Here is a 144,179-nt window from a genome sequence, read left to right as displayed (position 1 = left end):
AATAGTATGAATAAATTGGGTTTTAGTAATGTGGAGCATTCAGAGTTTTATAAATTAGGGTTTAGTAATTGGGTTTTGAACATCACCATAAAAAACAACAGAAAAACAAACATTATGCTTATTAACCAGACGTGGAAGCTGCATAGGTTTTGGCATTTCATATTTTGAACTTACAATACTAGCGATGTCCAGGTATAAACACTTGTCGTGTTGTTTGCATGTTCTTTACGAAATTTAACCTCCATTCGCGTTGAACATTGGACCGATATTTACAATACGATCGACAGAGGCAGTTTACTGTTCTTATTAACAAGACCTGTAATTTGCAATCTTGTGACATTTCTTATTGTTGCTCGCGTTGAACATTGGACTGATATTTGCAGGGAGTTTCAAGCAGCTCTATTTGAAGGTGCAGGGAATTTCAAAATGATCCTGGATCAAATGGAATTCAGATAGACTAAAGCGCAAATTCAAGGTGTGCGGCGGCTGCCTGAGTTAGGTGACCCGTCGCCTCGTCCGGCGAGATTGCCTACAAACGAGAGCTCTGCAAACAGAGTATCTGGACAGAGAGCAGTTGTTAATGTTAATGTTTGAGACGGAGCTTATCGATGTTAACGTTTGGGAGGGATGAGACCCGGTTGGTGGAAAGAGCTCGCCAACCGTGTGGGGACACTAAACTCGAAAAATGTTTCATTGACCCGTCACCTTACTACAAATTTAAAAATGATATATTATTTAATATGGTTTTTGCATTAAATTTTAAAGTTTTATTTATAAGTGGCAATAAAATAAATTAATCTAAAGAACTACATTTTTCAAAATTTAAATTTAAAATATCTGTAAAAATCAAACCCATATGAGTAATACCCAACTAACTATTACAACACTTTGCAAATAAGATCAATAGTTAGTGAACTAACCATTTAGTTTAACCAATTATAATTTTTAAAATATTTATAAAAATCAATAAATAAGATTAATAATAATTAGAACTATTCTATAATTTTGTGTAGGGTTTAGTTTCGGAAAATTTAGTCTAACTTTATGAAAAAAGTTGATAGTTCAAGTGCATGAGGTTATTTAGAGTTTAAATTAATGAGAAACGTTGAGGGTGGGAGTGTATTGCGTTATCCAAATTCAATCAATTTTCCCAAAATTTTGATAGCAACTTTTCGTGTTGAGCAGTTAATTATGAGAAGTATTGTTATGAGATATATTCAAACTGATAACAGTGTATTATTATTTTTAATTACATTTTCATTAATATGAAAACAACTTTATAATTTTAAGTATTTTATTTTTGAGTAAATTGTATTTTCATTTAATAATAAAATACATCTTTAATAATGAATTAGTATTATAAGAACTATTTACACTTCATCAATTTTTACACAATTTTTAAAAACAGTATTTTATTTCTTAGTAACTTATTTTTTCATCAAATATTAACAGACTTTTTTAATAACAACAGTTATCTACTAAATTCAATTTAAATGGAAAAAAAATAAATTATTTCTCTTCATTACCTTGCAAAAACATAATTTAAATGTACACAAGTAATTTTCAATTATTTCTCTCTTTCATCACAGTCCAAAAGAATAAAAGAAAGTAAAACTATCTATGATTAGTTATTGTGGTTTTTTATTGAATGAATTTATAATTTTGGTTACACAGGGATTTGTTTTGAGAGGTGGGAAATTTGTTTTGATGGTTCTTTCCTTCCAGAAAACTTTAGAACTGTATGGGAATATTACCTTTTCAAAGGGAGTTGGGGAAAGTTCGGGGAGCTAGTTTGAAGACTGTTTTTTTGGAGTTCTCATGTTCTCTGGGATATGCTTAACTGCCCACAAAAAATGAGCCTATGCTGAAATCTCAGGGATACAAAGTCTGCAGAGAAATATGCTTAACTGCCCACAAAACATAAAACCTTCCCCAAAGATGACGTTAACACAGATATCCTTAATTGGGAAACTAGAGCAATCCCTTGATGGGTTAAGGAAGCATGTGACACCTTGATGTAAGAGCCATATCTAAGATGTCATGCTGATGAGTATTTCTTTTGCTTATGGCAGAAGATTCTGTGTGCATATTGTATGTGGTAGTCAATGCTTAAACATTAGAGTTGCGTTACTTTTTCTCTTAAGAATAACTAGAGAAACATATGCTTAATTGCCAACAAAACATGAAACCTTCCCCAAAGACATCGTTAACATTGATATCCTTAATTGGGAAACTGGAGCAATCTCTTGATGGGTTAAGGAAGCATGTGACACCATGATGTAAGAGCGATATCTAGGACGTCATGCTGAGGAGTATTTCTTTTGCTTATGGCAGAAGATTGTGTGTGCATATTGTATGTGGCAGTCAATGCTTAAACATTAGAGTTGCTTTACCTTTTCTCTTAAGAATAACTAGAGAAACATATGTAAAATTTTTCCTTTGTATTTTTATGCGAGATTGTTTTAAACATTGGTCATGTGTAAGAAGAATAACTAGAGAAACATATGTAAAATTTTCCTTTGTATTTTTATGCGAGATTGTTTTAAACATTGGTCATGTGTAAGAAAACTGATAATGAACTTGACATTGGTCATGTGTAAGAAAACTGATAATGAACTTGACATTTTTTTTTTAACCACATGGTGAATGGGAGACCCAAGATCAAACCTCATAGGTGCCACTATAACACCAAGAGCATAATGAACCACCTGCAAGTCGGGTGTACTAAGTTCCTATGATTTAGCAAGTTGGGTATACTAAGTTCCTATGATTTTGGCTACCACCACAACAGGTCATTGTACTCAATGAAATTTGAACTTTGGTCTGCCTAGGCTTCGCCCATGTGACTTACTATCAAACCACACATCACTATACAATGACACATCACTGTACAATGAACTTGACTTAATATTATATATATATATAAGTTAGAGACTCACTGAGAAACACTCAAAGACTATATTTATATATAAGAGAGACTATATATTTATTATTTATGTATTTAAATTGATTTAAATTAATTTTTTTATTATATAATATTAAGGTTCGAGATTAGTGGTTTTCTATAAATTTTGGGAAACCTCTCACAGCTCTCGACTCCGGTACCTAAATTCCCAACATTACCACGTTCACAAACTTATACAACATAAGTTATAATAAAATAAAACACAACTCAAAAAAAATAATAAATAATTCTATTGGTGTGGTTTTTTTCATCGAATGAATCAAGTATAGTCATAATGAAAATAAAACACAATCCATAAACAGAAATTGTCACCGAGAGAATCTTTAACCAGCATGTAAAATACATTAAGCCATTGATTACACGCATTTACTGCAAGCAATTCTAATTGGTGTGGTTTTTTACTTGAATAACGATTATGAATCAGGTACAATCATGACAAAGAATAAACCACAACCCAATTATGTACAATCATGACGAAGAATAAAACACAACCCATAAACAAAAATTGTCACAGATAATCCTTAACCATCAAACCGTATTACATTGAGCCATGGATTACACATTTACTGCAGACGTTTAGTAAACCACAGAAGTTTTGAAGTTCTGCAAGCATATTACACTTTGCCTGTACTTTTTTTTCTAAATGACTAGAGCATAGCCCTATTTAACAACCATTCATGCTGCAGGTCTGTTTTACACAGACAAAAGGTCTCCAAAACCCCGTAGAGATTTATTTAGAAGATGGTCTTCTTTCACTGGACGCCGTGATGGAGCAGTACAGGTAAATCAAAGACAAGGGGTTCATCTCTTACAAAGTTTACCCACGTCTTCAACCACTCGCTTCACCAGCGCTGCCCCGTATCTGCAGAGAGTTTGAAAATGCTGAAGGTATAACTAGAAACAGAAACATATAAATAAGAACAGAGCAGAAAGGGAACGGTGATGAACAACCCACCCAATTCTGTTTTCTTTGAGCGACCGCCCAGCGAGACGAGAGATTTTAGAGAGAACAGCCTTCCATTCATCAATTTTTTGTGCGCTGTATTTCCCACTGCTCTTATGCTCTTCGAATGCTTCAGCAAATGGGCTGTCATGAGATTGATCCGGGTGCCGAACTTGAGGAGGAGTCACATTGTAAAGCAGAGGGACGACAATGGCCGATCGCTTTTTCCTCCCCTTCTCCATAAGAGAAACTTCTTTGAGGCACCATGCAGATTGTGCGTAATTGATGGAGAATATGGGGATCAGGATGCGACTGTTCTGAATTGCGTAGTGTAAGCCTATGGAAATGTCCTCTCCCCTCTCGAGATCTTAAGTGTGAAGGAATACGTGGAATCCTGCGCCGGTGAGAGCGTGGTAGAGATGATCGACAAACCCGTTTCTCACATCGAGTCCTCGGAAGGTCAGAAATACGTCGTGTGTGTTATATCTCTTCGTCTCTCTCCATCAAGCTCGCAATCGAAGTCGTCATCCATATATCACTGTCATCAACTTTAAAACTCAACAACGCCGTAGTCTAACGAGACTGCTCCTTTTTGGGCTTAAAAGTTATATAAATTGTAGTTGTATTTCGAGAAAATTTAGTTAGGATTTTTGTAAATCTAAGTTATAGGAGTTTTGTAAATCTAAGTTACAATGGTTAAATTTTAAAATTTTAGGTGTCCTAGAAATTTTTGATGGTGCTGAATCTATTTCCACCCTCAAAATATGATTCAAACACTCAAAATTTTTTGAATTTTTAACCAAAATTCCTACGACTTTTTCATACACCTCGACAAAATTTTTTTCTCCCAGCAACTGTTATCAAGATTTGGAATTTGGTGCGGTAGCGATCCGTCATCCATCCCATTCTTTTTCTGATAATCTCAAATCGTACCAGGTGGAGGATGCGGCAAGATTATGCAGTCAATGCGCATTGCCTACTCGAGACGTTGCCTGGTGTTCGTCAAATCAATGACATTTCTTTGTATGTTCGTTATTCTTTCTGTGTGTAGTGTGCTTGTTTATTGTATGTCTGTTCATCTTTCTGTGTGCGGTATGTCTATTCATCTTTCTGTGTGCGGTGTGAATGTTTGCCTGTGTTGTTTGTCCAATGTGCATGTGAAATTGATGGCTGAGAGCGAAAGCAAGAGCTAGAGCATACTGAAAAATGTTTCTGAAGAAGAGAGAAAAGGGAAAGACAAATATCTTGAGGCAGATGTGTTCCTGGGTTGTTTGATCATTGAACAAAACCAACCAACACACTTTGCATTCTTTTTCTAGTTTGGTGGATGAGGTAAAGAGATCTGGGTTTAGTTTTTGAAATTAATTTAATTTCTTTATATCGATACCAATTAGCATTGTTAATTCTCTAGTTTTTGTTTTAATAATCTTAATTTTTTTAATCTTAGTTAATGATAGTTATTTATTTATTTATTTCTGATTTGAAATTCTTCTACACTAATATAAAAATTACTTAGCTTGACTACAAATGGTGAAATAATGTTCTACAAAGTACAAATGGATAAGTGAATAATATTCTACAAGGTACAAATGTAAAAATTACTTAGCTTGACTACAAATGGTGAAATAATGTTCTACAAAGTACAAATGGATAAGTGAATAATATTCTACAAGGTACAAATGGATATGTGATTATTTGTGGTATTATTAAAATTTCATTTATTTCAATTAACAACAATTGGAATCTATGAATAATTCTTTCATTTATCTCTAGATTTTTCAATAAATTTTTCTTGGGTGAAGGTGCTTTGTTTACTTATTTCTCTTTGTTTACTTATTTCTCTCTGCTTCTAGCCTCTCCTCTCCATTAGGATACACGAATACAAAGGACGGAGTGAATATGGCTGCTATGAAGTGAATATGGCTGTTATGGAATAGTTGTCCTAAGGTAACGTACATTTCATTTTCAATATCTTTTTTCTTGTGTTGTAGTAATAGCGTTTATGCAGTAAATGCTAATTTGTTTTTAGATTTAAAAATTTAGGGTTAAAAATACACAAGCTATTGTAAAATTTGTTTTTAGATTTAAAAATCTAGGGTTAAAAATATAAAAGCCAAGTGATTATAGGAACAGCAATGAAGATTATTTTAGAGAGACAATGGCACAGACTCAAAAGGGACCCTTGGCAAAGCAAATAAGTAGGTGTGTTCCATTTTAGGGTTTTTATAACATGCTTCAATAATTTTGGTGGATTAGTTCAACATATTGCAACTACAAAGAAAAATAGAGCATACAATTACAATTCTAGTTGAATCTAGTCTCATATGTTGCATATTGGGTTTTCTCCAATAAAATCTATTCATGTAAATTGGCCCTTGACAAGCAAACAAGTAGGTGTGTTCCATATTAGGGTGTTTATAACATGTCTCAATGATTCTGGTTGATTAGTTCCACATATTGCAACTACAATGAAACATAGACTCAAAAGGGACTTGAGGCAAACAATTACAATTCTAGTTGAATCTAGTCCCACATGTTGCACATTGGGTTTCCTCCAATAAAATCTGTTCATGTAAATTGGGGCTAGGTATATGGGAATTATATGTAAGAAGTGGAGCTAAGTTGAGTTTGCATATTTTTGTTCCATGTTACCTTCTTTCACACTTAATCTTACTCCTCAAGAAGTGATTTCCTATGATAAATTATGGAATCTGAATAATGAAGGGTGAAACATTAGAATGAGAAATCATCTGATAGTTTCTGGTCCCATGTGTAATTAGATTATTTATGTAGTTTTTTTTTTGTAGTGTGCTTCCTCTTAGCAAATAATGTTGAGATCAATGAAGAAATCAGAGCATATTCTTCATTATTTACTAATCTTTGTTTTTGGTGGCTACATTGGCCTTGACATTTACATTTCTCCCCTAACTAATATCCTTTCCTTTCCACTGTGTTTTTCTGCTAAATGTTTGCAGTTTTAACTATGGATCTTTGGCTTCTTTAGCCATGACAGCACATTATTCTATGCATATCTAGTGCAATATTATTAACTCCCTATATTAGAGACATGGCAGCTAGGAATTGAACATGAAACTTTGTCCTCTCTAAAAACTACCCTTTGTTCGTTAAAACCATTATAAGTTTGATCTTCAATTTTAATTATAATTCTAATGGAACATAATACAATTTTTTTTTTATGGAGTAAAACTTAACCTCTCTAATATATTAAATAATCTTTTGGTTTTCTTATATAGAATCTTTTGGTTTCTGCAAACTAGGAATTTATAGAATTATAATTATAGCATCTCATATTCTCTTAAATGATAAACTTCACCCTTAAGTTTCAAAGGAGATGCATATGATTAAATAAATATTAGTGTTAACATTTGGTTAGTTCCAAATCCTCATGGATAAGAGTTATTGTCCACTCTAACCTCACTTCCAAATCATATTAGTCAATGTCATTTAATATATAGGAGTTGCATTATATACATGCATGCTTTTTAAAAAAAATTGTAACTCTATTCCTCTCTCATGATTATTGTTCTTAATACTCATATTTTTATTTATTTTTAAATGTGTATTGATATGATAAATATAACACATAGTTACTCGTAATCTCATTTTTAGTTATGATGGAATTTGATTGTCACTTAAAAAATATAAAGAATTAAGTAAATGTATTTTGAAATTCAAGCAACTTTAAAAAACCATGAGATTGACACCTTTGCTTGATGAGAGGATGTTTTGGTAATTTATTAAGTTTGTGCAAGATTAAATTTTTAATACGTTTTAAATTGATGAATTGAAATTAATATATATCTAATTAATTTATCTATATCAAAAAATGTCTTCAAAAAAATGGAATCAACTTTCAATCAAAAAGTTCTTTTAATAGTCTATTAAATCTTAAGTTTCATTGCCTAATGAAGAGGATTGTAATTTTGATTTGAATGAAGATTAAGATATCTTGGGGCATAATGAAGAATTTGATGAAGAATTTAAAGGGGGTAACCTAGCATCCAAAAGAAAAAGAAAAAAATCAAAGTAAGAAGATAGTTTCGTGAGCAATGGAAAACTAAATATAAGTGCTTGAGAGAGGCAAAAAATGATGGAAAAACAAGTATGAAATGCATATATTGTGAAACACATAAGGCAATGAGGCCATGGATAATTGGCACTAGTTTCTCTACCTTGCAACATGATCCTATAACTGTTTATGCTAGTTCAAGCATCCATAAACTTTCACAAGAAAAGTGGATATGTGGAAATGAGAAGAAAGTGAAGCATATTACATAACACATTGCATGACTTGATGATATGAACAAAGAAAGAGCGATCAATACTATGAAATTAGTGTATTGGATGGTGCAAGAGGATCTACTGCTCTCAAAATATCAATATCTTTGCTTGTTTTCAATATCCTTAAAAACACAAAATATGCCAAAGAATAAAAACTATACATCATATCCAAATCATATGGTTGCAAAATAATTCATTTTTTCTATATCTCAATATCTCAAAGAGCTACAAATTTCAAAAATGCTAGATAGCCCCTTTTTTTCATTAATGCTAGATGAAATTACAAATCGTAGCTAAGAAAAACATTTTTTGGTTTATGCGACATTTTTAAACTCAAAAGGATTGGGGCCTCCAATTTCATAGTTTTTAAACCTCATAAATGTTTGTGATGGAAGAGAAAAAACAACTTATGTTGTAATCAAACATTTAATGGAATCATGGGGCCTTTGAAAAGAAAGATTGATAGGAGTTTCCATAAATGGTGCTTTTTTAATGGTTGGTAATGAAAATGGTTTTATTACTTTCTTGTAGAAAGATGTACCTAATCTTCTAGGTGTTCATTTCATTCCTCACCATGAAGCCTTAGCCACATCAGATCCTTAAAGAGGAATACCTGAATTATTGTTTGTTGAGAAATTAGAAAATAAGGTATATTTTTTGGTGCAAAAATCTACAAAAATAAATAGTCAACTTATTGCTCTACAGGAACTTATGAAACTTGAAACTCTTCAAAGTCTTTAAATCCATGGAGTTAGATGTCTTTTAAGGGGACAAGTCATTGAAAGTTTTGTTGTACTTATGCCTCCCATATTAACATTGCGGAAAAATGAAAGAAAAGACTCATGGTAAGATAAGACAAGGATATTTTCAATACAGTTTTGTTTACATATGCTTGTAGATATATTGTGTGAATTAAACAAGTTGAACAAGAAATTTCAAAAAGAGTATATTGGTGTCACCTCTTTAGGGGTAGCTATAGATGTCACTGTAAACACTTTAAAAAGGTTGTTTTTAGGAAGTGACACATTTGCAAATGGCATATGTTATTTATTAAAAAAAAATAGATGCATCTAAATTTGGCTTTCTAGAAATTTGTGATAAGGAGGGGCTTGTTCACACAAATGAATTATGATTTGTAGCAATTCCACATGCATATGGTCATTGTGTTGATATACAAAAACAATCATGGAAACCTTGTAATGAAGGTTCAATAGAGAGTTGCAAACAACATGCAAAAGATTATGTTCAATTTCTTATAGAAAGTTTGAACAGAAGATTCTCTCATCTCGCATTTTTCAACTCAACAAGGTTGTTTATCCCTTGCCATTATTTAGAGGATGTTCAGGGTAGAGAACGAAATTCAAAGTGTTGGCTGAAAAATCTTTTTCAACACTTACAACATCATTATTGTGAAAGTGAAGAAAACAAAAAAACATTTGATTTTGAATCTTGTTTGAAAGAGTTGCATCCATTTGTTGACACTTTCTGTGTTAATTGTGACGAACCATCCATGAAAGATGCTTGGATGATTTTTTATGTTGCAGGGTTGCATACAAATTTTCCTAATGTGTCAAATTTATGGTAGGCAATACCAACTATTCTTGCAAGTATAGTCACATATGAGAGAGGATTCTCAAGACAACATAATAAAGGATGTCCGAAGAAAAAAAATATCGTTAGCTGCATTGGATACCTTGATGCGAGTGTCCTTAAGTAGGCTTGATTCATCGATGGTGGAATAGGATAGGGTATACGACATCTACAAATATGCTAAAGAAATAATATTCTTAAATAATTAAAGTTTTTACTTTTATGTTTATGTTTGTAATGGTGTTGTCTTTTGATAGTTACCTCTTTTGGTGAAACTATCCAAAATTTAGTTCGTTTACATGAAGATATTGAATGTACATTTTGAACATTTACATAGTTCATGCACATTATGCTTCTTGTTTGAAACTTATTTCAAAAATATTGTTCTTTTAATGGGATTTCCATTAAAGTGAATTAAATGGAAAACATCATATGTGTATTTCAATTTTTGTTAAGTTAAGTTTTATTGTCTAATTTAGTTGTAACAATATCAACATTCATTATTTTCATGTGAGAGAAATTATGAATATAATTTGCAAAAGTTAGATGAAATTCTTGAACTAACATGATTTTGATTATTATGAATTGCAATAGGCTAAATATTAGACTTTTTAACCTATTTTGTAGTGATGTTTTCCATTCAAATCTAAATAAAATTTGGCAAAAATTCTTGAAACCCCAATGTTGAGCTAACAAATTTTTAAAATATGAGTTCCTTGGGGTTATTGATTATAATGTATCGATTTACGTATTGGAAAGTGCATTTTACAAAACAAAAAATTGAGATCTTAACAATTTTTACTCACCGAATTCTAGTAATAAAATTCTCAGAAAAAAGCCAAAAGGTTTAATAGTTGGTCAATTCATTATGAATTCATTTTTAGAATAAAAAATGATGAATTTGCATTGATTATGTTTTTATATGAAAAATATTATGCAGGGTAAACGTAAATATTAAAATTCATGTGAAGGACAATTTAAAAATAAAATCGTCATAAAAAAATTCCTTGATGAGTAGGGGGCCAGTCAAATCTAACCTCTGCTTCCTTCATTCATTTGAAATGGTACTGTCACGTGATGACATGTAATGCATAGTCTCCCTTGTTCCTTCAATCAGAATTGTCACGTTTCGTGATGACCTGTAACACATAATCTCCCTCGGCTCATTTGAAAATCTAACTCAGTTGATGCAATTTTATACTTCCTCCAATTCAATATGATATATTATGTATTTTTTTAGTAGTAATTTATTCATCTGGATTGATATATGTCATTTTGATGATGTGTAACATAGAATCTCCCACATAGTTCAATCACCTCTAACTGGGTGGATGCAATTTTATACTCCTCCATTTTGATATGATATATTATGTTTTTATTTGTAGTACTTTATTCATTGGGTAGATCTATGTCATTATGATGATGTTATTCATTCATTTTGAACTGTCACTTGGTGGATGAAATTTTAATTAGATATTTGAGGGGCAAACATAGTACAAAAATTACACACAAAATCATTCATATATTACATTTTAAAACCAAAATAGAACCAAAATACATCCCACATATATAGTGCTTATGAAATCTAATTCATTCCAAACTAGGAGATTATTGTTGAGATAATATCTCAAGAAGTCAATCCAACCAACAAACCCAATTTACCAATATAATGATATTGTAAGCATTAATTCTAAGTCCCTCCCTTAACGCTTACTTTACAAAATTAACATTACAAAGATCAATACAAAAATCACAAATTATATTTCACATATAAGTCACATCTGTATGATATGGTCTTCACTGGCACTTCTACCCACTTTGAAATTTCATGGAGCACGCTCTTTCCCCACCACAATCTTTGATCTTCCCACGTGACTCATTTAAGAAACAACTACCTCTGACCATCATAGATGTACTTGTAATTATTAAAAAAATTTACATACTTTATTCTTCCAAGTTACATGGCTAGTTGTAGTTGTCAAAAAAAATAGTCTAGGAACTGAACCATTCTATGGACAAACTCCCATTTGACAGATAACATAGTTCATTGTATCTAACATTATCTAGGATATATGTCTAGGTATTGAATTTGTTCGTAAGTTAATCATACAACTTGACCTGTCTAGCACACAAGGATCTCATACTCTAACCTGTATTTGTTTTTTTTGGGTCATCACAATCTCCAAGAACTACAAAACATAACAACATGTAGACACAATCAAATAAATGATGTGTTCATGGGTTTCTAAGCACCAAGAACCACCAATTTAGATTATGTTAGATTGTTCATTGATTGGTTCTGCACTTTTTACAGACACAATTAACTAAAAAATATTGCTTAACAAAGAAAACAACAAAACTAATTCATGGCTTTCCTACCAATAGAAATGAACATTGTCATCCATTTTCCCAATAAAAATGAAACTAAGTTGCTCAAGCCCATAGAATGTTTATCAATATATCATGAAGAAGCATGCTAGAAAGAATTCATTGTCTCTGTACAAATTATAGAAGCTTAGTGGTGGTAAGGCTTGAGACAAAAAAGAAACCGCTACTGCTTAGATATCAATGTTGATAGCCGAAAAGAATCCCACACATAACTTGCGCAATTTCCAAATTTGCTTGCTCATTGAACCAAATAGCATTTCCATTACAAAGTCTACTAGAGTAGGAATAACTCCAATTTCTTGAATAACAATATGCATGAAAGAAAGGAAGGGGGAGCATGTTCAATGAGTTGATTCAATAATTTTGCTAAAACATGCTGGGTAAACACAATATGTTATTCAAAACATGTAGGATAAAAATTTGTTACCTTCTTGAGAAACATTCCATCTTTTTCTAGATCAATTGTATGGATTGCAACTAAAACTTCGACAAGTTTCGAACCAAGAGCATTATAATCGAAATCACTAAGTAGAGAACAACAACTTGTTTTAAGAAATGAAAAGAGAAATTTTGAATTTGAATCCCCCTTCTATTTTTTTATTCTTTTATCAGTGCTAAAATACTCATGTTTGAATGATGACATTATTCTAAGTGTGTTTTGAAGATATGCCAGAGGAGGAGTAATAACTATAACTATGACTTCTCGAGCATTTGCTTCAAACAAGAGTTAACAAACTTAGATTATGTTTTGTTTCTTTCAATGTTTTACTCTTTAAGCCTATGAATCGCAGTGAGGCCAACAAACAAAAGTCATAATTCTCTTAATTGAAGCGTTTTCTTGAGTGCTACATGGCGTTGATAAGAAATGAAACTACGAGTGGCCTTTGACATTTATGAGAATTGATGCATGGTGAAAATTTCCCAACCGCCAATCCAAAAAAATTAAAATACCCAAATTATGAAACCCTCCAAACTGCAGGAAAAAATTTCTTCGCCAAATTTGGGGACAATAACATGGCTTAAAATCACTTCAGCGTGGATCCCTACAGCGACAACTTGTCAAACTTATGTTCGGGGTGCACACATTTACACCCTTGACCCAATTGACACAAAACTATCTAACAATCCAAATCTAGATATCTCCCCTCACATATCTCACAACCCTTTATTCAAATGTAGCTCCATGTTGACCATGCTTCCACTACGCTCGATCACCCAACAAACTACTGAGCCACAACACAAACTCAGCGCTGAAACTCACACAAACAAAACATTGTATTAAACTAATCTACGTATAGAATAAGAACTCAATCTTCAATTTTTTTTTTCCATCTTCCTCGAGCCCCCCTTGAGAGAATCAGACCCATATGGGCTCTGATACCAAATTAGATATTTGAAGAGCAGACACAGTACACATATTACACACAAAACAATTCGTATATTACATTTCAAAACTAAACTACATCTCACATATATAGTACTTATGAGATCTAACATATTCCAAACCAAAACATTATTGTTGAGAGAATATTTCAACAACTCAATCCAAGGAGCAAGCTAAATTTACCAATATCTTATTGTAATCATTTCTAAATATTTTATATATAACATGATATATGGTATGTCTTTTTTCTGTATAGTAATTTATTCACTAGGATACATCTATGTCTTTGCGACAATATCTTGGATCCCAAATTATTTTACATTCATGTGGACTTATCCAGGTTTAAACTCATACTAAAGAATAGCTCATTCGTTATGACAGAATATATTATGTATTGTTTTAATGATAACTTACTCACTAAACAAAGTCTTTTGGTAGAAATCACATGAGAGAATTGTTTTTGGCCGACGCGTTTCTAATCAACAAGTGTGAAAAATTCTCCCATGTGATTTCTACTAAAAGACTTTGTTTAATTCATTATGGATCACAAAAATACATAAACTTACTCATTGTGATATGATATATTCTGTAACTTTTTTTATATAAGTTTTCTAAATTTAAAATTTATAGAATTATTTGGAAGCGTGGCTAGACTTAATTATTTTTTTCAATTAGGATTTACAACTGGTTCGATTCGGAATATGATAAGAAGCGTTGGCATTTTGAGTTAATTTGGAGTGCAAATAAATTTAAATATTTTTTTTAAATTTTGATTGAAAAAGGTTATGAATGATTAATAGTCAAGAATGGGTTCTTTTGACATGTACATAAATTTATAGAACAAATACCCCATGTCCATGGGGCAATAAAATGACCCAAAAAAAAATGTATTCTCGAAAATTTTGAAGTTTGTAAAATAAAAATATTGTTTTTTAATTTTGTAAATTATTTTAAATAATCAAATACTATTTATATTTATAATGTTATTATTTATTAAAAATTTCAAATTCGTATTACAAATAAATTATTCACTTAAAATTTTTATAATTATTTTCTTCTAAAATAAATAATATAAAAAAATGCAACTAACATTTAAAGTATCTATTAAAAACTTAATAACGTATATGAGGAAATATACATTATAACTCTCGTAACAAATATTCGCCAGCTCGAACAAGAAATTTAAATTTGTTCGATTTTTGAAACGCTTATAAAAGGGAAATTCGTATTAAAGTCCTTGCGAGAACTATTCTTCAGCTCTACTAAGAAACCCAAACAATCCCGCGGATGAGAGTTCAGAATTAGCGTTAAATTTTTTATATGATTTACATTTCAGCTAAATAAAGGAATGTATATTATTTTGAACAAACTTAATGGTTAATCCACAAACAAAAAATATGATACATCGATTTAATATATCTATATCTATATATATATATATATATATAATTTGAAGCCCAAATATTTAAAAAAATTGTGAGAGAAAGATAAATTTATTTGAAGTGTTTGGGTAAATTTAATTAGAAAATATGTAAAAAAAAAAAAAAAACTAGAACTTCTAACAATTAGACTATGAATTTATTTTGTATTTCGTTGGTCGATAGACGTCTCTATATCAACCCCAATCAGTGTACCAATGTTGATCTTAAATTTTTAATATATTTCATTTATCATATTAAGTAATGTCCTTAGAATATCCTTCCTCTGATACATAGATTGACAACAATGGTTGTTATGCAACCAACTCACAAAATAGAATAAGAGATAGATCAACGACTTCAAAATTAACCTCTTCGAAGTGGCAAACTCCTTTACATTACAGAAATGAACAATTCTTGGATGATACAAATGACAAAACCCCATTTCTATATATAGGAGTCTAAGGGGTCAAAATATAATTAGAGTCAACATAACAATAATAATGTAAAGGCACGACAATAACAATAGTGAGCTTCTATGGGACACAATAGTAATAGTATGGGGACAACAAGGGCATAACAATAACAATATGGGGCTACAGTGACAATAAGAATGGGCGAATACACTACTATAATAGGGACCTAACATGCCTCTCTCTTTCAAAAGAGTGTTGTCCTCAATGTTTGAGTAGTTATGGATACTTTGTATAAAATTCTCATCCTCCCATGTGGAATCTTCAACAGGTAGTTCTTCCACGTCATGAAATACTCTGAAATTGATCGATTTCGTAGCTATCGAGTTCTTGTTTCTGTGACTTCTTCAGGTTCCAATATGATTTTTCCTTCCTCGTCAAGTTTTGGCTATATTGTTTGAACTGTGAGCTTCTCATCTATAACCTTCTTTAAGCATGAAATATGGAAAACTGGGTGCACTCGGGAAGATGCAGGGAGCTCCAATTTGTATACCATAGTACTAATCTTTTGAAACACCATGTATGAACCATAATACTTTGGTGATAATTTATTACCCTTCTTAGCTTGCTTGAGGGACATTTTCTTGTATGATTGTAGTCGTAGAAATACTCAATTACCTACATCAAAACTTCTTTCGCTGCAATATTGATCTTCCTATTGTTTCATTCTATTATGTGCCAAAGTGAGGTTATCCTTTTAAAAGTTGAATAACTTGTTGTTGATGCTCTATGTGATCTTCCACTACTTCAACCTTAGAATTTTCTCTTAAACATAATGTGATGGATGGTGGATGATAACCATAAAGTGCCATAAATGGGGTCTTTTTTGCTATAGCATGGAAGGAATTGTTATGTCAATATTCAGCCAGATGCAACCACTTAACCCATCGTGTTTCTTTATCAGATACAAAGCAACAAAGATATCCTTCCAAACATTTGTTCACTATCTCAGTTTTCCCATTAGATTGAGGATGATAAGTTGAGTGATGAGCTAACTGAGTATCGAGACAAGAAAATAATTCGGTCCAAAACATTCCAGTGAAAATGGGATCTCTATCACTTACAATAATCTTTGGGTTTCCATGTAGTTTTTGAATTGTTTCCATAAATGCAATAGCAATTGTACTGGCTTTAAAGGGATGAGAAAATGCACAAAAGTGTGCATACTTCGTATGTCTATCAACTACAACCATGATGACACTCGTTCCTTCAGACTTGGGTAAACATGTTATAAAACCCACTGAAACCTCTTCCTAACGTTGACTTGGAATGGATAAAGGTTATAACAGACCCGGGGTCTTAATTGTCTCAACTATATTTTGTTGGCAAACCAAACATTCCACTACAAACTTTTGAATATCAGATTCAAGGCCATCCCAAAATTTCTTTTTGTTAACCCTATGGTAAGCTTTTAAAAAAACCTGAGTGCCCTCCTAAGGGAGAGGTGTGCAATTCTAGAAGAATATTTTGTTTGAGTTTGGAATTCTTACAGAGGTATAAGCAATCTTTGTACCATAACGAATCATTTTTCCAACTAAATGTATCAGATGCACTTGGATTTTATTGCAACTTCGAATGAGTGCCCACACTTATTCGTCATTCTTCCATCCATCCCTTGCTTCCTTTATCCAATATGGTTGGATGATAGAAATGACACAAAGAAATGCTTTCACATTCTCATCCTTTCTTGATATTGCATGTGCAACAAAATTGTGCTTCCCTTTTTCGTAGATGATTTCAAATTCATAACCCAACATCTTTGTGACCTATTTTTGTTTCTCTTCTGAAGATAATATTTGTTATAAAAAGTATTTAAGACTAGCATGATCCGTTTTGACCTTGAAGTGTCTTCCCATTAGGTAAGGTCGCCATTTCTTAGGTGCATATAGTATTGCCAACATTTCTTCTCATAAATAGCTTTGTGTAAATAATTTTCTTTGATTGGATGACTTTCAAAAGCAATGGGTCTTACTTCTTGCATTAAAACAACACCAATTCAATTTCTTGAGGCATCACATTCCACAAAAAAAAGGTTTTTGTGAATTCTGGCGTAGCTAAGACCAATGCTTATCAAATTGCCTCTTTAAGATGTTCAAAGGCCTTTGTTGCTTTTGGAGTCCAAGAAAATGCATCTTTATTCAGTAATGTTGTTTTGTCTCTCTTATGCAATTAAAACTCTTACTATTTTTTATGGACTGACAGTAAGTTGGGGAGTTTGAATTGTTCTGTGGCATGTTCTATGTTTTCTAACATAGATTTTATTTGTGGTAGGATGATATTCCTTTGTTCGGTTATGTTTGTAATGATGTGAAAATCTGTTGGTTTTTAATGCAGGAGGATTGAGGGACATGTCATTTTGTTGATTTGATTGCTGAAGGGATTAGGAAGACAAAGGGTAAGACTCATTTTCCTTAGCAGTATGCCCTTATTTTTCCTTTCTATATGTGGATGGGTTTAGCTTGTTTCGGTTTATTATAGTTGTAATCTTTTATAATTTTAATTGCCCTTTCTGTTGAAAATCGTCAACTACACCAGAAATCAAAAATGAGTTTATATTTTCTTGATAGTTATTTCTCACATATTTTTTTTTTAAAAGTGTGATTGATTCCAGTATAAACACTCAACAGTATAACCATATTTTTTTAATGCTTTATCTATATGTTGTTAATAACCCCACCTCTGTCCAAGAAAGTCAAGATGCATATATAGTGCAAAGAGGCCAGGAGTACCCAGATCCATTAGCAACGTACATAGATTTCGTGTAATTTTTATGTGGTAAATTATTAACCCAATATTTAGGGTGCATTTTGCTATGTATTATTCATGTAACGTTTCTTCCAACATGGAGTTATATTTTTGTAACGTTACATTTGCTAAATATTTCCGTTGATTTAGCAAGGTTATTTATGTGACTATATTTTGGGTTGAGATTTTCTAAAATTATGTATATCTGTAATCTTTTTAGGCTGATACCTTTTCAGTGGTGGTTGTAATTGTATGAAAAATTAACATTGTTGGTTTAAATCTCATAAAACAGAGAAGCAATTAGGGTTATCCACAGAAAATTTTCATTTTATTTGAAAGAAAGAAAATATATGCTATAGCCCTTTGTACAATTGAGTCATTTGATGACATCATGTCTCTAATTAATGGAAGTCAAATAGTTTTGTGAATGGCGAATTTTGCATTAATTAATCTACGAAACTCTGTGTGACACATTTTCTATAAAAGTTAATAAGTTTACAAATTGAATTTTACAGCTCATAAAAGGAATAGTTAATGGTTAATAGTTGTCAAAATGAATTTTCTATAATAAGGAATACTATAATAATAATTAATACAATAGACCTCCAAAGGGATGCTTTATATAAGCCTTCACCATCATTAAAGAACCTTCATGGATAGAAATTCAGGTGAATGGAGATCTAATTAAAGAGTTATAGTTATTAGTCTTCTATTCTAATATTTTTAGAGTCTCTTGTATAAATCCGATATTTTCAGAGTCTCACAGCCCGTCTTCCCTAATGCAATGCAATGCATCACTGAAATTCCAGTTTATTTGATTAAAAAACGTTCAAAAACCGAAATGCGTTCCTATCAAGTTGGAATCATCTACTTGTCAAAAAACCCAAACCAATTGCATTATATTTCGATATTAAGCATTTAGATTGATATAAATATAATATATAAATTCAAATTTCAATGTTAAAAAAAAATAATATCTATTTTTAAGGTCACAATCAAGCTAGACATCAAATTGGTGTATGAAACTTTTTTGTTTGTGGGACAAGGGACTTACTTCCATGCAGCGATTTGACTGTTAAGTTTACAAAGGCATACATACTCTACCCCTTTGGTTTTGAACCTATGACCTCACATGATCTTAACCATTAAACCTATTCAAACTCTATGTTAGACTCACTCATGCTCTTAATATGTTATAAATATATTATATTAAACATTAAATAAAATTATAAATATAATATAATATAATATATAAACATTAAATTCTAGAACATTTAGATTATATTTAAATGTAAATGATACAATTGTGATTAGGATCTTATGGTGGTATAATTTTAAACTTTTAGATTAAATTCAAATTTAAAACATTCAGATTTAAAATTCTAAATCTAAATTTAGAATCTAATTTAAATTTAAATTTTAAATCTAAATCTAAATGATATAGTTGTGATTAAGATTTTCTAGTGGTATAATCGAAATTTTGGTGGTATAATTGTGATTAGGACCTTCTCGTGGTATATCCACATTTACAGAGTTAGAAAACATGACAAGGTTATAAAAAACATAATTAGATGCATATAGAAAACTTGAGAAACTTAGATGCACATGATAAATTTATAATCACGTTGTTGCACAACTTGATGCATACATGTAGACATAACATGTTCTAGGTATAAAATATTATCACAGCACTTATGAAGTAGCATTTAAATCTATTCTTATTCCTGAAATGTGTAAAAGTTTATGATGTGCCAATAATCTATTTTTCCATGTTCAATGCTGAATTGCAACATATATATAATATATTTATATATATATATATATATATATATATATAAATTTATATTAGAATTACGATCATACATGTATTTTTTCAATTGAAAGTGGATGTAGGTTTATATATATATTTATTTAAATCAATAGACAATATTGGGTTTGAATTGAATACGTTTTGTCAGAGAAAAGCATCAATGGTTGCGAGTTCATGAGTTTAATAATATTCAATAAAAAATTACCCGAGTGTTACATGTCAAGGCGATTCAGCGTGCGTTTGAATTCCAAGACAGTTCACTAACTATCGTAGGGGGTATCAGAATGTTTTGAGGTTTTGATCATTAAGTGTTAGGTGGATCTTTGTACCGAATACTTTTAATATTGGTTTTAGGGTTTATAATCAATTAGGTTTATTAATTTTAGAGTTTATATTTCTAGGGTTTATAATATTAATTATTGGGTTTAATAGTTTCTTGGGTTTTTAATATTAATCCCCTAGGTTTTTAATATTAACAATTTCGTGGATTTATTGATCCTTTGGATTTATAATATTAATACCTTGGGTTTCTAATATTAATCCGTGAAGTTTATAATATTTATCTATTGGGTTTATTAATCCTTTTGGTTTTCCATTATTAATAGTATTGATCCTAAGGTTTATATTATTAATCCTATAGTCTATATTCCTAGGGTTAATATTAATCGTAGTGTTTAATGTTATTCGCTTGGGTTTATTAATCTTAGGATTTTATTCCTATGGTTTAATATTAATTCTAGAGTTCAATGTTATTCCCTTGGGTTTTTAATATTAATCTCTTGGTTTTATTAATCCTAAGGCTTATAATATTAATGTTAGGGTTTAAAATATTTATCTTAGGGTTTATATCTCTTGGGTATATAATATTAATCCCTTGGGTTTATGACAAACGTTTTCTGAATATGGAAATGAATCATGATAAATCATGGTCAACATGGGTAAAACATGGTCAACCATGGTCAAATATGGTCAATCATGGTCCAATGCTACATTATGACAAAGATTGTCTCAATATAAAATCAACCACGGTCAACCATGGTCGAATGTCGCATTGTGAGAGAGATGGTCTCAATAGGAAAATCAATCATAGTCAACCGTGGTTAGTAACCATGGTCGCATTGTGACAAAGATTGTCTCATGATCCAAAGTCATATTGTGACAAACATGGTTAACCATGGTCCAACACTGCATTATGACAAAGATTGTATCAATAAGAAAATTAATCATGGTCAACTATGGTCAACCATGGTCCAATGTCTCATTGTGACAAAGATTGCCTTGATATGAAAATCAATCATGGTCAACCATGGTCCAATGTCGTATTGTGACAAATATTCTCTGAATATGAAAATAAACGATGGTTAACCATGTTTGTTTTAGGGTTTATAATATTTGTCTTAGGGTTCATATACCTTGGGTTTATAATATTAATCCCTTGGGTTTAGTATTATTCTCTTGGGTTTATAATATCAATCCCTTGCATTTATTAATCTAAGAGTTCATATTCCTAGGGTGTAATATTATTCATAGGGTTTATACTATTAATCCTAGGGTTTAATATAAATCCCTTGGGTTTATAATCATGGTAAACCATGGTTGAATGTCACATTGTGCCAAAGATTGTCTCAATATGGAAATCAACTTGTCAACAATGATCAACCATGGTCAACCGGTCAACCATGGTTAACCATGGTCCAACATCACATTGTGACAAATAATGTCTCAATATGAAAACCAATCATGGTTGACCATTGTGAATCATCGTCCAATGTCATATTGTGACAAAGATTGTCTCAATATGTAAATCAACCATGGTCAACCATGTTTATTTTAGCATTGATAATATTTAGGAGAGGGTTTATAGACTTTGGTTTGTAATATTTATCTTAGTGATTATCACAGAATTTTCTTGATATGAAGATCAATCATGGCCAACCATGGTCCAACATCACATTGTGACAAAAATTGCCTCAAGATGAAAACCAATCATGGTCAACCATGGTCCAACGTCGCATTGTGACAAGGATTTCCCTAATATTAAGATCAACCATGGTCAACCATGTTTATTTTAGGGTTTATAATATTTATCTTAGGGTTTATATACATTGGGTTTATAATATTAATTCCTTGGGTTTAAAATTATTCCCTTGGGTTTATAATGTCTTGAGGTTTTAGTATTAATCCATTGGAGTTATTATTCATTTGGGTTTATAATCTCAATCCCTTGGGTTTATTAATCTAAGTGATCATATTCCTTATGGTCCAATGTCACATTGTGACAACCATGGTCCAATTTTGCATTGTGATAAAGATTGTCTCAATACGAAAATCAACCATGGTCAATAATGGTCCAATGTCTCATTGTGACAAATATTGTCTTGATATGAAAATCAATCGTGGTCAACCATGTTTATTTTAGGTTTTAAATATTTATCTTAGGTTCTATATACCTTAGTCTTATAATATTAATCCCTTAAGTTTAATATCAATCACTTGGGTTTATTAATTAAAGGGTTCATATTTATAGGGTTTATAATATTAATCTTAGGGTTTAATATAAATCCCTTGGGTTTATAATAATGATTAACCATGGTCCAACGTTGCATTGTGACAAAGATTGTATCAATATGAAAGTTAACCATGGTCAACCATGTTTATTTTACTATTTATAATATTTATCATATGGTTTATATACCTTGGTTTATAATATTTGTCTTATGGATTATCAAAGGATTTTCTTAATATGAAAATTAATCATTGTCATGCATGGTCAATCATGGACAATATTGGTCAAACATGGTTGATGATGGTCAATTATGGCCAATCATTGTTAACCATGATCAACAAAAGCCAAAATTCACATTGTGACAAATATTGTCTCAATATGAAAATTGTCCATGGTCACCCATGGTCAACGATGGTCTAACATCACATTGTGACAAACATTATATCAATATGAAAAGAAGCCATGGTGAACCATGGTCACATTGTCACAAAGATTGTCTCTTGGTCCAACATCACATTGTGACAACCATGCTCATCTATGGTCAACTATGTTCCAATGCCACATTGTGACAATGATTATCTCAATATGAAAATAAACCATCCTTAATCATGGTCCAACGTCACATTGTGACAAAGATTGTGTTAGTGAAAATCAACCATGGTCAACCATGTTTGCTTTAGGGTTGATAATATTTATCTTAGGGTTTATATACCTTGGGCTTATAATATTAATCCCTTGGATTTAATAGTATTCCCTGGGTTCATAATCCCTTAGGTTATTAGTATTAATCCCTTGGGTCTATTAGTCCCTAGGGATTATAATATCAATCCCTCAGGTTTATTAATCTAAGGGTTCATATTGCTAGGGTATAATATTATTCATATGATTTATAGTATTAATCCTAGGGTTTTACATAAATCCCTTGGGGTTATAATCATGCTTAAGCATGGTTCAATGTCACATTATGACAAAACATTTCTCAATATGAAAATCAACCATGTTCAACCATCATTAACCATGATCAATCATGGTCAACCATGATCCAAAGTCACATTGTGACAAAGATTATCTCAATATGACAATCAACTATGGCCAACCATGTTCAATCATGGTAAACCATGGTTAACCAAGGTTAACTATGGTCCAACATCGCATTGTGAAAAATATTGTTTAAATATGAAATGAATCATTGTCAATCATGGTCAATCCATGGGGGCTATGCTGAGAAAGCAATACAATATCACGTGTGTTGATATTGGGGCATAAAAAATTCAAAATACACAAAAAAATTATTGACTTTGTAATAAGGGGTTAGAGGGGTTTTATTTGTTGTATATCAATATATATTATAAGGTATTTTTTATACTAAAAATTGCCCAACCAAAGGTCAAAACAGGTGGTGGAGTATTGGGGTCCATGGATCAGGTCTTTGGGAGTGACAACACACATTGTGTTCGATTGGGCACACATGACGTTTAATTGGGCACATCTGGTTAAAGTTTCATGCATATGTAACATTCAATTCAAGCACCTAGACCGCAGGACAAAGTCTTGAATTGGGCAAGACCTTGGCAACCATTGTTTGTAGGCCAAAAATAAGTGAGACCTCTATTTGTAACCTTGTAAGGGGATACTTGTGTTCATAGTATATGTCTATTGGGTGAGATGTTGGTTGGTAATCAAATGTGGACAAACATTACAGGTATTTTTATTAGTTTTCATTTTGGGGCTAAAGGAAATTATTCTTGTGCTTTAGATAATGATTAGGTTTTTTTTGTTTTTGACCGAGTATACATTTGTTGATGACAATTATGGCATATGGTGGAGAAGGTTTTGTTTACTAATTTCCTTTGTGAATGACTACGGAGATATTATGAATCCATCGATTGGTGTTTCACAAGCAGTAAGAGCTTGACTAGAGTTTGACCTGCCAGATATCCATGAATCCTCTCTTTTGAGATGAACTAGTGCCTATGAAAGGGTTAAGCACCTCTTCCATCAGATCCAAAACATCACCATTACTTCTAGCTCTAGCCATGGAAATTCCATCTAAGGTAATACAATGATGCTCAATTGCTTCCAGAACAAATGTAATATAGTGAATACAAGAGAACATTTCCTTAATTGCAACCTCAATTGGAGTAGAGAAAAAACACTTTCAACTCTATCTTGATGTCTAAGAATAGGTATATCTTAAAAATTAATGGTATACTTCTATCCAATGGCTAGCAGTTAATTCAATCTTTAGATTTTGAATGCGAGACTCATCATTCAACTTGGTGTGTTGATGTCAATGGAATTTATAGCAATATGGAATTTTGATCATATGCCCATGTAGGGAAACTAAGTAATGTCACCTTGAACACTACTTGTATACCTATTTATATATATATATATATATATATATATATATATATAATAAGAAAGAAATCTATTACCTTAGATGGAATAGATACACAAGAACAAAATACAGTCAATGCAATAGTGGAAGCCAGGCAATCGTATTCATAAAATAGTATAGTGTCATTGTTTAATTTTGATGTTCACAATATTTAACATTGAATATGTCCCTTTTGTTGCAATGGATATCCACTATAAATTTTCTTAGTTGGAGTGGGAGATGGGCCTTGGAACATGAAGCGACAGTTTGATGATAATATTCCAGCTCGAGCATTTGACTACTTCCAAGTTATCTGATGTGATTTTTAAAAAAATATTGGAGAGAAATGATGTGGTGTAATTTGTACTTATGTACTTCCATTTAATTTTCCAGCTTAATTTGTAAGTTTTCTTTTGGTTTTGCAATTTGTGAACTTTACAGATATTATGTCAAAGAATGTGGCTCAATCTAGGAAGGAGACCGAGTTTTCCCTTGTGTAACTTATGGAAATACCATCCTAGTACAAGGACACAGTAGATCCTCAAATACTTGGGTAGCTTGAATTTTCTTAACATAATCTTCTCCATTTAGATTATAATAGTGAGACTTCTTTAAATAAAATATGTTGTCAATTTTTATCTTATCGACTAATGCAAAAATATTGGTAGTTATTATTGTTTGACCTTTATAATAATTGTTGGAATATAATTGACAAATCCCACTATATTCTATTTGTTTAAGATTAGAAAATTTTGATGGATTTTCATACAAAAAATTAAAACAATAATATCCCTGGTTCAAAACAACCTGTTACAACTAAGAGTGCATAAGAGGATTTTTAAGGTTCATTTCTAGTCGATATGATACTCTTGAAAACCTCTATGAAAAATCTTCCAAATCAATATATCAAAATTTCTTTGAGTATCCCTAAGGTTCCTATACACTCTGACCACATAATTCATCCATTATATTGCGTAATTATATCAAGTAATTCTTGCATCTTTGTCCTATAGGCTAATATTTCACTTTCTTAGTTCTACCATTCTTTAATTTAACCACTACCAATGGGATTGCAAAGAAGTGATAGTTGCAGGAATAAAAGTCATCTCCACAGTTGTTTTCAACTATAGTTACATTTACAGATTGTTACAAGATTCCAAAATGGGGAAACCTATGGAGTGTGTGTCCAAGGAGAGTTTTTCTTGATTTAACTTAACGATTTCTTCTATTTATCGTTGTATTGATGTGTATGGTTAAATTTCGCCTCTATAGCCTTCATTTATTCTCTTTCACCATTCTTATGTCTTCAACAATTTGGCTTTGTGGGTTGTGGGGTTATGTTTGTATTCTTGTGGATCCCCAGAAATTTGGGTTGCACAAACTTATCATGTTTTGTAGGCATGCTCATGCTTCTTGCAACTTTGAGTTGTACTCATTCTAGATTTGTACAGTTGGGTCTTGTGATTTCTACCAGATTGTGTCTATGTTGCTTTTTGGTCCCAAACTGAACATTGAAAATCATTCTTGCAATCTCCTTTCACTCTACAAATCTTCACAGTGCACACTGCAACTTCATATGTTGTGCAAGTTGTGACTAACTTAACCGTCCATGAGATTTACACCCCTACAAAATCAACAAATATGATTTAGATTGAATCTCACCACTTTAAATTTGATGTTCCTCATCGACATTCAAGTGATGGGTATCTCCATTGGAACTTGTCTCTTTCTTGGATGCATCTCTTATATTTTTCTCAATTACTATCAATTTAATATTTAGATTGGCATTGATTAGGTGCTTCTCTAATGTGATTATAATCAAAGAAATATTCTCCTCCATCTTGTATGAATTAATCAGATAAGGTTTTCCATCCTCTTAAAGTTTATATTGATTGGCACGCTTAAGGTCATTACATATATTCTCCACATGTAGGGACTATCTACCTTAATCTCACAAATTCCCATGGGTAGTACATCACATTCAAGTTGACTAGTAAACTGGGAAGAACTCATGAACTTGAACTCACATTATTTTGTTACTATCAATTGTATACATTATATGGAATTGTCCTAAGGGATTCAGAGCTGGATGGGCCTTAGATATAATATAAGTTTGTCAATCAAAAACTCTAATATAAAGTTATTCTAACTTCTTGGATTGAATATTGTAGCCACTGTAAACCTTTTTATCTGCATCTTGACAAGGAACATATTTTCTCTTTAATTTCTTGCAAAAATTATGGGGTTTTGGAATTGTATTAACGAGCTTTGGGTCTTGTTACCTTGGCCTAAATGTACATATATTTTGCATTCTTCACTAAAGGTGTAAAATTCAAATGACTCTTAACTCCTTTTTTCAATGTATTCATGCAAGTTGTTGTCTCTAACTCATTTCCAGCAGAATTGCACAACTTATTGATGATTCTAATCTGATTTCTTTTTCTTCTCTAGAAAGTTGCAACTATATGGTATTCTTGTAGAATTCAGCACTATAATAATTAAATATTTTCCATGATTTTGTTCAACGTGATATCATTTTCTTTCACACCCTTAGAGTAGAACTTTTGAAATTTTTTTCAATAATAATTTTTCCCAATTGAGGATGGGAAGTCTTACTTATTTGTTGCGAGTAATTTCTTTTCCACCACAACATGACTTTTCATTGTATGTATTATTGTGGGATTTGGAGGTTTTCATGAAGTATAAAGAGTCCAATTCACTAGATGCTTATTACTGTCCAGTATACCTTTTCTGGCTAGCTTGTACTATTCTTTACATTCATTCTACCAGTAGAAATCCAACATTAAATATGTATTCACATGGTTGTTTCAAATTTATGTCCCATTTCAATGTAGAGGAAACTATGCCTTCACTCTTCATGTGGTTTCATCTTCCCATCCTTTTCATCAACCTAGTGTTCTAATGACTCTACACAGGAAAATAAGCCAAAATAAACTCATTGTTTAGTTTCTTTACCTCCTCTTTTGGTTTGTTGCTTGGTCATTCTTTTCCTAGTTGAAGATGTTCATTTTCCCTCACATCCTTTCAGGGAGAGTAGTTAAACAATGTTAGTACTTCTTTTTGGGAGTATCTAAGTCACGAGACACATCCTTTCCCCTTGTGTCCTGAATCCTACATGTTATACGCATCACGTGTCTAACACGAGTTTGACTCGTGTCTTATTTGTTGGACATAATTTGAGTCATGTTGGACATGAGCCCTACTAGTGTCCTGAAATTTGGTCACATATATAGTGAAAAACATCTTAAAAATGATTTATTGCCTCATTCTCAAACAATTTAGTCACAATTTTGGATTCTCAAAGGTTTTGGAGTGTAGCTAAGGACAATTAAGCAATAGTAGAAGGGATTTCAAGTGTTGGGAAGTGGATTTTTGGAGTCCCTACTAATGTTATGAATGGTAATGTTAAATTCTTATCCTTTGTTTTCATCCTTTTACATAAATTTTTAACATTACCATTAAATGACTTAGGATGTTGGAGAGTGGTTTCTACCTCATTAGATTTCATATGGAGAAAGTAGAATTTTAGATCCCACTCAAAATCTAGTAGACTTAATAGTTTTTCAGGATTTCGAGATTGGGGGATTGTAATGTTTCTGTTGCATTTTGTCATGTTAAGGTATGGAATAAGCATTTAATTAATATTACCAAGCCCTTTATGTATCTCTATGTTGGTGGTATTTATTATTGAACTCTTTTGTCATGACCGTAGTAAGCAACGATTTTGACAATATATAGTACTAGACTACTAGTTATTTTCGTAGCATGGCTTTTTTGGGACTATACAAACCATTTAGGGCCTCTCTGTTGATGTATTTTTGTTTAGAGATTAATTTCATTTGCACTCAATGATATTTTGGTTATACACATTAGTTGTGTGTTTGAATTTATATCACCATCATGTAAATGTTTTATATATTTCATTTTCATATTTTAATTGTAATTCACTAATTTTTTATATTTTTTTAATATATATAATGTGTCCTCTGTGTCATGCTTGGGGGGTCAACATGTCACATGTAGGACACTCATATTTTCATGTCCTTTGTGTCTCATGTCTCCATGGAGTAGTGTACTTTGTTACCTAATTCCTAACCCACTATGAGTCGACATTGTCTTACCTATGTTTTGGAGCAATTTCACCTCTTCATCAACCTATGCATCCTGCATATCAACGCCCATCAACTGCCAATGAATGCCCTACATCAACTGTTTACCTTGCACCTGAGATGATTGTTAGCCTCAAACCGACAACCTACATTAGATTTTAGATTTTCCCTAGGGTGAAAACTACTATTTTCTAGTCAACAATGACATCATTATTGATGGTCACTATTATTGCAAAATCTAGTACCCTAGCGTAAAGCCTCACTAGGCACTCTAGGTTTAGGACAACAATGATATTAACCACCATTGTTACCTTGGTGGTTTCACCTCTTTTTTGTTAGATATTATCCCCATAAGGGAGGCTTCCCCAATAATCTTAGAGGTTAAATGGCTAAGGGATTCCAAGCCAAATGGCTCTCTAAGGAGCCTACAAATTTACCCACCTTAGAAAGGTCTTTAGTAAAGGAAGATTCGGGGGAGAGAGAGAGATATTTTATTGAAGGAAACCACTGGTTAGGCCTAAGAGGCCAAGATAATTCCTATATATCTTCAAGATATATTTTTTACTAGCCACCATCAATTTATTGATTGCTGTTAAATTAGGTTTTTAGGAGATTTCACATTTTATAGCATGCAAAAATTACTATAGCAATAGGAAAATAGCCTGTTATAATTTTGGACAAAAAAATACTAAAGGTTTAATTTGTCAACACTAGGCTTTTAATGGTTAGAAATGCACATAACAAACATACCCTAGAACTAAGCCCTAAAGATAGGGGTGAAAATGCATAAAATGATAGATTTTTCCCTTTTAACATAATATATGCAATGCTTAATTTTATGATAGTAACATATAGGTGAAATCAAGCTATTAAATGTAGATTTAACCAAATCTTAACCCTATTTTACCATAAAATAAAGAAAAATAGAAAGTTTAGGTTGGTCGACACACAAGGACTAGTGCCTTCTATCATTTGGGCAATGGATTCAATAGGAAAATGTTTAATATGACCCTTGGACAAAGAGGTAGGAGAGATAATTTGTTCTACTACAAAACCTTAGTGACTTTCAATTCAAGGAGTGGATACTTGATGTCAAATTTTGCATAATAAGAAACAAGGGTGCATAGATAATATTGCAATTTTTAATATGGCACAAGTTAAACCCTAATTTCAGCAATTAATGAAAAATGAGAGAAAAATAACTTTAAACTTACACCATTCAAGCAAGCATGACTTCAAAAATTAAAAGAAAGTCTCTCCATGCAAAACATATCCTCCCTAAGACAATTCACATACTTGGTTAGCCATTATGTCCAAGTGAAAGAGAGAGAGAACTAGTGTGCACTCTTTTCAAGAGAACGAATTGAATTTCTATGACAATGATCCACTCAATTCGAATCCCCTCTATTTATGGGTGGGTTACCAAGTCAAATTGGACATAAAATCCCTAAAATTATGACTTTAGGTGCTCACAAGGAAAATAGGTCATAGGTTGACCTATAAGATAACTCTCATAATGTTCAAACATAATAAAATTCCATCACCATCAAGTGAACATCTCCATCAAGGAAAGTTCCAATGAGTGTCCAAGAGTGCTCCTCACTCTGAGACATCCCATCAATGTGAAAGGGTGCATCATCAAGCCACAATTCCTCAAGTTGTATGTCATCATCAAGAGGCCACATGTCATCACTTTGGGGTTTGCAAGGGTGATGTTGCAAACCTAATGCATGACATGATCTTGAAGGGGTGTACCAAACCTCCCAAAGTCTCTCAAGTCATCATCATCCTCATTTAGGATTTGGAGTAAGACAATGCTCATCAAGAAGGTGCAAGGACAGCTTGGGGGCATCCTAGGTCCTCTAGATCATATCATCAATTTTGGCAACATCCTAGCCCCTATTCTTAGTGTTTCAAGATTTGGAGGTGTAGAAGTTTTCATATGTCTATGTGAGGGCTCATCTACATGGGGCTAACATTGTGGTTACAAGGATGTAAGTGTAGTCATTTGCACTAGACTCCCTCTTCAAGGTACTCTAGAATTGTCAAGACATCCCTCAAGATATATCCAATGCATTTGGGGGGGGAAAACTAATACATACCCTTAAGGTCAAGCGATATCAACATTATTAGGTAAATAAACCATGAAATTATCATAGTGGACCATATTTAATGCTAGAGGCATCAAAATACTTCACACAAACCTTGCCTTCAAATGTCATTCTAGGTGATGATTTGTAAGAAAGGTACCACACTTATGTTTGTGATGGTTATTCATTAACCCTGTTAGGTGTTTTCAAACTTAAGGGGAAGGAAAGTTCCCAGGAAGCCACATCAATCAGTAGGTGCATGTGATAAAGGTGGACACAGAAAGGGAAAGACTTTAGAGATGACGGCATTACCTTGGTACCAATTGAATGGGGTTGAACATCTTGAGTGTAATGACGAGAAGATGGAACAATCATGGGGGCTTCAGTTACCCTTTCTCCGACCTATTTTTACGACCCCCCTGGTGTGCCATTTACTTCAATAAATTTTCTTTTTCTTTCTTGCATTAACTTAGGTAACTTGCTTGCTTGATTCTTTCAAATACCCCTTAAATAGGTAGTGTTTTCTCACTCATTGGGGTTGGGAATTTTATAAGTTCCTTATATTTAGATAGAGAATGATATGTGAGGAATTGGCTGACAGCTGATGAGGGGAGTTGAGCTTAGGCCAGGCCTTTTTCCAAACACTTTATTTGTCCTAGCTATATTTTTGCATTTTACATTTTCTTTCATTTGTGGTTGTAAATTCTTTTGTCTTTCTCTTAGCTACATCAACCTCTTATAGGCCCTTAATTAAAGATGAGGATGAAGGGGTCCAACACTAGTGACAAACAACAATCAACCCAAAAATTGGAAGTGGATACCAAGGATTGTTTTAAAGTGATAAGTTTGGATTACCTTGGTCATTTTGTATCAATCAATGCCTCCTATTTCTTCCTCTCCTAGATTGTGAAAAGGAAAGGCCTTAGGGAAGGTCACATTGGACTAGGGATAAAGGAATCACCTCTTGGGTGAAGCGTGGGAACAAGGATACAATCAAGAGCAATTAACCATTTAGCTAAACCTATGATTCATATTAGAATTCCCTTAGCATTAAATGAAAGAAAATGATTACAAAAATGGTTAGTGACCTTACAATATATGTCCCACCTTCCTTCATGTATGCTAGGTGAGGAAGAAATCATTGAACAAACATATGTGGAGCGATTTGAGGCATAACTATATGTCGATCATACTAGGGTTGTTGGTTGTTAGGTTGTCATTTAGGAGAAAAAATTTGTCCTAGTGGTTATCCCCTTCGGTGGGAAATAGTCACCTTGTTAGAACTTAAACGTAATACCTAACAAGCTATATGCATCTAATTGTTCATTATATCCAACAAACATCAATTTGTTGCATTTTGGATCTAAGTTGATATTTCCTCATATAAAATTAGAACATATGTTGTTGGAGCAAAAATATTTCAAGTTGCAACCATGCATTTTCTTGTAGACTAAGCTTCCTTTGGTGTGACATTCCATCCTGACTTTGGTAGGATTCCTCTTGATATGGTCCACTATAGTGTGCACTCCTTTCACTGATTACCTGTTTTGAACTTCCCTACATCCCAAAAATCATCCAATTTTTTCCTTCTCACAACCCTAATCTTTTGACGTGTATATGTTGCAGAAAAAGTCGTTGGATACCTTCCTCCTTGAAAAATAGACAAATTCATTAGAGTGGAATTAACATTGACTCTCAGATCGAATGATATTTATAATTTACTTGATTTCTTTTCTTCTGTCTTACTATTCTTAAATTAAACATATGCATTTGACTTCATTTAAGAAATATAACCCACATCTTCCTAGAGGAAACATCTACAAAGAGAATAAAGTACACTACGCCAAATATTTACAGTCACCTCAATGGACCACAAATGTCATAGTTGACGAATTCCAACATTTCCTTAGCCCTTCAAGCATTCTCCTCATATAAAGCTAATATATGTTACTTTATAGCTAAACAATCCTTGCAAATATCCCCCTTTTCATCTACATCTAACAAACCAAGAACTATAGTTCAACCAAATATAATTTAAAACAATCTTCATGTTGGAAACATTTATTTTCACATCTTATAAATAAAAAAATTCAACTCTCAAAACAAGTACCCTATTCTTCTAACCATAGTATATCTACAGTGCACCATTATCCTATCGATATTCCATGATGTTGTCTTCATTTTCTTATGTTTTCTAGGGCATCAAATGAGTTAGAAGTTGTCCCTTAAGAAATGACTAAAATAGTAATGCAAGCTGGGAATCTTTGGATTTTTTAAGGCATCCATGGGATTTCGTGAGGTATACAAATTAAAGAGTATGTGAGGTGAGAAAGGCCTCTTGTTTACATTTGTTCATGAATGTATTTGAGAAGATGATTTTGGGTCTCTGTTTTGTTTCTAAAAGGCTTATGGCATATTGATGACATGTGCGACCTTGGTAGGTGGCTAAGAATATGGACATGTCCATCTAGATTAGGCCTTATTGTTTTGCGAATTATTTTTTCCCACTTGTGCTCAACATTCCTTTAGGAAGATTTTGAGTGGTTGGTTGTGCATGAGGAGCTTAGGGTTGTCAGCTGTCTAGTTTGGATAGAAAGGAATGTTTCCAAATATTATGGTCAAGGGTCTGACACATAAAACACGTGTTGGGTAGATTATTATATTGCATTGGTTGGTGGAACATTTTATCCAGAATAAGAATATATTCTTCAAGGTCCATGGACATATTGACATTGATATAGATACATGTTTACATCACAAGGTTGTAAAACCTCAGGCATGTGATAGTTAAACTCCTTAATAGGATTGGCAAGAATGGACAAAATTACGTAGGTAAGATTCAAAATTCAATCCATATCAGGTAATGTAATTGAAAATTTTTCTCAACAAAACATCTTTGGCCCAAGGCTATTTGGAAGCAGGAAGTAGGAGTGGGAGGGACAATTTTCAGAAACTTCTGGGTCCGGAAGTATTGACTGTATTTTTTTTTTGTACTTATTTGTCTTTGGTTCCACTATGGCTATGGAAAATCCATTTAATCATTTTCAAACTATGACATTCACCAATTCTATCTATGCTAGAATATAAACTTGATAGTTCTCTTCATATTCAAAAGATTAGGAGTCTCTAGCCAGTGTTGAGGGAAAAAACGTATCATGGGAGAGATCAAAGGCCTAAAGATAGAGTAAAATGATCCAGTGTAAGAATACTGAACATTTTCCTTATCTTCACTTAGGCACTGGCATACTACCATGTCCTACTACAGTCTTATCAATTCATGACCACTAAATTCCATTTTACTTGAGAATACATTTTAGCTGATGTAAGACTCTTGCATTGAGTGTGATTGATGAATGTTTATTTAAAATGACAGTAAAGATTGGATTTCTTAGAGTGTTTTGTTTGACACAAATAGGTTTGAAAAGATCCTCGATGGGGGAATTGTTATGAAAGGTACAACGAGGGTCCAAGCAATGACATAGATAATCTTTAGTCTACAATGGCAACATCCTACCAATTCCATGAAAAATATGCCTTTAGTAGCTAGACAATTATTTGAAAACCTTGTGTTTTATTCATTTGTCCTTTCCCATAGAACATGATTTTTTTTATTAATCAATTATGCCACATATTTACATAGTTAGTGATCTATTTATATGTATTAGGTCAAATGTTGCAGCCTATAATGCTAAACATTTTGTTGATGATGGTGGAACAATCACTCCATAATCAATTATAAAGGGTTGGTGCACATCCACATGACAACCTATTTTGATGCCATTTCCAAAGGATTTTATTGTTTGAGGTTCGATTAATTTATGGGCCAGTATTCATAGGCTAATGATGCACAAAGGATGGAAATGTATTTAATGGATTGAAATGTGTTTTGACATCCATTAAAGGCATTAAAATATTCACCCTGTTGATAGTGGGGATCTTTTTGGGTGAGTTTTACAGGTAGTGGAGCACGTGGAAGAAGAAGAAACAATCATAGTGCAATCTAAAATGGATTTGATGAATGTTGAATGTTGAATCTTTTTTTACAGTTCACTAGGGTTTTAGGTGTGGGGTTTGGTTCCTTTGTCGCACTTTGAATCAACTCTATTTGTGTCATTTTGGCCCTAGTTTCATGTGGTATAGGATTTTATGTCATGGAATTGGGTTAGTTTTGTTGATTAAGGCTTTGAGCATTCAATTCAATAGATGAGGGATTTTTTAGATTATTGCTCAATTTGAAATTTGATCTAGTGAAGTTGTGTATACAAGAGAGATTCATTCCAAATATCTTCGGGGGTCATATCTCTAAGGGATTTATAAATATTTGCAATGAAATTTGCATTCTGGGATTTTTTAACTATATGAATTACTGGGATTGTTGATTATTCATATCCACAAATGTAAATTTACATTCATGCAGAAATCTAAGCAAGACAACTTGTGCTTGTATAAATTTAGTATATCATTCTTTAGAGTTCTCACAAGTAGAAGAATGCACAACTACTTGTATTTCTTTTAAATTTTATTTGGCTATGTTTTGGGGTTTTCTATAAGGTCATGGTTTCGACTCTTTTGGAATCATCACCTGCATTAGCTAGGTGGTAATAGGCTTGGAAACTCTTCCTTGCACCCACGTTGTAAAGTTGTACACACGAGTTCAAATATTCTGGATTCATTCCTTGAAAAGACAATGCAGATCCTTGTGACCGTGTGTCACTGAAACTGACCCTATGAAAAAACTGAAGTTCAGGATTTCCTGATTATGTTGGCTTTAAGTCATGGTTCTGCTAAGAAAACAGAACAAGAGAGGAGAAATGAATGAACTAATAACTATCTTATTGTCATTATTTGGGGGGGGGGGGTGGGGGGGGGGCTTGTGCATGGACTTAAAATTTAACAAATTTCTTCCATGGATTCTGAAATATGCAGATATTCCCTTTCGTTGAAAATCAAGTTTGATTAGAAGATCAACTGCTCAAAAGAGATCATGTATGTCAATGTTGATACAGTTTTGGACATTTCTTTTATAATCTATTGTTACAGATAGCTGATGACAGAGACAACCTAAGAAGAGTACTTTTTTTGTAAAAAGGACAACCAAATATGTGGACAACCAATTTTGGGGTTTTCAGAAATTTCAAGAATCATTATATGTGTTGTAATAAATTGTTTTGCTTCTGATTTCATGGTAAGTAAAGTATTCCTTCTGTTTTCAAGGTGGAAAATTATTTATTACAATCAAGTTGCATTTGATTGGATTATTTGTTTCTCCCAATGCTTCTTGGCTCCATATTCCTTAGTGAATAATCTTTCATGCTAAAATCTTAAAGTTAAGAAAGAATTGTTGAAATTGATTTTACCTCCAAGATTAGAGTTTTATTTTTCTTCCAATATCAATAGGTGGAAATTCGCAATCATTGTGACAAGTCATAATAACAAAAATTATGTTACTTTTGTAAACATTTTTCACCCTGATACAATTGGTCAATATGGAAAGAAATCAATATGTGGCCCCTTTATCTTGTCATGGCCAGTGGTGTTTATTCCTTGAATATTTTATTTATTCTTTTTTATTTCCACATTCCTTACTAAAGTTATCGTTCTCAAGCCTTCAAAGTAAATGAGAGTTGTGAAATTCCATCTTACCCACTAGATAGGGAGGTTCCATCTACCAAATCAGCAAGTGGATGTTTTCAGTCATTGTTACAAGTTAAATTTCAGGCAATTGTATTAGTGGGACATGGTAGAAATATTGACCCTGCTGATGGATGATGGGGCCTTTTAGCTCATTATAGATACTCAATTATCTCTAGCAGAGGTTTTCATGCAACTAAATTGGCATATTATGACTATTTCTATCCCTTTTTCTCCTCATGCATATATTTTTGGCATAAATTTGTTTATTTTTTACTGCAAGGAAGTCCCTTTTCCTTTCAAAAGTAAAAACCTTACATCAGTAAATTTTTGGGGCCTTTCATCTCTTACTGGAGCTTGTTATGCTTTCTATTTCCATTTGCCTATACATAAATAGCTATCACCAATTGGAATATTATGAATGTTTTTGTTTTGTCTTTACCAATACATAGATTTTTGACATATTTTTGTTTCTTCAACACTACAATAAAGTCCCATTTCCTTTCACCTCCTCAATGCTAGAATTAAAGGTGCATAGTTCAGATTAGTCTTCAATTTACAGAATGTAAAACCCCAACATCCTGGACAGTAGTGAACATTGCATGTAGGTTGTTATATTTCGAGTTTCTCATGATTAGTTAATATGGTTTCTGTCATGCATAAATTTTTGTGAGGCTTTCCATTTTGAAGTGGATCTTCATACATAAATACATATACATACATACATACATATATATATATATATATATATATATATATATATATATATATATATATATATATATATATATATATATATATATATATATATATTGTGTTACAGACTAAAAATGAGAACCTCCCACCTGAGGTGACAAATGAAATTGCAAAGGAGTTGAATAATCTTGATGAATCACCTCCTGGAGGTATAAAAGTGGTGGTAAATGATGACAAATTTTCAATCACGATTGCGAGCATTAAAGGACTAGGTACATTCTAAGATATTAATACAGAATAATGTAACATATTTTCGTTGTTATATGCTTAAGAAAGGGATCATTGTTTCATATTGCATTTACTGAAGTATATGAATTCATTTTTTTTTGCATGGTTAGTACTAAATTTTTGGAACATGAGCTATATTTACATTTTTTGATGCTTTTTTCCTACAACTAGAACTGCATACAAATTTGGTGTTTTTCGAATGAAATAGGTTCTAACTCCTGATTTTCCAAACTCTCCTCCCAGAGGTAATTGTTGATCCTTATAATGATTCTTCATCCAATTTACATTCTCTCAAATCGATATTAAATTTTATTTAGATGTTTAGTTTCCTATAAGACATTCTTTTTGTTTTTATGCTTACTACTTACCTAAATCATCAGGTATATAAGGGGGATGCATGTCTTACAAAAACTAGGAAATAAACTTTTGCATCTTTCAATAGTAATGATTGGCTTGGTCTATAGGGTATTTTGTCACAAAAATCTTCCACCCTAATATTGCAAGCAATGGAGAGATATGTGTCAATACTCCGAAGAAGGATTGGAATCCAGCCCCTATATTCTAACATGTTCTTCTTGTATGTGTTCATCCACTTATCAATTTACCTAATTTATCATAATTTTTGAAAAGCATTGTAGTGTGTTACATTTGGGTGTACACAATTGTGCTTGTTACATATTTCTTGCTTAAAATATATTCGGAAACTAAAGATGCACATAATCTATTTGAATGGAATTGTAGTGGGTTAATTTCTTCGATACAATGTGAGCTACAGGATTTGCACTTGTTGCACACTCTTTAAAAGATATTTAAAAGCCAATGTTGCACATGAGCACTGAACTCAATGGATTTTTCTTAACTTGTGGATTGTTTTTTAGTGGCCACTTTTAACTTTCTATAATTAACTGGACAAGAAACTTAGGGATGAACTATTTTTGGTTTTAAGATTTAGAAGTGAATTTTAAAGATGTATTCAAAATGTTAAATTTGACATGATCTGTGTGCACTGCATAGTGAGAACTGATTGGAATTTGTGTGAGAAATATTATGCTCGACCTATAATAAATTCCAGAATACCATAAATGTGAATAAATATAGCCCAGAACACAGAATAAAATGAGAAAAAAGAAAGTATTTTATTATTCAGAAATAGATTCAATGTTCCCTTGCCTCTTCGAGGGGGAAACCTCTAGCAGAGCAGAGATCGATTACAATAAGACTCGATGACCTTTCCTTTACTAACTAATATATTTATAGCTAAATGACATCCAAAACCCTAACTACTAGTGGTCACTTGCATAACACGGGTTAACCACTTTATTTATTAACTACTAGTGGGACATCTAAAACCCTAACATGCCCTTCCCCATCAAAAGAAGCCATGTCCTCAAGGTTGAAGCCATGGAAACTACTAAAGAATAATGGCTGGTTCTTAGGTCGCATCTTCTAGAGAGGTGCCTTTCCACTTGATGAGGACTTTTGTGATCGCGCGGCCACAGAGATTTCTTTCATGGGTATCAAGGTCATGTTCTAGTTAGAGCCAGAGTGAGCCTTCCTCATCCAATTCAGGTAGACTGGTTTGAATTCTACAATTGTTCCCCGTCACTTTCTTGAGGAATGATACATGGAAGACTGGATGGATTTTTGAAGTTGGTGGCAAGGCAAGTTTGTAGCCAAATTCTTCAATTCGCTGAAGTATCTGATAAGATCCATAGAATTTTTGTGCTAGCTTCTGGGAGCCCTTTTCTTTAAGAGATGTTTTCTTATATGGTTGTAGTCACAAGAATAACTAATCCCCTTCTTAAGATGTGCACTCGGAATGATGTTGGCCTTCCTATTGATTCATTCGATTCTGAGCTTGATGTAGATTATATTTGAGATGAGCTATCATGGTGGCATGGTTCTATAGGAGTTAATCAACTCCTTGCACCTTAGAAAATACAGGGATATAAGAAATAGGTGAAGGTGGAATTTGGTCATACATTTCCTCATATGGAGTCATCTTGTTGGCTTCATGATAGCTAGTATTATACCACCATTCAGCTAAATGTAGCCATTATGTCCATTGGTACTGCTTTTCTAAAGTGAACCACCTTAGATATGTCTCCAAATATTTGTTTATTTCTTTTGTTTGATCATCGTTTTGGGGATAATAGGTGGTACTTAGTTCAAGTTGTGTTCCTTGTAGCTTGAATGTTTCTTGCCACAATTTGTTGGTGAAAGTTGGGTTGCAATCAGACATAATGGAAGTTGGCATGCCATGGATTTTAGAGATCTGGTCCATTAAAGCTTGAGCCACCAAAGTGGGGGTAAATGGGTGGGGTAGAGCGCAAAAATGACCATATTTATAAATTGTGTCCACAACCACCGTGATTACGGATTTGTTGCTCGACTTTGGGAGACTAGTGATGAAATCCATGGAAACATCTGTCTAGACAGAGGAAGGGAGAGGCTAAAGAGTTCATAGAGAAGGTAGCGAAGAATTTCTAGATGAATTTCCATGTGTTAAAACATTTTTTGAACAGGTCGACTAGATAGAGTATATTGACAGGTTTTAGGGGTATGACGACGACATAACTCTAGAATTTTCCATGCATTATAGGGAGGGTAGATCTGAGATAGCACGCACAGTGGCCCATGTGACAAAAGAATAAATTGTGAAAGTGACAGGGTTACCCTAGACAAGAGAATAATTGTTTGTGCCCCAAAAACTCGAAATTTATGTTGTGTGGAAATTCCTTGAGGCAAGTGAACAACTGCAGAAGATAAACATATGATTTGATAGGAGGGCATTACCACAACCCTAGAAATATGTTGCATTCCTTGTCCAAATATTTTTCATGTGCGAAGGAAGGTATGTCATTATTTATTACTAGCACATCCAGTTGTTAGACCACTTGCGTCATGGAAGGTTGGTTAACATGCCTTTCTTTCTTGCAAAAACCCTAGAGCATATGGCCTGATCTATGCAGAAATCAAAACATCCATTTGAAATATTGTCCCACTATTACCTCATTAAACTTTGGCGGATGTTATGCTGCAAAGGGAAGGAAGAATTTGGGATGAACTAGTTAGAAGGCCATTACATGCTGAAGTTGCTACCTCGCCAGAGGATGCCTTGGCAACTGCAAATCTGCCCCATGACTGCCCAGCTGCAACTCCGCCCCATGACCCCCTAGATGCAACTCCTCTACCCCATGACCTCCCAGCTACAACTCCACCCCATGACCCCCAATATACAACTCCTCTGCCCCATGACCTCCCAGCTGTAACTCTACCCCATGGCCTCCTAGCTATAATTCCACCCCATGACTGCCCACTTGTAGAAATTTCATATAGCCACCGAGCTGCCAATGTTAAAACTAGGGTTGTTAAGGAATATTCTACTACATCCCCATAGAAAGGAGATGAACAAGACGATGATGATGAAGTAGAAATATTAGGGAGTAAACCTGCCACTAGAAGATTGAGAGGATACAAGAAATGCTCGATAGTAGTGCCAAATGCTAAGTAGAATAGAAGAAAGTGAGGTTGTCTTACTCCACTTCCTAAAACCCTCCCTGTTGTTACAGAAGAAACAATAGAAGAGCAATAGCAAGAGTAAGAGAAAGAGCATCCACATGATTTATTGATGGTAGAAGAAGTCGTGGAGAAAGGATGCATGTAACAAGAATTAGGCCACCTTTTTGACACAAAAGAACAAGATGATAAGGTTCCCTCTCATGATTTTGACTATGAGTACATACAAGGAGTAGCCAAATGGTACAAAGCAAAGGGTCTTGCCTCAATTTAAATTTTGTATGGGGATGATGTGGGGGACAAACCAATTGCACCACCAAAATTGTCTTCCAAAAATGAGGACTAACCAACTGCACCACAAGAATTTTCCTCCCAAAATGAGGAGGACCAACCAATTGCACCACCAAAATTGTGCTCCAAAAATGAGGAGGACCAACCAACTACACCACCAAAATTATATGGGGATTATGAGGACGACCAATGGACTGCACCACCAGAATTGTATAAGGAAAATGAGGAGGACCAACCAACTGCACCACAAGAATTGTATGGGGATCATGAGGAGGACCAACTAACTGCACCAGAAGAATTGTATGGCGATGAAGAGGAGTACCAACCAACTACAACACCAAAATTGACAAAGAAGCATGTTGGAACAGTAAGTACCCCTACAAATCTTCATCTGTATATTTTATCATTAAGGAATAATAGGATTCTCCATATGAAAAACAGAGAGGAAAAAATCAAAGTTAAAATACTAATAGATGAGCTAAGACAAAAGAAACTTTTGATAGATTCAATTTCTTAGCACAAGTCGCAGAGTCCCTACCCATTGGTTTCATAGATAGACCTTCTCTAGGGGTCCAAGAGAATACACCCCTTGGAGAAAAATAGATCGTTGACATTGTTGTGCAAACATAGGACTAGAAGCCAGAGATGAAATTAACCAAAAGCATAAATGTGCAAATATAGTAATGTGAATCACATATGAAACTAACAAAAGAAATGATTGTACAATAGAGGAACAAGAACCAGAGATGAAACTAACAGAGGATCAGGAACTAGAGATCAAACTGACCAAAGAAGTTGTTGTGCAAATAGAGGATGAGGAAGCAAAGGATAAATTAGTCCTGTGTATACCCTCTTATAAGGGAAAACTAATACCTTTCCATTTGCACGAAAACTTAATTCGTGACCTTTGCAAGAAATGTGAACAATATATAAACAAAGTTGAAGGAAAACATAAAAACACAGTGGTTGAGTTGTAAAGAAAGGTGAACAAGATGGAGAATGATAAGAAACAACTCAGACAGATAATGGACGGTGTGCTTAGTTGTAGGTCTCCTTCAACCAATTACAATGTGTACTTGACAAAAATATTGTTGATGTTTAAAAAGAATGCTATCATCAACAATAAGCCTTTCCAGGTTGAATACAAACATGGTTTCATAGAAGCATATAGGGCCTGCACGAATCTAGAAAAATACTTGCTCTATGAACTGTACCAACATAATTTTCTGGTATCTCTTAACAAAAAATGGAATCCCAACCCTAATGTAGGGGATGTCCAATTGACAGCCTTTGTATCTATTTTGGCTAGCAACAACCCCCCTTCATATTTAGTTTTATTATTAATACTAAATAAGTGGGGACCCTTTATCGAAAAATTTTAAAAAATAAATTAGTGCTTGTATTCCCTTTTTGAATAAATCTTACTATCATAAACTTAGGAGAATACCCGAAAAAATCCAAAAGGACTTAAGTTTTATGATAAGTTCGAACAAAACCATTCTCTCAATAATAAAGTGTCGCATCACAAAAAAGGTAATGGATAACATCCTATAAACAAACTCCTAAGATTGTGAAATCGCGATGCGAGATCGCACACTGAAGAAACTCATCGCATCGCAGTTTTCATATGCCTCAAGTATCACTTAAAGTGAAATACCTCAAGCTGTCGATATGCGATGACACATCTCGCAAATCACATTTCGCACAAACATATGGTAATAGATGATTGTCAAACACAACAGATTAGTGATATTGTGAAGCAAATCACAAAATTGCTTTATTGCAGATCTGCAGGGCTCGTCGTTCGAAAAGTTTTTCCATAAACCGATGCCAAGTTATGTGCATTAATGTTAATTTAATGAGTTAGTTGATGATCATTAATGAAATATGGTTTGGATCTGATCGAAAGGTCATTTCACGTAGGGTGATATATTTTATATGATTTCGGCATTTAAAGCTTTCCTATCACCTTATTTCTTATCATTACTCTTTCCTTATTTGTAAATTGCAGGAGCGAAAAGCAAAGAGGTATACATAGCAGTGTTCAAAATATTATGGGAAAGAAGGGAAAAGCTCCAAGTTCTGAAGACAAATAAATGATGCCCTTATACACAGACACCACCTGTAACAAAGACGCCAGCGTTACTACTTGGGAAGGCATGTATAGTCTACTTGAGGAAGAAAATCCTAGAGTAATGAAGGTTACGACAACTGCAAGCTCATGCGGGTCGTCTGAGGCATCAATTACAGAACTAGCATGCTCATTATTGCACCGGATAGTGGCAAGGCCCAAGATTCTTCCATACACAGACATGGTTAAATGGGTACTGGATAGTGCTGATATAACAAACAGATAGTTTAAGACTCAAATCCAAGGACTCATTGGGTCGTTCACTCCACAAAATTTAAGGTTTATATGTCCTCTGACAAAAACGTGCAAGAGGCGAAAAATAGCACCAGGGAAGCCCAGATTGAGAAACGGAGGCAGTTTCCGATGCGTGATTAGCACATCACTGGGAAAAATCCCTTGAGAAGGAAAGCCTATGATCACTCAGTCACCTGTAAGCCCGAAAAATTGTATGGAAAAGTGCTAAATGCTAAAGGAAAAACCTGAGCTCTAAAAAACTAGTGTTATTTATCAGAGATATCCTTAAAGTGGTATGTAAATATCTGACCAAATGCACAACATCTATAGACAAGCTGGAGACAAAAGGCTAAAGAAAGAGCAGAGTCTATCAAGAGTTTAACCAAGTTGAATTGGGATTCTTACTGGCGATACTTGGTAAAACCACACAGTCAATGCATGACTCTCAAATGCCTCATTAACTCTGCCGAGAAGATGGCGCCAGCACTTGTCGATTCTATTTTCGCAGGGCAACTTAAGTCGGAGGTCGGCCAACCAACTCTCCTCAAGCCGATGCTGAATGCTTGCGACCACAGAGAATAGATACATAGATAGTTAATCACCAGATTTAGTTTTAGTTTTAGTTTTAGTTTTAGTTTCAGTTTTAGTTTTAGTTTTGCTTTATTTTTTCCTTAGATGAGGATGGTCATTTAAACCTCCTCCTATATTTTTGTAATAAACTATTTTTATATTTAGCTAGTAGTATTTCAACCCTTCTCATGCATTTAGAGAAGGGTCCTAAAATTTGTCAAAAACATTTCCTTAGAACATGCACTTCTACACCCTCCGAGGAGGTTTTTATGAATGAATGGAATAAGATTTATTGATATCTATGTTTAATATCTGCTACTAAAATTGCACTTTTGTACTCTTAGTAGATGTTTAATTAGGAGGAGATAAATCATTATTACTAAAGCTCATGAGTAGAACTTGTTATCAATGGTACTTTTATCTCTTAACGACTTCTGATTATGTGTTAAGGTGATATTTATGTTTAGTTAGTTATATATGAATGCTTGAATGCTTGAGTTATCATTTGGCACTTCTGTATGGTGATGGCTATTCTATTTATGCTTAATATATGAGTGACTTATTATGTGATATGCTTTTCACAATTGTTTCGACTAAATTTTTATACGAAACAATTTATCTTTATTGAATTCTTTTCTCATAGCAATTGAATGATCTTTATTACCAATTGCTGTTAGAAATTATTTTAGATCGCATAACTAAAAGATTAAATCCCAGGTTAGTTTTAGAATTAGATATTTCTATTCATTAAAATACAGTTGCATGTTGTTAAATTAGATTTAGAATAAAGGCATTTTACTTAGAAATTACTAAAAAGGAAATATCAATTCTCAACACACACACACACAAAAATTGGGAAACTGGTCCCATTATCCCCAGTCGGACCCACCATCCCAAACGGAAAAGGAGCTGCTTTCAAGGTCCAGGCCGGGTGGGTATCCCCCTTGTTGTAGACTTGATTTTCGGGGCTTCAACATATTTGGCGCTACAAGGAGGGCCCGAACTGTGAATGGCAAGTAAATCTAAATCTAAATACCATTCTGAGAGTAAATTACCCTCACCATCTTCCCCAACTTCTCCAACGCATTTAGAATCTTTGAATCTTGAGTGAGAAGTCGATAAAACAACAACCACTACCACAAACCCAAACATTTCAGAGAAATCTACTATTGAACCTCCTGAAGTTGAATCTTTGATCCATAAACTTCAGCAATTTTCTATATCACCCCAAAAATCTGAAAAATCTAAAGGTAGTGTGACTTCACAAAATAACCCTTCTCATCCTCTTACCAGATTGCAGAGTGAAAAGTTTGGTATCAAACCAACTAAATCACCTCTACCTAAAAGAAAAAGAGCAAGGAAATCACCTAAAGGGTCTGATAGTGAGACTCTTTCGTCATCATCTTCCATCTCAACCTCTCCATTGCGAAGTCAACCATCCACCCCTCCACTTCAAATTGTTGTCCACCAAACCACTGGAACTTCAACTTCTCCTTCTCAAAAATCTGGAACTATAATATCCTCTTCTTCCCAACCGCGAGGAACATCTTATGTGCTTTCCTCTGTCAGTAGTTCAACGATGGCCCAAACCCCATGGAATAACCTAGGGGCAGTCTTAATGCCTGTACCCTTGAGTCAAATACCGACTCATCCTGAAAAATCGCTGCCTAAATTTAATCCTGAAACAGACATGCTAGGAGAAGAACACATAAACAAATTTATGTTATCTATAAATCTCAATGGAGTTACTAGTGAAGAGGCTATTGTTTGACTCTTTCCTTACACTTTGCAAGGAGTAGCCAGATCATGGTATTTTTCATTACTATCCGAATCTATCACTAGTTGGGATATTTTCCAAGAGCAATTATTGACTAAGTTTGGCGATGACAAGTCTACTGCGACACTGATAAATGACCTATCTAATCTTAGGACTGAATCAAGGGAACCTATCAAAGATTTTTAATCACATTTCAATAAACTTTTGAATAAAATTCCTATTGCTTCCAAGCCTAGCGAAGAAGTTCGAAGTGAATGGTACATATCCGCTCTACCATCAAACATAGCAATCTTCGTTGATAGGGCTGCCAAAACAACTTTAGCTGAAAATATGTAGGAAACAATAGCGGTAGAGAAATGTATCATAGCCTTAGAGAAGAAAAACGTTGTTGATGAACGAATATCTAAGAAGGTCACTTTTAGAGAAGATCCCAAGAAAAAACAATCAAAAGACCCATTTGATTTAGAAGGACTGTAGAAAGTTTTGAAAACCATGTCTAACGAAATGGTTGAAATTAAGAAACAAGTGGTAGAGACTTCTTAAAAAAGGCCTTACAGGCCTTATAGGAAAAATCCTTCAACTGATTCTAAGCCTTCCAATGCTATTACAAATGCAGAATCAGGAGAAGAAGAAGAAGAAGCTTCTAACGAGGAGCCTACTGATGAAGAAGAAGTTGTAGAAGTACAGGGAATATGGGACTTCATCCTCCCAAATGAAGAGGATCAAGAGGCATCACCAATCAATACTAGAAATAGAAATCAACTCGATCCTCCATAACCTACTCCTAATCCGAAAAGTGCAAGTTCAATGTCTAAGGATAAAGTCGTAGGTAAGAAAACGTCACTCAATGCGACTCAAACAAGCCTAGTCCAAACAGATTCACCAACTCCATCTAAAACATTGATTGTTTATGATGAGATGGAGTATAATATCATAGAAGACATGAAAAAGACTAGGGCTAACATTACTTTTTATGAATTGAGCAAGTTAAAACATCAACAAAAGCTACTTTTGAAAGAGTTACACGCAATACCTGTTGCACCTCTGCCTGTCGATGTAATCTCGCAAGCTTCTCAGGAGATGGGAAGACCTCCAACTAATGTGATTAATAAAGTTGATCCAAATGATATCGCTTTAATTGGAGGAAGGTCAAGATCTCATACTCCCCCAATTCTTCTTACTTATGAAGCTTTCAACAAAAACTTGCATAATTGTTTAGTAGATTCAAGAGCTTCATCTAATATCTTACCTAAATCAATATGTGCAAAGTTGAACATTCAACCTCAAAAATCTGCAGTACTCATAGTTCAGCTGGATCAGTCGCAGGTTGAAGTGATCAGTGAACTAAATCAAGTTACCATAAGGCTATCATCTAATCCAAAGGTATGTCAAGTTATTGATATTTTAGTTGCAGACATTCCAGAATTCTATGGCTTAATTCTTAGCAGAGATTGGTCTAAAAAGCTTCATGGATACTTTGCAACCGATTGGTCGCATATGTAGCTCCCTTATAATGGTAAACTGAATTAGATAAAGGTTGAGTGAGAAAGACATCAAAAATACATAGTAACAAAATTAGAAGGAGAAAACGAACCTGTACCATACAACAGCAATATAATTGGCAACTATTCTGTTGACTCTTTCTTAGGAAATTTTAATGCTCATACTTCGCCTTACTTAGAACATTTTGTTTTGTCTCAAGTAGAAAACTTTTCTCAAACAGATAGTTCTAAATGTGCTAATTTTATGGATAGTCCTATAAATAAATCTTTATTTTCGAAGCTATTTTTTTACGGTTCTAAGTCTAACGATGGAGCAGGATTAGGATGTGTATTAGTTAGTCCAGAGGGAAACAAAACTATGCTAACTTGTAGACTCGAGTTCGATTGCAACAATAATAGTACAGAATATGAGGCTTTATTCCAAGGATTATACAAGGCAATCGGATTAGATATCAAATATCTACAAGTCTTTAGAGATTCTGAAATTGTTATTAGACAGGTATGAAATACTATACATTGTCTATCAGGTCATTTAAAGCATTACCAATCTTTAGTACAAGATCTGACTGAACATTTTATAGCATTCGATATTTCATCAATTTCTAGACTCCAAAATGCTAGCGCTAACCTCTTGGCAAACGTAGCTTCCAAGCTCATATCCTCAGAAGACTATAGCCTAGACAGATTCTCAATCGAATTGATCTTTAGACCCTCGATTCCTGATAATATTCCCAATTGGAGAATTTTCAACGATGATCCTGATATTGTAAGCTTCCTCACATCAGAGGGATCTTACAGTAATCAGATAATTGATGAGGACCAACACGACAAACCATTGCAACAAGATAGCACTAATAATGTTATGCCAAAATCAGCAGTTAAGTTGGAAGACCTATATGATTTGAAAGACTGATTCAAAATATCTACCGATTCAAAACTTCAAAGTTGTGAACTATGAATTAGTAAATCTAGGAACTGATACCAAGCCGTAGAATATCAATCTAGGTCTTGGCCTAGCCCCTAAAGAAATATTAGCATATGTTTGTCTCCTGAAACAATACCAAAGTGTCTTTGCCTGGAACTATGATGACCTTAAGACTTACGACACTTCTATCATTCAGCATACTATCCCAATGATAAACGATGAAAAACTTGTCCAGCAAAAGTTGAGAAAGATCCATCCTAATCTGGAAAACCAGATTAAGTCTAAGCTCAATAAATTATTGAAAGCCAAAATTATTTTTCCCGTTCGACATTCTAGATGGGTTTCCAATTTGGTTCCCGTTAGAAAGAAAAATGGAGACATTAGAATTTGCATTGACTTTCGAAACCTTAACAAAGCCTGCCAAAAGGATAATTTTCCCCTGCCTCCCATGGAGCAAATATTGCAAGCAGTTGCAGGATTAGAATTAATGTCCTTTTTGGATGGTTTTTTTGGCTACAACCAAGTTTTGGTCCATCTTGATGATCAATTAAAGACCAATTTCAGAACCAAATGGGGTACTTATGAATATCAAAAGATGCCTTTTGGTCTGATCAACGCTGGCGCCACATTTCAAAGGGCCATGGACATCACATTTAAGGGATTGGTAAACAAATCAGTGGTAATCTACTTGGATGATATAACTGTATATTCTAAAAAATGTGGTAATCATCTCAGAGACTTAGAGCACATCTTCCAACATTGCCAAAAGTATGGGATTTCACTTAATCTAGAAAAGTCCTTTTTTGCATTAAGTGAAGGAAAACTTCTTGGATTTATAGTGTCAAAATCTGGAATCCATATTGATCCTGATAGAATCAAGGAGATTTTCAAAATACCCTTGCCTCACAACAAGAAAGCTCTGCAATCCTTCCTTGGCCAGATTAATTTTGTTAAGAGATTTGTTCTGGTTTTCTCAAGGATCGTATCTCCCTTACAAGCAATGATTAAAAAGAATTCAATCTTCAAATGGGGCCAAGAGGAATATGAAGCATTCAATCTGATTAAACAAGCGATTGTAAATGCCCCATCTTTAGCAACTCCAAATTTCTTTGATCCTTTCATTTTCTACACATTTGCCTCTAATAGATCATATGCTACGATACTCACTCAAGCAAATCAAGATAAGGCAGAAGCCTCAATTTCCTTTTTCAATTCAAATCTTCAAGGAGCTGAATTAAATTATCCTGACATCGAGAAACAAGCTTATGCGGTTTTCAAAACGATCAAACACTTCAAACCCTTCCTACTTAAAACCCATACAAAAATCATAGTACCATTTGCAGCGGTAAGAAATTTCTTAGTACAGAAAGACGTGGGTGAGAAAAGAGCCAATTGGATTACTACCTTACAAGAATATGACGCTGAAATTAAACCAAAAAATATTGTAAAAGGTCAAGGCTTTTGCAAAATGTTGGCTAGAGCATCGCTTATTTCCGAAATACCATCTTCAGAAGTACAAATGTATGAGGTAAGCCTAAACGATATTGAATCATTATATGTTGATATCATATTTTATCTAAAGAATGGATATGCTCCTTCAAACCTAGATTATACAAAGAAAAGAGCCCTAAGATTGAAGGCTAAGCAATATCAACTCATGAATAATGTACTTTTTAGGATGAATTATGATTCTATTCTCCTTCGATGTCTTGAGAAATCTGAAGCTGAAAAGGTGTTGCAGGAACTCCATGATGGACCAGCAGGTGGACATTATGTTGGAGATGCTACAACACATAAAATCTTGCGTGCAGGGTACTATTGGCCTACACTATTCAAAGACGCACATAGCTATGTAAGGAAATGTCAAGTTTTTCAAACTGCCACTGGAAGGCAAAAGAAACCATCATTGCCTTTGCAACTAGTCAATATCGATCAACCCTTTGATCAATGGGGATTGGATATAATAGGTGAGATCGTTCCTCACTCTTCTAAACATCATAGGTATATCCTTACAGCTACAGATTATTTTACTAAATGGGTAGAAGCAATTCCTCTCAAGACAGCTAATGTCGAACACATCATTGATTTCATAGATCAGTTCATAATCACCAGGTTTGGTTTACCCTCTGCTTTAATGTTTGATAATGCATCATATTTTTCTGGCAATGCTATGACTGAATTTGCACTCAAAAGAGGTTTTAAGCTTAAATACTCTGCCAATTATTATCCACCGGGGAATGGGTTAGCTGAATCAAAAAATAAAAACTTAATCAGAATCATTAAGTGAAACATCGATCAAAATCATAAGAATTGGCACAAATCTTTAATGTATGCTCTATGGGCAAACCGAATAATACAAAAAGCCTCCATTGGCACTTCTCCCTTTAATTTAGTTTATGGGAAAGAAGTGGTTGTTATCAGGAAAACTAGTGTCTATACAGAGCTGCTAGTCCCACTAAGGCTGGTAGCTACCTTAGAAACAAACACACTAAAAACTACTTTCGTTTTCCTTTATGAGAAATAGATAAGAGAAGAATAAGGAGACCAACCTCTGTCTTGCGCTTGGTTCCTTGCTCGATTCCTCTCTCTTCTGGTAGGTCTTTTCCACTCGCTTCCTTGTCTACCCAGCTTCAAAGAGTACCTGTAGAATCAAAGCAACATAACACTATCCAAGAACATAGATCTATTATCATAAACAATATAGGATCAGATGTACATTGACCTCACAAATCCATAAATCATCAATCATACAAGAATGTGGAGGAAAACTTGAATAGCTTTATTGATAATCAAGAAAGAGCAAAGAGGATTACAACCAATTGTTCTGACCCAACATCATCCTCTCAGCAAGAAAGCCCTTCTTCACCTCATGAAAAGCTTAGATCACCCAACACTATGATATTTCATCAAGAAACCAATAGCACTTCCTTACAAGATACAAAATTCCAGCCTCTGGATCTCTGGGATGAGGGATCCATATATAGATGTCTGCAAGGGAGGTGAGTCAACTTTTCAAATTTGATTAGTGTCTTCTCTCTGATAGTTCTTGATTCCACTTGGAGATTGATGATCTCTTACTCATCCCTGGTCGAATTCAGAGAGGCAAGTGTCACAGGAGAGGTTTCTAGAAGATTCCATGCTCCTCCACCTTGCGGATTGACCTTGCCATTTGTCCCTTTTCACCCATCGCACCCCATAGAAGGGTTTTTTGACATGCATCACACCTACTGTGTGTATTCTGGTGGGTTGCAACGCACTTTGCCTATGGAGCAGGTGAAATGGTCCAGTTTGACCAGTTCTAAGTAGTTTTTCATGGAGAACTTCTGGGAGATGCTGTAATCAGTTGACCTTGTTCTTTTAGGGGTTGGAACAACACCTTTAGGGACTTAGGAGCCCTTGGTTTATGGACATTTATGCTTGGGGTTGCAGTGCCCAAAAATGTCTATAACAGTTGCCCCCTAAAGCATGAGGTCGTTAATCTTTTGATGTCGGGTGAAATGCTTTATCATGAGGATCTGAAGTTTTTTCGAGCTGGAAGGCGACCTGTAATAAGATACAATACAATACATTATCTTCATATTATTTTCATGATCTAGCTGAGGCGGGCATTCCCATGCTCAGCTTTATAAATTCATTTTCATGTACATAGGACAGACAATCGTCTGAGTGTAGACTGATGATTCTGGTAGAGCCATCATCCCTTAGATTGGATGATTATCTGTGTAGCAATGATGTACATTTGATGTCTTTATTTTCTTGAATATATATCGCAGCCCAGATGGATGAAACTAGATCTGGTGTCTTCAATCTCGTTCGATCTTCACTCAAAGTACAAGTCGATCCATGTGAGAGATGTTCTGGAGTCGAACATGGAAAGACATCGCCTGATTACCAGCCAATGATGTGAGTTGTTAACAGGCGTGAGAGGAATCACCGATAATGATGATGACCCTCAAGGTACTGCAGTACAATTCACGTGGTGTGAATAAGGGACTTGGCGTCGAACACCACACAAAATATTTCGGTCGAAGGCCATTGATGTAAACCTCTCGCCGGAAGTGAGAAACTTGCCATTGAGGCATGCAAGCTTCAAAGTACGGAAAGGGTTGTTCCTAGATTGACTTCTTGGATAATGAGCTGATGTCGACAAGTAGCGATCTGTCATACGAGGGCCTTAGTGAATCCCACATCAATGACATGGAATGGAGAAAATGATTTTAATGGAGGTGAAAACGATCTGGTGATATACGGTTCAGGGTGGCGGTCATGAAAGAATGGAGCGAAAATGTATTATAGTGGATGAGACACAGGTGAATTCTCTGAGTGACTTCTCTTGAACATATCAGCAACACTGACATGATGGATTGGTAGCATTAACCCCAAATGTGGATGGTGTGATGGAACCATGGTGATGTGACCAGTGAATGGAACAACCCAACCTGACTCGGATGCGGAGTGAAAGTGTCATGTTCAAGAGTGACTTGCTACCAACAAAGTTTCTTCAAGTTTTCTTCCCAATTTTTCCCCAGTCATTGCTGACCAGTACCTCTTTGTTTTTGTCAAGCTTGAGGAGGATAACATATGCTTGTTCTATAATTTGCCCTTCAGGCAAACCCATCGCTATGTTTTAACGAGCCTAGCGATAGTGAAACTCGTTCTTGTCTGTTATGGACAAGTTTGTCGCTATTAGGTTTTAACGAGTTTAACGACAAAGATAACTCGGTCCTTTTCAATTTTAGAGAGTCTAAAAAGGGACATAAAGGAAACTCCAAAAATCCTTTTTCATCATTGGATCCCTTAATTCTGAAAAAGTATAAAATAATACAAAAGGGATGAATTTTCGGTAATTTTGACGAGCCGAACAAAACAAGCGCTCGATATTTTTGTGTAATAATCCCTTCGGTCCAAAAATATTAAAATCTAAAGGAGGGATAGCACTTCCAGTCACTTTAACAAGCTGGAGAGGCCAATGGCTCGGCAATCTTTTCATATTTTATGAATCAGTTGAAAAGAGCTTAAAGGAGACTCGTTTTTTGAGGAACGAGTGATAGATTTGGGTAGCAGTTGATTCCAGGTAAGGTTTGGAATTTTCCAATCACGACAGTGTCACAAGGATGGCTAGCAAGATCACTCTTCGTAGCTGTTCCTCAATAGGGGTAAACAATCAAGTGGAGGTGAATGATCGGCCAATACAGAGTGGAGGTGATGATGAGAACACGACCAAGGCTTCAAAGGCTGAAGTAATACATTCATGATGGTTATTTACCGGAAATTGGTTCATTTTTTAATGAGCTTAAACGCTGGGGGAAACAATTGCTCATTGCTTATGTTTATTTTTTAACAAGCTTGAATTCCGCATTAAAACTGCTCGATTAATCCAGTCGCATAATAAGGATGTCTCATATAAAAACGACATTATTTCAAAGCTTTTCCCTGCATCCTTTCTTTATGCAAGTTAGGAAACGACCAATCCTACGAGTTTAAAGGGTTAGAGGACCTATAAATTTAAAAAATAAATGGTCGCTGTTTGCTTGCACGCCAAAAGGTTTGCATGCCCCCAGGTATAGCGAAGTAGAGTTTCCAGGTTACCCCTCAATTTGCAGACAAAACATTTGTTTTATCGGGAAAGGCCTACCTTTTTAGGTTACCCCTCAATTTGCAGACAAAACATTTGTTTTATCAGAAAAGTCCTACCTCAACAGAGGTATCTTATTCCGGTCTAATCCCATTTTCCAAAATGGACAGGTGTGTCAGGCCAGTCATATACTCTCCACGGAAACCCACCCTATACCCAAGGTTTTCCTGCCGAAACAGGCCAGGGTGCATGCCCCTTAGGTTTCAGTCATGCCCTCTGAATCACTCGCGCTCATCAGGAGGACGGGCTGGGGATTGATGAGACATTCCTTGTGTGAAAAGACCATTCAGGGTTGGTATATGACTATTTGCTATGTGTGTACCGGGGAATGAAAGCTGGTCTACAAGCTTGGCCACTCTTCCTTCGTGGGGAAAACACATTACTCTAAAGAGTGAGGAGACAATGGCTCCCATGCAATAAATATAGTCTCGTCCAAGGAGTAGATTATAATCCAGGGGTCCTTGGACTACCATTACGTTCATGTGAATGGTTTTCCTTCTCAATGTTATCGGCACATCGGGAAGTATCCCTAATGGTCGACTGGTTCCTTTGTCAAAGCCTATTAGATTTCTCATCTCAGGCAAAAGCGATGGCGAACCAAGCGCTTTCCAAGCAGTTGAGGAAAGGATACTCACAGAAGCCCCTTCATCTATGATGGTACTGGCCATGACCATTCTATATATTTGAGCAATGATTCGGAACGGTACACTAGCCGGTAAACGGGGTCTGCCTAGTAGATTCCAGTCAAAGGAAACAACCAGGTTGCTTGGAGGTGGGACCGAATAGATGGCCGGATACGACTCTGACGAACTTCCTTCCTGCGGTAAAGGAATGGGTAGACTGCCCCCATGTTCATCGGAGTCTGTGCTTACGAAGAGAATTTGAACGGTGTTGTTCTTGTTCTCTTCGGTGACTATATCATCTGAAGATGGACCTTCTGAAGGCAAGACCGGGTCAACTGCCGCCTCGACCTTTTGACTTTCGTCTGGTATGGATTCAGATGGTTTATCTTCAATGATAGACGCTTCGGCCGACCACAAGGGCGTGTCAGCCAGATTTTCAACTAGTGACGGACTCGGCAAGAGTTTCTTGTATCCAGGAGGAAGCCGTAATGGTGAAACCGGATGGTCATCCAAAACTCTTTTAGCTTCATCTAAGAAGGGACAACGGTGGATGGCGTGATCACCTTCACACAATTTACAAGGAAATTTATATTTTCCTTTTTGTCCAGGGGCTTCACTTTCACTAGTTGACGGTGTATGCTCAACATGATCGTCAGAGGTTGATGACACCGGATTGTGCAAACGAGGAGACCAGTCCCTTAAGATCTGAGGGATGCAAGGAAAATCTCGATGATAGTGGTCTCCTTTGCAAATGACACATGGCGATTTAGGCCTGGTCGGTGCAGTGTGTGGATTTTCGCTAGATGATGCTTGGTTATCCCTTTTCGCCTTTGGCTCCTTCTTCTTCTTCTCTTTCTTCTTCTTCTCCTTCTTCTTCTCAGTTACTTGATTTTGGGCTTTACCAGCTTCATCAAGAGAAAAGGAAAGAGGAGAGGAAGAATTGGACGAAGTAGAGGATTGGGGGGTAACTCTAATATCGTTTAGTTGCTGACTTGATTGTTCAGGAATTACGGTGTTTTGAATGACATAAGTCGAGAAGAGCCATACGGGCAAGCCGATTGTCAATTCTGGAAGAGAAAATGTGGCCATATGGGATGCACCAACATCTCCCCAAGAGGAGAAGGGACTAGGATTTCCTCCAAGGGGAACTCCTTGGTTGGCGGACTCCATTTTTCTCAACTTAAGATCAACGTAGGAAAGGTGATGATTATTCCATTTAAAATAAATTTTAGACGCTTTGACACAACTTGTTTTTTCAATTTTTAAGAGTCGAGAAAAAACAAAACATGATTCTGGTCGCATTCGATTTTTAATGAGCCTAAAGTGACAAGTGCTCAGATGGACCTTTTCCGTTAAGGAGTCTGAAAAGGAATGAAAGGGACTTCTCTGGAAATCTAGACAGAGGGATTACCAAACCAATCGCAAAACTGCAGAATACTTTTTACAGTACAGCAGTCAATCTTCCCGAATGCTGTGTTTAGTTCATTGCGATCGATAGGGCGGCAGACACGGCTTCCTATGGATAAAGGATAAAGCCTATTGTGGTCTCCCAAAATATACTCGATGGTACGTGGGAGCACAAGTCCGTACTGGCACTTATCATCTCAAAGTGGAGGAATCACCCAACCAACAGTGAAAACAACAGTTACCAGGCTTTATGACGCTAGAATACGTCTCTAGCCTAGACTTCTAGATGTTGTGCGTTAGGTTCCAAATTTTTTTTAGATTCATTAAATTTATTTTATGGTTGATCTTGCTTAAGAAATTTTCCTTTCAGGTTCACTGCATGATGTAGATGTACAATTCCTAAAATGCAATCTAAGATGATAAACAGTTGTTTAATCTTCTTTCTGCAATGAAAATCCTAGCTACTAAGGAAAGAGAGATGGCATTCTTTCAACAAAGAGCACAGAGCACACACTATATGCACTGTCCTAAATCAAGCCAACAAACAGTCTAAATGCAAATGCACATGCATGTATTTGTTTTCAGCCTTCTTAATGTGTGAATGATAAAAAGAAAGCTAAGCGCAAATCTGAATTATTTTCCAAAGTGACAATTACTAACAAGTTTCTTTTCAAAACAAAATGAGGACAATGACGACACTTTGTTATTTGGAATTGAAAACTTGCTTTCGACACTTGAAAAACTACTAACTCAAATCAAATACAAGAGTAACAGTGTAATCGACTACCAAGAACAATCAGATTCTCTTCTATGACTGAAAACGACACTTGCGACACTTTCAAATCAAGAAACGACAGTACAATTAAGCTACTTCTTTGTAAAGGAGAACTGAAAATGACTAAAAATACATAAAAAAATTTACAGTTCTTTGCACAATGGAGGCGGAATAATAGCAAGGAAAGGGTTTTCAACAGAGGTGTACTGACTACAGGCAGCAAAACTCCTGAATAGAGCTGAAAAGAGTGAACGCAGAAACCAAAATTTAGGAACAAGGCCTTGTCTGATCAGCGCACCTGTAACACAGTGAAACTGAAATGCAATGCACCTACTACACTCGAGAAGTGCGATGCATTTGAAGTTCACAGAACAGACAGTGCGTTGGACCAGGGACGAGACTTTGATTGGGTTCTGGGTCACAGTTTGCAGTTTAGTTCATGGATTTAGGCCGAGCAAGTGGTAATCAGTAAATCAATCACAGGGGTAGATCTAAGGAGGTTACTAGAGCCACCACGAGGGCAATTAGAGAGCTTGTAAATCAATCGTTTAATTCATAAACAAAACCCAGAGATAGACTGAAGCAGCGTTGATCTACTTTGCACTTGCATAGCAAATGCAGTTCGAAGGCTAGCTGGCTTGACTTCAGGCTCCGTCCGTAAGTTTATAAAGTAAACAAATGTAGATGAACAAACAATCTACTAGCTCCCCAACGGAGTCGCCATTTTGTTATCAGGAAAACTAGTGTCTATACAGAGCTGCTAGTCCCACTAAGGCTAGTAGCTACCTTAGAAACAAACACACTAAAAACTACTTTCATTTTCCTTTATGAGAAATAGATAGGAGAAGAATAAGGAGACCAACCTCTGTCTTGTGCTTGGTTCCTTGCTTGATTCCTCTCTCTTCTGGTAGGTCTTTGCCACTCGCTTCCTTGTCTACCCAGCTTCAAAGAGTACCTATAGAATCAAAGCAGCATAACACTATCCAAGAACATAGATCTATTATCATAAACAATATAGGATCAGATGTACATTGACCACACAAATGCATAAATCATCAATCATACAAGAATGTGGAGGAAAACTTGAATAACTTTATTGATAATCAAGAAAGAGCAAAGAGGATTACAACCAATTGTTCTGACCCAGCATCATCCTCTTAGCAAGAAAGCCCTTCTTCACCTCATGAAAAGCTTAGATCACCCAACACTATGATATTGCACCAAGAAACCAACAACACTTCCTTACAAGATACAAAATTCCAGCCTCTGGATCTCTGGGATGAGGGATCCATATATAGATGTCTACAAGGGAGGTGAGTTATCTTTTGAGATTTGATTAGTGTCTTCTCTCTGATAGTTCTTGATTCCACTTGGAGATTGATGATCTCTTACTCATCCCTGGTCGAATTCAGAGAGGCAAGTGTCACAGGAGAGGTTTCTGGAAGATTCCATGCTCCTCCACCTTGCGGATTGACCTTGCCATTTGTCCCTTTTCGCCCATCGCACCCCATAGAAGGGTTTTTTGACATGCATCACACCTAATGTGTGTATTCAGGTGGGATGCAACACACTTTGCCTATGGAGCAAGTGAAATGGTCCAGTTTTGACCAGTTCTGAGTAGTTTTTCATGGAGAACTTTTGGGAGATGCTGTAATCAGTTGACCTTGTTCCTTTAGGGGTTGGAACAACACCTTTAGGGACATAGGAGCCCTTGGTTTATGGAAATTTATGCTTGGGGTTGTAGTGCCCAAAAATGTCTATAACAGTGGTCCTTCCAACTCATCTAGCGGTTCCCTCTTTAGCCTTAGTTCAATTTATTGACGAAACACCAACTTCTTCCTTACAACTAAGGCAGCTGCAAATCCTTAAGCTAGAAGAGAAATGAGAATAGGCTAAAATAACTCATTCTCATCACCAAGCATTACTAAAAGCTTCTTTTGATTCAAACATGGTATCCAGAAAGGACTTTTAGATTGGAGATCTAGTTTTAAAATGGAACAAGGTTCACGAAGAAAAAGGCAAACATACGAAATTCCAACAAATGTGGCTTGGCCCTTTCCAAATTGCGCAAATCATAGGTCCATCTACTTTTATGTTACAGAATCTAACAGGAAAAAGATAATATTTACTTGTTAATGCGCATATCCTCAAAAAATAATTTCCATAGGAGATCATTCTTCTATTTTTGTAAATTAGTTTTTCCTTTATTTTGATAATAAAACCAGTTGTAAATGGTTGCATTTGGAATTTACAAAAAAGTCAAGTATTTCTTTTAGATTTTGTTTCTCGCTTGTATAGATAGAACTGATTTGGAAAATTGGTCATCATTGTTAAAAGGTACAATCAAAGTCTATAAACCTGAAAATGATACTAGTTTCAACCTTGATAAAAAGCAACCTTTAGTGAGGATTTGTTTTATATCAGTCAAATGAAAGGCATCAGAAACAAAATGAAGATTCTCTGTAGAAAATCTCTTTCCAAAAACTCTACTATTGTCATCCAGAGCTATTCTTAAGGAAACAATGACTTCCTCCCCACCTAGGGAATTACGAGCTTTAACGAATAATCCAGTGATACACTTTAAACTTAAAGAATAAGAGGTCTCATCACGAGCTGACTTATCATGATCATAGATATTATAGCTTGCTGAGTTTGCCAAAACTGCATACCACAATAGGGCGATGGCTCAAGATTGATGCAATCAAAAGACAATGGGTCTCATCACGAGCCATCTTGTACAGCAAAGTTATAAATCAAGTGAGTGGCACTGTCATAATTTGGTTACCAAACCAAGGCATTGTTCTTTAAGAATTGAAAGAAAATAAAAGCAATAAGTGAGAATATGGAGTTCTCTTTCAAAATCATATATTTCTCCAAGTAGGATATAATATCATTGCTGGGTAACAGGTGACCTTGTCGAGGCTATAAACACCTGTTGGCAGCAGAGGCTCTACCTACGACAAATGAGCATATTTAAAACTGATTTACAGAGAACACTTTGATTTTATCTTTACAAACCAAGTAGTGGCTAATGTAAATACAATGACTAGCTCTAGGAAGTAAATAATCAAAGTTAACATAGAAGAAACAAACTATCATTAACAGCTGAAAGCATGGTGTACTTTATCTTTCTATAATAAAGTTTGATTTTCTTAAAAAGCCTTCTATTTTGGAAGTTTAGAAAATCAAAAGAAAATCAGAGATAACTGGTTCTTCCAAGTGAATCGCCAATTGTTGTGGCCAGCAACAACCCCCCTTCTTATTTAGTTTTATTACTAATACTAAATAAGTGGGGACCCTTTATCGAAAAATTAAAAAAAATAAATTAGCGCTTGTATTCCCTTTTTGAATAAATCTTACTATCATAAACTTAGGAGAATACCCGAAAAAATCCAAAAGGACTTAAGTTTTATGATAAGTTCGAACAAAACCGTTCTCTCAATAATAAAGCGTCACATCGCAAAAAAGGTAATGGATAACATCCTATAAAAAACTCCTAAGATTGTGAAATCGCGATGCGAGATCGCACACTGAAGAAACTCATCACATCACAGTTTTCATATGCCTCAAATATCACTTAAAATGAAATACCTCAAGCCACCGATATGTGATGACGCATCTCGCAAATCGCATTTCGCATAAACATATGGTAATAGATGAATGTCAAACACAATGGATTAGCGATATTGCAATCTGTGATATTGCGAAGCAAATCGCAAAATCGCTTTATTGCAGATCTACAGGATGTTATAGACATATTTGGGCACTGCAACCCCAATCATATATGTCCATAAACCAAGGGCTTCTGAGTCCCTAAAAGTGTTGTTTCATACCCTAAAGGAACAAGGTCAACTGATTACATCATCTCCCAGAAGTTCTCCATGGAAAACTGCTCAGAACTGGTCAAAACTGGACCATACAGACTGCTCAGTGCTAAGGGTGTGATGCATCTCACCTGCCACATGCAAAAAGTGTGATGCATACTGAAAAGCCCTTCTGTAGGGTGCGATGGGTGAGAGTAGACAAATGGCAGAGACAGTTTGCAATGTGGATGATCATGGAATCTTCCAAAAACTTCTCCTATGACACTTGCCTCTCTGAATTCGCCCAGGGATGAGTAAGAGATCATGAATCTCCAAGTGGAACAAAGAACTATCAGAGAGAGGACACTAAACAAAATCCCAGAAGCTGACTCAGCCCCTTGCAAACATCTATATATGGATCCCTTATCCCAGAGATCCAAAGGCTGGAATTTTGCATCTTGGAAGGAAGTGTTGTTGGTTTCCTAGTGGAACATCATAGTGTTGTGTGATCTAAGCTTTTCATGAGGTGAAGAAGGGCTTTCATGCTGGCAGGATGATGCTGGGTCAGATCAATGGGTTGTAATCCTCTCTTCTACTCTTTCTATTAATAAAGCTATTAAAGTTTTCCTCCACATTCTTGTATGTTTGATGATATATGCATTTGTGTGGTCAATATATATCTGGTCCTATATTGTTTATGATTGTAGATCCCAGTACTTTGAAGGTATTATGCTACTTTGACTTTATAGGTACTCTTTGAAGCGGGGTAAGCAAGGAAGGAGCGGCAAAGATCTGTCAGAGGGGAGAAGGAACAAGCAAGGAACCAAGCAAAAGATCGAGGTTGGTATTCTTTGCTCCTCTCCTATCTACTTCTCATAAAGGAAAACGAAAGTAACTTTAGTTTGTTTGTTTCTAAGATAGCTACCCGTCTTAGTGGAACTAGCAGCTCTGCATGGACACTATATTTCCCGATAACAAAATGGCGACTCCGCTGGGGAGCGAATAGCTTGTTTGCTTGTCTATATTTGTTTGCTTTATAAAATATAGACGGAGCCTGAAGTCAAGCTAGCTAGCCTTCGAACTGCATTTTCTATGCAAGTGCAAAGTAGATCAATGCTACTTCAGTCTATCTCCAGGTTTTGTTTATAAACTGAACAATTGACTTGCAAACATCCTAATTTCCCTGGTGGTGGCTCAAGTAACCTCATTAGATCTGCCCCTGTGATTTGTATTTACTGACTATCCTTAGCTCGGCCTAAATCCCTGAACTAAGCTGCAAACTATGACCAAGAACCAAGTTGAAGTCTCGTCCTTGGACCATCGCACCTTCTCTTCTTGGGAATATGGATGCATTGCACCTCCCGTGTGCAGTAGGTGAGATGCATCGTTGTTTCCCTGTGTTATAGGTGCGATGATCAGATAAGACTATTTCTGCCTCCAGATTTTGGTTTTTTGTTCACTCTCTTCAGATTTATTCAGGAGTTTTGCTGTCTGTGATCAGTATACCACTGTGGAAACTCCCTTCCTTTGCATTACTCAGCCTCCATTGTACAAATAATTATGAATGTTTTTATGTATTATTCGCCATTTACAGTTCTCCTTTACAAAGAAGTAGCTTAGTCGAACTGTCATCCTTTGATTTGGAAGTGTCGCAAGTGTCGTTTTCAGTCAAAGAAAAGAATCCTACTGTTCTCAATGGTCGACTACACTGTTACTCTTGTATTTGATTTGGATTAATAGTTTTTCAAGTGTCGAAAGCAGTTTTCTATTCAAAATCGCAAAGTGTCGTCATTATCTTCCTTTCATCTTTTGAAGAGAAAATTGTTAGTACTGTCGCTTTGAAAATATAATTCAGATTTGTACTTAGCATTCTTTTTGTCATTCACACATTAAGAAAGCAGAAAACAAATACATGCATGTGCATTTGCATTTAGACTGCTTGTTGATTTTGATTTAGGACAGTGCATCTAGTGCGTGCTCTCTACTCTATGTTGAAATAATCCCGCTTCTCTTTCCTTATTGGCTAGGATTTTCATTGCAAAAAGAAGAATAAATGATTGTTTATCATCTTAGATTGCATTTTAGACATTATATATCTACATCATGCGGTGAACCTCAAAGGAAAACTTCTTAAGAAAGATCAACTGTAAAATAAATTCAATGAACATAAAAATGCTTTGGAACCTAACGCACAACATTTAGAAGTCTAGGCTAGAGACGTATTCTGGTGTCGTAAAGCCTAGTAACTATCACTTTCATCATAGGTTGGGTGATTCCTCCTCTTTGAGACGACAAGTGCCAGTATGGTCTTGTCCTCCCACGTACCGTCAAGTATATATTGGGAGACCACAATAGGGTATATCCTTTATCCTTAGGAAGCTGTGTCTACTGCCCTATCGATCGCAATGCACTGAACACAGCAATTGGGAAGATTTACTGTCGTACTGTAAAAAGTATTCTGTAGTTTTGTGATTGGTTTGGTAATCCCTCTGTCTAGAGTTCCAGAGTAGTCTCTTTTGTTCCTTTTCAGACTCCTTAAAGGAAAAGGTCCATCTGAGCACTTGTCACTTCAAGCTCATTAAAAATCGAAGGCGACTAGAGTCATCTTTAGCTTTTTCTCGACTCTTATAAATTGAAAAAGCAAGTTGTGTCAAAGCGTCTAAAAATCATTTAATTCAGAATCATATTTTCCCCTATTTTGAGTTGATCGAGTAATCCACAATCGTGGAAGAAAGTCAATCGAAACCCCGTCATTCGCGAAGATTAACGAGTCAACTGTCTTTGACTCTAGAAACGAAACTATTCCGGACAAAGCAAACTCATTTAACCGAATCAAAGTCCCCTGGTTTGCATGGAACTTGTGTTCCAACATCCTCAGGGACTCCGGTTACTCCAATCATTTCTGGTATCCCTACCTTTACAGAAGAAGTTTCGTGGCCACAAGAGGACATTAGCACTGATCCTAGTGTAATGGTAAACGCTTCTATTCCTGAACCGACTCCATCCACAATTGATTCGAAAGGTGTTACCCCTCCAACATCTGTCACTGTAGAGTCTATACCTTCTTCGGCACCAGAAATATTTTACAGACCTGATGGTCTACCTCTCCCACCTAGATTGATTGCTATAGAAGAGATTGTGGAGGATCCTCCATCCAGTACTCCATTGCATTTTGGAGCCGGGATCACCCTATATCCTTGTTCATCAGAAGTTAGTCTCCTTGTTATAGACATTTTTGGGCACTACAACCCCAATCACACATGTCCATAAACCAAGGGCTCCTAAGTCCCTAAAAGTGTTGCTTCACACCCTAAAGGAACAAGGTCAGCTGATTACATCATCTCCCAGAAGTTCTCCACAGAAAACTGCTCAGAACTGGTCAAAACTGGACCATACAGACTGCCCAGTGCAGAAGGTGCGATGCATCCCACCTGCCCAGAGTAAAAGGTGCGATGCATACTGGGTAGCCCTTCTGTAGGGTGCGATGAGCGAGAGTGGACAAATGGCAGAGACAGTTTGCAAAGTGGATCGACATGGAATCTTCTAGAAACTTCTCCTATGACACTTGCCTCTCTGAATTCGCCCAGGGATGAGTAAGAGATCATCAATCTCCAAGTGGAATCAAGAACTATCAGAGAGAGGACACTAATAAAAAACCCAACAGCTGACTCACCCCCCTGCAAACATCTATATATGGATCCCTCATCCCAGAGATCCAGAGGCTGGAATTTTGTATCTTGTAAGGAAGTGCTGTTGGTTTCTTGTTGGAATATCATAGTGTTGGGTGATCTAAGCTTTTCATGAGGTGAAAGAAGGGCTTTCATGCTGGAGGATGACACTGGGTCAGAACAATTGGTTGTAATCCTCTTTGCTATTCTTTGATATTAATAAAGCTATTCAAGTTTTCCTCCATATTCTTGTATGTTTGATGATATATGCATTTGTGTGGTCAATATATATCTGGTCCTATATTGTTTATGATCGTAGATCTCTGTTCTTCGATAGTATTATTCTGCCTTGATTCCATAGATGCTCTTTGAAGCTGGGTAGATGAAAGAGAAGCAGCAAAGATCTGTCAGAAGGGAGAGGAACCGAGCAAGGAACCAAGCGCAAGACTGAGGTTGGTGTCCTTCATTTCCCTCTTATCTATTTATCATAAAGGAAAACGAAAGTGGTTTTAGTTTGTTTGTTTCTAAGACAGCTACCAGTCTTAGTGGGACTATCAGCTCTGAGTGGACACTAGATTTCCCGATAACAAAATGGCGACTCCACTGGGGACCGAATAGGTTTTTTGCTTGTCTATATTTGTTTGTTTTATAAACTTACAGATGGAGCCTGAAGTTAAGCTAGCTAGCCTTCGAACTGCATTTTCTATGCAAGTGCAAAGTAGATCAATGCTGCTTCAGTCTATCTCCAGGTTTTGTTTATAAACTGAAAAATCGATTTGCAAACATCCTAATTGCCTTAGTGGTAGCTCTAGTAACCTTTTTAGATCAGCCCCTGTGATTTGTATTTAATGATTATCACTTGCTCGGCCTCAATCCCTGAACTGTGCTGCAAACTGTGATCAAGAATTGGATCAAAAGTATCGCACTGTACCATTGCACCCTCTCTTCAAGGATATTAGTATGCATCACACTTCCCGTGTGCAGTAGGTGGGATGCATACTGAATTCCCTGTGTAATAGGTGCGCTGATCAGAAAAGGCTAATTTTTCCTCCAGACTTTGGTTTTTCTTCACTCTCTTCAGCTCTATTCAGGAGTTTTGCTGTCTGTAGTCAGTATACCTCTGTGGAAACCCCTTTCCTTTCCATTATTCTACCTCCATTGTACAAAGAACTGTGAATGTTTTTATGTATTTTGCGTCATTTTCAGTTCTCTTTTACAAAGTAGTTGCATAACCGAACTGTCGTCTCTTGATTTGGAAGTTTCACAAGTGTCGTTTTCAGTCAAAGAAAAGAATTCTACTGTTCTTGATGGTCGATTATATAGTTACTCTTTTATTTGATTTAAATTAGTAGCTTTTCAAGTGTCGAAAGCAGTTTTCAATTCAAAATAGCAAAGTGTCGTCATTATCGTCGTTTCGTTTTTGAAGAAAAACTTGTTAGTACTGTCGCTTTGAAAAGATAATACTTAGCTTTCTTCTTGTCATTCACACATTAAGAAGGCTGAAAACAAATACATGCATGTGCATTTTCATTTAGATTGGTTGTTGGTTTGATTTAGGACAGTGCATCTAGTGTGTGCTCTATGCTCTATGTTGAAAGAATGTCGTCTCTCTTTCTTTAGTAGCTAGGATTTTCATTGCAAAAAGAAGATTAAACGATTGTTTATCATCTTAGATTGCATTTTAGGAATTGTATATCTACATCACGCGGTGAACCTGAAAGGAAAATTTCTTAAGAAAGATCAACTGTAAAATAAATTTAATGAACCTAAAAACGCTTTGGAACCTAACGCACAACATCTAGAAGTCTAGGCTAGAGACGTATTCCGGCGTCGTAAAGCCTAGTAACTATCACTTTCACTGTTGGTTGGGTGATTCCTCCTCTTTGAGATGACAAGTGCCAGTACGGACTTGTGCTCCCACGTACCGTCGAGTATATATTGGGAGACCACAATAGGCTATATACTTTATCCATAGGAAGCCGTGTCTGCCGTCCTATCCATCGTAATCCACTGAACACAACATTCGGGAAGATTGACTGCCGTACCGTAAAAAGTATTTTGCAGTTTTGCGATTGGTTTGGTAATCCCTCTGTCTAGATTTCCAGAGCAGTCTCTTTCATTCCTTTTCAGACTTCTTAAAGGAAAAGGTCCATCTGAGCACTTGTCACTTCAGGCTCATTAAAAATCGAAGGTGACTAGAGTCATGTTTTGTTTTTTCTCGACTCTTAAAAATTGAAAAAACAAGTTGTGTCAAAGTGTCTAAAATTTATTTTAATCGGAATAACATCACCTTTCCCGCATTGGTCTTAGGTTGAGAAAAATGGAGTCCACCAACCAAGGATTTCCCCTTGGAGGAAATCCTAGTCCCTTCTCCTCTTGGGGAGATGTTGGCGCACCCGATATGGCCACATTGTCACTTCCAGGATTGACAATCGGCTTGCCTGTATAGCTCTTCTTGACCTTCGTCGTCCAGAACACCGTGATTCCTGAAAAATCAAGTCAGCAACTAGATGATGCTAGAGTTACCCCCCAACCTTCCACTTCGTCCGTTTCTCCCTCCCCTCCTTCTTCTTCGCTTGATGAAGCTGGTAAAGCTAAAAATCAAGTGACTGAGAAGAAGAAGAAGCGGAAGGAGAAGAAGGAAAAGAAGAAGAAGGAGCCAAAAGCGAAAGGGGGCAACCATGCATCATCTAGCGAAAATCCACACACTGCACCGTCTAAGCCTAAATATCCATGTGTCATTTGCAAAGGAGACCACTATCATCGAGATTGTCCTTGCATCCCTCGGATCTTAAGGGACTGGTCTCCTCATTTGCACAATCCGGTGTCGTCAACCTCTGATGACCATGTTGAAAGTACACCGTCAACTAGTGAAAGCGAAGTATCTGGACAGAAAAGGAGATGTAAATTTCCTTGTAAACTGTGTGAAGGCGATCACGTCGTCCACCGTTGTCCCTTCCTAGATGAAGCTAAAAGAGTTTTAGATGACCGTCCGGTTTCACCGTTACGGCTCCCTCCTGGATACAAGAAACTCTTGCCGAGTCCATCACTAGTTGAAAATCTGACTGACACGCCATTGTGGTCAGTCGAAGCATCTATCATTGAAGATAAACCCTCTGAATCCACACCAAATGAAAGTCAAAAGGTCGAGGTGACGTTCGACCCGGTCCTGCCTTTAGAAGGTCCATCTTTAGATCATACAGTCACCAAAGAGAATGAGAATGACACCGTTCAAATTATTTTCGTAAACACAGACTCTGATGAACATAGGGGCAATCTCCCCATTCCTTTAACGCAGGAAGGAAGCTCGTTAGAGTCATACCCAACTCTTTATTCGGTCCCACCTCCAAGAAACCTAGTCGTTTCCTTCGACTGGAATCTTCTAGGTAGACCCCGTTTACTGGCTAGTGTACCATTCTGAATCATTGCACAAATATACAGAATGGTCATGGCCGGTACCATCATAGATGAAGGGGCTTCTATGAGTATCCTTTCCTCAACTGCTTGGAAAGCACTTGGTTCGCCATCGCTTCTACCTAAGATGAGAAATCTGAAAGGCTTTGACAAAGGAACCAATCGACTGTTAGGGATCCTTCCCAATGTACCAATAAAATTGAGAAGGAAAACCGTTCACATGAACGTAATGGTGGTCCAAGGACCTCTAGATTATAATCTACTCCTTGGGCGTGACTATATTTATTTCATGGGAGCCATCATCTCCTCACTCTTTAGAGTAATGTGTTTTCCACATGAAGGTAGAATGGTCAAGCTCGTAGACCAACTGTTGTTCCCCAGCTCACACATAGCAAATAGTCAAATACCATCCCTAAATGTCTTTTCATGCAAGGAATGTCTCATGAATCTCCAGTCCGTCCACCTGAAGAGAGCTAGTGATTCGAGAGGACATGATTGAATCCCAGGGGGCATGCACCCTGGCCTGCTCCGACAGGGAAACTCTAAGTATAGAGTAGGTTTCCGCGGAGGAAAATGATTGATCCGATACCCATCCAGAATTAGACCAGAATAAGATTCCTTCGTCAAGGTTAGGAGGTTGGGATTTAGAACCACCCTTGTCTAGATGGACTAAGCCAGGGAGTGTTTCTGTCTGCGATGTGGATGGAAACTATCTTCCAGATGCAAGAACTTGTATATGGTAACCTGGAAATTTTTCACTATACCTGGGGGCATGCAAACATTTTTGCATGTAAGTGAAGAGTGACCATTTATTTTCTTAGTTTGTAGGTTGTCAAATCCTTTAAATTCGTAGGATTGGTCGTTCCTAACTTACATAAAGAAACGATCTAGGGCAAAGCTTTGAAATGTTCAAGCTCCATAAAAAATTGGCATCTATCAATGAGACATCCTTATCATACGACTGGAACGAGTAGTTTTTATGTGGAGTTCAAGCTCGTTAAAAATTAAACATAAGCAATGAGCAAATGTTTCCCCCAGAGTTTAAGCTCATTATAAAATGAACCGATTTCCGGTAAATAACCATTGTGAATGCATCATCATCAACTTTTACGCCCTGGTCGTGTTCTCATCATCACCTCCACTATGTTTTAGCCGATCATTCACCCCCATTTGATTGTTTACCCCTTTTGAGGAACAAATGCGAAGAGTGATCCTGCTAGCCATCCTTGTGACACTGCCGTAATTGGAAAATTCTAAACCTTACCTGGAATCAGCTGCTACCCAAAATTATCACTCGTTCCTCAAAAAATGAGTCTCCTTTAAGCTCTTTTCATCTAACTCGTAAAATATGAAAAGATTTCTGAGAAATTGGCCTCTCAAGCTCGTTAAAGCAACCAAAAGTGCTATCCCTCCTCTAGATTTTAATCTTTTTGGACTTGAGGGATTATTACACAAAAAGATCGAGCGCTTGTTTTGTTCGGCTTGTTAAAATTACCAAAAATTCATCCCTTTCATATTATTTTATATTTTTTCGGACTTAAGGGATTATATGACGAAAAATGATTATTGGAGTTTCCTTTACGTCCCTTTCATACTCTCTAAAATTGAAAAGGACTGAGTTATCTTTGTCGTTAAACTCGTTAAAACCGAATAGCGGCATACTTGTCCATACAGACAAGAACGAGTTTCACTGTCGCTGGGCTCGTTAAAATATAGCGACGGGTTTGCCTGAAGGGAAAATTATAGAACAAGCATATGTTATGCTCCTCAAGCTTGACAAAAATAAAGAGGTACTGGTCAGCAATGACTGGGGAAAAATTGGGAAGAAAACTTGAAGAAACTTTGTTGGTAGCAAGGTCGCTCTTGAACATGACACTTTCACTCCGCATCCGAGTCGGGTTGGGTTGTTCCATTCACCGGTCATATCACCATTGGTCCACCGCACCATCCATATTTGGGGTTAATGCTACCAATCCATGTCAGTGTCACCGGTATGTTCAAGAGAAGTCGCTCAGAGAATTCACCTGTGTCTCATCCACTGCAGTACATTCACGCTCCATTTTTCATGACCGCCACCCTGAACTTTGTATCATCAGATCGTTTTCACCTCCACCAAATCATTTGCTCCGTTCTGTGTCGTAGATGTGGGATTCATTAAGGCCCTCCTACGACGGGTCACTTCTTGTTGACATCAGCTCATTATCCAAGAAGTTGACCTAGGAACAACCCTTTCAGTACTTTGAAGCTTGCATGCCTCAATGGCAAGTTTCTCACTTCTGGCGACAAGTTTACATAAATAGCCTTCGACCGAAAGATTTTATGTGGTGTTCGACGCCAAGTCCCTTTTTCACACCACGTGAATTGTACTATCGTACCTTGAGGGTCATCATCATTATCGGTGATTCCTCTCGTGCCTGTTAACAACTTACATCATTGGCTGGTAATCAGGTGATGTCTTTCCATGTTCGACTCCAGAAATTTTTTCACATGGATCGACTTGTACTCTGAGTAAGGATTTGACGAGTTTGAAGACCCCGGATCTAGTTTCATCCATCCAGGCTGCGATATATTCAGGAAAATAAAGACATCAAATGTACATCATTACCAAACAGATGATCATCCGAATCAAGGGATGATGGCTCTACCAGAATCATCAGTCTGCACACAGACGGTCGTCTGTCTTATGTACATGAAAATGAATTTATAAAGCTGAGCATGGGAATGCCCGCCTCAGCTAGATCATGAAAATATTATGAAGATAATGTATTGTATTGTATCTTATTACAGGTCACCTTTCAGCTCGAAAAAACTTCAGATCCTCATGATAAAGCATTTCACCCGACATCAAAAGATTAACGACCTCATGCTTTAGGGGGCAACTGTTATAGACATTTTTGGGCACTACAACCCCAATCACACATGTCCATAAACCAAGGGCTCCTAAGTCCCTAAAAGTGTTGCTTCACACCCTAAAGGAGCAAGGTCGGCTGATTACATCATCTCCCAAAAGTTCTCCACAGAAAACTGCTCAGAACTGGTGAAAACTGGACCACACAGACTACCCAGTGCAGAAGGTGCGATGCATCCCACCTGCCCAGAGTAAAAGGCGCGATGCATACTGGGTAGCCCTTCTGTAGGGTGCGATGAGTGAGAGTGGACAAATGGTAGAGACAGTTTGCAAAGTGGATCGACATGGAATCTTCTAGAAACTTCTCCTATGACACTTGCCTCTCTGAATTTGCCCAGGGATGAGTAAGAGATCATCAATCTCCAAGTGGAATCAAGAACTATCAGAGAGAGGACACTAATCAAAAACCCAGCAGCTAACTCACCCCCCTGCAAGCATCTATATATGGATCCCTCATCCCAGAGATCCAGAGGCTGGAATTTTGTATCTTGTAAGGAAGCGCTGTTGGTTTCTTGTTGGAATATCATAGTGTGTGGCGATCTAAGATTTTCATGAGGTGAAAGAAGGGCTTTCATGCTGGAGGATGACGCTGGTTCAAAACAATTGGTTGTAATCCTCTTTGCTATTCTTTGATATTAATAAACCTCTTCAAGTTTTCCTCCATAGTATTGTATGTTTGATGATATATGCATTTGTGTGGTCAATATATATCTGGTCCTATATTGTTTATGATCGTAGATCTCTATTCTTTGATAGTATTATGCTGCTTTGATTCCATAGGTGCTCTTTCAAGCTGGGTAGATGAAATAGAAGCGGCAAAGATCTGTCAAAAGGGAGAGGAACTGAGCAAGGAACCAAGCGCAAGACTGAGGTTGGTGTCTTTCATTCCCCTCTTATCTATTTATCATAAAGGAAAACGAAAGTAGTTTTAGTTTGCTTGCTTCTAAGACAGATACCAGTCTTAGTGGGACTAGTAGCTCTGAGTGGACACTAGATTTCCCAATAACACTCCCTTCATCGCAAGTTCCTATAGAATCGCTAGGAAATATTTTGGATAGACTAGATATGTCTGAACAACCTTCGACATCGAGGACTGTGTCATCTAACGTAGCAGTAGCAAAACATCCTACTGCTACTCCAACAATGTTCGCTGGTGTACCATCTGTCCCAACTAGCTCTCAACCACTAGATGGAGTCCATCCAGGGACTATTTCGACAGTATGGTTTGTTCTCGTTTGTTCATCAAGAATAATATCTGGAATCTCTTATGTTGAGTCTGAGCAAATTGATCCTTCACAGCAATATCAATTTGGGCAACCCGTCCCCAAAGGAAAATCATTCCTTTGAGCACTGGATTGCCACCATATGGGGGGCAGTATGCCCTTTCATTGTTCCCTCTGGGAGAACGACCATATGAGAGTTCGCAACATAATTCGGGTCATGCTGGAATTACGTCAAGTGGTTGGGTGCCAATACTGCCTCAACAACCAAGAGTTGTATACTCAATGCAACAAAGTCTACCTGTGTCAAGCATCCCCACTACACTGGCTATTGTGATAGTGTCACAAGTACAAGCGTTGCCTGTTGTATGCCAACCTCAAGTTTCTCAGGTCGCAATACAATAGCCTCTTATCTCCACGATGCAACTACAATCACCGATTAGTGGCTCCTTGACTGGAGTGACCAATGCTCAAATGGGTACAATTACCCCTCATCTTGGTTAAACAGCCAGTATTGGACAACAAAAAATGGCTTCACAACCATGGTTGGTATAATATCAACAACCGCAATTCCAACAAGCTTACCAAGGATCTAATCAACAAATCTTTGTGAGTAATGGGTAGCTGTATATTCAAAATGGTCAACATCAATCATATCATAATGGTTATGCCCATCAACCTTACCAAAGTTACCAGCATCAAATGCATTATGCTGGTATGCAAAGATCCACTGCTCAGGCAATCCCATCTTATCCTAGGTATGCTTCGCCGAACCTGAATCAACAGTTGCCCTTCGTGGCAACTTTAGAGTTACCGGATCTAAATCGGCTAACAAACAATCCAATTGCTTATGCCCCTTGGTGGCCAGCGATTCCTCATAAAATTCCGTCAGATATCCCTAAATTTAATGGAAATCCAGGTGAAGACCCATCGAATCATGTGATGACCTTTCATCTATGGTGTTCATCCAACACTCTAAATGATGATTCAATTAGGCTTCGCCTTTTTCAGTGAATGTTAACTAGTCCGGTAGGAAAATGGTACATTGAATTTCCTAGAGCGTCATTCGATAACTTCAGCACCCTGGCCACAATCTTTTTAACCCATTTTTAGTTACCAATAAGATACAAAACAGGAACAGAGCTTCTTACCAATTTCAAACAAATGACAACCACTGACATATCTGATCATATTCATGAGTGGCGACGTCATCGTAGAATGGTAAAAACATATGTTCCTGATCAACTGCTAGCTGAATGGTTTATTAAGTCATTATTACCTTCTATCACAGAAGATGTGGCAAAGGGAGGGGTCGTCACTGAAGAGCAAGTCATTGCTCATGCGCAATATCTAGACTTGATCTATACTCAGTCTAGCATGCTCTATGAAAAAATCCCTGATGCTCCTAGACCGGAGTTTTCCGTTCCTCCTCCTCCTAAATCAAACAAAGACTCTCATGCTAGCGATGGCATGATAGGTATGACTAGCACGAAAACTGTAAAGGCTACATCAAAGAAAGCTCATACGGTTTCTAGTCAAAATGCAAATGAATAACTTCTCACCTCGGAGGTAAACGCTATGTCGACTGACAAAGGCAAAGAACCAAAGCAACCAGGAGGCAAAAAGAAAAAGAAAGGGAAAAAGAAGAAACAGGAGGAGTCGTCTCTTGAAAAATATTTTGCAAACCCTTTTGGAGAAAGGAAACCAAGTCATCCATGATTTATATGTGATGAGGATCATCGGACAAGAGATTTTCCACATAAAGCTGAAGTTAAGAAACTCTTTAAGAGTTCAAAAACCTCAGCGGTATTAACTGATCCGTTTCCAAACCCGGGAACCAATTTGGTTGCTAGTGACAATTCTTCCCCATCCCAAGTGCTTATGTTGTCCATTTCAAAATAGAAAAATGATGCTTTCATATCGACAAGGAATAAAGATTACGAAAATCTATAGCTATCGAACAACAAGGCTAATGATCAACCTAGTAGTTCGACAATAACTTCGACCAAAGTTGTGCCACCCATCATTCCTAAGCTAACGATAAAGCCGCCAAAGGGATTAGTACACAAATCGACATTTAATCCTCGTGCCAGAGCAGCACAGAATTATAATATAGTAGAGGACCTGGCCCAATCACCGTCCGCTATGTCGACACTTGAAGTATTGCAAAATTGCCCCTCCCAAAAGCAGGCTCTATTATCAGCAATAGGTGGGATTGACCCATCGGATTCCAATCTCGTGACCTTTAAGCATAAAGGATATGAACCACAGTTACGAGCTCAACTCGCTTTCCTCATCCAAGTGAAAGCCCTCAACAAAACTGTTCATCAAACAATTATTGATGAGGGGGCATCTACATGTATTATGTCAATGAGTTGTTGGAAAACTTTAGGCTCACCACCCTTGTCGCGATCGTCGATGACGTTAAAAGCATTCGATGGACGGACATACACCCCATAGGGGATTTTAAGTAACTTGCAAGTTGAACTGGGGGAAAAATGGTAGAAATTGGTGTTGAAGTTATCGATGGAAACCTCGATTACGACATCCTACTGGGAAGGCCCTGGATTTATGCTATGGCTACTGTTGTGTCGACATACTTCAAAAAGATTGCATTTCCTTTTCAAGGAGGGATTACAATCGTCGACCAACAAACCTTTCTCCCCAACAGTTCAAAATATCAGAGTAGGCCTACTAAAAGACCCTACATTGATGGGTACTTTTTCCCTACCGCCTCCAAACAATCTGGCGAAAGTGGCCACGGTGGGAACCTGCAATATGATATCTTCTAGATTCAGAAGATTCCTGAACATTTTGATAGCATGGATCATCGCCATTTTAGAAATATTGTAGCAATCGATTTTCTTGTCCTGGGGGGCAAACCTAAATCAACGCTCATCGAGTGTTTAGATAGATAGGTCTAAGGAATATGGTATCTCTTCAAATCCTTGGTCGCATATACATTCTACAGATGAAGGAATCATTCAGTCAATGATGATAGGAGAGGCACCATGGGAAGATTACCACCATCATTTCCATCTTTCGGATTACCACGAAGACTATTCCAGCAACCTTAATCATCCTTCAGTTTTTGACTTTCTATCAAATACTGTAAATATGGTGGATTCTGAGGATAGTTCTCTTACTGTGTCAACCTCATTAAAAAATGAAACAAATCCCTTTCCAAATCAAATCTTTGATTATGATCTCGTAAAATCCAAGTCGATTCTTTCAAAGATCTCAAAGGTAAACCTTCATTCCAACCACCGTGTTGAATGCAATGAAGCTTGGGGGGCATGCACCTCGATTTGCGTTATTATGCTGGGGGCATGCGAACTTATAACAAGCATAGTTTTTCATTTCAAGCTTGTGTAAACATGAAACTGAATCTGAGCATATGCTGTCGCATGGTTCAAGCTCATTAAAAAGTAAACCAGGCCACGAGCAATGTTATCACAGGGTTCAAGCTCGTTAAAAAATAAACCCGCCAAGAGTAGTTTTACGCGAAGTTCAAGCTCGATAAAAAATAAACCTAGCAATGAGCATATGTTCCACCAGAGTTTAAGCTCTTAAAAAAATGAACCCGCCTTCGGTAAATAACCATTGCGAATGCATTATCATCAGCTTCTGAGCCTTGGTCATGTTCTTACCAGCACCTCCACTCTAATTTTAGCCGATCATATGCCTCCATTTGATTGTTTACCCCTTTTGAGGAAAAACTGTGATGACTGATTATGTTAGCCATCTTCTTTACACTGCCATGCTTGAAAAGTTCCAAACATTACCTGGAACAGGCTGCTACCCGAAAATTTCACTCATTCCTCAAAAAACAAGTCTCCTTTAAGCTCTTTTCATCTGACTCGTAAAATATGAAAAGATTGCGGAGAAATTAGCCTCTCCAGCTCGTTAAAACGATCGGAAGTGCCATCCCTCCTCTATATTTTAATCTTTTTGGACCTAAGGGATCATTACACAAAAAGATCGAGCGCTTGTCTTGTTTGGCTCGTTAAAACTATCGAAAATTCATCCCTTTCGTATTGTTTTATATTTTTTCGGACTTAAGGGATTATATGACGAAAAAGGATTGCTGGAGTTTCCTTTCCATCCCTTTTCAGACTCTCTAAAATTGAAAAAGGATCGAGTTATCTTTGTCGTTAAACTCGTTAAAACCAATAGCGACAAACTTGTCCATGTATACAAGAACGAGTTTCACTGTCGCTAGGCTCGTTAAAACATAGCGCTGAGTTTGCCCGAAGGGAAAATTATAGAACAAGCATATGTTATCCTCCTCAAGCTTGACAAAAATAAAAAGGTACTGGTTAGCAATGACTGGGGAAAAATTGGGAAGAAAACTTGAAGAAACTTTATTGGTAGCAAGTTGCTCTTGAACATGACACTTTCACTCTGTCACCATGATTGAGTCGGGTTGGGTTATTCCGTTCACCGGTCATATCACCATTGGTCCACCGTACCATCCATTTTTGGGGTTAACGCTACCAATCCATTTCAGTGTCGTTGATATGTTCAAGAGAAGTCACTCAGAGAATTCACCAACCCAGCTTGTGTCTCATCCGCTGCAATACCTTCATCCTTCATTCTTTCATGACCGCCATCCTGAACCATGTATCATTAGATCGTTTTCACCTCCACAAAATCGTTTGCTCCGTTCCCTGCCGTAGATGTGGGATTCATTAAGGCCCTCCTACGACGGGTCACTTCTTGTCGAAGTCAGCTCATTATCCAAGAAGTCGACCTAGGAACAACCCTTTCAGTACTTTGAAGCTTGCATGCCTCAATGGCAAGTTTCTCACTTCTGACGACAGGTTTACATCAATGGCCTTCGACCGAAAGATTTTGCATGGTGTTCAATGCCAGGTCCCATTTTCACACCACGTAAATTGTACTATCATCCCTTGAGGGTCATCATCATTATCGGTGATTCCTCTCATGGTTGTTAATAGCTTACATCATTGGCTGGTAATTAGGCGATGTCTTTCCATGTTCGACTCCAGAGCATCTTTTCACATGGATCGACTTTTACTTCGGGCAAAGATTGAACGAGTTTGAAGACCCCGGGTCTAGTTTCATTCATCCAGGCTGCAATATATTCAGGAAAATAAAGACATCAAATGTACATCACTACTGCACAGATGATCATCTGAATCAAAGGATGATGGCTCTATCAGAATCATTAGTCTGCTACACAAATGGTTGTCTGTCCTATGTACATGAAAATGAATTTATAAATCTAAGCATGGGAATTCCCGCCTCAACTAGATCATGAAAATATTATGAAGATAATGTATTGTATTGTATCTTATTACAGGTCGCCTTGCAGTTCGAAAAACCTTGGACCCTCATGATAAAGCATTTCACCTGACATCAAAAGATTTACAACCTCATGCTTTAGGGGGCAACTGTTATAGACATATTTGGGCACTGCAACCCCAATCATATATGTCCATAAACTAAGGGCTTCTGAGTCCCTAAAAGTGTTGTTTCATACCCTAAAGGAACAAGGTCAGCTGATTACATCATCTCCCAGAAGTTCTCCATGGAAAACTGCTCAGAACTGGTCAAAACTAGACCATACAGACTGCTCAGTGCTAAGGGTGCGATGCATCTCACCTGCCACATGCAAAAAGTGTGATGCATACTGAAAAGCCCTTCTGTAGGGTGCGATGGGCGAGAGTAGACAAATGATAGAGACAGTTTGCAATGTGGATGATCATGGAATCTTCCAGGAACTTCTCCTGTGACACTTGCCTCTCTGAATTCGCCCAGGGATGAGTAAGAGATCATGAATCTCCAAGTGGAACAAAGAGCTATCAGAGAGAGGACACTAATCAAAATCCCAGAAGCTGACTCACCCCCTTGCAAACATCTATATATGGATCCCTCATCCCAGAGATCCAAAGGCTGGAATTTTGCATCTTGTAAGAAAGTGATGTTGGTTTCCTGGTGGAACATCATAGTGTTGGGTGATCTAAGCTTTTCATGAGGTGAAGAATGACTTTCATGCTGGGAGGATGACGCTGGGTCAGATCAATGGGTTGTAATCCTCTCTTCTACTCTTTTTATTAATAAAGCTATTCAAGTTTTCCTCCACATTCTTGTATGTTTGATGATATATGAATTTGTGTGATCAATATATATCTGGTCCTATATTGTTTATGATTGTAGATCCCAGTACTTTGAAGGTATTATGCTACTTTGACTTTACAGGTACTCTTTGAAGCGGGGTAAGCAAGGAAGGAGCAGCAAAGATCTATTAGAGGGGAGAAGGAACAAGCAAGGAACCAAGCGAAAGATTGAGGTTGGTATTCTTTGCTCCTCTCCTATCTACTTCTCATAAAGGAAAATGAAAGTAACTTTAGTTTGTTTGTTTCTAAGATAGCTACCCGTCTTAGTGGGACTAGCAGCTCTGCATGGACACTAGATTTCCCGATAACACAGGGATCATCGTTCGAAAAGTTTTTCCGTAAACCGATGCCAAGTTATGCCCATTAATGTTAATTTAATGAGTTGGTTGATGATCATTAATGAAATATGGTTTGGATCTGATTGAAAGGTCATTTAACATAGGGTGATATATTTTATCTGATTTCGGCATTTAAAGCTTTCCCGTCACCTTATTTCTTATCATTACTCTTTCCTTATTTGTAAATTGTAGGAGCGAAAAGAAAATAGGTATACATAGTAGTGTTCAAAATATTATGGGAAAGAAGGGAAAAGCTTCGAGTTCTGAAGACAAAGAAATGATGCCCTTATACACAAACACCACCTATAACAGAGACGTCGGCGTTACTACTTGGGAAGGTATGTACAGTCTACTTGAGGAAGAAAATCCCAGAGTAATGAAGGTTACTGCAACTGCAAGCTCACATGGGTTGTCTGAGGCATCAATTACAGAACTAGCATGCTCATTCTTGCACCGGATAGCGGCGAGGCCCAAGATTCTTCCATACACGCTGGGTCAGATCAATGGGTTGTAATCCTCTCTTCTACTCTTTTTATTAATAAAGCTATTCAAGTTTTCCTCCACATTCTTGTATGTTTGATGATATATGAATTTGTGTGATCAATATATATCTGGTCCTATATTGTTTATGATTGTAGATCCCAGTAATTTGAAGGTATCATGCTACTTTGACTTTACAGGTACTCTTTGAAACGGGGTAAGCAAGGAAGGAGCAGCAAAGATCTATTAGAGGGGAGAAGGAACAAGCAAGGAACCAAGCGAAAGATCGAGGTTGGTATTCTTTGCTCCTCTGCTATCTACTTCTCATAAAGGAAAATGAAAGTAACTTTAGTTTGTTTGTTTCTAAGATAGCTACCCGTCTTAGTGGGACTAGCAGCTCTGCATGGACACTAGATTTCCCGATAACACAGGGATCATCGTTCGAAAAGTTTTTCCGTAAACCGATGCCAAGTTATGCCCATTAATGTTAATTTAATGAGTTGGTTGATGATCATTAATGAAATATGGTTTGGATCTGATTGAAAGGTCATTTAACATAGGGTGATATATTTTATCTGATTTCGGCATTTAAAGCTTTCCCGTCACCTTATTTCTTATCATTACTCTTTCCTTATTTGTAAATTGTAGGAGCGAAAAGAAAATAGGTATACATAGTAGTGTTCAAAATATTATGGGAAAGAAGGGAAAAGCTTCGAGTTCTGAAGACAAAGAAATGATGCCCTTATACACAAACACCACCTATAACAGAGACGTCGGCGTTACTACTTGGGAAGGTATGTACAGTCTACTTGAGGAAGAAAATCCCAGAGTAATGAAGGTTACTGCAACTGCAAGCTCACATGGGTTGTCTGAGGCATCAATTACAGAACTAGCATGCTCATTCTTGCACCGGATAGCGGCGAGGCCCAAGATTCTTCCATACACGGACATGGTTAAATGGGTACTTGATAGTGCTGATATAACAGACAGATAGTTTAAGACTCAAATCTAAGGACTCATTGGGTTGTTCACTCCAAAAAATTTAAGGTTTATATATCCTCTAACAAAAACGTGCAAGAGGCGAAAAATAGCACCAAGGAAGCCTGGATCGAGAAACTGAGGTAGTTTCCGATGCGCGATTAGCGCATCACCGGGAAAAACCGCTTGAGAAGGAAAGCCTCCGATCACTCAGTCACCTGTAAGCCCGAAAAATTGTAGGAAAAAGTGCAAAAGGCTAAAGGCAAAACCGAGCTCTAAAAAACTAGTGTTATTTATCAGAGATATCCTTAAAGTGGTATGTAAATATCTGACCAAATGCACAGCATGTAGAGACAAGCTGGAGACAAAAGGCTAAAGAAAGAGCAGAGTCTATCAAGAGTTTAACCAAGTTGAATTGTGATTCTTACTGGTGATACTTGGTAAAACCACATAGTCAATGCATGACTCTCAAATGCCTCATTAACTCTACCAAGAAGATGGCGCCAGTGCTTGTCGATTCTGTTTTCGTAGGGAAACTTAAGATGGAGGTTGGCCAAGCAACTCTCCTCAAGCCGATGCTGAATGCTTGTGACCACAGAGAACAGATACATAGATAGTTAATCGCCAGATTCCGTTTTAGTTTTAGTTTTGCTTTATTTTTGCCTTAGATGAGGACAGTCATTTAAACCTCCTCCTATATTTTTGTAATAAACCATTTTTAGATTTAGCTAGTAGTATTTCAACCCTTCTCATGCATTTAGAGAAGGGTCGTGACATTTGTCAAAAACATTTCCTCAGAACATGCACTTCTGCACCCTCCAAGGAGGTTTTGATGAATGAATGGAACAAGATTTATTGATATCTGTGTTTAATATCTGCTACTGAAATTGCACTTTTGGACTCTTAGTAGATGTTGAATTAGGAGGAGATAAATCATTATTGTTGAAGCTCATGAGTAGAACTTGTTATCAATGGTACTTTTATCTCTTAACGATTTTTGCTTATGTGTTAAGGTGATATTTATGTTCAGTTATTTATATATGAATGCTTGAATTCTTGAGTTATCATTTGGTACTTCTGTACGGTGATGGCTATTCTATTTATGCTTAATATATGAGTGACTTATTATGCGATATGCCTTTCACAATTGCTTCGGCTAACTTTTTATACGAAACTGTTTATCTTTATCGAATTCTTTTCTCATAGCGATTGAATGATCTTTATTACCAATTGTTGTTAGAAATTATTTTAGATCACATAACTGAAAGATTAAAACCTGGGTTAGTTTTAGAATTAGATATTTCTATTCATTAGAATATAATTGCATGTTGTTAAATTAGATTTAGAATAAAAGCATTTTACTTAGAAATTACTAGAAAGGAAATATCAATTCTCAACACACACACACAAATTGGGAAACCGGTCCCATTATCCCTAGTCGGATCCACCATCCCAAATGGAAAAGGAGCTGCTTTCAAGGTTCGGACCAGGTGGGTATCCCCGTTGTTGTAGACCCGATTTTCGGGGCTTCAACAGTATCATATTTGAGAAATTAGGGTAGCTGGGTGGAAGCTCTTAAAAATTTTAAACATAATTCCAAGAGAATTTTGTGGGTTAGATGAGAATATGAAATACATATAGAGGTGATAAAAGAACAACAATAGCTAGCTAGTTCATCAGAGGTAGTAGAGTATATCGCCAGGAATAGGCAACAAACCATTGCATATTGTGCAACCCAGATTAAAATATTGGAGACTTACGTACAAGAAGGATGTAAAGAAAGGTGGAATGCCTCAGTAAAACAAACCAAAAATAAAGATCCATTTAACTACCTAAACTTAAGATAGCCTTAACAAGGGTTGCTCAGTATATTATTTCCATGGAATAGTGTGGGGCTAACTAGATTGGTCTTAGATTTTTCTATCTAATGATTTAAATACCAACAAGGATATATAAAAAGTCATATAACCTGAAGAGAAAAAAACAAGTTTGAATGTTGGAATGAAACTATGGAAACATGAGGGTATCTTCATCCTAGTGAAGCATGACACAATGATTATTGTATCACCAATATTCATGAAAACCCCCCTTCATTCTTAGATTGAAATTGACCCCTGTCTTCTTTCTGATGTTTTAATATATATAATATTTGATGCTGTAATATATATAATTAACAAATAATATATCACTATTAGCATTAATAAGTTATAAAAATCTGCTAAAATTGTGTTTTACATGTTTAGTTACAATTTTATTGCATTTCTTGTACAATTTTTGTTACATTTTCATTGCTTTTATTACAATTTATATATCAAATTCTTGTTTGGACACCAATGTATGCAAGCTTAATGGAAGTATGGAAAACATCATGAAAGCTATCTTCCATAACATACAAAATAATCGATGTATTGAAAGACTAAGTGTAAATGCATGGAGTTATTTACTGACCTTAAATGACAATTCAGACAAATTAGACAAATCAACAAACATATCATGACCACCTATCAAACATACATGAACATATTCAAGAAAACTATAATACATAAAATACATGTAATACACTAATAAATATTAAAATCAAATTGAAAACAAATGCATCACAACAAACCTAGAAAGCCATGCATTGTTGGAGCGAGGGTGACCTCACTTGTTGAGTTGTTCAAACTCAAATGGTTCATCTACAACGATATTCAAGTCAATTTCCAATCTTTCATTTTGTTTGCTTGTTTTTATTCTGTTTTTTGGGCTCAGGAAACTCTTCTTCCTCTTCTTCTCAAAAGCACCCAACCCACACGTGAATTCATAATCCATAATATGAATATTTTTGGCATCATCCAACATTTTTTAAAACAAAGCAATCAACTATTCAATCTTGGTGAATGTAGCAAGAGGAATCTTTTGAGCTAGGTCTATGTAGCCAACTATCTCTTCCTTTGCCAACTCAAGTCCTTCAACATTTACATCAACATTATGACTATCCATGGAAAATATGTTTGCATCTTCACCAAGACCAGTATTGCCTCTATATTTATCTTAAGAGCGTCATTGTATGAATCAGTTATGCTTTGATGATTTAGTAATTGGTTTGAAGCCATTGAACGAGAAGACAACCAACCCACCTTTATGGCATGCTTGCAAATGTTTCCATGAATAGACCATGGGAAATCACAAGTTAAGAAATTTGTGCGATGACAAGTGACAAGATATTGCTTATTAGGTTTGGATTGACTCCTCACCCAAAAATCATGAGACATTTGCTCATGAGGGCTGCAATCACTATTTGGAATTCTTTTTTCTTTTTCCATTGATGATTCAAATTGTTTCTCTTTCCTGTAATTATTCAAAAATCCTTCATTTTTTAGAATTTCCTTAAATTGATAACAAGGTTCAACATTTGTTAGAAGAACATATATCAACCAATCCATCCTACGAGAACATTTCTTTCTTCTATCAGATAGAAAGTTTGTCTTTAGGTAATAATGATATGACTCCACAACATTATTTGTCTCCTGATTTGCATGGGGAAAATCCCAACAACCTTTTACCCACATCCCTAATTGCATAAAAGTTGGGTTAATGAAGATATTTCATTCGTATGAAAACCAAAAAGAGAAATGTAAGAAAGAGTTTTTCAACTTACAAATCTTGTCACCAGTAACCCAATTCTTATGGAAATGGTCTAGGAACTTCTCCTCATTAGCAAATTTTTTGAAGAAAGCATTGATTGCATTAATCACTTCAACACTAGAACAATAATTCATAGTTAAACCCAAATCACTAAACATCTCTTTTGATATTTATGGACTAATGGCCAATCGATTCACATTTTTTAGCTATGCTCGATGTACATGCCAAACACACAAGACAACATTGAACGTTGTGATTTCTTGCCACATTCAATTCATTTCAAGCATGTTATTTTTGTAACAAATGCAAGTTGTACTGTAAAATAAGAAGATTGAAGTTACTTTAAAGCATTGATTTCAGCCAATGCATCATCAACCATGAAAGCATTACCTTTCCGACTATGATCAACTTGGTGACACCTATGCATGAGGTGTTCCAACCATAGTGAAATGTATTGTGATGTATTACGTGATTCCACCACCCATGCAACTAGAACCCCACTTTGTTGCTAATCAAGCACCACGAGTGTGTACAACTAATACAATCACATTCAAAAAACATTTGAAGTCAACTTTAGCTCATTAATCATTATAAATTATTACTAATCAAATTATTGTACTAGATCAATCATTCTTAATACACTCACCTCATATTTATTTGTGTTGAATTTTAAATTCATGGATATTAGGGTATTATTCGATAGCTTCACCAAGGTCTCCAACATTCACTTCATCTGAATTCCAACTATGAAAGGGATCTCTCCACCATTGGCCTTTTGATAAAAGAAAAAATCATCAAGGTGTTTTCTATACCAAAGGTTCACATTCATTTCATCCTTATTATGCAATGGATAATTCCCTTTCATTATATGATTGTAGATGTTAACAACATCTTTCCTACACAAAAATAAATCCCTATCTCGAGTTGTAACATCCATGTCACATATCTTTTAACATGCATTTTGCAAACGAGGTTAACTCGCACTTCCAAGAAGAAACAACTCTCTACATAGGAAACCATGTCCCTTGATAAATTTGGTTGATGCAGGGACCTATCATGACACGAAGTGTCATGTTGGCCATGACAAGGCCATCCTTGACTATCTGCATGCTCAACCATGTTATATTTTATTAACACTATATCGAGGATTTGAACCATAACTTTTATAATGAAATGGCATTGGCAACCCCTCTTTTTCACAAATGAGGATCTTCGCTTCATTTCATCTTGTCCTCTTCTATCCTCGGGGCCATATGAAAAATCATAGTTGCATAAAAATGTTTGAAAACTCAATACATACGAATCCATGAAAAATCATGAAGCATTATTAATACCAACATCTAAACAATGCATCTCTAAAAAACTTACACTTCATATAGAAAGGAAGCAGTAGGCCTTGAGCCTGGGCATTTATTTTGTACCTGGGTGAAAGAACATGGAGCATATGGGTTCATTTCCTCTCCTCTAATAAAGTCTCCAATTCTAGTTGAAGGGATTTTTGCAATCCAATCAATCTCCATGTGTTTTCCATGTACTTCAGACCAATCTAAATCTGTTCTAGAAAATATGATCTTTTCTTTAGGGTCTTGCACCCAAAGGGCAATGATTGTTTCCCATTTTACTTGCTTTACCATTTCCTCACCCAACGAGTTTTCCCAATGGTGAAACAAGAAGTTGATGGAATGGTTAACTAATGTTAACAAGCAAGTTGCAGCAATGGTTGAACAAACAATTTTGGTTGCTTTACCATTTCCTCACCCAACAAGTTTTCCCAATGGTGAAACAACAAGTTGATGGAATGGTTAACTAATGTTAACAAGCGAGTTGCCGTAATGGTTGAACAAGCAATTTTGGGTCAGAACCAGCTGTGTGCAACCTATAAAAACATTTCCATAAAAACATTTCCTTTATATAATAGTCTAAATAAATTTTGGTGCTCTCCTGACATTTGTGGACAAGCAACAACCAATTGTGTGCAACCCATAACAACATTTTCTTTATATAATAGTATGAATAAATTGGGTTTTAGTAATGTGAAGGATTCCGGGTTTTATAAATTGAGGTTTAGTAATTGGGTTTTGGACATCACCATAAAAAACAACAGAAAAACAAACATTATGCTTATTAACCAAACTTGGAACTTGGGTAGGTTTTGGCATTTCCTATTTTGAACTTACAATATGAGCGATGTCTGGGTATAAACATTTGTCGTGTTGTTTGCATGTTCTTTACGAAATTTAAGCTTCATTCCCGTTGAACATTGGACTGATATTTGCAATCCGTTCAAAGGAGGTAGTTTAAATTTTCTCCGACTGAGGGTGCATGCTTATTAACCAGACCTGTAATTTGCAATCTCGTGACATTTCTTATTTTTGCTCGTGTTGAACATTGGACTGATATTTGCAGGCAGTTTCAAGCAGCTCCATTTGAAGGTGCAGAGAATTTCAGGCAGTTTCAAGCAGCTCCATTTGAAGGTGCAGAGAATTTCAAAATGATCCTGGATCAAATGGAACTCAGACAGACGAAGGCGCGAATTCAAGGTGTGCAGCGGCTGCGTGAGTTAGGTGACCCGTCGCGTCGTCCAGCGAGATCGCCTACAAACGAGAGCTCTACAAATGGAGAATCCGGACAGAGAGCAGTTGTCAATGTTAACGCTTGAGACGGATCTTATCGATGTTAACATTAGGGAGGGTTGAAACCCGATCGCTGAAAAGACCTCGCCAACAGTGAGGGGGCGGGAAACTCGAAAGATGTTTCATTGACCTATCAGCTTACTCCAAATTTAAAAAATATATATTATTTAATATGGTTTTTGCATTAAATTTTAAAGTTTTATTTATGAGTGGCAATGAAATAAATTAATCTAAAGAACTACATTTTTCAAAATTAAAATTTAAAATATCGTAAAAATCAAACCCATATGTTTAATACTCAACTAACTATTACAACACTTTGCAAATAAGATCAATAGTCAGCCAACTAACCATTTAGTTTAACCAATTATAGTTTTTAAAATATTTATAAAAATCAATAAATAAGATTAATAATAATTAGATCTATTCTATAATTTTGTGTAGGGTTTAGTTTCGGAAAATTTAGTCTAAATTTATGAAAAAAGTTGAGAGTCCGAGTGCATGAGGTTATTTAGAGTTTATATTAATGAGAGACGTTGAGGGTGGGAGTGTATGGGGTTATCCAAATTCAATCAATTCTCCCAAAATTTTGATAGCAACTTTTCGTGTTGAGCAGTTAATTATGAAAAGTATTGTTATAAGATATATTCAAACTGATAACAGTGTATTATTATTTTTAATTACATTTTCATTAATATGAAAACAATTTTATAATTTTAAATATTTTATTTGTGAGTGAATTGTATTTTCATTTAATATCAAAATACATCTTTAATAATGAATTAGTATTATAAGAACTATTTACACTTCATCAATTTTTACACAATTTTTAAAAACAATATTTTATTTTTATGTAACTTATTTTTTCATCAAATATTAACGCACTTTTTTAATAACAGCAGTTATCTACTAAATTCAATTTAAATGGACGAAAATAAATTATTTCTCTTCATTACCTTGCAAAAACATAATTTAAATGTACAAAAAATAATTTGCAATTATTTCTCTCTTTCATCACATGCAAAAGAATAAAAGAAAGTAAAACTATTTGTGATTAGTTAACAATTCTTCTAAGTAATTCTAGTTATTGTGCTTTTTTTATTGAATGAATCAGGTATAGTTATAATTTTGGTTACACGGGGATTTGTTTTGAGAGGTGGGAAACATGTTTTGATGGTTTTCTCGCTCCCTAGAGCTTTGAAACTGTATGGGAACGTTCTCTTTTCAAGGGGAGTTGGGGAAAGTTCCCGGAGCTAATTTGAAGACTGTTTTTTTGGAGTTTTCGTGTTCCCTTGGATTTGGGAATACAAAGCCTGTAGAGAAATATGCTTAGCTGCCCACAAAACATGAGCCTATGTTGAAACCTTCCCACTAAGAAAGCCCTTAAGACATTGTTAACAGGGATATCCTTAATTGGGAAACTGGAGCAATCTCTTGATGGGTTAAGGAAGCCTGTGACACCTTGATGTAAGAGCAATATCTAGGATGTCATGGTGATGAATATTTCTTTTGCTTATGGCAGAAGATTGTGTGTGCATATTGTATGTGGTAGTCAATGGTTAAACATTAGAGTTGTTTTACTTTTTCTCTTAAAAATAACTAGAGAAACATATGTAAAATTGTTCCTTTGTATTTTTAAGCCAGATTGTTTCGAAGACTGGTCATGTGTAAGAGAACTGATAATGAACTTGATATTTTGATATTATATATATATATATATAAAAGTTAGAGACTCACGAAGAGAGACACTTAGATAATATATTTATATATAAGAGAGACCATATATTTATTATTTATATATTTAAATTGATTTAAATTATTTTTTTTATTATATAATGTTACCGCTCCAAATTAGTGGTTTCCTATAAATTTTGGGGAAACCTCTCTCGACACCCGGTACCCAAATTCCCAACGTTCCCACGTTCAGAGGCTCATACAACATATTTTATAATAAAATAAAACACAACTCAAAAACAAAAATAATAAATAATTCTATTGGTGTGGTTTTTTTCATCGAATGAATCAAGTATAGTCATATTGAAGAATAAAACAGAATCCATAAACATAAATTGTCACAGAGAGAATCCTTAACCATCAAACCACATAATTTACAAATACATTAAGCCATAGATTACACACATTTACTGCAAGCAATTCTAATTGGTGTGGTTTTTTACTTGAATAACGATTATGAATCAGGTACAATCATGACAAAGAATAAACCACAACCCAATTAGGTACAATCATGACGAAGAATAAAACACAACCCATAAACAGAAATTGTCACAGAGAATCCTTAACCATCAAACCGTATTACATTGAGCCATGGATTACACATTTACTGCAGACGTTTAGTAAACTACAGAAGTTTTGAAGTTCTGCAAGCATATTACACTTTGCCTGTACCTTCTTTTTCTAAATGACTAGAGCATAGCCCTATTTAACAACCATTCATGCTGCAGGTCTGTTTTACACAGACAAAACAAACAAGCTTAAAAGGTCTCCAAAACCCCGTAGAGATTTATTTAGAAGATGGTCTTCTTTCACTGGACGCCGTGAGGGAGCAGTACAGGTAAATCAAAGGCGAGGGGTTCATCTCTTACAAAGTTTACCGACGTCTTCAACCACTCGCTTCACCAGCACTGCCCCGTATCTGCAGAGAGTTTGAAAATGCTGAAGGTATAACTAGAAACAGAAGCATATAAATAAGAACAGAGCAGAAAGGGAACGGTGATGAACAACCTACCCAATTCTGTTTTCTTTGAGCGACCGCCCAGCGAGACGAGAGATTTTAGAGAGAACAGCCTTCCATTCAGCAGATGGGCTGTCATGAGATTGATCCGGGTGCCGAACTTGAGAAGGAGTCACATTGTAAAACAGAGGGACGACAATGGCTGATTCCTTTTTCCTCCCCTTCTCCATAAGAGAAACTTCTTTGAGGGACCATGCAGATTGTGCGTAATTGATGGAGAATATGGGGATCAGGATGCGACTGTTCTCAATTGCGTGGTGTAAGCCTATGGAGATGTCCTCTCCCCTCTCGAGATCATAAGTGTCAAGGAACACGTGGAATCCTGCACCGGTGAGGGCGTGGTAGAGATGATCGACAAACCCTTTTCTCACATCGAGTCCTCGGAAGGTCAGAAATACGTCGTATCTGTTATATCTCTTCGTCTCTGTCCCATCAAGCTCGCAATCGAAGTCGTCATATATCACTGTCAATCAACTTTAAAATTCAACAACGCCGTATTCTAACGAGACTGCTTAAGTTATATAAATTCTAGTTATATTTTAAGAAAATTTAGTTAGGATTTTTGTAAATTTAAGTTATAGGAGTTTTGTAAATCTAAGTTATAATAGTTAAATTGTTTTAGAAATTTTTGATGGTGCTAAATCTATTTTTACCTTCAAAACATGATTCAAGCACTGTCTCTACAAGAATTTTTGAATTTTTTTACCAGAATTCCGGCCACTTTTTCCTAGTCCTCTACAAAGAACTTCCTCAACAACTGCTATCAGGATTTGGAATTTGGTACGAAGCAATCCATCATCCATCCTATTCTTTTTCTTTTTCTGATAATCTCAAATCGTATCACGTGGAGGATGTGGCAAGATTATGCAGTCAATGCGCATTACCTACTCAAGACGTTGCCTGGTGTTCGTCAAATCAATGACATTTCTTTGTCTGTTCGTTATTCTTTCTGTGTGTAGTGTGCATGTTTATTGTATGTCTGTTCATCTTGTGTGCGGTATGTCTATTCATCTTTCTGTGTGCGGTGTGCATGTTTGCCTGTGTTGTTTGTCTGGTTTGCATGTGAAATTGATGGCTGAGAGCGAAAGCAAGAGCTAGAGCATACTGAAAAATGTTTCTGAAGAAGAGAGAAAAGGGAAAGACAAATATCTTGAGGCAGATGTGTTCCTGGGTTGTTTGATTGTTGAACAAAACCAACCAACAAATTTTGCATTCCTTTTCTAGTTGGGTGGATGAGGTAAAGAGATCTGGGTCTAGTTTTTGAAATTAATTTAATTTCTTTATATCAATACCAATTAGTATGGTTAATTCTCTAGTTTTTGTTTTAATAATCTTAATTATTTTTTTAGAGAGCTCGAGTTAATGGTAGTTATTTATTTATTTCTGATTTGAAATTTTTTTACACTAATATAAAAATTATTTAGCTTGACTACAAATAGTGAAATAATATTTTACAAAAATTATTTAGCTTGACTACAAATGGTGAAATAATATTCTACAAAGCACAAATGGATATGTGAATAATATTCTACAAGGTACAAATGGATATGTGATTATTTGTGGTATTATTAAAATTCTATTTATTTCAATAAACAACAATTGGAATCTATGAATAATTCATTCATTTATTTCTAATTTTTCCTTGGTTTAAGGTGCTTTTTTCACTTATTTCTCTCTGCTTCTAGCCTCTCCATTAGGATACACGAATACTGCGAAGGACGGAGTGAATATGGCTGCTATGAAGTGAATATGGCTGTTATGGAATAGTTGTCATAAGGTAACGTACGTTTCATTTTCAATATCTTTTTTCTCGTGTTGTAGTAATAGCGTTTATGTAGTAATAGCATTTGTGATTTAATTTGTTTTTAGATTTAAAAATTTACGGTTAAAAATACACAAGCTATTCTAAAATTTGTTTTTAGATTTAAAAATTTAGGGTTAAAAATATAAAATCCATTCTAAAATTATAGCTAAGTGGTTATAGGAATAACAATGAAGATTACTTTAGTGAGACAATGGCATAGACTCAAAAGGGACCCTTGGCAAAGCAAACAAGTAGGTGTGTTCTATTTTAGGGTGTTTATATGATTTTGGTGGATTAGTTTCACATATTGCAACTACAAAGAAAAATCGAGCATACAATTACAATTCTAGTTGAATCTAGTCCCATATGTTGCATATTGGGTTTTCTCCAATAAAATCTATTCATGTAAATTGACCCTTGACAAGTAAATAAGTAGGCGTGTTCCATTTTAGGGTGTTTATAACATGTCTTAATGATTTTGGTTGATTAGTTCCACATATTGCAACTACAATGAAACATAGACTCAAAAGGGACTGGAGGCAAACAATTACAATTCTAGTTGAATCTAGTCCCACATGTTGCACATTGTTTCCTCCAATAAAATCTATTCATGTAAATTGGGGCTAGGTATATGAGAATTATATGTAAGACATGGAGCGAAGTTGAGTTTGCATATTTTTGTTCCATATTACCTTCTTTCACACTTAATCTTACTCCTCAAGAAGTCATTTCGTATGATAAATTATGGAATCTAAATAATGAAGGGTGAAACATTAGAATGAGAAATCATTTAATAATTTCTGGTCCCATCAGTAATCAGATTATTTATGTAGTATTTTTTTTGTAGTGTGCTTCCTCTTAGCAAATAATGTTGAAATCAATGAAGAAATCAGATCATATTCTTCATTATTTACTAATCTTTGTTTTTGGTGGCTACATTGCCCTTGACATTTACATTTCTCCCATAATTAATATCCTTTCCTTTCCACTGTGTTTTTCTATTGAATGTTTGCAATTTTAACTATGGATCTTTGGCTTCTTTAGCCATGACCACACATTATTCTATGCATATCTAGTGCAATATTATTGATTGCCTATATTAGAGACGTGGCAGCTAGGAATTGAACATGAAACTTCGTTGTCTCTAAAAACTACCCTTTGTTCATTAAAACCATTCTAAGTTTGATCTTCAATTTTAATTATAATTCTAATGGACCATAATACAAAATTATTTTTATGGAATAAAACTTAAACTCTCTCTAATATATTAAAGAATCTTTTGGTTTCAACAAACTCAGAATTTATAGAACTATAGTTATAGCATCTCATATTCTCTTAAACGATAAAAGTCACCCTTAAGTTTCAAAGGAGATGCATATGATTAAATAAATATTAGTGTTAACATTTGGTTAGTTCTAACTCCTCATGGATAAGAGTTAATGTCCACTCTAACCTCAGTTCCAAATCATATTAGTTGATGTCATTTAATATATAGGAGTTGCATTATATACATGCATGCTTTTTAAAAAAAATTGTTACTCTATTCCTCTCATGATTATTGTTCTTAATACTTATATTTTTGTTTATTTTTAAATGTGTATTGATATGATGAATATAACAAATAGTTACTTGTGATCTCATTCTTAGTTATTGTTGAGTCCCAAATTTGCATCTTCCCTATACACCTTTTCAGCCTTCTTTTCCATTTACTTGACCCACCAAGCTGTCAAATCATTGCATATTAGTTTAAAAAGAGCTTATAAAATGGTTTCCTAACTATGTCTTGTGACTATTGTTTGATTTAGATTTTTGTTCAATCAGCTGCGGAAACTTGTCACTTTCCGAAGCCAGCTCAAGTTTCCGCAACCATTTTGTTGAAGACTATGTTACAAGTGTCCACTGGAGAATCCGGCCACATGGGCAAGCTGCAAATGATGTGTACATGGAGTGTGTCCCCTTGGTTCAGCTGAATCACTCACAAACAGCCACGGTCAAGGGCAGTCAAAGCAGTGGTCAAACCAAGAGTTTTGCGGTGGCACGACTCTGTTTTTACCACGTGAAGTTTTGCGTGGCAAGTTCCTCAATCTTCGGAGGTGTGCTAACACCTGTGGATCGATCCGTGAACCAAATCGAACAGCCACCACTCCATAGATTTAATTGTCACGGCTACCATACTGCTAGATCTCAGGACGTGGTCATTCACGTGTCTGTTTGGCAGCGCAGAATTTAGGAATTAGTTATAGCATCCTCAGTTATAAATAACACGTTATCATACGCTTGATAGTTAGCTTTTTACATGTAATCTTGACTGTTTTTACGAGCCCACTGTGCCGTGCTCTATCTTTATGTTTTGACTGCACTTTAATATATGAGAAGACAGCGTTCTTAAGTTCAATTCGTGACTGAGTATTGATTGGCCGAGGTTGCAGAGGGCCCCTGTACACCAAGGCTCTGTAACTATTGTATAGTTTCTCACTTTCTTTCATTATGTCACTTCTTTCATAATCGTTTGCTTGTATATTATTCATGTTAACTGCTGTCCATATTTTCTTTTATGCTTTCTCATGATTGTTAGCTGATCAGTGTTTTTTCTTACAGGTTCTTGTAAACAGCCTGGGCAATTTCACATAGTTTTTAATGACTAATGACATGAAATCATATTATCCTTCTGCTAATTTATGTTTTGAGTTTTAATTCCAGCATTGTCATTTCTTTCAGTTCTGTTTTGCTCATTTACTTTCATGCAATTTAGATATCATATTACTCCATTTGTTTATGATTACCTCCTATAGCCAAGCGACTCAAATAGTGAGGAATCAGAATATTAGTTGATGTAGTATGATTTAGTTTACTTTTCTGCAAGTTAGTGATTAGATTACTCATGTCATTTTCAGGAATTGAAATATGAATGTGTAGTTTAATCTTAGTTTCATTTTATGCAATTTCATTTCCTGCAACTTAGATATCAGATTACTCAATTTGTTTATGATTACCTCCTATAGCCAGAGCGAGTCGAAAGGTGAGGGGTCAGAATATGAGTTGAAGTAGTGTGATTTAGTTTGCTTTGCTTACAGTCTTTGAATTGCTTTGAGTTCAGTTTTTATTTTCTTTTTACACAGCAGCAAGGATACTGGGCTTCATTGTCACTAGCTCACTGTTTTGGTACATTTTTATTTTCTTTTGGGAATTGATTTCATCACAGCAAGTTTGAAACCTTTTTGAGAACTTTAAAGTTTGGAAAATCATTGTAGAAGTCACCATTGCCATCCATACTTGACTTTCAATTCTGCCATCTCACATTAGGAAATAAACAGAAGATAAACCCAAAAACAAATCAAAAACTCAAAAATGACAAAGAAATAAGAAATCGATTATCTTGCATATACAGTGCACTTCACTTCAGAAGTTTACAACTCTCGGATTGACATTTTAAACAGCAATTTAGAACACACTAAATTGACCAAACATTTTGGCGCCATTGCCGGGGAAGTGAAACTAGGTAGCCAATTTCTTAAAAAAAAACAAGAAAATTTCAAGGAAGGTAAAAATTGATAACTTCTCAAAGTATGCTCTCCTCTTGCACCTAGTGTGATCTGGAGGATTAGAAAAGAGAATTATTGGTTTAATAATTTCTTGAGTATGCTCTCTTCTTGCACCTAGAGTGACCTAGAAGATCAGAAAGAGAATTATTAGCCCGACTTGAAGAAAAATAAAAAAATGACATGCATAGAGCAAGAGATTCTAGGGGAAGGTTTTTAGCTAGGGCCAAGAGTTCGATTTTTACAACTCCATCTACTTCAAGGAATAGACAAGAAACACCTCCATCATCTCCAACTCACACTCCTAGCCTTAGGATTCCTGGAATTCAAGAGGCAGTAGTTGAATTAGGAGACTCTCCCACACTATCCACCGAATCTGAATTAGGAAAAGACCCTTCCTTTACCTCTACAGGAAAACACATTGTAATTGAGGAAGTAGAATCACCTCAAGAAGAAGAGGGAGAAATTCCTCCTCGTTCGCCATTAGTAGAGGAACCAGAGGACTCTAAAGTCTCTAAGGAAACTATCATGACAGAGGAAGTAGTAAACAGATTTGGTAGAGGTAGAGGTAGAGGAGGAGGAAACAATGGAGGAGGTAGAGGTAACAATGGGGGAAATAGGGATGGAGATAACTCATTCGGATTTCCTATAGTTGATGAGGATTCTCGAGCAACAATGAAAAACATCTCACCATTTGTCCTCCCAAACTTTCATGGGTTACGAAATGAGGATCCTGAAACATTTCTATTTGAGTTTGAAGTCGTGTGTCGAACTTATGATTATCTGGAAGACTCTCAAAAACTCAAATTGTTTTCTTCAACATTGAAGGGACCTGCTTTGAAATGGTTCATGGGATTAGTCACTCAATCCATTAGGACTTGGAATGATATGAAACAAACATTTTTGGATAGATACATGGACTATTGTATGCCCACCAATCACAAAGATGAGGTATTCAAAATGGTGCAAAGAGAAGATGAAAACTTGGAGGATTTACTTGAAAGATTTCAATACAACCTAAAAAGAGAAAAAATGAATAACTTAGATGAGGAAACCTTGAAAGCCCTTCTATTAAAAGCCATTAGAGATGAATGGATAGATATTTTGAACATGATGGGAAAAGGAGATATATCTCAACTTCCACTTCATGATATAGCAGAGCTATGTGTCCATCTCTCAAGGGGAAAATCTAAAACTAGAAAAGGGCCTAGAGATACTTCTCTCATTAGAGCAAACAAATCTGCAACCGGATCAGTAAGTAGGGCTGAGATTGGCAACATGCTTGATGAATTCAAAACTGATATTTTAGGGAGTCTGAGTGAGTAACTAGACACCGTTAAGATACAAAACAAGCAGAAAGCAGAAGCTGAAGCTTTGGCCATCTTTTGTCCAAAATGTAGGAAGAAACATGCTCTAAGGGAATGTCCCTTGGATGCAAAAGTTGTAGAAACATGTGTGATTTGTTCAGAAAACCATGAGACCAAGGATTGTCCTTCAATTCCTGGGCTCAAAGCTGTCTTTCAAGAAGATCCAAATTCAATTGAGTCTCTCTATTTTGTTGCAAGGAGACCTTGGCAGGGGCAACAAAATCAAGGGTTTAACAACTCTATGAACTTTCAACCCCCACCAAATTGGAATCCTTGGCAACAACCTTGGTCCCAACCTCAAAATCCTTTTCAATCATGGGTACAAGGTATGCAAAATCCTTATGGGATATTTGCTCAATTTTATCAATATCCTCCATCTTTTCAAAATCAACAAGCTCCACAACTTCCAAATCAAAATCCACAACTATCATTGCCATTTCCACAACAACAACAACCTTCTCAATAGAATCCAAATTCTCAACTCTTGCTTCCATTCCAATAGAAAACAAATCAACTACCTTCCCAGCCATTGCCAAACCCCAACAATAAAAACCCTCAAAATGCTTACATGGTAGAAGGACAACAATTTCCTACCTATATGATTGTTCCTCTCAATGATGTACAACTCAGATCTGGTAGAGTTTTAGACAAGCCTTCTATAGATGCTCAAAAGCAAAGCATTTCTGAGGAAGATTCTCTTGAAGCCAATAAAGGTTTTGAAGCACCTCTTCAAAACCCAAGCACTCAAAAAGAAAAAGAGTCAACCCCCACAACTCCTATAGTCGAGCAACCTGCATCTTCATCCACACCTCCTTTTCCTGAAAGATTACAAATTGACAAAGGGGTGGAAAAACAAATCTTGTTGCCTGACTATGATTTTCTAGATGAATTAAAGAATGTCTGTATCAAGATTCTCTTGTTACAAGCCATTAGAGAGATTCCTATTCTAGCAAAAACAATAAAGGAGTTGAGTCTTAAAAGACCAGGAAGGAAACCAAGAGATACAAGAAGAATCCACCTGGTAGGAAAAATTGCAGATAGCATGATGGGAAAAATTACCATGCAGAAGTATGTAGATCCCGGTAGTACAATTGTGAAAACACATATCAATGGGGTAGAAATTCCAAATACTTTGATTGATTTAGGGGCTGCTATCAACATTATGAGTAGATAGACTATGGAATAGCTAAAACTTCCTAATCTTCTTTTTACACCTACTTTACTGCAACTTGCAGATCGATCAATTATCAAACCAGATGATGTATTAGAAGACATTTCGGTCTCCTTAGATTCTTGGGAAAATCTAGTAGATTTCATGATTTTAACTCCCAAGAGTAATCTAGGAGGACACCCACTCATTTTAGGAAGACCTTGGCTAGCCACAGCTGATGCTTTTATCAGTTGTAGATATGGGGATATGTATATTTTTTATGGTAGTTCGACAAAGAAATTCAATCTGTATCCTCCAGCAAAAGCAATTACAGAAGTAGGGGATAATGAATGGGTTGATGATGAGGATACTATACAACCTGTCTTTACCATTTCTGAAATTAGTGAAGATAGTCAAATTCTGAACACATTAGAAAACTTTGAAACATCTTCAGAATATGACCACACACAATTTCAGTTAGATTCTAACATTGAGTATCTATCATCTAGACAAATGTCTCTTTACTCTATGGAAGAGTTTGGTAGTTCCACCATTGAGATCTTTCCAGGTAAAACATTGAATATCAACAAAAACTTGGAAAAATCACAACAGGGAGAGCTAACCAAAATCTTGCAAAAACATTCTACTGCATTTGCACGGGAGTATACTGATATGAAAGGTATTGACCCTAAGACTTGCATTCATCACATCTATATTGAGGAAAACAGGAGACCAATCAGACAACCTCAGAGAAGGATGAATACAAACCTTAGGGAGATAGTGAAAGAAGAGCTCCAAAAACTACTCAATGTAACTTCATTTATCTAATTTCAGATAGCCGATGGGTTTCTCCTTTGGTTATAGTACCTAAAAGGAATGGTAAATGGAGGGTATGCATTGATTACAAGGAATTGAACAAAGAAACTCTGAAGGATCACTTTCCTTTACCCTTTATCGATCAGGTATTAGATACTTTAGCAGGAAAAAAGTACTTTTCGTTCTTTGATGGTTTTAGTGGCTATAATCAAATTCAGGTAGCACCTGAAGATCAAGATAAGACCACATTTACCTGTCCATGGGGAACTTTTGCTTACCGAGTGCTTCCTTTTGGATTATGTAATGCACCTACAACATTTCAAAGGGCAGTACTAGGAATTTTTTCTGATCTAATCCATGATTGTGTAGAGGTTTATATGGATGATTTTACAGTTTATGGCGATTCATTTTAAGAGGCATTAGAGAATTTGGAAAAAGTCCTTATAAGATGCAAAGAAACAAACCTTTCATTGAGTCATGAAAAATGATTTATGATGTTTACTGAAGGTATTGTTTTGGGACATCATATTTCAGGGGATGGGATTAAAGTTGATAGATCAAAAGTTGAAGTCATCTCCAAGTTGCCTATTCCAAATTGTCAAAAAGATGTTAGAAGTTTTCTGGGATTTATTGGATACTATAGAAGATTTATAGAAAACTTCACAAAAATAGCATCTCCACTCTTCAAATTACTTATAAAAGACTGTGAATTCAAATGGGATCCTGATTGTCAATCTGCATTTGAAACTTTGAAAACAAGAATATCTGAAGCACCCATTTTGAGAGGACCAAATTGGAAACTTCCTTTCCATATTTCTACAGATGCTTCAGATACAGCTCTAGGAGCTGTGTTGGGTCAAAAGGATTTAGTTCCTTATGCCATTTACTATACCAGTAAAAATTTGACTCCCACTGAGTTGAACTATACTGTGACTGAAAAAGAGTTCTTAACTGTTGTTCATACAATCAATAAGTTTAGACATTATATAACAGGCTATGAAACTTTTGTCCATACTGATCATTCTGCAATTAGATATCTAATGAACAAACCTATTACTAATGGTAGAGTTACAAGATGGCTCTTACTTTTACAAGAATTCAATATTACTGTGTTGGATAGACCAGGGAAACAAAATACAGTAGCTGATTTCTTGTCTAGGATCCAAAATACTAACGAAGATTCTCCTGTAGAGGATAAGTTTCCAGATGAATATTTATTTGTAGTAACTACTAAGAATCCTTGGTATGCAGATATTGCTAACTATTTGGTTACAGGGAAGCTACCTCCACATTTATTTCCTAGTGAAAAAAGAAGAATTATTCAAGAGAGTTCAAATTATTCATGGATTTCTAATGAATTGTTTAAAACGGGGCTAGATTGTGTGATCAAAAGATGTGTTCAGGAAGATGAAATGCCTGACATCCTTAAGGCATGTCACGATGAACCATGCGGTGGACACTTTGCTGACAAAAGGACGGCCTATAAAATCCTTTCTTTAGGATATTATTGGCCTTCCCTCTTCAAAGATATAAAACAATATGTCAGAAGGTGTGACAGCTGCCAAAGAGTAGGGAAACCAACTCTTTCAAATGAAATGCCATTACAACCACAGGTACTCATCGAACCCTTTGAAAAATGGGCTTTAGATTTCATTGGACCCATTAATCCACCATCTAAATAGAAGAAGTATATATTGGTATGCACTGATTATGTCACTAAATGGGTAGAAGCCAAAGCATTAATTTCTGCTACTGAAAATTCAGTTGTTAATTTTCTTTATGAGGATATTTTTACTCGTTTTGGTGTCCCAAGAGAAATTGTGACAGATCAGGGAAGTCAATTTACATCTAACTTGATAGAGAAGCTAATGGAAGAATACAAAATCAAGCACAGAAAATCTACTCCTTACCATCCGCAAGCAAATGGCCAAGTGGAGTCTACAAACAAAGTTATTGAGAGCATCATCACCAAAACTGGCCATCTACACATAAGAGATTGGGCAGAAAGGCTTCCTGAAGCCTTGTGGACCTACAGAACTACATGGAGGAATACAACAGGACATTCTCCCTATGAACTCGTTTATGGGAAAGAAGTCCTGCTCCCCATTGAGTTTCAAGTCAAGACTTTCAAGATGGCAGTTCAGTTGGGGATGGACCTATCAGAAGCCCAAAAGCACAGAATGGAGCAACTGAATGAGCTAGATGAGATCAGACAAGAAGCAATCTTAAGAACTGATCTAGTTCAACATCAAAGAGCTAAGTGGCATGACCGATACATCAAGGAGAAAAAGTTTCAAGAAGGAGATTGGGCATTACTGTTTGATTCCAAGTTTAAAGACTTCAAAGGTAAATTTCAGACCCATTGGCTTGGGCCATATGAGATTGACAAAGTCTTTAGCAATGGAGCGGTAAGAATCAAGACCATTGATGAATTTCAAACTCTTCTTATTGTCAATGGCCACAGATTGAAAATTTATCATAAGACACTCTCAAAAGAGGAATTTGTCAAAATATTTCAAGAGAATTATGCAATAAGGTTGGTGAAGAAGAATCCTTCTTCCCCACCAGCCTAGCCTTTGTTTCTTTCAGTTAAAAAATAAAAAAATAAAATAAAAATTTGTATAAGCCTAAAAACCAATCACTGATTGGCGGTCTTATACAGAAAATGTAGAGTGAAAATCAGGGACACCTGACACTCTATATTTTCCAAAAAAAAAATTCTCTCCTTTTTCCATCTTCACTCCACTTCATTTGCCATTCCACTCCATCTCCATATCATTTTCATTTCACTTCACTCCGCTTCATCTCACTCCATTTCATTCATTTCATTCCATTTGATCAATAAATGTCTCTTTCGGGACCATTTTCACTCAGTTAGTTATTATCTAACTATCTTTGTTCAGCCAAGAGGGTGCTGTGTCAGTTTCCGCAGCTAGAAGTAGTTTCCGCAGCCAGAAGCAGTTTCCGCAGCCACCACTCTATTTTTCAAATTTACAGTCAAAATGTTAGTGCAATAATCATGAAAATGCAGGTGTGACTGAGCATGTGCTATGAAGACATGGAGAACCTCCAGACATCAATAAAGAGCAGTTGGTTAAAGGCTAATGGACAACAAATGACAAGGTTTCCAAAGGTATGAGCAAAAATTTCTTTCAAATAGCAATTAAAGGCACAATTTTGCATAGTTATCAAACCATAAAAGCTCTACTATGTGCAATGATTATCACGATAGCTCCACTACCCATTACCATCCCACGACATTATTCCACACACCATGCATTCATTCCTTAACGGTCTCATGATTGATTTTCGGGTTTAAACTCATAGTCGACTGCACTTTCATACCCACTTGTAATCATGAGATGTGACCTATTTCATTACAGCTCCTCTCCACCGCATTTTCCGTAGCCATTCATTAAACATGTAACATTTCGTACGTAGCCATTCAATTCAAAATCTCGACTCCACTCCATTTCCTTACCATTCTGTTAAAACCATCTTCTTCACATACATCTGCACTTCATTTTGTGAACTCACCTCGGCCGCTCATCCTCTGTCTCCGCTTGCAGTTCCGGAACACTCCCGTTACCTGTTATCCTCCAATTGCAGCCATTGTATTTTTGCCATAAACCCTACAACCGATCCACCTTACCTCTGCTAAACCCTCACACGCAATTGAATTTTCAGTTGAATTTCAAAACAGAGGAAAGGATGGAACGATTACTAAGGGCAAAACCGGAAGGACCTAAATATTTAGAAGGTTACCCTCAAGCAAAAGATTTGCTGAAGAAAGCAAAATGGTTACACTTCATCCAAAAATTTAAGGGCCATAACAAAGAGGTAACGAAAGCCTTTGCACGGTCTTTCGATGGCCAGATGGTGGAAATTGGAGACTTAAAGTTCACGGTCACTGAAGCCTCAGTAGCAGTAGCCAAAGATTTACCCCAAGAAGGTGAGCGATGGTTTAAAAACAAAAGCGTGGACGAGCAGGCATGGAGAATTATGTTACATAACATAGGTATGGACGTTACTATGTTTACAAAAGGAATTCCTATTCATGCATTGAAAGAAGAATGGGCTAGCTTACTGTTAATCATCCAAAAGTTTATCACTTGCGAAGGACGCTTTGGTTCAATGTACATGTATCATGCTAGGCTATTGATGAACTTCTTAGAGAGTCAAACTCTTAATTTGCCTTATTTCTTACTGCTGAGTTTGAAAAAGATGAGTACCATAGTCCAAAAGCACATAGGAAATATCGAACCTCATTTATATCATCATGGACTTGTAAGGATTCTCATTGAAGACCAATTGAAGAAAAACAAAGATACCTAGGAACAATTCTTAGTAAGAAATTACTTTCAAGAGCCATCTGAGGCACCTGAAAGTAGTACACCAAAGACACCGAGAAGGAGTAGGAGAAAAGAAAAGAGTGCCATAGTCCAAGACTCTCCTATTACCAAAACTCAAGAAGTTGGTCAAAAAGAAAAGGAGAACAGAACTAAGGACAAGAAACAGAGAAAATTGAAAGGCAAAAGAAACATAGAAGAAGTCTACCAATCACCTGAGCCATCTATAGAGGAAGACTATCAAACATTGTCTGAGAGACTAGTGCATCTTCAAAAACAGGCTGCTACAGCAAAGAAAAAGGAAAAAGGAAAACAGAGCATAGAAGAAGGGAGTACTAGTCCACCGTATTTAAGAAGAAGCAACAGGCTTAGAGGAAGGGGGAGTAAAACACAAGTAAAACGACCCCACTTCATTGACTTGGGTGGGGAAACACCCGAGAAACCTCCAGCTGGCCGTAGTCCATCTCGTCCTCAGCCAAGTATTGAAACTAGTCCTCCACATGTTGATGAAAGCCCTTCTCGGCCAGAGCTAGAAAGCAGTCCTCCTCCTCAACAAGACTTTGAAGTCAGTCCAAGAAAAACACCCGAAATAGATCCAAGTCAACAGGAGGTGTATGATTACCTTGAATCTTTAGAAAAGACAGCTGCAGGCCCGAGTACATCAACTACTCTGCCCCACATGACACAAGATGCACAAGTCCAATCCTTAAAGCAAGAAGTGTTTGAATTAGAGGTTCTAAACAGGCATATTAAGCAAGAAAATGAAGCACTTAAGGAGCAGAGCAAAGTGGACAAAATTATTCATGATAATACTATGCTTCATTTGGGACTATGGCAAAAGAAGAACAAGAAACTAAAGAAAAAGTGCAGAAAGTTGAGCAGAAAATTAATCAATCTCAAATTCAGATGTCTGATAAGGAAACCTAGGATGGTGGTAGCACCAAGAAAGAAGAGAAGAGGACTGGATGTCCTAGCAGAGGCTTCAGAACATATGGATTAAAGGGGAATGACTAAAATTTTGGTTGCATGAGGACATGCAACACCTTCACAGTGGGGGTATGTTGAGTCCCAAACTTGCATCTTCCCTATACACCTTTTCAACCTTATTTTCCATTTACTTGACCCACCAAGCTGTCAAATCATTGCATATTAGTTTAAAAAGAGCTTATAAAATGGTTTCCTAACTATGTCTTGTGACTGTTGTTTGATTTAGATTTTTGTTCAATCAGCTGCGGAAACTTGTCACTTTCCACAGCCAGCTCAAGTTTCCGCAACCATTTTGTTGAAGACTATGTTACAGGTGTCCACTGGAGAATCCGGCCACATGGGCAAGCTGCAAATGATGTGTACATGGAGCGTGTCCCCTTGGTTCAGCCGAATCACTCACAAACAGCCACGGTCAAGGGCAGTCAAAGCAGTGGTCAAACCAAGAGTTTTGCGGTGGCACGACTCTGTTTTTACCATGTGAAGTTTTGCGTGGCAAGTTCCTCAATCTCCAGAGGTGTGCTAACACCTGTGGATCGATCCGTGAACCAAATCGAACAGCCACCACTCCATAGATTTAATTGTCACGGCTACCATACTGCTAGATCTCAAGACATGGTCATTCACGTGTTTGTTTGGCAGCGCAGAATTTAGGAATTAGTTATAGCATCCTCAGTTATAAATAACGCGTTATCATACGCTTGATAGTTAGCTTTTTACATGTAATCTTGATTGTTTTTACGAGCCCACTGTGCCGTGCTCTATCTTTATGTTTTGACTGCACTTTAATATATGAGAAGACAGCGTTCTTAAGTTCAATTCATGACTGAGTATTGATTCGCCGAGGTTGCAGAGGGCCCCTGTACACCAAGGCTCTGTAACTATTGTATAGTTTCTCGCTTTCTTTCATTATGTAACTTCTTTCATAATCGTTTGCTTGTATATTATTCATGTTAACTACTGTCCATATTTTCTTTTATGCTTTCTCATGATTGTTAGCTGATCAGTGTTTTTTCTTACAGGTTCTTGTAGACAGCCCAGGCAATTTCACATAGTTTTTAATGACTAATGACATGAAATCATCTTGTCCTTCTACTAATTCATGTTTTGAGTTTTAATTCCAGCATTGTCATTTCTTTCAGTTCTGTTTTGCTCATTTACTTTCATGCAATTTAGATATCATATTACTCCATTTGTTTATGATTACCTCCTATAGCCAAGCGACTCAAATAGTGAGGAATCAGAATATTAGTTTATGTAGTATGATTTAGTTTACTTTTCTGCAAGTTAGTGATTAGATTACTCATGTCATTTTCAGGAATTGAAATATGAATGTGTAGTTTAATCTTAGTTTCATTTTATGCAATTTCATTTCCTGCAACTTAGATATCAGATTACTCAATTTTTTTATGATTACCTCGTATAGCCAGAGCAAGTCGAAAGGTGAGGGGTCAGAATATGAGTTGAAGTAGTGTGATTTAGTTTTCTTTGCTTACAGTCTTTGAATTGCTTTGAGTTCAGTTTTTATTTTCTTTTTACACATCAGCAAGGATACTGGGCTTCATTGTCACTAGCTCACTATTTTGGTACATTTTTATTTTCTTTTGGGAATTGATTTCATCACAGCAAGTTTGAAACCTTTTTGAGAACTTTAAAGTTTGGAAAATCATTGTAGAAGTCACCATTGCCATCCATACTTGACTTTCAATTCTGCCATTTCACATTAGGAAATCAACAGAAGATAAACCCAAAAACAAATCAAAAACTCAAAAACGACAAAGAAATAAGAAATCGGTTATCTTGCATATACAGTGCACTTCACTTCAGCAATTTATGACTCTCGAATTGACATTTTAAACAGCAATTTAGAACACACTAAATTTTGTTTACATATGCTTGCAGATATATTGTCTGAATTAAACAAGTTGAACAAGAAATTCCAAAAAGAGTACATTGATGTCACCACTTTAGGGGCAGTTATAGATGTCACTGTAAACACTTTTAAAAGGTTGTTTTTAGGGAGTGACACATTTGCAAATGGCATGTGTTATTTATTAAAAAAAATAGATGCATCTAAATTTGTCTTTCTAGAAATTTGTGATAAGGAGGGCCTTGTTCACTGGCATGAATTACGATTTGTAGCAATTCCACATGCATATGGTCATTGTGTTGATATACAAAAACAATCATGGAAACCTTGTAATGAAGGTTCAATAGAGAGTTGCAAACAACATGCAAAAGATTATGTTCAATCTCTTGTAGAAAGTTCGAACAGAAGATTCTCTGATCATACATTTTTCAACTCAACAAGGTTGTTTATCCCTTACCATTATTTAGAGGATGTTCAGGGTAGAGAACAAAAATTCAAAGTGCTGGCTCAAAAATCTTTTTCAACACTTACAACATCATTATTGTGAAAGTGAAGAAAACAAAAAAAAAAATGATTTTGAATCTTGTTTGAAAGAGTTGCATCCATTTGTTGACACTCTCCATGTTAATTGTGAGGGACCATCCATGAAAGATGCTTGGAGGATTTTATATGTTGCAGGGTTGCATACAAATTTTCCTAATGTGTCAAAGTTATGGTAGGCAATACCAACTATTCTTGCAAGTATAGTCGCATATGAGACAGGATTCTCAAGACAACATAATAAAGGATGTCCGAAGAAAAAAATTTTCATTAGCTGCATTGGATACCTTGATGCGAGTGTCCTTAACTGTGCTTGATTCATCGATGGTGGAATGGGATAGGGTATACGATATCTACAAATATGCTAAAGAAATAAGATTCAAAAATAAAAATTATTTACTTTTATGTTTATGTTTGTAATGGTGTTGTGTTTTGATACTTGCCTCTTTTGGTTAAACTATCCAAAATTTAGTTCGTTTACATGGTGATATTGAATGTACATTTTGAACATTTACATAGTTCATGCACATTATACTTCTTGATTGAAATTTATTTCAAAAATATTGTTCTTTTAATGGGATTTCCATTGAAGTGACTTAAATGGAAAACATCATATGTGTATTTCAATTTCTGTTAAGTTAAGTTTTATTGTCTAATTTAGTTGTAACAATATCAACATTCATTATTTTCATGTGAGAGAAATTATAAATATAATTTGTAAAAGTTAGATGAAATGCTTGAACGAACATGACTTTGATTATTATGAATTGCAATAGGCTAAATATTAGACTTTTTAACCTATTTTATAGTGATGGTTTCCATTCAAATCTAAATAAAATTTGGCAAAAATTCTTGAAACCCCAATGTTGAGCTAAAAAAATTTTAAAATATGAGTTCCTTGGGGTTCTTGATTATAATGTATCCATTTACGTATTGAAAAGTGCATTTTAGAAAACACAAATTGAAATCTTAACAATTTTTACTCACTGAATTCTACTAATAAAATTCTCAGAAAAAAAAGCCAAAAAGTTTAATAGTTGGTCAATTCATTATGAATTCCTTTTTAGAATAAAAAATGATGAATTTGCATTGATTATGTTTTTATATGAAAAATATTATGCAGGGTAAAAGTAAATATTAAAATTCATGTGAAGGACAATTTAAAAATAAAATCATCATAGAAAAATTCCTTGATGAGTAGGGGGACCCGCCAAATTTAACCTCTACTTCCTTCATTCATTTCAAACGGTCTTGTCATGTGATGACATGTAATGCATAGTCTCCCTTGTTCCTTCAATCGAAATTGTCTCGTTTCGTGATGACCTGTAACACATAATCTCCCTCGACTCATTTGAAAATCTAACTCAGTTGCTGCAATTTTATACTTCCTCCAATTCAATATGATATATTATGTATTTTTTTAGTAGTAATTTATTCATCTGGATTGATATATGTCATTGTGATGACGTGTAACACAAAATCTCCCACATTGTTAAATCACCTCTAACTGGGTGGATGCAATTTTATACTCCTCCATTTTGATATGATATATTATCTGTTTATTTGTAGTACTTTATTCATTGGGTAGATCTATGTCATCGTGATGATGTTATTCGTTCATTCCGAACTCTCACTTGGTGGATGAAATTTTAATTAGATATTTGAGGGGCAAACATAGTACACAAATTACACAAAAAATCATTCACATATTACATTTCAAAACCAAAGTAGAACCAAAGTACATCCCACATATATAGTGCTTATGAAATCTAATTCATTCCAAACTAGGAGATTATTGTTGAGATAATATCTCAAGAAGTCAATCCAACCAACAAACCCAATTTACCAATATAATGCTATTTTAAGCATTAATTCTAAGTCCCTCCCTTAACGCTTACTTTACAAAATTAACATTACAAAGATCAATACAAAAATCACAAATTATAGTTCACATATAAGTCACATCTATATGATATGGTCTTCACTAGCACTTCTACCCACTTTGGAATTTCACGGAGCACGCTCTTTCCCCACCACAATCTTTGATCTTCGCACGTGACTCATTTAAGAAACAACTACCTCTGACCATCATAGATGTACTTGTAATTATTAACAATACTTACATACTTTATTCTTCCAAGTTACATGCCTTGTTGTAGTTGTCAGAAAAATTAGTCTAGTAGCTGAACCACTCTATGGACAAACTCCCATATGACAGATGGCATAGTTCATTGTATCTGACATTTATCTAGGATATATGTCTAGGTATTGAATGTGTTCATAAGTTAATCATACAACTTGACCTGTCTAACACACAAGGATCTCATACCCTAACCTGTATTTGTTTTTTTTGGGTCATCACATCCTCTAAGAATTACAAAATGTAACAACATGTAGACACAATCAAATCAATGATGTGTTCATGGGTTTCTAAGCACCAAGAACCACCAATTTAGATTATGTTAGATTGTTCATTGATTGGTTCTGCACTTTTTATAGATATAATTAACTAAAAAATATTGCTTAACAAAGAAAACAACAAAACTAATTCATGGCTTTCCTACCAATAGAAATGAACATTGTCATCGATTTTCCCAATAAAAATGCAACTAAGTTGCTCAAGCCCATAAGAATGTTGATCAATATATCATGAAGAAGCATGCTGGAAAGAATTCACTGTCTCTATACAAATTCTAGAAGCTTAGTGGTGGTAAGGGTTGAGACAAAAAAGAAACCGCTACTGCTCAGATATCAATGTTGATAGCCTAAAAGAATCCCACCCATAACTTGCGCAATTTCCAAATTTGCTTGGTCATTAAACCAAATAGTATTTCCATTACAAAGTCTACTAGAGTAGGAATGCCTCCAATTTCTTGAATAACAATATGCATGAAAGAAAGGAAGGGGGAGCATGTTCAACCAGTTGATTCAATAATTTTGCTAAAACATGTTGGGTAAACACAATATGTTACTCAAAACATGTAGGATAAAAATTTGTTACCTTCTTGAGAAACATTCAATCTTTTTCTAGATCAATTGTATGGATTGCAACTAAAACTTCGATAAGTGTCAAACCAAGCGCATTACAATCGAAATCACTAAGGAGAGAACAACAACTTGTTTTAATAAATGAAAAGACAGATTCTAAATTTGAATCCCCCTTCTATTTTTTTTAATCTTTTTATCAGTGCTAAAATACTCATGTTCGAATGATGACATTATTCTAAGTGTGTTTTGAAGATATGCCAGAGGAGGAGTAATGACTGTAACTGTCACTTCTCGGGCATTTGCTTCAAACAAGAGTTAACAAACTTAGATTATGTTTTGTTTCTTTCAATGTTTTACTCTCTAGGCCTATGAATCTCAATGAGGCCAACAAACAAAAGTCAAAATTCTCTTAATTGAAGCCTTTGCTTGAGTGCTACATGGCATTGACAAGAAATGAAACTACGAGTGGCCTACGACATTTCTGAGAATTGATGCATGGTGAAAATTGCTAAACCACGAATCTAAAAAATTTAAAATACCCAACTTATGAAACCCTCCAAACTGCAGGAAAAAATTTCTTCGCCAATTTGGGCGACAATAACATGGCTTAAAATCACTTTAGCGTGGATCCCTACAACGACAACTTGTCAAACTTATGTTTGGGGTGCAAACGTTTACGCCCCCTTGACCCAATTGACACAAAACTATCTAACAATCCAGATCTAGATATCTCACCTCACATATCTCACAACCCTTTATGCAAATGCAGCTCCATGCTGACCATGCTTCCATTGCACTCGATCAAACAACAAACCACTGAGCCACAACACAAACTCAGCGCTAACACTCTCACAAACAAAACATTGTATTAAATTAATCTATGTATAGAATAAGAATTCAAACCTCAATTTTTTTTTCTATCTTCCTCTAGCCCCCTTGAGAGAATGAGACCCACATGGGTTCTGATACCAAATTAGATATTTGAAGAGGAGACACAGTACACATATTACACACAAAACAATTCGTATATTACATTTCAAAACCAAACTAAATCCCACATATACAGTGCTTATGAGTTCTAACATATTCCAAACCAAAACATTATTGTTCAGAGAATATTTCAACAACTGAATCCAACGAGCAAGCTAAATTTACCAATATCCTATTGTAATCATTTTTAAATATTTTATATATAACATGATATATGATATGTCTTTTTTGTCTATAGTAATTTATTCACTAGGATACATCTATGTCTTTGTGACAATATCTTGGATCCCAAATTATTTTACATTCATGTGGACTTATCCGGGTTTAAACTCATGCTAAACAATAGCTCATTCATTATGAGAGAATATATCATGTATTTTTTTAATGGTAACTTACTAAACGAAGTTTTTCGGTAGAAATCACATAAGAGAATTGTTTTTGGCCGACACATTTAGAACTAACAAGTGTGGTTCATGATCAGGACTAGATAATGAACCACACTTGTTGGTTCAAAATGCATAGGCCCAAAAAAAATATTCTCTCATGTGGTTTCTACCGAAAGACTTTGTTTAATTCATTATGGATCAGAAGCTTGAATACAGAAACTTACTCATTGTGATATAATATATTATGTAATTCTTTTATATAAATCTTCTAATTTTAAAATTTATAGAATTGCTCGGAAGCCTGGCTAGAGTTAATTATTTTTTTCAATTAGGATTTAGAACTGGTTCAATTCGGAATATGATAAGAAGCGTTGGCATTTTGAGTTAATTTGGAGTGCAAATAAATTTAAATATTTTTTTTTAAATTTGATTTAAAAAGGTTATGAATGATTAATAGTCAAGAATGGTTTCTTTTGACATGTCCATAAATTTATAAAATTGTGATTCAAAATTATTTTGATTGGCAATAAAATGACCCAAAAAAAAAATGTATTCTCCAAAATTTTGAAGTTTGTAAATTTAAAATATTGTTTTTTTAATTCTGTAAATTATTTTAAATAATCAAATATTATTTATATTTATAATGTTATTATTTATTAAAAATTTTAAATTCGTATTACAAATAAATTATCCCTTAAAAATTTTATAATTATTTTCTTCTAAAATAAATAATATAAAAATTGCAACTCACGTTAAATGGATCTATTAAAAACTTAATAACGTATATGAGGAAATGCACCTTATAACTCTCGTAACAAATATTCGCCAGCTCGAACAAGAAATTTAAATTTGTTCTATTTTTGAAACGCTTATAAAAGAAAAATTCGTATTAAAGTCCTTGCGAGAACTATTCTTCAGCTCTACTAAGAAACCCAAACAATCCTGCAGATGAGAGTTACGAATTAGCATTAAAATTTTTATATGATTTACATTTCAGCTAAATAAAGGAATGTCTATTATTTTGAACAAACTTAATGGTTAATCCACAAACAAAAAATATCATACATCGATTTAATATATATATATATATGATTTGAAGCTCAAATATTTAAAAAAAAAGAAAAAAATTGTAAGAGAAAGATCAATTTATTTAAAGTGTTTGGGTAAATTTAATTAGAAAATATGTCAAAAAAATACCAGAGCTTCTAACAATTAGACTATGACTTTATTTTGTATTTTGTTGGTCGGTAGACGTCTCTATATCGACCCCAATACATGTACCAATGTTGACCTTAAATTTCTAATATATTTCATTTATCAATAACTTAATTTGAATGTCCTTAGAATATCCTTCCTCTGATACATAGATTGACGACAATGGTTGTTATGTAACCAACTCACAAAATAGAATAAGAGATAGATCAATGACTTCAAAATTAACCTCTTCGAGGTGGCAAACTCCTTTACATTATAAAAATGAACAATTCTTGGATGATACAAATGACAAAACCTCCTTTCTATATATAGGAGTCTAAGGGATCACAATATAATCAGAGTCGACATAACAATAATAACGTAAGGGCACAACAAGAACAATAGTGAGCTTCTATGGGGCACAATAATAATAATATGGAGACAACAAGGGCATAACAATAACAATATGGGGCTACAATGACAATAATAATGGGGGAATACACTATTATAATAAGGACCTAACATGCCTCTCTCCTTCAAAAAAGTGTTGTCCTCAATGTTTGAGTAGTTATGGATACTTCTGTATAAAATTCTTATCCTCCCATGGGTAAGTTCTTCCACTTGATGAAATACTTCGAAATTGATCGATTTCGTAGCTATCGAGTTCTTCTTTCTGTGACTCCCTCAGGTTCCAATATGATTTTTCCTTCCTCGTCAAGTTCTAGCTATATTGTTTGAACTGTGAGCTTCTCATCTATAACATTTTTTAAGCATGAAATATGGAAAATTGGGTGCACTTGGTAAGATGCAGGAAGCTCCAATTTGTATACCACAATACTAATCTTTTGAAACACCTAGTATGAACCATAATACTTTGGTGATAATTTACTACCCTTCTTAGCTTGCTTGAGGGACATTTTCTTGTATGATTGTAGTCATAGAAATACCCAATCACCTACATCAAAACTTCTTTCGCTGCAATATTGATCTTCCTGTTGTTTCATTCTATTATGTGCCAAAGTGAGGATATCCTTTTAAGAGTTGGATAACTTGTTGTTGATACTCTATGTGATCTTCCACTGCTTGAACTTTAGAACTTTCTCTTAAACATGATGTGATGGATGGTGGATGATATCCATAAAGTGTCGTAAATGGGGTTTTTTTTGCTGCAGTATGGAAGGAATTGTTATACCAACATTCAGCTAGAGGCAACCACTTGACCCATTGTGTTTGTTTATTAGATACAAAGCAACGAAGATATCCTTCCAAATATTTGTTCACTATCTCAGTTTTCCCATCAGATTGAGGATGATAAGATGAGCTATGAGCTAACTGAGTATCCACACAAGAAAATAATTCAGTCCATTCCAATGAAAATGGGGTCTTTATCACTTATAATAATATTTGGGTTTCCATGTAGTTTTTTAATTGTTTCCATAAATGCAGTAGAAATTGTACTGGCTTTAAAGGGATGAGATAATGCACAAAAGTGTGCATACTTGGTAATTCTATCAACTACAACCATGATGACATTCGTTCCTTTAGACATGGGTAAACATGTTATAAAACCCATTGAAACCTCTTCCCAACGTTGACTTGGAATGGATAAAGGTTATAACAGACCGAGGGTCTTAATTGTTTCAACTCTATTTTGTTGGAAAATCAAACATTCCACCACAAACTTTTGAATATCAGATTTAAAGTCATCCCAAAAAAATTCTTTCTTAACCCTATGGTAAGTTTTTAAAAAAACCTGAGTGCCCTCCTAAGGGAGAGGTGTGCAATTCCAGTTGTTTTAGTTGGGAATTCTTATAGAGGTATAAGCAATTTTTGTACCATAACGAATCATTTTTCCAACTAAATGTATCAGATGTACTTAGATCTTATTGCCACTTCGAATGAGTGCCCACACTTATTCGTCATTCTTCCATCCATCCCTTGCTTCGTTTATCCAATATGGTTGGCTGATAGAAATGACACAAAGAAATGCTTTCACATCCTCATCCTTTCTTGAGAGTGCATCTGCAACAAAATTGTGCTTCCCTTTTTTGTAGATGATTTCAAATTCATACTCCAACATCTTTGTGACCCATTTTTGTTGCTCTTCTAAAGATAATATTTGTGCTCAAAAGTATTTAAGACTAACATGATCCGTTTTGAACTTGAAGTGTCTTCCCATTAGGTAAGGTCGCTATTTCTTAGGTGCATGTAGTATTGCCAACATTCCTTCTCATAAATATCTTTGTGTAAATAATTTCCTTTGATTTAATGACTTTCAAAAACAATGGGTCTTCTTTCTTGCATTAAAACAACACCAATTCAATTTCTAAAGGCATCACATTCCACAAAAAAGGTTTTTGCGAATTCTGGCGTAGCTAAGACCAGTGCTTATCACGTTACCTCTTTAAGATGTTCAAAGGCCTTTGTTGCTTCTGGAGTCCAAGAAAATGCATCTTTATTCAATAATGTTGTTTTGTCTCTCTTCTGCAATCAAAACTCTTACTATTTTTTATAAATATGTTTTCTAACATAAATTTTATCTGTGATAAGATGATATTCCTTTGTTCAGCTGTTATGCTTGTAATGATGTGAAAATCTGTTGGCTTTTAATGCATGAGGATTGAGAGACATGTCATTTTGTTGATTTGATTGCTAAAGGGATTCGGAAGACAAAGGGTAAGACTCAATTTTCTTAGCAGTATGCCCTTATTTTTCCTTTCTATATTTGGATGGGTTTAGTTTGTTTCAGTTTATTATAGTTGTAATCTTTTATAATTTTTGCCCTTTCTGTTGAAAATCGTCGACTACACCAGCAATCGAAAATGAGTTTATATGTCCCTGGTAGTTATTTCTCACATATTTTTTTTTTAAATGTGTGATTGATTCCAGTATAAACACTAAACAGTATAACCATATCTTTTTAATGCTTTATCTATATGTTGTTAATAACCCCACCTCTGTCCAACAAAGTCAAAATGCATATATAGTGCAAAAAGTCCAGGAGTACCCAGATCCATTAGCAACGTACATAGATTTCGTGTAATTTTTATGTGGTAAATTATTAACCCAATGTTTAGGGTGCATTTTGCTATGTATAACTCATGTAACGTTTCTTCCAACATGGAGTTATATTTTTGCAACGTTACATTTGCTAAATATTTCCGTTGATTTAGCAAGGTTATTTATGTGACTATGTTTTGGGTTGAGATTTTCTAAAATTATGTATATCTGTAATCTTTTTAGGTTGATACCTTTTCAGTGGTGGTTGTAATTGTATGAAAAATTAACATTGTTGGTTTAAATCTCATAAAACATAGAAGCAATTAGGGTTATCCACAGAAAATTTTCATTTTTTTTGAAAGAAAGAAAATATATGCTATAGCCCTTTGTACAATTGAGTCGTTTGATTGACATCATGTCTCTAATTAATGGAAGTCAAATAGTTTTGTGAATGGCGAATTTTGCATTAATTAATCTACGAAATTCTGTGTGACACATTTTCTATAAAAGTTAATAAGTTTACAAATTGAATTTTACAGCTCATAAAAGGAATAGTTAATAGTTAATAGTTGTCAAAATGAATTTTCTATAATAAGGAATACTATAATAATAATTAATACAATAGACCTCCAAAGGGATGCTTTATATAAGCCTTCACCATCATTAAAGAACCTTCATGGATATAAATTCAGGTGAATGGAGATCTAATTAAAGAGTTATAGTTATTAGTTTCGCTTCTATTCTAATATTTTTTGAGTCTCTTGTATAAATCCGATATTTTAAGAGTCTCACAGCCCGTCTTCCATAATGCAATGCAATGCATCATTGAAATTCCAGTTTATTTGATTAAAAAACGTTCAAAAACCGAAATGCGTTCTTATCGAGTTGGAATCATCTACCTGTAAAAAAAACCAAACCAATTGCATTAGATTTTGATATTAAGCATTTAGATTGATATAAATATAATATATAAATTCAAATTTCAATATTAAAAAAATAATAATAATATCTATTTTTAAGGTTACAATCAAGCCAAACACTAAATTGGTGTATGAAATCGTTTTGTTTGTGGGACAAGGGACTTACTTCCATGCAGCGATTTGACTGTTAAGTCTACAAAAGCATACATACTCTACCTTTTTGGTTTTTAACTTATGACCTCTTAGGAGGAAACACATGATCTTAACCATTAAACCTATTCAAACTCTATCTTAAACTCACTCATGCTCTTAATATGTTATAAATATATTATATTAAACATTAAATAAAATTATAAATATAATGTTATAAATATAATATTATATAATATAATATAATATATTAAACATTAAATTCTAGAACATTTAGATTATATTTAAATGTAAATGATACAATTGTGATTAGGATATTATGGTGGTATAATTTTAAACTTTTAGATTAAATTCAAATTTAAAACATTCAGATTTAAAATTCTAAATCTAAATTTAGAATCTGATTTAAGACGTTTAAATTAAATTTAAATATCTTAAATTTAAATTTTAAACATTTAAATTTAAATTTTAAATCTAAATGATATAGTTGTGATTAAGATTTTCTAGTGGTATAATTGAAATTTTGGTGGTATAATTGTGATTAGGACCTTCTCGTGGTATATCCACATTTACCAGAGTTAGAAAACATGACAAGGTTATAAAAAACATAATTAGATGCATATAGAAAACTTGAGAAACTTAGATGCACATGATAAATTTATAATCACGTTGTTGCACAACTTGATGCATACATGTAGACATAACATGTTCTAGGTATAAAATTTTATCACAGCACTTATGAAGTAGCATTTAAATCTATTCTTATTCCTGAAATGTGTAAAAGTGCCAATAATCTATTTTTCCTTTATTTTTCTATGTTCAATGCTGAATTGCAACATATAATATAATATAATATAATATAATATATATATATATAATATAATATAATATGTTTTTTAGAAATTTATATTACAATTACGATCATACATGTATTTATTTCAATTGAAAGTGGATGTAGGTTTTATATATATTTATTTAAATCAATAGACAATATTGGGTTTGAATTGAATACGTTTCGTCAGAGAAAAGCATCAATGGTTGCGAGTTCATGAGTTTAATAATATTCAATAAAAAATTACCCGAGTGTTACATGTCAAGGCGATTCAGCGTGCGTTTGAATTCCAAGACAGTTCACTAACTATCGTAGGGGGTATCAGAATGTTTTGAGGTTTTGATCATTAAGTGTTAGGTGGATCTTTGTACCCAATACTTTTAATATTGGTCCGAAGGTTTATAATCAATTAGGTTTATTAATTTTAGAGTTTATATTTCTAGGGTTTATAATATTAATTATTGGGTTTAATAGTTTTTTGTGTTTTTAATATTAATTCCCTGGGTTTGTAATATTAACAATCTCTTGGATTTATTGATCCTTTGGATTTATAATATTAATACCTTGGGTTTCTAATATTAATCCATGAAATTTAGAATATTTATCGATTGGGTTTATTAATCTCTTGGTTTTCTATTATTAATCTCCTGATTTTATAGTATTGATCCCAAGGTTTATATTATTAATCCTATAGTTTATATTCCGAGGGTTAATATTAATCGTAGTGTTTAATGTTATTTGCTTGGGTTTATTAATCTTAATATTTTATTCCTATGGTTTAATATTAATGCTAGAGTTCAATGTTATTCCCTTGGGTTTTTAATATTAATCTCTTGGTTTTATTAATCCTAAGGCTTATAATATTAATGTTGGTGTTTAAAATATTTATCTTAGGGTTTATATCTCTTGGGTATATAATATTAATCCCTTGGGTTTATGACAAATGTTTTTTGAATATGGAAATGAATCATGATAAATCATGGTCAACATGGGTTAAACATGGTCAACCATGGTCAAATATGGTCAATCATGGTCCAATGATACATTGTGACAAAGATTGTCTCAATATAAAATCAACCACGATCAACCATGGTCGAATGTCGCATTGTGAGAGAGATGGTCTCAATAGGAAAATCAATCATGATCAACCATGGTCAATAATGGTAAACCATGGTCAGTAACCATGGTCACATTGTGACAAAGATTGTCTCATGATCCAAAGTCATATTGTGACAACCATGGTTAACCATGGTCCAACACTGCATTGTGACAAAGATTGTATCAATAAGAAAATTAATCATGGTCAACTATGGTCAACCATGGTCCAATGTCTCATTGTGACAAAGATTGTCTTGATATGAAAATCAATCATGGTCAACCATGGTCCAATGTCGTATTGTGACAAATATTCTCTCAATATGAAAATAAATGATGGTTAACCATGTTTGTTTTAGGGTTTATAATATTTTTCTTAAGGTTCATATACCTTAGGTTTATAATATTAATCCCTTGGGTTTAGTATTATTCCCTTGGGTTTATAATATCAATCCCTTGCATTTATTAATCTAAGAGTTCATATTCCTAGGGTGTAATATTATTCATAGGGTTTATACTATTAATCCTAGGGTTTAATATAAATCCCTTGGGTTTATAATCATGGTAAACCATGGTTGAATGTTGCATTGTGCCAAAGATTGTCTCAATATGGTAATCAACATGTCAACAGTCATCAACCATGGTCTAATGCCACATTGTGATAAAGATTGTCTTGATATCAAAATCAACCATGGTCAACCGGTCAACCATGGTTAACCATGGTCCAACATCACATTGTGACAAATAATGTCTCAATATGAAAACCAATCATGGTTGACCATGGTGAATCATGGTCCAATGTCATATTGTGACAAAGATTGTCTCAATATGTAAATCAACCATGGTCAACCGTGTTTATTTTAGCATTTATAATATTTAGGAGAGGGTTTATAGACTTTGGTTTGTAATATTTATCTTAGTGAGTATCATAGAATTTTCTTGATATGAAAATCAATCATGGCCAACCATGGTTCAACATCGCATTGTGACAAAAATTGCCTCAAGATGAAAATCAATCATGGTCAACCATGGTCCAACGTCGCATTGTGACAAGGATTTCCCTAATATTAAGATCAACCATGGTCAACCATGTTTATTTTAGGGTTTATAATATTTATCTTAGGGTTCATATACATTGGGTTTATAATATTAATTCCTTGGGTTTAATATTATTCCCTTGGGTTTATAACGTCTTGGGGTTTTGGTATTAATCCCTTGGAGTTATTATTCATTTGGGTTTATAATCTCAATCCCTTCAGTTTATTAATCTAAGTGATCATATTCCTTATGGTCCAATGTCACATTGTGACAACCATGGTCCAATTTTTCATTGTGATAAAGATTGTCTCAATACGAAAATCAACCATGGTCAATAATGGTCCAATGTCTCATTGTGACAAATATTGTCTTGATATCAAAATCAATCATGGTCAACCATGTTTATTTTAGGGTTTAAATATTTATCTTAGGTTCTATATACCTTAGGTTTATAGTATTAGTCCCTTAAGTTTAATATTATTCCCTTGTGCTTTTTAGTATTAGGTTTATAATATCAATCACTTGGGTTTATTAATTAAAGGGTTCATATTTATAGGGTTTATAATATTAATATTAGGGTTTAATATAAATCCCTTGGGTTTATAATCATGATTAACCATGGTCCAACGTTGCATTGTGACAAAGATTGTATCAATATGAAAATTAACCATGGTCAACCATGTTTATTTTACTATTTATAATATTTATCATATGGTTTATATACCTTGGTTTATAATATTTATCTTAGGGATTATCAAAGGATTTTCTCAATATGAAAATTAATCATTGTCGCGCATGGTCAATCATGGACAATATTCGTCAAACATGGTTGACGATGGTCAATTATGGCCAATCATTGTTAACCATGATAAAAAAAAGTCAAAATTCGCATTGTGACAAATATTGTCTCAATATGAAAATTGTCCATGGTCACCTATGGTCAACGATGGTCTAACATGACATTGTGACAAACATTATCTCAATATGAAAATAAGCCATGGTGAACCATGGTCACATTGTCACAAAGATTATCTCTTGGTCCAACATCACATTGTGACAACCATGCTCATCTATGGTCAACTATGTTCCAACGCCACATTGTAACAATGATTATCTCAATATGAAAATAAACCATCCTTAATCATGGTCCAACATCGCATTGTGACAAAGATTGTGTTAGTAAAAATTAATGATGGTCAACCATGTTTATTTTAGGGTTGATAATATTTATCTTAGGGTTTATATACCTTGGGCTTATAATATTAATCCCTTGGATTTAATAGTATTCCCTAGGTTCATAATCCCTTAGGTTATTAGTATTAATCCCTTGGGTTTATTAGTCCCTTGGGATTATAATATCAATCCCTTAGGTTTATTAATCTAAGGGTTCATATTCCTAGGGTATAATATTATTCATATGATTTATAGTATTAATCCTAGGGTTTTACATAAATCCCTTGGGTTTATAATCATGCTTAAGCATGGTTCAACATCACATTATGACAAAATATTTCTCAATATGAAAATCAACCATGTTCAACCATCGTCAACCATGATCAATCATGGTCAATGATGGTCCAAAGCCACATTGTAACAAAGATTATCTCAATATGAAAATCAACTATGGCCAACCATGTTCAATCATGGTAAACCATGGTTAACCAAGGTTAACTATGGTCCAGCATCACATTGTGACAAATATTCTTTATATATGAAATAAATCATTGTCAATCATGGTCAATCCATGGGGGCTATGCTGAGAAAGCAATACAATATCACTTGTGTTGATATTGGGGCATAAAAAATTTAAAATACACAAAAAAATGTATTGACTTTATAATAAGGGGTTAGAGGGGTTTTATTTGTTGTATATCAATATATATTATAAGGTATTTTTTATACTAAAAATTGGCCAACCAAAGTTCAAAATAGGTGGGGGAGTATTGGGGTCCATGGATCAGGTCTTTGGGAGTGACAACACACATTGTGTTCGATTGGGCACACATGGCGTTCAATAGGGCATATCTGGTTAAAGTTTCATGCATATGTAACATTCAATTTGAGCACCCAGACCACAGGATAAAGTCTTGAATTGGGCAAGACCTTGGCAACCATTGTTTGCAGGCCAAAAACAAGTGATGCCTCTATTCATAACCTTGTAAGGTGCTAATTGTGTTCATAATATATGTCTATTGGGTGAGATGTTGGTTGGTAATCAAATGTGGACAAACATTCCAGGTATTTTTATTGGTTTTCATTTTGGGGCTAAAGGAAATTATTCTTGTGCTTTAGATAATGATTAGGTTTTTTTTGTTTTCGACCGAGTATAGATTTGTTGATGAGAATTATGGCATATGGTGGAGAAGGTTTTGTTTACTAATTTCCTTTGTGAATGACTAGGGAGATATTATGAATCCATCGATTGGTGTTTCACAAGCAGTAAGAGCTTGACTAGAGTTTGACCTGCCAGATATACATGAATCCTCTCTTTTGAGATGAACTAGTGCCTATGAAAGGGTTAAGTAGCTCTTCCATTAGATCCAAAACATCACCGTTATTGCTAGCTCTAGCCATGGAAATTCCATCTAAGGTAATACAATGACGCTCAATTGCTTCCAAAACAAATTTAATATAGTGAATACAAGAGAACATTTCCTTAATTGCAACCTCAATTGGAGTAGAGAAAAAACACATTAAATTCTATCTTGATGTCTAAGAATAGGTATATCCTAAAAATTAATGGAATGCTTCTATCCAATGGCTAGCAGTTAATTCAATCTTCAGATTTTGAATGTGAGACTCATCATTCAACTTGGTGTGTTGATGTCAATGGAATTTATAGCAATATGGAATTTTGATCATATGCCCATGTAGGGAAACTAAGTAGTGTCACCTTGAACACTACTTGTATACCTATTTATATATATATAATAAGAAAGAAATCTACTACCTTAGATGGAATGGATACACAAGAATAGAATACAGTCAATGCAATAGCGGAAGCTGGGCAATCATATTGCTAAAATAGTATAGTGTCATTGTTTAATTTTGATGTTCACAATATTTAACATTGAATATGTCCCTTTTGTTGCAGTGAATATCCACTATAAATTTTCTTAGTTGGAGTGGGAGATAGGCCTTGGAAATGATGCAATAGTTTGATGATAATATTCCAGCTCGAGCATTTGACTACTTCCAGGTTATCTAATGTGATTTTTAAAAAAATATTGGAGAGAAATGATGTGGTGTAATTTGTACTTATGTACTTCCATTTAATTTTCCAGCTTAATTTGTAATTTTTCTTTTGGTTTTGCAATTTGTGAACTTTACAGATATTATGTCAAAGAATGTGGCTCAATCTAGGAAGGAGACTGAGTTTTCCCTTGTGTCACTTATGGAAATACCATCTTAGTACAAGGACATAGTAGATCTTCAAATACTGGGGTAGCTTGAATTTTCTTAACATAATCTTCTCCATCTAGATTATAATAGTGAGACTTCTTTAGATAAAATATGTCATCAATTTTTATCTTATCGACTAATGCAAAAATATGGGTAGTTATTGTTGTTTTATCTTTATAAGAATTGTTGGAATATAATTGAAAAATCCCACTATATTCTATTTGTTTAAGATTAGAAAATTTTGATTGATTCTCATACAAAAAATTAAAACAATAATATCCCTAGTTCAAAACAAGTTGTTACAACTAAGAGTGCATAAGAGGATTTTTAAGGTTCATTTCTAGTCGATATGATACTCTTTAAAACCTCTATGAAAAATCTTCGAAATCAATATATCAAAATTTCTCTGAGTATCCCTAAGGTTCCTATACACTCTGACCACATAATCCATCCATTATATTGCGTAATTACATCAAGTAATTCTTGCATCTTTGTCCTATAGGCTAATATTTCACTTTCTTAGTTCTATCATTCTTTAATTTTAACGACTACCAATGGGATTGCAAAGAAGTGATAGTTGCAGGAATAAAAGTCATCTCCATAGTCGTTTTCAACTATAGTTGCATTTACAGATTGTTACAAGATTCCAAAATGGGGAAACCTATGGAGTGTGTGTCCAAGGAGAGTTTTTCTTGATTTAACTTAACGATTTCTTCTATTTATCTTTGTATTGATGTGTATGGTTAAATTTCCCCTCTATACCCTTCATTTATTCTCTTTCACCATTCGTATGTCTTCAACAATTTAGCTTTGTGGGCTGTGGGGTTATGTTTGTATTCTTGTGGATCCCCACAAATTTGGGTTGCACAAACTTATCATGTTTTGTAGGCATGCTCATGCTTCTTGTAACTTTGAGTTGTACTCATTCTAGATTTGCACAGTTGGGTCTTGTGGTTTCTACCAGATTGTGTCTATGTTGCTTTTTGGTCCCCAGCCGAACATTGACAATCATTCTTGCAGTCTCCTTTCACTCTAAAAATCTTCATAGTGCACACTGCAACTTCGTATTTTGTGTAGGTTGCGACTAACTTAACCATCCATGAGATTTACACCCCTACGAAATCAACAAATATGATTTAGATTGAATCTCACCACTTTAAATTTGATGTTCCTCATTGACATTCAAGTGTTGGGTATTTTCATTGGAACTTGTCTCTTTCTTGGATGCATCTCTTATATTTTTCTCAACTACTATCAATTTAATATTCAGACTGGCATTGATTAGGTGCTTCTCTAATGTGATTATAATCAAAGAAATATTCTCCTCCATCTTGTATGAATTAATCAGATAAGGTTTTGCATCCTCTTAAAGTCTATATTGATTGGCACGCTTTAAGGTCATTACGTATATACTCCACATGTAGGTACTATCTACCTTAATCTCACAAATTCCTATAGGTAGTACATCACATTCAAGTTGACTTGTAAAGTAGGAAGAACTCATGAACTTGAACTCACACTATTTTGTTACTATCAACTTTATACATTATATGGAATTATCCCAAGGGATTCAAATTTGGATGGGCCTTAGATATAATATAAGTATGTCAATCAAAAACTCTAATATAAAGTTATTCTGAGTTCTTGGATTGAATATTGTAGCCACTGTAAACCTTTTTATCTTCATCTTGACAAGGAACATATATTCTTTTTAATTTCTTGCAAAAATTATGGGGTTTTAGAATTGCATTAACGACCTTTGGGTCTTGTTACCTTGGCCTAAATGTACATATATTTTGCATTCTTCACTAAAGGTGTAAAAATCAAATGAATCTTAACTCCTTTTTTCAATGTATTCATGCAAGTTGTTGTCTCTAACTCATTTTCAGCAGAATTGCACACCTTATTGATGATTCTATTATGATGTCTTTTTCTTCTCTAGAAAGTTGCAACTATATGGTATTCTTGTGGAATTCAACACTATAATAATAAAAAAATTTCCATGATTTTTTCCAGCGAGCTATCATTCTCTTTCACACCCTTAGAAAAGAACTTTTGAAATTTTTTCTTTAATACTTTTTTCCCAATTGAGGATGGGAAGTCTTACTTGTTTGTTGCAAGTAATTTCTTTTCCACCACAACATGACTTTTCACTGTATGTATTATTGCGGGATTTGGAGGTTGTCATGGAGTCTAAAGAGTCCAATTCACCAGATGCTTATTACTATCCAGTATACCTTTTCTGGCTAATTTGTACTATTCTTTACATTCATTCTACCAGTAGAAATCCAACATTCAATATGTATTCCCATGGTTGTTTTAGATTTATGTCCCATTTCAATGTAGAGGAAACTATGCTTTCACTCTTCATGTGCTTTCATCTTCCCATTCTTTTCATCAACCTAGTGTTCTAAAGACTCTACACAGTAGAAAATAAGCCAAAATAAACTAATTGTTTAGTTTCTTTACCTCCTCTTTTGGTTTGTTGCTTGGTAATTCTTTTCCTAGTTGAAGATGTTCATTTTCCCTCACATTCTTTCAGGGAGAGTAGTTAAACAATGCTAGTACTTATTTTGGGAGTATCTAAGTCGCGAGACACATCCTTTCCCCTTGTGTCCTGAATCCTACATGTTATACGCATCACGTGTCTGACACGAGTTTGACTCGTGTCCTATTTGTAGGAAACAATTTTAGTCATGTTGGACATAAGCCCTACTAGTGTCCTGAAATTTGGTCACATATATAGTGAAAAATCATCCTAAAAATGATTTATTGCGTCATTCTCACACAATTTAGTCACAATTTTGAATTCTCAAAGGTTTTGTAGTCTAGCTAAGGACAATTAAGCAATAGTAGAAGGGATTTCAAGTGTTGGGAAGAGGATTTTTTGAGTCCCTACTAATGTTATTAATGGTAATGTTAAATTCTTATCCTTTGTTTTCATCCTTTTACTTAAATTTTTAACATTACCATTAATTGACTCAAGATGTTGGAGAGTGGTTTCTACCTCATTAGATTTCATATGGAGAAAGTAGAATTTTAGATCCCACTCAAAATCCAGTAGACTTAATAGTTTTTTAGGATTTCGAGATTGGGGGATTGTAATGTTTCTGTTGGATTTTGTCATGTATGAGGGTATGGAATAAGCATTTAATTATGATTACCAAGCCCTTTATGTATCTCTATGTTGGTGGTATTTATTATTGAACTCTTTTGTCATGACCCTAGTAAAAATTTACCCAGCACTCAAACAAAATCTCAATTTGACATGCTAAGCTTTTTCTTTCTTATTTTAATGCTTAGAGGGTGATATTGATGATGAGGATCCCAATATAAGAAATGATTTTGATGATATATAGTACTAGGCTACTAGTTATTTTTGTAGCATGATATTTTTGGGACTATACAAACCATTTAAGGCCTCTCTGCTGATGTATTTTTGTTTAGAGATTGATTTCATTTGCACTCAATGATATTTTGGTTATACACATTATTTTTGTGGTTGAATTTATATCACCATCTTGTAAATCTTTTATATATTTCAATTTTCATATTTTAATTATAATTCACTAATTTTTTTATAATTTTTTAATATATATAATGTGTCCTCTGTGTCATGCTTGGGGGGTCAAGATGTCAAATGTAGGACACTCATATTTTCATGTCCTTCGTGTCTTGTGTCTCCATGGACTAGTGTACTTTGTTACCTACTTTCCTAACTCACTATGAGTCAACATTTTCTTACCTATGTTTTGGAGAAATTTCACCTCTTCATCAACCTATGCATCCTGCACATCAACGCCCATCAACTGCCAATGACTGCCCTACATCAATTGTTTACCTTGCACCTGAGATGATTGTTAGTCTCAAACTAACAACCTACATTAGATTTTAGATTTTCCCTAGGGTGAAAACTACCTTTTTCATGAATCATTATTGATGGTCACTATTATTGCAAAATCTAGTACCCTAGTGTAAAGCCTCACTAGGCACTCTAGGTTTAGGACAACAATGATATTAACCACCATTGTTACCTTTGGTGGTTTCACCCCTTTTTTTTAGATATTATCCCCATAAGGGAGGCTTCCCCAATAATCTTAGAGGTTAAATGGCTAAGGGATTCTAAGCCAAATGGCTCTCTAAGGAGCCTACAAATTTACCCACCATAGAAAAGACTTTAGTAAAGGAAGATTCGGGGGGAGAGAGAGAGAGATAATTTTTTGAAGGAAACCACTGGTTAGGCCTAAGAGGCCGAGATAATTCCTATATATCTTCAAGATATATTTTTTACTAGCCACCATCAATTTATGGATTGCTGTTAAATTAGGTTTTTAGGAGATTTCACATTTTATAGCATGCAAAAATTACTGTAGCAATAGGAAAATAGCCTATTATAATTTTGGACAAAAAAATGCTAAAGGTTTAATTTGTCAACACTAGGTTTTTAATGCTTGGAAATGCACATAACAAACATGCCCTAGAACTTAGCCCTAAAGATAGGGGTGAAAATGCATAAAATGATAGATTTTCCCCTTTTAACATAATATATGCAAAGCTTAATTTTATTATAGTAACATATAGGTGAAATCAAGCTATTAAATGTAGATTTAACCAAATCCTAACCCTATTTTACCATAAAATAAAGAAAAATGGAAAGTTTAGGTTGATCGACACACAAGGACTAGTGCCTTCTATCATTTGGGCAATGGATTCAGTAGGAAAATGTTTAATATGACCCTTGGAAAAAGAGGTAGGAGAGATAATTTGTTCTACTACCAAACCTTAGTGACTTTCGATTCAAGGAGTGGATACTTGATGACAAATTTTGCATAATAAGAAATAAGGGTGCATAAATAATATTGCAATTTTTAATATGGCACAAGTTAAACCCTAATTTCAGTAATTAATGAAAAATGAGAGAAAAATAACTTTAAACTTACACCATTCAAGCAAGAACGACTTCAAAAATTCAAAGAAAGTATCTCCATGGAAAACATATCCTCCCCAAGACAATTCACATACTTGGTTAGCCATTATGTCCAAGCGAAAGAGAGAGAGAACTAGTGTGCACTCTTTTCAAGAGAACGAATTGAGTGTCTATGACAATGATCCACTCAATCCGACTCCCCTCTATTTATAGGTAGGTTACCAAGTAAAATTGGACATAAAATCCCTAAAATTACGACTTTAAGTGTTCACAAGGAAAATAGGTCATAGGTTGACCTATAAGATAACTCTCATAATGTTGAAACATAATACAATTCCATCATCATCAAGTGAACATCTCCATGAATGAAAGTTCCAATGAGTGTCCAAGAGTGCTCCTCACGTTGAGACATCCCATCAATGTGAAACGGTGCATCATCAAGTTGTATGTCATCATCAAGAGGCCACATGTCATCACTTTGGGGTTTGCAACGGTGATGTTGCAAACCTAATGCGTGACATGATCTTGAAAGGGTGTACCAAATCTCCCAAAGTCTCTCAAGTCATCATCATCCTCATTTAGGATTTGGAGTAAGAAAATGCTCATCAAGAAAGTGCAAGGACATCTTGGGGGCATCCTAGGTCCTCTGGGGCATATCATCAATTTTTCCAACATCCTAGCCCCTATGCTTAGTGTTTCAAGATTTGGAGGTGTAGAAGTTTTCATATGTCTATGTGAGGACTCATCTACATGGGGCTAACATTGTGGTTACAAGGATGTAAGTGTAGTCATTTTGCACTAGACTCCCTCTTCAAGGTACTCTAGAATTGTCAAGACATCCCTCAAGATATATCCGATGCATTTGGGGGCAAAAAACTAATACATACCCTTAAGGTCAAGTGATATCAACATTATTAGGTAAATAAACCATGAAATTATCATAGTGGACCATATTTAATGCTAGAGGCACCAAAATACTTCACAAAAATCTTGCCTTCAAATGTCATTCTAGCTGATGATTTGTAAGAAAGGTACCTCACTTATGTTTGTGATGGTTATTCATTAACCCTATTAGGTGTTTTCAAACCTAAGGGGAAGGAAATTTCCTAGGAAGCCACATCAATCCGCAGGTGCATGTGATAAAGGTGGACACGTAATGGGAAAGACTTTAGAGATGATGGCATTACCTTGGTACCAATTGAATGGGGTTGAACATCTTGAGTGTAATGATGAGAAGATGGAACAATCATGGGGGCTTCAGTTACCCTTTCTCTAACCTATTTTTACGACCCCCCTAGTGTGCCTTTTACTTCGATAAATTTTCTTATTCTTTCTTGCATTAGCTTAGGTAACTTTCTTGCTTGATTCTTTCAAATACCCCTTAAATAGGTAGTGGTTTCTCACTCATTGGGTTTGGGAATTTTATAATTTCCTTATATTTAGATAGAGAATGATATGTGTGGAATTGGGTGAGGCTAATGAGGGGAGTTGAGCTTAGGGCAGGCCTTTTTCCAAACAATTTACTTGTCCTAGCTATATTTTTGCATTTTTCTTTTTCTTTCATTTGTGGTTGTAAATTCTTTTGTCTTTCTTTTAGCTGCATCAACCTCTTATAGGCCCTTAATTAAAGATGAGGATGAAGGGGTACAACACTAGTGACAAACAACAATCAACCCAAAAAATGGAAGTGGATACAAAGGATTGTTTTAAAGTGATAAGTTTGGATTACCTTGGGCATTTTGTATCAATCAATGCCTCCTATTTTTTTCCCTCCTAGATTGTGAAAAGGAAAGGCCTTAGGGAAGGTCACATTGGACTAGGGATAAAGGAATCACCTCTTAGGTGAAGTGTGGGAACAAGGATACAATCAAGAGCAATTAACCATTTAGCTAAACCTGTGGTTCATATTAGAATTTCCTTAGCATTAAATGAAAGAAAATGATTACAAAAATGGTTGGTGACCTTACAATATATGACCCACCTTCCTTCATGTATGCTAGGTAAGGAAGAAAGCATTGAACAAACATATGTGGAGAGATTTGAGGCATAACTATATGTCAATCATACTAGGGTTGTTGGTTATTAGGTTGTCATTTAGGAGAAAAAATGTGTCCTAGTGGTTATCCCCTTGGGTGGGAAATAGTCACCTTGTTAGAACTTAGACGTAATATCTAACAAGCTATATGCATTTAATTGTTCATTATATTCAACAAACATCAATTTGTTGCATTTTGGATCTAAGTTAATATTTCCTCATATAAAATTAGAACATATGCTACCGGAGCAAAAATATTTCAATTTGCAACCATGCATTTTTCTTGTAGACTAAGCTTCCTTTGGTGTGGCATTCCATCCTGACTTTTGTAGGATTCCTCTTGATATGGTATAGTGTAGTGTGCACTCCTTTCACGAAGTACCTATTTTGAACTTCCCTACATCCCACAAATCATCCTATTTTTTCCTTCTCACAACCCTAATCTTTTGAGGTGTATATGTTGCAGAAACAAGTCGTTGGATATCTTCCTCCTTGGAAAATAGACAAATTCATTAGAGTGGAATTAACATTGACTCTCAGATCGAATGATATTTATAATTTACTTGATTTCTTTTCTTCTGTCTTACTATTCTTAAATTAAACATATGCATTTGACTTCATTTAAGAAATATAACCCACATCTTCCTAGAGGAAACATCTACAAAGAGAAAAAAGTACACTACACCAAATATTTACAGTCACCTCAATGGACCACAAATGTCATAGTTGACCAATTCCAACATTTCCTTAGCCCTTCAAGTATTCTCCTCATATAATGCTAATCTATGTTACTTTATAGCTACACAATCCTTGCAAATATCCCCCTTTTCATCGACATCTAACAAACCAAGCACTATAGTTCAGCCAAATATAATTTAAAACAATCTTCATGTTGGAGACATTTATTTTCACATCTTATAAATAAAAAAATTCAACTCTCACAACAATTACCCTATTCTTCTAACCATAGTATATCTACAGTGCACCATTATCCTATCGATATTCCATGATGTTGTCTTCATTTTCTATGTTTAGGACATCAAATGAGTTAGAAGTTGTCCCTTAAGAAATGACTAGAATAGTCATGCAAGCTGGCAAACTTTGGATTTTTTAAGGCATCCATGGGATTTTGTGAGGTATACAAATTAAAGAGTGTGTGAGGTGAGAAAGGCCTCTTATTTACATTTGTTCATGAAAATATTTGGGAAGATGATGTTGGGTCTTTGTTTTGTTTCTAAAAGCCTTATGGCATATTGATGACATGTGCGACCTTGGTAGGTGGCTAAGAATATGGACATGTCTATCTAGATGAGGCCTTATTGTTCTACGGATTATTTTTTCCCACTTGTGTTCAACATTCCTTTAGGAAGATTTTGAGTGGTTGGTTGTGCATGAGGAGCTTAGGGTTGTTAGCTGTCTAGTTTGGATAGAAAGGAATGTTTCCAAATATTATGGTCAAGGGTCCGACACATAAAACATGTGTTGGGTAGATTATTCTATTGCATTGGTTGGTGGAACATTTTATCCAGAATAAGAATATATTCTTTGAGGTCCATGGACATATTGACATTGATATAGATACATGTTTATATTGCAAGGTTGTAAAACCTTAGGCTTGTGATAGTTAAACTCCTTAATAGGATTGGCGAGAATGGACAAAATTACGTAGGTAAGCTTCAAAATTCAATGCATATCACGTCATGTAATTGAAAATTTTTCTCAAGAAAACATCTTTGGCCCAAGGCTATTTGGAAGCAGGAGGTACGAGTGGGGGGACAATTTTCAGAAACTTCCAGGTCGGGAAGTATTGACTATATTTTTTTTTGTACTTATTTGTCTTCAGTCCCACTATTGCTATGGAAAATCGATTTAATCATTTTCAAACTATGAAATTCACCAATTCTGTCTATGCTAGAATATAAACTTGATAGTTCTCTTCATATTCAAAAGGTTAGGAGTCTCTAGCCAGTGTTGAGGGAAAAAACATATCATGGGAGAGATCAATGGCCTAAAGACGAAGTAAAATGATCCAGTGTAAGAATACTGGACATTTTCCTTATCTTCACTTAGGCACTGGCATACTACCATGTCCTACTACAGTCTTATAAATTCATGACCACTAAATTCTATTTTACCTGAGAATACATTTTAGTTGATGTAAGACTCTTGCATTGAGTGTGATTGATGAATTTTTATTTAAAATGAGAGTAAATATTGGATTTCTTAGAGAGTTTTGTTTGACACGAACAGGTTTGCAAAGATCCTCGATGAGGACGTTGTTATGAAAGGTACAATGAGGGTCCCAACAATGACATATATAATCTTTAGTCTGCAGGGGCAACATCCTACCAATTCCACGAAAAATATGCCTTTAGTAGCTGGACAATTATATGAAAACCTTGTGTTTTATTCATTTGTCCTTTCCCATAAAACATGATTTTTTTTTTATTAATCAATTATGCCACATATTTACACAGTTAGTGATCTATTTATCTCTATTAGGTCAAATGTTGCAGCCTATAATGCTAAACATTTTGTTGATGATGCTGGAACATTCACTCCATAATCAGTTATAAAGGGTTGGTGCACATCCACATGACAACTTATTTTGATGCCATTTCCAAAGGATTTTATTGTTTGAGGTTTGATTAATTTATGGGCCAGTATTCATAGGTTAATGATGCACAAAGGATGGAAATGTCTTTAATGGATTGAAATGTGTTTTGACATCCATTAAAGGCATTAAAATATTCACCCTGTTGATAGTGGGGATCTTTTTGGGTGAGTTTTACAATTAGTGGAGCATGTGGAAGAAGCAGAAACAATCATAGCACAAGCTAAAATGGATTTGACGAATGTTGAATGTTGAATCTTGTTTTATAGTTCACCAAGGTTTTAGTTACAGGGTTTGATTCCTTTGTCGCACTTTGAATCAACTCTATTTGTGTCATTTTGGCCCTGGTTTCATGTGGTATATGATTTTATGTCACGGAATTGGGTTAGTTTTGTTGATTGAGGCTTTGAGCATTGAATTCAATAGATGAGGGATTTTTTAGATTATTGCTTAATCTGAAATTTGATCTAGTGAAGTTGTGTCTACAAGAGAGATTCGTTTCGAATATCTTTAGGGGTCATATCTCTAAGGGATTTATAAATATTTGTAATGAAATTTGCATTCTAGGATTTTTTTAACTGTATAAATTACTAGGATTGTTGATTATTCATATGCACAAATGTAAATTTACATCCATGGAGAAATATAAGCAAGACAACCTATGCTTGTATAAATTTAGTTTATCTTTCTTTAGAGTTCTCACAAGTAGAAGAATGCACAACTACTCATATTTCTTTTAAATTTTAATTGGTTATGTTTTGGGGTTTTCTATAAGGTCATGGTTTCAACTCTTTTGGAATCATCACCTGCATTAGCTAGGTGGTAATAGGCTTGGAGACTCTTCCTTGCACCCACTTTGTAAAGTTGTACACATGAGTTGAAATACTCTGGATTCATTCCTTGAAAAGACAATGTAGATCCTTGTGACTGTATGTCACTGAAACTAACCCTATGAAAAAACTAGAAGTTCAGGATTTCTTGATTATGTTGGCTTTAAGTCATGGTTCTACTAACAAAACAGAACAACAGAGGATAAATGAGTGAACTAGATGACTATCTTATTGTCATTATTTGGGGGGGGGGGGGGGCTTGTGCATGGACTTAAAATTTAACAAATTTCTTCCATGGATTCTGAAATATGCAGATATTCCCTTTCGTCGAAAATCAAGTTTGATTGGAAGATCAACTACTCAAAAGAGATCATGTATTTCAATGTTGATACTGTTTTGGACATTTTTTTATCATCTACTATTACGAACAGCTGATGATAGAGACAACCTAAGAAGAGTACCTTTTTTGTAAAAAGGACAACCAAATATGTGGACAACCAATTTTGGGGTTTTCAGAAATTTCGACAATCATTATATGTGTTGTAATAAATTGTTTTGCTTCTGATTTCATGGTAAGTGAAGTATGCCTTCTGTTTTCAAGGTGGAAAATTATTTATTACAATCAAGTTTCATTTCATTGGATTATCTGTTTCTTCCAGTGGTTCTTGGTTCCATATTCTTTAGTGAAGAATCTTTCATGCTAAAATCTTAAAGTTAAGAAAGAATTGTTGAAATTGATTTTACTTGCAAGATTAGAGTTTTACTTTTCTTCCAATATCAATAGGTGGAAATTCGCAGTCATTGCGACAAGACATAATAATGAAAATTATGTTATTTTTGTACACATTTTTCACCCTGATACAATTGGTCAATATGGATAGCAATCAATACGTGGCCCCTTTATCTTGTCATGGCTAGTGGTCTTTATTCCTTGACTGTGTTATTTATTCTTTTTTATTTCCACATTCCTTACTGAAGTTATCATTCTCAAGCCTTCAAAGTAAATGAGAGTTGTGCAATTCCATCTTATCCGCTAGATAGGGAGGTTCCATCTGCCAAATCAGCAAGTGGATGTTTTTAGTCATTGTTACAAGTTGAATTTCAGGCAATTGTATTAGTGGGACATGGTAGAAATATTGACCATGTTGATGGATGATGGGGCCTTTTAGCTCATTATAGATACTCAATTATCTCTAGTAGAGGTTTTCCTACAACTAAATTGGCATATTATGACTATTTCTATCCCTTTTTCTCCTCATGCATAGATTTTTGGCATAAATTTGTTTATTTTTTACTGCAAGGAAGTCCCTTTTCCTTTCAAAAGTGAAAACCTTACACCAGTAAATATTTGGGGCCTTTCATCTCTTACTGGAGCTTTTTATGCTTTCTATTACCATTTTCCTATACATAAATAGCTATCACCAATTGGAATATTGTGAATGTTTTTTCTTTGTCTTTACCAATACATAGATTTTTTACATCTTTTTGTTTCTTCAACACTGCAAGAAAGTCCCTTTTCCTTTCATCTCCTCAATGCTAGAATTAAAGGTGCATAGTTCCAATTAGTCTTCAATTTACAGAATGTAAAACCCCAACATCCTGGATAGTAGTGAACATTGCATGTAGGTTGTTATATTTCAAGTTGCTCATGATTAGTTAATATGGTTTCTGTCATGCATAAATTTTTGTGAGGCTTTCCGTTTTGAAGTGGATCTTCATATATATATATATATATATATATATATATATATATATATATATATATATATATATATTGTGTTACAAGCTAAAAATGAGAACCTCCCACCCGAGGTGATAAATGAAATTGCAAAGGAGTTGAAGAATCTTGATGAATCACCTCATGGAGGTATAAAGTGGTGGTAAATGATGACAAATTTTCAATCACAATTGCGAGAATTAAAGGACTAGGTACATTCTAAAATAATAATCTAGAATAATGTAACATATTTTCATTGTTCTATGGTTAGGAAAGGGATCATTTTTTCATATTGCATTTACTGAAGTATATGAATTCATTTTTTTTGCATGGTTAGTACTAGATTTTTGGAACATGAGCTATATTTACATTTTTTTATGTTTTTTTCCTACAACTAGAACTGCATACAAATTTGATGTTTTTTGAATGAAACAGGTTCTAACTCCTGATTTTCCAAACTCTCCTCCCAGAGGTAATTGTTGGTGCTTATAATGATTCTCCATCCAATTTACATTCTCTCAAAACGATATTATATTTTCTTTAGATGTTTAGTTTCCTATAGGACATTCCTTTTGTTTTTATGCTTACTACTTACCTAAATCATCAATTATATAAGGGGGATGCATGTCATATAAAAACTAAGAAATAAACATTTGCATCTTTCAATAGTAATGATTGGCTTGGACTGCAGGGTTTTTTGTCACAAAAATCTTCCACCCTAATATTGCAAGCAATGGAGAGATATGTGTCAATACTCTGAAGAAGGATTGGAATCCAACCCCTATGTTCTGACATGTTGTTCTTGTGTGTGTTCATCCACTTATCAATTTACCTTATTTATCATAATGTTTGAAAAGCATTGTAGTGTGTTACATTTGGGTGGACACAATTGTGCTTGTTACATATTTTATGCTTAAAATATATTTGGGAACTGAAGATGCACATAATCTATTTGGATGGAATCGTAGTGTGTTAATTTCTTTGATACAACATGAGCTACAAGATTTGCACTTGTTGCACACTCTTTAAATGATATTTAAAAGCCGATGTTGCACATGAGCACTGAACTCAATGGATTTTTCTCAACTTGAGGATCGTTTTTTAGTGGCCACTTTTAACTTTCTATAATTAACTGGAAAAGAAAGTTAGGGATGAACTATTTTTGGTTTTAGGATTTAGAAGTGAATTTTAAAGATGTATTCAAAATGTTAAATTTGACATGATTTGTGTGCACAGCATAGTGAGAACTGACTGAAATTTGTGCGAGAAATTTATGCTCTTGACCTACAATAAATTCCAGAATACCATAAATGCGAATAAATATAGCCCAGAACACAGAATAAAATTAGAAAAAAGAAAGTATTTTATTATTCTGAAATAGATTCAATGTTCCCTTGCCTCTTCGAGGGGGCAACCACTAGCAGAGTAGATATTGATTACAATAAGACTCGATGACCTTTCCTTTACTAACTAAGATATTTATAGGTAAATGACATCCAAAGCCCTAACTACTAGTGGTCACTTGCATAACACAGGTTAACCACTTTATTTATTAACTACTAGTGGGACATCCAAAACCATAACATACCCTCCCCCATCAAAAGAAGCCATGTCCTCAAGGTTGAAGCCATGGAAACTGCTAAAGAATAGTGGCTGGTTCTTAGGTCACATCTTCTAGAGAGGTGCCTTTCCACTTAACGAGGACTTTTTTGATCGTGCAGCCATAGAGATTTCTCTCACGGGTATCGAGGTCATGTTCTAGTTAGAGCCAGATTGAGCCTTCCTCATCCAACTCAGGTAGACTGGTTTGAATTCTACAATTGTTCCCCATCACCCTCTTGAGGCGTGATAAATGGAAGACTGGATGGATTTTTGAAGTTGGTGGCAAGGCGAGTTTGTAGCCAACTTCTCCAATGCACTGAAGTATCTGATAAGGTCCATAGATTTTGGTGCTAGTTTCTAGGAGTCCTTTTCTTTAAGAGATGTTTTCTTATATGGTTGTAGTCACAAGAATAACTAATCCCCTTCTTAAAATGTGCACTCAGAACGATGTTTTCCTTCCTATTGCTTCATTTGATTCTGAGCTTGATGTAGATTATCTTTGAGATGAGCTATCATGGCGGCACAGTTCTATAGAAGTTAATCAACTCCCTGCACCTTAGAACATCTAAGGATATAATAAATAGGTGAAGGTGGAATTTTTTCATACGTTTCCTCATATGGAGTCATCTTGTTGGCTTCATGATAGCTAGTATTATACCACCATTCAGCTAAACGTAGCCATTGTGCCCATTGGTGCTACTTTTCTAAAGTGAAGCACGTTAGATATGTCTCCAAATATTTATTTATTTCTTTTGTTTGACCATCGTTTTGGGGATGATAGGTGGTACTTAGTTCGCATTTTGTTCCTTGTAGCTTGAATGTTTCTTGCCAAAATTTGCTGGTGAAAGTGGGGTTGCAATCAGACATAATGGAAGTTGGCATGCCATGGAGTTTGGAGATCTAGTCCATGAAAGCTTGAGCCACCAAAGTGGGGGTAAATAGGTGGGGTAGAGCGCAAAAATTAGCATATTTATAAATTGTGTCCACAACCACCATGATTACGGATTTGTTGCTTGACTTTGGGAGACTAGTGATAAAATCCATGGAAACATCTATTCAGATAGAGGTAGGGAGTGGCAGTGGTTGTAAGGTTCTAGGTGAATTGAATGTTTCTCCTTTGTTGCATTGACACTACTCACATTCAGCTACAAAAGTAAGAATGTCATTTTTCATCCTAGTCCAAAAGAAAGAATGATGAGCATGAGCATAAGTCTTCTGAAAGCCCGACTTCCTCGCAGTTGGAGATGAGTGAAACTATTCCAAAATGTTGGTTTTGAGGGTGGAGGCTGGTGATATAACTACTCGATCCTTGTAGTAAAGAATATCATCCTTCCAAGAGTAGTCGACTGAGGAATTAGGATCTTCTCTCAAGTTATTAATAAGTTGGGAGAGAGGGGTGTGAGAAAGGTTCCTTGCAGGCCTCTTCAATCAAACCTAGTATGGGAAGAGCGATTGATAGTAGGGTTCTTTCATCCTCAAATTTGCATGATAAAGCATCAGCTACTACATTGTCATGCCTTTTCTTGTAAATTATCTCATAATCATATCCCAACATTTTTTCCAACCATTTATTTTTTTGTGGTGATGATAGACATTGCTCCAAAAAATATTTTAGGTTTTGATGGTCCGTGTAGATTTGGAAACGTTGCCCAAACAAATATGGTCACTAGGTGTCTACTGCATGTAATATGGCCATCATTTATTTCTCATAGGTAAATTGACCGAGATGTTTTCAACTCATTTGTTGGCTGGTGAAGGCCAATGGTCAACCTTCCTACAATAATACAACACCAATACCAGTATCGGAAGCATCACATTAGATCACAAAATATTTGGTGAATTCTGGTAGGGTTAATATAGGAGTGGAGCACATGGCCTGTTTGAGAGCCATGAATGGCTGTCGAGCGACATCAATCTAGAGAAATGATTTTTTCTTGAGAATATTAGTGAGGGGTCTATCAATGTGACCATATTTGTAGACAAATTTGTGATAACAGCTAGTGAAACCCAAGAATCCCCTCAAACTCTTCAAGGTTTTTGGTTGGGGCCAATACTTCATTGCCTGAATATTTTTTAGATCAACCCTCACTCCTTCACAACCCAAAATGTGTCCCAAATACTCAAATTATTCCATGCCAAAAGAGCACTTGGACAATTTGATAAATAATTTTTTATTCCAGAGAAGTTGAAAGATCTAGTCTACATGTTGAAGATGCTTGTCTCAGGTTAGACCGTAGATGAGAATGTCATCAAAGAAAATGACAACAAATTTTGGAGATATGGTATCAACAAGTGATTCATGAGGCTTTGAAAAGTAGATGGAGCATTATAGAGACCAAATGGCATGACCAAGAAATTTTAATGGCCTTCATGAATTTTGAAGGCAGTATTGGGAATGTCTACTTCCTTCATTTATATTTGTTGATAGCCAGAGTGAAGATCTAGCTTGGTAAAGAATTGAGCACCATTTAGCTCATCAAGAAGATCATCAACAACCGGAATAGGAAATTTGTCGTTGAGAGTGATATTGTTGAGGACCCTAAAGTATGGACACATGCACCACTCTTCATCTTTCTTTAGCACCATGACCACTGGTGATGAATAAGGATTGATGTTGGGATGAATAACATCGACTTCAAGGAGTTCCTTGATGATTTTTTCAATTTCATTCTTTTGGACAAAAGGATATCAGTATGGGCGCAAATCAGGTAATTGCGCCCTTGGGACCAAAGGGATGATATGATCATGTCCACCCCTGGAGGGTGGAAGCTCCTTAGGTTTGTCATATATGTGATGATGGAGGTCTAAGACCTGTTCCATCTCAGGATGAATATGAGGAGTAGTGGATTTAATGGCCTAGATAGCATTAAATTGGGCGATGACTCCATGATGGCCCTTTTTCAAAATTCTTTCCAGTGAATGCAAGCTAATGATAGTAGGAGAACCTACCTGGAGTCCATGTAATGTATGAATGTGGTCATTCTACTTAAAGCTCATATAAAACTCTTGGAAATCCATTGTGATTGGGCCTAGTGTGTGAAGCCATTCAGCACCCAAGACATTGTCATAATCACCCATTTCAATAGCAAACATGTGCATCTTTACATGGTAGTCTCCCATCCGAAGCTTAATATTTTCACATTGGCCTTCACATTTCATGGTCCCCCCATCAACGATAAGGACTTGGAAATTAGCTACTGCCCACACAAAGAAATGAATGACTTTTGCAACTCACTTATGGATAAATTTATGAGTGCTGCCACTAGCAATCAATATCGTGACCGATCGATGTTTAATAAAGCCTCAAATGTTGAGAGTTTGAGGTGAAGAAATGCAAGCCAAAGCGCATAGTGAGATAACAGGATCATCTAGTGTAGCTGCAAGATCATTGTTGGTTTGGTTTTTCGCAACTTCTTCCTCGGGCACCTCAAGGGATGGAGCTTCCTCATGTGAATTTTTATCAGTAGCACCAATTTGAAAGAATTTGGGTTCCTTGCATTTATGTCTAGGAGAGTACTTGTCATCACAGTAGTAGCATAGTCATTGTTTACATCTTTCAGCCATTTCTGTTGGTGACACCTTTTGAACATTAAGTGTTTGGGTGGGTCTCTGAGATGGGGTGGAATGCTCCTTGGTGAAAAAAATTGGATGATTGGACTGTGCGGTTAAGGCGATTTCCACTTCTATGGCCTTTTTACAGGCGTCCATCCAAGTGTCTTGGTGGTGCATCTAGACATGGGATTGGATGACTTCTTTTAGGCCACTAATGAAACACTCTAAGTAGAAGTCATCTACTAGTCAGTGAGTTCTGATGGCCAATTTCTCAAAGGCTGCAATGTTTACTAAGCCTGTTTACCTGAGTTTAATGAGACGACCCAAAAAATTAGATTCACGATCAAAGCGATCACATTGGCTTTTGAGAACATGTTCCAAGTCAAGTTCCCTAGGTAACATTTTTGATGCCACTGTCACCATTTCCATCTATCTTGGTGCAAAATAAAGGGCTCCCACATGTAATTTAGTTTGATCTTTCGAGATGTCATTAAGGGAGAAATATTGTTCCATTTTTGCTACCCATACTGTAGAGTTAGAGCTATCAAATTTGTACATGTCCATATTGGGTGTCGGTGGTGGGAAGAGTAGTGATTTCCATGGAAGTGAATGTGATCGTTGGACTCTCCTTTGTGTGCACCAATACTAGGCTCCTCCATATGAAGCAAGCTTATAAGGGATGATAAATGTGAGAGCACTTTGAGAATTGTCCCCTCGAATGTGTCGATTTTTTCTTCAAGGTTGTTGACTCTCTCAAGTGCCTTTTCCACAACAATAACTTGAGATCTGGTACCCTGCATATACCAATTCGGGACAACAAAAAAAAATTGAGCCTACTTAAGAGTAGTTTGCTTAGAAAGAGGGCAAGCTCATGATTCTAATGATGTGGACAACTTGAGGCTGAGTCAGAAAAAAATTTAGGACCACCAATAAATTTGGGGATTACAAGTGAATGGTACCACTACAACCAGCTTGTCATCCTCAATCTTATGGGCCAAGTCTCTTGTAGGTGCCTGAAGTGCTCTCTTTTTTTAACTCTGAAAAGAGTTTTACTCCCCAATGATCAATACTGCAATGGCCCAATTCCAGAAAATTTGATCCTCCCCAATGTCTTGCAAAAATAGGGCCTGGACTATAGTAGCAGCAAGCCTCACTACACAAAGAGTCTGATCAGAACTATGAAACCCCAACTGCTAGACGTGAGTTGCACAATGGTGGCAAAACCCCAACTGTTGGATCTGATTTGTACAGCGGTAGCAAAACCCAAACTGCTAGATGTGATTTGCACTGTAGCGATAGAACCCCAAATATTGGATCTGATCTAGAAAATAAGGTAGTGGGAGATCTTGAGATAGCAGAGGGAATTATGGTCACAAAGGAGTGTTGGGTTCTACAGAACGCAATATATACAAGGGTTCAACAATAGTACTCGACCCAATCTTTCAGGGCACTGACTAAGGAGGATCAACTATACCCTTAACCATACAACCTGATTGCCCTATTGTATGCATGAATAATCTCCCAGAGTGTTGTTCTCCATGTACTATAGAAGTAAAGCAGTTGACGGCTTATCTAGGTTGGGTTTCAGGTGAGCCTAGGGGGCTTCTGATATACCCAAGGGTACGTGGAAGTGTAATCAGTGTACAGTTTTTTCTAATGTGCTACTACTCGAAGGGGTATCCACAAGGGTTACAAGGGAGTCCAACAAGCGTGACCACTTCTTGTAGTTCCTACATTCATGCCTCCCCAAATCCATAGGTTTATGTGCTCAATGACAGATCCCGTGGTTTAAAGACATTGAAACACATCTCTAGACTAAAAACAATTCTGCAAAAATCAAAGGTACAACTGACCCTAGAAAGTGCTTTGATACCACTTCTTATGCTCCTGACCTACAAGAAATTCCAAAATACCGAAAATGCAAAGAAATATATCTTGGAACATAGAATAAAATGAGAAAAATAACAAGTATTTTATTATTTAGAAATAGATTCAATGTTCACTTGCCTCTTCGAGGGGGAAATTTCTACTAGAGCAGAGCACGATTACAATAAGACTTGATGATATTTCCTTTACTAACTAAGAATATTTATAGCTAAATGACATCCACAACCCTAACTACTAGTGGTCCCTTGCATAACACAGTTAACCATTTTATTTATTAACTATGGCCCGTTTACAACTAATTGTGGTCCCTTTTCTCTAATGCGGGTCAACCACTTACAATTATTAATGCAAAATTTATTCAATATCTAACTAAATATTACTATGACTTGGCCCATTGGGCTTATTACATAAATAAAGGGGTTGGGGTTTGACCTTAACAAAGAAGAAGAAACTCTGTTGGAATATTTTTTTTATTTATTTGTTGCATAGTTAACAAACCTTGTATTTTTTCTAAACTCCGCCTTTTATCAACTCTACAACAGTAATCTAGCATTAACATTTAGACAATCTGTATGCTTTCTTGGATCTTAGTTACAGGGACCAAAGTACGTGATTTTTTCCATAAACAATAGTAATTTCTTTCCCTTTCTAAAATTTTGATCACTGTTGTAGGTCATAAGATGCCCACTTGTAGAACCATTCCTAGAGTCTTCTTTGAATGAATAGGTTGGGAATATGCTCATGGAACACTATGAAGCATTTGCAAAGCATGTAAGCTATGTTATATTTTTTCATCTATATCTGGAAATTATTTACATGATTACATTTTATTCATATAATTTTGGGATATATATGGTTAACCCTAATATTTATCTTCATGATTTTAGAAAAGAGTACTATGATTTTAAATTCAATATTAACAAAGTGATTTGGGTATTGGTAAATAATTGAAACGTTGAACATACCCCTGTCAGAGGAAATGAGTATTGATCTTCAAATCTCAATTTTGTAGTTATTGACATAATTCTAGACATTTCCCTGTGTAAAGTTGACCATGCTTTAAGTATAGTTTCTACTAACATTGTCCCTAGTGAGCAGGGTCTAGAAATTCTTCACATTTTCCTTTAACTTCATTATTTTAAGTTTTGTCTACACATTATATTTATCGGGTTCTTCACTGGTTGTATTCTCTCTAAATCTCCATCTACATCTTCCTGCACTATCAAATGCTTAGCAGCGCATCTCCCTTTTCTAGGGTTAAAACTCGTGGGTCACCCTATCTTAGGGTCTTTTTTCTTGTTTTCACTTGTATCCCATAACTTGTAGCTTATGCTTTTTAACTGAGTTTTCTAGCATCTAGACTCATTCACTTGTTTTCCTTGCGACAAATTTTTCTTTATCAATAATAGAAATAATAGTGTAAGAGGTTCTTAATGGGTCCAGATCCACACCTGCACCTATCTCTGCACATATGCCCTTGGTAGTTGTCTATTGAATCTTCCTATGTGATTTTGCCTTTGGTAATCATCTATGTGGTTCTTCTTATGCGAATGTGCCTTTGGTAATTGTCTATGTGGATCTTCATACGCTAGTAGTAATATTATTAATATGTAAATTGTTGAAACATGTTTTGGATATAGTCAACTCTTTGAAAAAGGGTATCATAAAAAATGCAAAAAAACTTGTGTGCTTAGTTAATTATACAACCTGATTTATTTCTCTTCTTTCCTAATATTTGTTTCTAAGAGTTACGATGTGCTTATGTTACAAACAAAATATACTGATATGGGTTTATTTTGCAAGCTTTATACAAGCATTCACACTTTGAAGCCCAAATTGAAGAGTAAAGTGGAAATTTCAGAGTCTACTGCTTTAAATGGAGACCCAAAAAATACCCTTGTGACCTCTCCTACCCCACTTGTACCATGCACAAAAAATAGGAGAATAATATTCAAGATCCAAGCATAAATGTCACTTCAACGGAAGTTATATTAGCTGTTGCATCAATAGTTCATCAGAAGAAGGATCTAGCTTCTACCAAAGTGCACGTTGATAAGAAAAAGCTCGATGCAAGGAAGAAAAATTTTAAAATATCATAGAACTTCAACCCTTCTTATCAGTTATTTGAGTCTTTTCATTGGTCATGTTACAAAGGTGAGCTAATCTATTCTATGAAATTAAAAAGCATTTATCCTTTGAGGCCAAATTGAGTATAATGTATTTAGAAGCTAGAAAGGTTTGGTCTCAAAAAATGTGGGAGCCAAAAACTGGGTACCTGAGACATAGTTAATGGAAACTGATACAAGTTTTTCTGTTGGTATCTGTATTTATTATTTTTGGTTCCCCCTTAAAAAAAAAAAATTCATTCCTTTATGAGATTTTGTCCATGTAAATCTAGTTTGGTATGTAATTTTCAATGATTGCATGTAGTTTTTGAAATAGTAGTTTCGTTGGTACTAAGATGTTACTCTGAACAACTAGGCCCATAATGGAAACATTGAATCAACTTGAAATATTGATTTTCTTTGGCAATGTTGAAATTTGGTCCTTTCACAACAATTATTTTTTAGTTGAATAATTGCTATTTTTCATTTCTATGGGTATGATGTGTATTAAGAGGATAGAAAGGCCTGTTCTTATAACCTACTCCAATTATAAAACATAATCACTACTTAGACTGGGATGTTTAAACTTGATATCAAAAGTGGGATGTTCTCATATTCAAAAAGATTTTCTCCATCGAATTCACAATTGATTTTATCCGTTATTCTTTTTCTCACCTGTGTCAATTCATCAAGAACCAGAGACAACACTTATTGCTCCAATTGTTTAGGTTTTGGCTATATATTTGAACACAACATTGTGTGACATATAGGATTTCCTGTATGTTATTACTCTTTCATGTACATCACAATTTTTGAAAAAAAATGGGTCTCTAGTTAACTATAGGTTGATGGTTAGGCATGCAGTTTCTCCCTTTTCATATTAAAAATTTAGAACAACTTTTTGTATGTCACAAATTTACATGCAGAAAATACATTTATACAAAAAATAAGTGACATTTCGACCACATGGCTCTTATTGGATCTCCATGCACAACACTTAAAAAACACGTGTAAAGAAAAACAAGTGTAATGACATTGCCACCACGTGGCTCTTGTTTCCCAAAGAAAACAACCTAATCATCTTATTTATAGAGGGAGTACCTATTTATGGATTTTTAGCATGTATAAGTGTAAAATAGTAACTTTTCATTGGTCCCATATTTTCCAGAGTTTTTATCACAGTAGATGTACATTACATGAAGTATTTCATCCATATTTTTGTTGAAAAGGATGTTTATTTATTGCAAAGAACACCCCCTACGCTGAAGTAGTCAACAAGAGACGACGGTAATACATGTATTTGGGAGGGGTTGCTTGAATATATAGCTTCACTTCTATTTGTAGAGTCAAAATAGGACTATGGTACATGGAAGGGAGAGACCCTCCAATGTGTTCTTGATCTAT

At 35.2% G+C, this 144,179-nt stretch overlaps 1 pseudogene; it reads left to right on the top strand.

Annotated features, from left to right (window-relative positions):
- The first annotated feature begins 31,423 nt into the window (after positions 1 to 31,423).
- Positions 31,424 to 142,769, top strand: LOC149139130 (ubiquitin-conjugating enzyme E2 22-like; annotated as a pseudogene).
- Positions 142,770 to 144,179: the final 1,410 nt, after the last annotated feature.

Source organism: Pinus tabuliformis, chromosome X, assembly GCF_031772625.1.
Source record: "Pinus tabuliformis cultivar Carrire ecotype Pingquan chromosome X, CPIR1, whole genome shotgun sequence".
Taxonomy (NCBI): Eukaryota; Viridiplantae; Streptophyta; class Pinopsida; order Pinales; family Pinaceae; genus Pinus; species Pinus tabuliformis.
This window is presented reverse-complemented; position numbering and strand designations above follow the sequence as displayed.